The sequence below is a fragment of the Microcebus murinus genome, chromosome 6 (genome assembly GCF_040939455.1).
Source record: "Microcebus murinus isolate Inina chromosome 6, M.murinus_Inina_mat1.0, whole genome shotgun sequence".
Taxonomy (NCBI): domain Eukaryota; kingdom Metazoa; phylum Chordata; class Mammalia; order Primates; family Cheirogaleidae; genus Microcebus; species Microcebus murinus.
The window spans coordinates 95,443,151-95,567,394 of record NC_134109.1 but is presented as its reverse complement, the minus strand read 5'-3'; the positions used below and the strand labels follow the sequence as shown (position 1 = coordinate 95,567,394).

The 124,244-nt window shown below is 37.7% G+C and overlaps 1 protein-coding gene and 1 long non-coding RNA gene across 7 annotated transcripts; one reads left to right on the top strand and one right to left on the bottom strand.

Moving 5' to 3' along the window:
- Positions 1–2,765: 2,765 nt before the first annotated feature.
- On the bottom strand, positions 2,766–97,158 carry RNF111 (ring finger protein 111). Of its 6 annotated transcripts, none has more exons than XM_012783016.3 (14): positions 96,793–97,158; positions 59,095–59,993; positions 46,824–46,950; positions 44,639–44,802; positions 42,109–42,303; positions 32,471–32,790; positions 23,430–23,688; positions 17,603–17,951; positions 15,234–15,386; positions 13,719–13,845; positions 9,186–9,278; positions 8,280–8,375; positions 7,097–7,224; positions 2,766–4,420 (listed from the first exon to the last, which is right to left on the bottom strand). In XM_012783016.3, exons 2-14 carry the CDS (start codon positions 59,972–59,974, stop codon positions 4,303–4,305), a joined length of 3,009 nt encoding a protein of 1,002 aa, XP_012638470.1. In that variant the 5' UTR covers positions 59,975–59,993; positions 96,793–97,158; the 3' UTR covers positions 2,766–4,302. The 6 variants fall into 6 exon arrangements, with proteins under 6 accessions (XP_012638470.1, XP_012638475.1, XP_012638476.1 ...); XM_012783021.3 differs by having other exon boundaries at positions 7,097–7,200; XM_012783022.3 differs by having other exon boundaries at positions 15,234–15,359.
- Positions 97,159–97,298: 140 nt separating this feature from the next.
- Positions 97,299–112,999, top strand: LOC105881386 (uncharacterized). Its single transcript, XR_002223388.2, has 3 exons — positions 97,299–97,586; positions 112,077–112,144; positions 112,686–112,999. It is a non-coding gene; the product is annotated as an uncharacterized LOC105881386 (long non-coding RNA).
- The last annotated feature ends 11,245 nt before the right edge of the window (positions 113,000–124,244 follow it).

Below are 124,244 nucleotides of genomic sequence, written 5' to 3'. Positions count from 1 at the left end.
ATTTTACACATTCCAGAGGTTCCCCCCTCACACATATTGAATATTTATTACTACCTAAAGCAAAAGTGATTCAGTAGAGCCCATAATAAAAATTAGTATTTAGTGGATCTGATTATCCATTCTCTAGTAATGGTAGAGAATTCAGAGATATGCAATTTGTTGGGCTATACAAAAGCTTTTCTTGAAAACCAGCTCTTTCCATGCTCTTTCAGTGATAACTATCAGCCCAAGAGTAAGCCCAGAGGCAGCTAAAACACTAAAACACAACAACATAGGCAGCTCAGCAGCATGTGTTTATTTGGAGAGATGAGACAATGAGAAATTCTAGATCAGGCATCCTCAAACTCTGGCCCTCGGGCCACATGCAGGTGTTTTTGCCCATTTTTTTTTTTTTACTTCAAAATAAGATATGTGCAGTGTGCATGAGAATTTGTTCATAGTATTTTTTAAACTATAGTCCGGCCCTCCAATGGTCTGAGGGACAGTGAACTGGCCCCCTGTTTAAAAAGTTTGAGGACCGCCGGGCGTGGTGGCTCACGCCTGTAATCCTAGCACTTTGGGAGGCCGGATTGCTCAAGGTCAGGAGTTCGAAACCAGCCTGAGTGAGACCCCGTCTCTACCAAAAATAGAAATAAATTAATTGACCAACTAAAAATATATATACAAAAAATTAGCTGGGCATGGTGGCGCATGCCTGTAGTCCCAGCTACTCGGGAGGCTGAGGCAGTAGGATCGCTGAGCCCCGGAGATTGAGGTTGCTGTGAGCCAGGCTGATGCCACGGCACTCACTCTAGCCTGGGCAACAAAGTGAGACTCTGTCTCAAAAAAAAAAAAAAAAAAGTTTGAGGACCCCTGTTCTAGATGTTAATTTCTCCGCAAAAATTTAATTTTAGGTCAGAGAGCATTCCATATCCTAGGCCAATTCTGATCCACTGGCGGTGGCTGCCTAAAGCACAGCATTGAATGCTGATGGGCAACTATGCTCTTGCTGTGATTGCAATGCAAGGGGAAGAAAGCACATGTGATCGGAATCTTTCATCTTCTCGTAAAAGAAAAATCCTAACCCATTAGATAAAGGCTGAAGATTGTTCCTTCTTATGTAGTAATTAGATGCATGGACTCCATTTAAGAGAAATTAGCAGCATAAACTGATCTATGGTTCAGCACCTTACTATGCTATCATTTGTTATCAAAGGCAAGGGCATTTGGGTGGTGGGGTGAAATATGCATAGGAGAGCATATATTCTTATGTACTATGTGCAAAGTCCTTTACATTCATTATTTCATTTAGTTCTAATAACCTTAGAGGGAGGTTTTATTTCTATTTTGTAGATGAGAAAGTTTAGGCTCAGAAAGCTTAATTGTTTGAAGTTGTACAATTCAAAATCCAAAGCTGATTGACTACAAAGTAGTCAAATTTGACTACTCCAAAAATCATGTGTGGCCAATGAATTTGTACAGAATACAGGAGAAGAAATTGTTCACAGTAGGCCAAATGACAAAATATAGTTAGTAACATTTTTCTTAGTAAGAAATGATGTTTGGATATATTCTTAATTTAAGAAGGTGATTAAAATCTATGAGTGAGAGAAGATATTCTCTCAGAATTTCAACCTTGACATGTCCAATATTTTGACACATAACATCTTCAATAAACAAAAAAATTTTACTGTGTTCTCAGAGGTTTTGGAAGTTAGAAATTAGGATATATTTTTTATAGATTTAAACTATTTCCATTAATGAAACACTAATAATAAAATGTCCTCAAGAGCTTATATTTTAATCTCAGTGTTTCAACTAATTACAAATAACATTAATTCTTAAAAGTTTTCTTTACGCCAGTTGTTATGGTTCAAATGCTAACGTGTGCTAGCAGCCAAAATAAAGTCACCAGAATAAGAAAAACCTTTCAAATATCAGTTTATCACTTGCATATTAACAACAATAAAAATAAAGACTTGCTGACAAAAGAAATTTAGCTTTTAAGTATTTGGACAGCTATCACTGAAATGTTCATTTTGACATATAATATGCAGCAGGATATGGATGACACCAAAATAAAGCACAAAAAGTTAAAATGTTCAAAATCATTTTCTTCTTTACTTTGTTCATTACTAATCACATCTTTCTGTAACTAATGGCAGTAGTTTAATAAGCTCCTGCATTAACAACTCAGGTTTATGCCATAAATACTTGTGTTAAATACATTTTAAAATAATGTTGCTTTACCTACATAAAAAAATCAGTAGCAATTAGGTCGTGCATCTAAATCTGATGGAGTATTAAAAAAATAGAGAAATCCACTTGGGCTTTCTTGGGTTTGGGGCAACATCAAGAAGACTCCATGGTACAGAATTTTCCCCCTTTTACTTATACTTCTTCAATCCTTGGCACAGACTCAGCGTTATCCAGTGGTAAAGTACTACATCCATTGCAGGCTACTTGAAGGAAGATAGGCTACTTGCTCTTTCCCCTCTGACCACCTACAACTACAGTTTAATCAAGTATACTTTTTAAAAATGTTATTTTATATCCAAATTTCTTAACCATAATCCATCCTCCATCTGCACACATACTATATGTTGAAGCATGTTAATACTGATAAGTATTACAGGATAACATTTACTAATATAAAAAAAGGCAAGTAGCCATAACTGAATATAAACACCAAATTAGGCAAACGTTATTTTGAGTGAGATCATTATTTTTAAATTCCAAGATGTTTACTGTAAACTGATTTATAAAAACTAATTATGAAACACAAAGACAATAGAAATATAAGTTATTTATTAATCAATCCACTTACAAAGCAGGTGGCTTAATGCAAGCTTATTGACATCTTCACATATGATCCATGGGAATATGTCTTCCACATACAGACAGTGATATTACTGACTGGATGCATTTGCAATCTGGGGCATGTTAAGCATATTTAAACAAATAAAATTAGGCTATCCTGTATATGAAAGTATCTTGATAATATGCATCCTGAAGTGGATTAAAATTTCCTCCAAAGGAGAAATGTTAGTATGTTAACTTAACTTTATATTCTATATTATGCAGTAAATCTTAACTATAGAAATTAAAAAATTTAAATCAGTGATCGACTCTTGGTAATGTATGAAGTGGGAGTATATAACCATAGCAACAGTAGGTTGACAGTATAATTTGTGCCTCACAGTATCTGCAGATTTACTATTTTCAAGTTTAAAGAGAAATAAAACAAGAGACATGTAGATTCAGCTGACTTTATTTATCTTTAAACTAATAAAAATCCCTTAAAAGTGATCCTGGGACCTTTAGAAGTTCTATGAATGCATAGATACCTGCCAATGACTGAAATTCTAAATCTTGACTGAATGTGTTTACAAAATTGATGTAAGCAGATATCTTAACTATTCGTGCTTGGCAGAAGACTGAACAAAATTCTACATGTCTTTTTCAATTTCCCTAAAATTTTGTTAAATCTGCAAGTATGTACAATCCAGCTAATTGAAATTAATATTTAGTGTTTATCAGAGCTGTTTCACAGCAGCAAAAATTGAATCAGGGAAATAAAAGTTCTAAATGATGTAGGAAAAAGATAAATACAATCAGAACAGCAGTCTAAATGTATGATATCAATATTTAACTCTATCTGCACTGTGCTGAAAGGATGAGGATACACCAAGAAAATTTATATTGATCACTCTGGTGATGTGAATACCACCTGCATCTGATTGAATATGGGTTGTATTCTGTTCCCAGTATTAAGGATGGTACTTAACTCAGAACTCCATATTGTAAATATACAGCAGCCATTTTGTCCTAATTAAGGAATGTCTTAATACACAATATTATCATTTTTCTAGAGGATCTTTATACATTAAACTAAAGTACATGATTGATTAAATTAAAGGTTAGTAATGGATAAAAAAATTCATAATTCTCAAGGCTTGGAACTATGTAAAAAAAACAAAAAGACCACAAAATTCTACTTACTAAAGCAGCTAATCTTGCCTGCAAGTTTAGGGTCACAAGCCCATAATATGTGCAAAGAAATGCAATACAAGGAACCATGCAAAAATACAGTAAAATGATACAGGAAAAATGTCAAATCTAGAAAAAAAAGCTTTTATAAATACATCAAAATCAACTGTATACATAAACTGTAAGTCTAGCATTAGTTGTACCATATAGCAGAGCCAGCACTCTAAGTTCAATGCTTTCAAATCTGCGCAGGTAAGTCATGCCATCTTTGGTTGACTGCAGTACCAGGAAGGATGGGAATGAGAGGGAGGGCAAGAGTTCTGAAACATGGTGTCAACTTTCACTTGGCAGCTGGGCCTCAATGTCCACTCTGCATATGGGGCACTTCTTATTGGTAATCAACCATTGGTCAACACACACTTGGTGGAAAAGGTGCATACATGGAAGGCGTCTATTATTGGCAAGAAAACAAAAAGTAAAAATTAATTTTATAACAACTGCATGTGACATTTATTATTAAACAAATTATACATATAATAATTCAGTAGTGTTCTGAAGTTACTAGGAATCTTTCCCTTTTATAAAAAACAAAAACCAACCTTTCTAAGGAGACTTACATGTCTATTAAATTAGCACTCTGGGCAATATATAAATGTCCAAGACAATTAATCATCACAGCTATGGAACCAAATTATATAAAATCTGAAGAATTGTAAAAGCAAGAATTACATTGGCAATTATTCCAGTTTTGTTTTTGTCCATGAGTTGTCAATACACAGGAGCTGGCAGTATGTTCTCTTATATAATACTGCAAACATATCTTTTACTTTTTACTTTGTTTTATTTTTTTGGAGAGTCTCATTCTATCGCCATGGCTAGAGAGCAGTGGCGTCATCATAGCTCGATGCAACCTCAAACTCCTGGACTCAAGTGATCCTCCTGCCTCAGCCTCATGAGTAGCTGGAATTATAGGCATGCACAACCATGCCCAGCTAATTTTTTCTATTTTTAGTAAAGAGGGGGTCTTGTTCTTGGTCAGGCTGGTCTTGAATTCCTGAGCTCAAGCAATCCTCCCACCTCAGCCTCCCAGAGTCCGAGGATTACAGGCGTGAGCCACCACACCCACCCAAACATATCTTTTAAATATCAAATCATCACTGTATTTATAACACCCTTTTAAAAAATATATTAATCTCAAATATACATTATCTCATTTAATTCTCTCTCAAGAACATTAGAACTCATGTGGCAAATATATAGTAGCCATGTTGTACCAATTAAGGAATGACTTAACATGCAATGTTACAATTTCTTATGCAGACCTTTATACATTAAATTTAAGTATATGATTAAAGGTCAATAATACTGTTTTCATGGGATAATCCTATACAGACTTAATACTGTGCTACTGTTTTATAGGTAGGTTATAAGGAGATGTTTACTTTAGTATGTTTATATCTTACAAAGTTATCAATTAGAAATTGAAAAATAAAGCTTCTAGGCAAGACATGGCAACATTAAATCTAAGTGTAACAGGGATAAAAGTTACTGACTCAAGTGAACATTTCTACTTTACTTCTATCCACTGTTAAAAGACTTTTTATACACTTTTAGACTTCTTAATATTTTGCAAAAATAATAGCAAAAACAGGTGCTCCAACTGTCCTTTAATATCTGTCAATACTATAACAGAAATTAACTTTCTTATTTATACACATTCAGTGGGAATATAGTATGCAAATAACCTTAAAATTTTTTTTCTCTCTCTGCCAATTGAAGAGGTATGACAAAGTTATCCTTATAAATTAGGTCAACAATATTACCACATAGTTGTTATATATGTTTTAGAACCTGTATCTTATGGTATATTGTGTTACATTTTTTAAAAACCAGAGAATAGGAACAAAACAATTACTTAAGAGATTATACAAAGAAAATGCCCCAAATTAATATAGAGTTAGCATACTAACATTTTCTAAATCACAAAGGTGTAAGAAGGGAATAATACTACAAATTGAAAGGAAGTTTAAGGGCAAAATCAATTTATAAAAGATGCTGTAAAACAAACTGCAGAGAGCTAATCTGGACTCCCTTTAAACTTTGAAGAACACATTACGATACCTGTCTAGTTTCCCCAAACCCCTCTCAAGTTATTTCTGTAAGATTTACAGAAGACAATTTGACCACAAAATTTCCCTGGCCAATCCTTGGTATGGCCCCAAAATAGGCAGTATAGATTTTCTGTTCCCACCCTTTGTTGGTAGTACAGTGACTTTAACTTATTTATTCGTTTTTTTTTTTTGAGACAGAGTCTCGCTTTGTTGCCCAGGCTAGAGTGAGTGCCGTGGCGTCAGCCTACCTCACAGCAGCCTCAAACTCCTGGGCTCAAGCAATCCTGCTGCCTCAGCCTCCCGAGTAGCTGGGACTACAGGCATGCGCCACCATGCCCAGCTAATTTTTTCTCTATATATATTAGTTAGCCAATTAATTTCTTTCTATGTATAGTAGAGACGAGGTCTCACTCTTGCTCAGGCTGGTTTCGAACTCCTGACCTCCAGCAATCCGCCGGCCTCGGCCTCCCAGAGTGCTAGGATTACAGGCGTGAGCCATCGCGCCCGGCCAACTTATTTATTCTTTCAAGCATTATATGAAGCCAGTTCTACATGTTAGAGATTGGTAAAAAGGTATGTCAAGAGTAATCTTTAGGGCCGGGCGCTGTGGCTCACGCCTGTAATCCTAGCTCTTGGGAGGCCGAGGCGGGCGGATTGCTCAAGGTCAGGAGTTCAAAACCAGCCTGAGCAAGAGCGAGACCCCGTTTCTACTATAAATAGAAAGAAATTAATTGGCCAACTGATATATATATAAAAAATTAGCCGGGCATGGTGGCGCATGCCTGTAGTCCCAGCTACCTGGGAGGCTGAGGCAGAAGGATCACTCGAGCCCAGGAGTTTGAGGTTGCTGTGAGCTAGGCTGACGCCACGGCACTCACTCTAGCCTGGGCAACAAAGTGAGACTCTGTCTCAAAAAAAAAAAAAAGAGTAATCTTTATTTGGTTTCTAGTTTACTTTCAAATAAATTTCCTTGTACAATTTTGAAAATAGAGTTTAGATAATTAATATCTAGTTACCTCACATCTTCACCTTCCTCTAAAATAGACAAACAGATAGTACATTTTTCCTCTGTGTCTTCCTCAGTCCCTTCTTCCCCATCTTGTTTGCAGTGCAGTTTCCTCTGTGAGAACCAATCAGTTGTTACCTTATTAGTAGAGATGACATTATTGAACAACTGAGTAAAGTCTGCATTTATTTGAAAAACAAAACAAAACAAAACCACATATCCACCCACACTTATTTCCCAGGTCAGACTGTCATGAATTAATGCATGAATTAAGTGACTATCATCAAGTATTCTTTTTAAGACCCTTTAATAATGAGCATCAAAAGCAAAATCAAATTTAACAGAAATTCATTAGTTTGAAATCTATTAATTTTAATCCACAATAATGATACAAAATATAAATTATATTTTTATCTTGAGGATAAACAAATTTTATTTTACTAATGAATACTTTAAGTAACATTCATATAAATTAAAGTTAATTATAATATTTACCTTGGACAGTTAAAAAAACTTAAGTGGTAATATCTTATTATTACTCTCAGAAAACAGATGAAAAATACAAAGAACAGTAATTTTAACAATTTATTATTTTCTGTATAGCATAGACATTGTTTATTGTTGTTATAAGAAATTATTTAACCTGTCTACTCCATAACTTCCAGATATTGTATAATACTACAAAAGGAATTGAGGGTTGAATATAAAAAATATACATCAGTAAAATGTTCATCAAAATAAGAGAATAGTTAAAAAAATTATGGTACTGACACATGATAGGATTCTGTATAAGCTATTAAAAACAATATGGGTAATGTGTGGGTGCTGATATAGAATGAAATGGCAATGTGCAAATCATGTACATCTCATCCCCTTTAAGTTACTTTTAAAAGTAGAAGAAAAAAATATTATACATATGCACATTAGAAAATGCACAAAAATATCTCAAAAATACTTAAGAAATTTTTAACTGTGATTTCACTTCTGAGAAGGAAGGCTAAGATCTGTAGGGGAAGAAACACTAGTATATGTTTTTCTACTTTCAAATTTTTTTAAACAGTAGGTATATATTCCTTTAAATTTAATAATTTAGTTGCTAGATCCCACAAATCCAAAGAAGGTCCATAATCATTTTAATAAAAATGTTATGCATTTCAATAATATTCTAGAAGTTTGATAGACTAAATTCTTACCTTTTTGTATTTATGTGGATATGTACATCTTTCAATTGTCCCCTGGGACGCTCCACGATTGACATTTCCTAATCTTTCTTCCAAATGAATCAGTTCCTGAAAGTGAATAACAACTAGCATTAAAAGCAAGGATAGTTAATCCTTGAACAGTATTGTCAATATTGTAAAAGCAATAATCTTCCATACACATAAACCTGCAATATAAATATACTGTTCAAAAAACCTTATTCATGACAAAATAAATGGTTGTTTATATAAATTTTCTTATACACAGTATGGCAAATGGTTGTTTATAATCTTTTTTCTCAATCAACTGAAGTGCTACAGCAAAGGTATCTTTATAAGTTATGGCAAAAATATTACCATGTGGTAGTATAGAGTCAGTAAGTATAAGAAACAAATCAAACAGTAATAGTTCTAAGTCACACTGTTTCCAACTTCCAAATTGACATAAAGAAACACAACACTTTAAATTATATTTAAATGATTTGTTCTTCCTGAAAATTCAAACAAGATGTTCAGCTACAAAGTGAATTACATGTTTCCCTTTCTTCAGGAGTATTTCTCTGAAAATTAAGCTTAGTCAAAAGCATTAAGGTTCGCCCCATATTTGATGGTATATTACCTAATATTTATTTTGATATAATAAATTTTATATTCTCCTATATTAGATATTTTCATTTACTCTTCTTTAAATATGTAAGTAACTTTTGACTCTAAGATTAATATTGCTTGTAAATCTTTCTGTAACTCCCCAAAGCAACATCAGAAAACCAAACACTTTACTACCTTCTGATTCCCAGCCATCGTAGCAGTCCTACACAACTGTGAATGCTAATGGCAAACATATACGCTCTCTGCATTAAAAATACTGTGGCAAATATCTTCATTTACTTTATTACATACTTCGAAATTGCCCCTGAAAGGACCTCTGAATGATGTTCCATCCAATCCTGATGAAATGTAACGGATGTGAGGATAACCTGCCATATCAGGAACCTATTTTAATAGAAGAAAACAGGCTAAATCAATTAAGAATAGACTTGTGGTTTACTATTAACACTGAATAATTCAAGACCCTAAATGTTTTCCATTCAACTACTCATAAACTGCAACTTAAATCAGTACACATAACTTCAATGAAGCATCCTGTAACAGGGTTAGGTTCCTCTTAAATTATAATCCCTTAGTGGGGGCGAGGGGATGGTTGAAATCATGCCTAACAGGTACAATGTACACTATTATCTGGGCGATGTGCCCACTTTACAACTTTGACTCAAGCAGTACAAAAGCAATCCACGTAACCAAAATATTTATAACCCCATAATATTCTGGAAAAAAAATCATTTACAAAGTAACTTTTTTTGGCCTCTATTACTTTTTTGAGGTGGAGTCTTGCTCTGTTGCCCAGGCTAGAGTACCATGGAATCAGCCTGGCTCACAGAAGCCTCAAACTCCTGAGCTCAAGCAATCCTCCTGCCTCAGCCTCCTGAGTAATTAGGACTACTAGTGTGCCCCACCATCCCCAGCTATTTTTTTTTTCTATTTTTAGTTGCCCAGCTAATTTTTTCTATTTTTAGTGGAGACAGTGTCTTGCTCTCAGTGAGGCTGGTCTCAAATTCCTGAGCTCAAGCCATCCTCCTGCGTTGGTCTCCCAGAGTGCTAGGATTGCAGGCGTGAGCCACCATACCCAGCCTAAAATAACTCTTAAAATACCCAAACTTAAGCTTGATGCTCTTAGTAGCACAACTTGAAAAGACAAAAATTTTCATAATATCTTGTCAATATCCGAGCTTTACTTAAAACAGTATTAACAAATAAAAATGTGCATTAATTTTCCAAAAACATTAATTTCAGGATAAAAGTTTTTTACTTCCCTTCTCTAGCTTCCTAACAATCAAACTACCCTACACCTTTTATTCCTTGGTTCTGTTAGTGAAAATTTTAACATTTTCTAACTTTTTATTAGGATAGTCAATTCTCATTATTTATGGATTCTATATTTGTGAATTGGCCTACAGGCTAAAATTTATTTGGGCCTACAGGCCCAAAATCAACACTTTTGATTTTTACACAGTCATGTGGGGACATAAGCAGAGTAGCCAAAAATTCTAGATGCCCAACATGTAACTTAGTATTCCAAACTGTGTGTAGAACAAAGCTCTGCCTTCTGATTTGAGCTAATACTGTAAACAAATATCTTTTTTGTGGTCTACTTAGTGCCAGGTTTTTCACATTTTTGTGCTTTGTGTTGGTGATTCTGTTGTTTAAAATGGCCCTCAACCATAATGCTCAAGTACTGTCTAGTGTTCCTAAGCCAAGAAGGCGGTGATGTGCCTTATGGAGAGAACAGGTGTTAGATAAGTTTCATTTAGGCGTGAATTATAGTATTGCTAAGAGTTCAATGTTAATGAATCAACAATATATATTAAATAAGTTGTTTTTAAACAGAAACACACATAAGACCAGGTAATATATTGATTAGTGTTGTGACCAGAGGCTTGCAGTAATCTAACCCTGTATTTTCCCCAGGAGTTCCATATTTGATAACTGTGTTTGCAGCAACTGTATAGAACTTAACTACCATCAACACTGAGAGTCAACTGTATTAAAAAAGGGAGATTCTGGGATAGAACACCAACACCTCCTATCTTTATAAATAAATCTCTACTATTAATTCTTTTTTTTTTTTTTAATACAGTCTCACTCTGTTGCCCAGTGAAAGTATAGTGGCAGCATGACAGCTCACTGTAACCTCAAACTTCTGGGCTCAAGCGATATTCCTGCCTCAGCCTCCCGAGTAGCTGTGGCTACAGGTCTGTGCCACCATGCCCAGCTAATTTTTCTTTTCTTTTTATTTTTTTTGAGACAGAGTCTCGATTTGTTGCCCAGGCTAGAGTGAGTGCCGTGGCATCAGCCTAGCTCACAGCAACCTCAAACTCCTGGGCTCAAGCAATCCTTCTGCTTCAGCCTCCCGAGTAGCTGGGATTACAGGCATAAGCCACCATGTCCTGCTAATTTTTTCTCTATATATTAAGTTGGCCAATTAATTTCTTTCTATTTATAATTTATATTTTTCTATTTATAATTTGGTAGAGATGGAGTTTCACTCTTGCTCAGGCTGGTTTCAAACTCCTGACCTAGAGCAATCCGCCTGCCTCCGCCTCCCAGAGTGCTAGGATTACAGGTGTGAGCCACTGCGGCCAGCCAAATTTTTCTATTTTTTGTAGACAAAAGGGTCAAACTCTTGCTCAGGCTGGTCTCAAACTCCTACCCTCAAGTGATCATCCTGCCTCAGGCTCCCAGAGTGCTAGGATTAAAGGCGTGAGCCACTGTGCCTGGCCTCTAACATTACTTTGTTTTGTTTTGTTTTGAGACAGAGTCTTGCTTTGTTGCCCAAGCTAGGGTGAGTGCCGTGGCATCAGCCTAGCTCACAGCAACCTCAAACTCCTGGGCTCAAGCGATCCTCCTGCCTCAGCTTCCCGAGTAGATGGGACTACAGGCATGCGCCACCATGCCTGGCTAACTTTTTCTCTATATATTAGCTGGCCAATTAATTTCTTTCTATTTATAGTAGAGACGGGGTCTCGCTCTTGCTCAGGCTGGTTTCGAACTCCTGACCTCGAGCAATCCACCCGCCTCGGCCTCCCAGAGTGCTAGGATTACAGGCGTGAACCACCACGCCCAGCTAACATTACTTTTTAATCAGGCTCCACTGAATCACAGCATACTTCAAAAGCAGGAGTTACAGCTTTAATAGACAATTCATAAGTGAAAAAGAATTTAAAATAAGTAAAGTAATAACTTTTAATCTTCAAGTAGCCTATTATTTAAATTATCTGCAACTTTTCTTATAAGCAAGATCAATATTACTCACCAGATAACTCAACCTCCTACACATCTCCAAGGAAATCAGAAAGGAACTCCTACCTCTGAAATTATCTAAACCGGTAAGCTTACTAGTTAAATTTTGGAGGAGGCAAAAGTTATAACAGAATTTCTGACTGTATGGTAGGTCAGTTCCCCTAACTCCTGCATTGTTGAAGGGTCAGTTGTACTTTTGACATTATTCTAATGTCAACTCAGAATACTTTTGTTTGAAGTACAGTATTATCATTCAGATGCAGTATTATTAATATCACTCTCTAAGGCTTTTTCACACTCTTGTCATTCTATACATTTTCCCTGAAAACATAATCCCCTTCCATGGATTTTAACACTATAAATTGACAGATCACCAACACATCTTTACTCCAAACACCTTTGTAAATCCAAACCATAAACTTAACTTCCTACTGGACATTCAATCTTGATACGGTGTTAGATTCAGTATGGATCTAAACCCAACCCACCTAACCCCTTCCTCAAACCTTTACCTAACATTCTCCAATATACTTAGTATCAACACTATATACCTTTTCAGCCAAGCCAGAAATCTGGGAGTCACCCTAAGTATTACTAAAATGTGTCCCATCACTTTTATGCCAACTGCTATTGCCTTTGTTCAAGTATTCATCGATGTTTACCTCTTCTATTATGATGTATTCACTGGTTTTCTTCTTCCCACTCTTATCTATTTTCTACATAACTGAGGAGGTGGTCCTTTTAACTACAATCTGATTAAATCACTCTAAAAGCATAAACATGATCAGGACATTCCCCCTTCAAGGGTTCCTGAGTTCCAATTCCTTGGCAGAGCAGCTTTTTTTCTTATTACTGCCTGACTCTCGCCCCTAAGAACTATAAACACCAATTTACTCAGAGGAGTTCCCAGTGCTTATGCTACATGATAGGTCTTTACATGCTATAATCTCTACAAGAGAACCATTCTAAAATCCAAACACTGCTTGAAAGTCACGTGTACAAGGCTTCTCTGAAACCTTCCCTGCAGTACCTCTACCCATAACAAGATAAAAACTACTCCCAGTTGTGTACCACTTCTATAACTAGCATGTATTACAAATAGCAAACTCAGTAAATGTTTGCTGAACTTGTTCGTCACCACTTAATTTGGTATCAACAAAATCTGAACCTGTTCAATCCAGATGTAGAGAATTAGCATAGTCCTTCAGCAGATTAGAAGACAAAGTATGAATGCATCAGAACATATCTATTACTACTCATGGCAAAATAACTAAAGCACATGTCCTGGTGATAGTGAATCAAGATTATCTTGGTATACAGAACACATTCACTTTGTTTTTTTAACATTTTGTACATGCAATGCATTTTACAATGCAAATTACAAATACAGATTTTAATACATCGAATACCCTTTTATGGCACAATTTCCATGTAACAAGAATAACTATTCTCAAATTCTAGGAAAACACCTATTACAACTAATATATTAAAGTATTTTCAATAAAATATTTAATTTAGAAAAGGAAGATTACATTTAGAAGAACATGTCACAATATTGAAAATTTTCCATTTTACCATTAAAGGAAGAGCTCCTAATTGTAGGTGATGAAGTCGAGGGGGTGCATGGTAATGGGCCAAGTGAGGATGCAATGCACCAGGTGTGTAAGTAGCTGCAGTCACTCCAGCTTCAATTCCCAGTTCCCTGACAAAGGATGAGAATAGTTTAACTTTAGTCCTCCTTATAGTCTTTTGATTATCAACAGAAATGGGAGCATGTTAACACTTTAAAAAGTAATCTAAGATTTAACTTAACATAGCTGAGAAAAAGATAATTTAGCACAACTGATTTAACTAGTAATTTCAAATATACTTCAGAAATGAAAGTTGAAAACAACTCAATTTTGGGAACATGAGGAATAAGCATTTATACTTGGTTTCACATCTTACAAAGGAAGGAAATACAATGAATGGCTCCTAAGGTCCCTTCCAATCTAAAAGCCTGGTTCTACATGAGGAGCACAGAAAATAGAGTTTACTTTCTTGGTTTATCTGAATGTTATAGATGCTCCTCAGGCTTTTGTTGGTTGGAAATCATCTCTTGGTTGATGACATCAAGGATAATTAGAATAGCAAACTCTTCTACACCTTATAATAAAGGGTAAATAAAATTTTAGAAAAGGTTAAATTGGTACATGCTAAATCTTCATTTATTCATTCTCACTTTATGTTCTGTCTCAAAAGTCGCTGTGGATCGAGATCTTCAATGACTGCCTACACACAACAGATTTGGAAAGAAAATTTAATCAAACTCTGCTTCTGTTTCTCTAGGAAAGACCACAAGCCTAGGAGAATGCAGGCTGGATTTCTCTTGTCAATGGCAGGAGTTGGAGGTATTGGAGCAAATTAAGAGGTGGGAGTCAGATAAAGAAGTTGTGAACAGTAGTATCAGTTTAGGGAATTAACTCTGGTAGCAGACACTCCTGAAAAAAACAGAAAAACAAAAGGTCTCCTCCTCTTACTTTCATGTGGAATCTAAAATACTCAAACACATAGAAGTAGAGAGTACAATTTTGGTTACCAGAAGTGGGGGTGGAGGCAGTGAATGCACAAAGAGATGTTGGTCAATGGATACAAAATTTCAGTTATACATGAGTAAGTTCTGGTAATCTATTGCACAGCATGGTGACTACAGTTAATAATAATGTTATTGTGTATTTCAAAATTGCTAAAAGAGGATTTTAAATGTTCTCACCACAAAGAAATTATAAATATTTGAGGTGATAAATATGCTAATTAGCCTAATTTGATCATTCCACAATGTATACATATATCAAAAAATCACTGTACCCCCCAAATATACCTGTCAATTCAAAATTAAAAAAAAAAAAGCTCTACTCCTCAACATGTTCCCTGCCCCAGAACTCAAGCTCTTCCTCTTTCCTCTCCAGGCTTCTACTTGGCCAGAGGCAGTGTCTCACAGCTAAATGGGGAATTACATTTCTCCACATTACCCTTCTGTATGGCATTCCACTACAAAGCATTTTACAATAAGCTGCTGAGCACAGCTTTGAAATTAAAGAAAGTACTAACCAGGCAGATCTTTCTGGAGCCTGTCGAGGATGTGAAGACATAGTCTGAGGCACATGAATATGATGCCCATGACCATAGTTTGGGTGCATTCTATGTGGATGGGGTGGGGGGCGTTCATGTGCCCGCCTGGAAACACAGAACACAAAAAGACCACTGGAAATAATTGAATAATTGGTTATTTCTTATGTAGAAAAAATCTAGAATGTTATAAACATCTATATTAGTCATAAAATTAATTTTATGTCAATAAATTATAAAATGTAAACTTATTTAATAAAAAATCAAGAAATTATAACCTCCTCCACAAATTCTAACTGCTTATTTATTCCAATGGCTCCAAATCAAATATCATCAAAGGAAAAAGGCAATTTAACAGTATCTTGTATACCTTCTTTACAAAAGTTTAAACAGAAGAATAATAGGAATTGAATACAAATAAAATTTTAAAGAATCAACCACCCCCTCTCAAGCAAATGTTTCGGTACAAACTAGTAATCTTATATAAACAAATAAGGCAGGAAAATGGAAACTTATTTTTCTTCATTCACTTTTTTTTTTTTTTTTTTTTTTTTTGAGACAGGGTCTTGCTCTGTTGCCAAGGCTAGAGTGCAGTGGCATAATCATAGTTCACTGCAGCCTCCAACTCCTGGACTAAAGGGATACTCCTGCATCAGCTTCCTGAGCACCTGGGACTTCAGGTGAGGGCTACCATGCTTGGCTAATATTTTTTATTTTTTATAGAGATGGGGTCTTGCTACCTTGCCCAGGCTGGTCCTGGCCTCAAGCAGTGCTCTCACCTTGGCTTCCCAATCTGCTGAGATTACAGGCATGAGCCACTGTGACTAACCCATTAACTCTTATATTGTAAAGACAGTCAACAATTTTAATGAATAAAAGTGTAAGAGAAAAAAATTTTTAACCTTGTAAATTTTTTTCAAAATACATGTAGTACATGTTAACGCACCTAGGAAAATTATATTTAGCTCCAATCACATTCTTTATTCTGCTTCCCAGTGTACTGTATTTTCTCTTCCAAAATTCAGTTAAATTTACCCATGCAAATGGTCACAAAATTCTTACCAAGGAGCACTAAAGAAAGCTTAGTCCCAGGGATTAATATGTTATACTCTAATTCTTTTCTACTGTCGAATTTGCAGAGTTTGCATGTTTAGCCTTAATGATTTAGAATAATTTGCTAGCTACTGGAGGATATGGTGATTAATCTGACAACTTTCTATATAAAGGAGTACTATATTAGAATGGCAGCAATAGTCAGAAATCCTGAATTTTAAACTATTAAACTAAAGGAAGAAGTTACTCAAGTTAGATTAGTTAGATCAAGGGTTTTATAAACATTTTAGGTAAAGAGTCAAATAGGAAATATTTTTGGCTCTAAAAGCTATATGGTCTTAATTGCAACTACTCAACTTAGCCTTTCTAGTGTGAAAATGGGCACAGATAATATGTCAACAAACAAGTGTAGCTGTTTTCCAATAAAACTTTAATTACAAAAATAGGCAGGCAGAATTAGACCAAACAGAGTCTGCTGCCCTGAATTAGAAAATCAGATCCTAAATTATCAAAATTAAAAAAAGTCATAAATCTGGGAGAATATTTTAATATTTAAATTTATAAATAAATTAAGACGAATATTTGGCAATGCTAATTTTGTTTCATTATATTTTTGAGACAGAGGCTCGCTGTGTTGCCCAGGCTGGTCTTGAACTACTGGCCTCAAGTGATCCTTCAGCATCAAGCTCCCGAGATGCTGGGATTATGGGTGCAAGCCACTGCACCTGGCTTCAATGTCAGTTTTTGAAAATTTTATTAATACTTTTCTTTCCTCTGGTAACATATAATAAATATAATAAGTTAAGTCAAATCTTTGATATCTTTAGATCTTATTCCTCAAGATCGATTTTAACATTAACTTTTACTATGAGATACTGTAGAAACAAACAAAAAATTGGTTTGCATAAAGAAATGATCCTGGGACATATGCTGAAAGTAGACTGATTTCATTAAATCTGATATAACCTTGTTTTGTCAACATCTATAATTCAGGAAAACACTGAGGAAGATTCTGGTTAGCGAAGAATCAATATCCTAGAGAATGAGGATTTAGTACAGTTACATCATTTCTAAAGATTTCAAAGCTTTGTTTTATTTTTTGAGACGGGGTCTCGCTGTGTTGTGCAGGCTGGACTCGAACTCCCAGGCCCAAGTGATCCTCCTGCCTAAGCCTCCCAAGTAGATGGAACTACAGGCATGCATCACTTCACCCCGCTAAGTTTTATAGTTTTAAAAGACCAAAGGAAATAGAAGAAAAAGCAAATGTGATTTTCTTTTTAAAAAACTGTAAAACATACGTTGGATGTTGCATCATTCTCCTCCTTTGAACTTCCATCCTCTGCATCACTTCATGAGGATGCAGTCTCTGGGCTGGAGGTGCTGTGGTTGGAATATGGTGTGAAATTGGCTGGTGTGTAGGAGGAAGATGCTGAGGGATTGGTGCAGCTGTACTGGCTAAGTGAGTTGGAGGTGGAGGTGCCACAGGGTGCGACGTTGCATGAGAAGATATTTGAGAATGGAAAGCATGTACAGGATGAGGAATAACATAATCCACTTGAGGTGGTGGCTGAGTCTGAGGAGGGGGGTTTCCATGAGTGTGGGGGCAGGCAGAAGCTTGATGATGAAGCGGCCTCGTCAAAGAAGCATCTGCAAGAAAAATATGTCAAGTATGTTAACATAGGCACTATGCAGTTAACTATATATTGTTATAAGTATATATTATTATTATATTGTACTGTTTAACATGTTAGCACATATTTAATTCTTGCATAGTTTATCAGTGCTTAAATCTGCTCAAGCAACCTGCTTTTTTCTTTGAATGATATCAGATATCTTCTCATATCAATATATACACTTTTACTCCATTCATGGCTTCACAACATTCTATTACAGGCAATGTACCAAATGTATTGAAGAAATCCCCATTAATAAAAATTGCAAGTAACCCAAATACTGTGATAAATGTCTGTGTATACGATCCCTCGTGTTCACTCTTTTCATATATGTCCATGTATACATACGCACATACTCACAGATCAATTTTGTAGCATAAATTCCTATACGTAGTTTTAAGTCTGAAAGAATATTTTAAATTCAGGCCCAATGACAAAATGCCCTTCCCAAAAGGTTGCCATAATTAATATTTCCATCAACAGTACCCAGGAATGCCTGATTAACACCAGAGTCACTAAATTTTTAAAGTAAACGTGATTCTGAGAAAAAACATATTTTATTTATTGAGCACGTATTTGTTCTTCTCATAATTATATATTTGTGTGCTTAGCCTATTATGTTATTAGTCTTTTTTTTTTTTTTGAGAGAGTCTCACTTTGCTGCCCAGGCTAGAGTGAGTGCCGTGGCATCAGCCTAGCTCACAACAACCTCAAACTCCTGGGCTCAAGCAATCCTCCTGCCTCAGCCTCCCGAGTAGCTGGGACTACAGGCATGCGCCACCTTGCCCGGATAATTTTTTTTCTAGATATATTAGTTGGCCAATTAATTTCTTTCTATTTATAGTAGAGACGGGGTCTCGGTCTTGCTCAGGCTAGTTTCAAACTCCTGACCTTGAGCAATCCGTCCGCCTGAGCCTCCCAGAGAGCTAGGAATACAGGCGTGAGCCACCACACCCGGCCTATTAGTCTTTTTTATAGACTTATAAGTCTGCTTTGTGTATATGGAAGCTTTATCATAATAGGATATAAATATTTCTTGAAATTTTCTATTTCTCCCTACCCCATGTCATTTTTCCCATGCTACATTAAGATAAGGGGACATAACTGCCAAGAAACTGACATGGAAATAAGCCCTTAACAAGGTGGTTCTTCTTCTTTCCAAATCTTTATGTTTAAAAGTAACTGCTGAAAAATCTCTCTGAAGAATACACATCTCTCTTGCTCTGAGATCTCCAAGTACTTGGTATGTAAAAAAAATTTGTCTCCTCTTTAAATTTCAGTCCAAATTTCATTTTATTGAAGATATTCTTAGTCTGCTAAGGTTCAATAGCCATTCTCTAGTTTCATCACAGAAGGGTTTTCTTCAATTTTTAATGCTTTTGAGTCATTTAGCAGGGTTGAAAGTTAGGTAACAATAACTTACTCTCTGTATCTTCAAAGGATGCCTTGTTAGCATGTATTTAAAAGAAACTCAATATAAGTTGTAAGACAAATTTTTAAACCAACTTTGTGAAAGTTATGTTTTTAAATTCAATCCTTTACTCTTTAAGAAGGCACAAAGCTCAGTACACCTCTTGGTCACAAAAAAAGAATTCACCGTGTTTGATCACTATTATCTATCCTTCCTCAAATTCACAGTTATACTTCAAAGTTTTCTATTTCTATGGTCATTATGCAAGACAATATTCACAAATATTTCAAAATCTTAGTTTTGCTTCAGAATGAATCAATTTATTTAACTCTTCAGGCATCATTTTAATTCAATGTTTATCTAACAAAACAAGCTGCTATTATAGAAGAGTGACATATTTTACATTCCCCTACATCATATCCCTTCCTTTTCTATTTATGTGTACTCTTGCCAGTTTTTTTTTTTTTTTTTTTGTGAGACATAGTCTCGCTTTGTTGCCCAGGCTACAGTGAGTGCCAGGGCGTCAGCCTAGCTCACAGCAACCTCAAACTCCTGGGCTCAAGCAATCCTCCCGCCTCAGCCTCCCGAGTAGCTGGGACTACAGGCATGCGCCACCATGCCCGGCTAATTTTTTATATATATGTATTAGTTGGCCAATTAATTTCTTTCTATTTATAGTAGAGATGGGGTCTTGCTCTTGCTCAGGCTGGTTTTGACTCCTGACCTTGAGCAATCCGCCCGCCTCAGCCTCCCAGAGTGCTAGGATTACAGGCGTGAGCCACCGTGCCCGGCCCTCTTGCCAGTTTTTTAAAAAAAATTTTTTCTTGATATTACTTCAACATAATACTTGCAGATGCAATATTATGATCTGTTCCAACACTTACTAAATTTTTACACCATTTTTTATTAAGTGTATACCAATGGATTAATGATTAATCATAAGTGGTCTTACTTACATATTTCCAACCTTGAATACAGTGGCTATGCACAGGCATGATCATAGCACACTGCAGCCTCAAAACCCTGGGCATAAGCAATTATCTTGCGTCAGCCTTCCAAGTAGCTGGAATTATAGGCTTGTGCCACTGTGCTTGGCTTTATTTATATATCTTATCAATATATCTTATTAACCTGATAACAAAACTTTTAAATAATAGCATTTCTAGTATAGTGGTTTATTAAAATTTCATCAAGATGATAAATCTTTCAAAAGCAAAGACACATGTTCTTATTGTCCTACTGGTATGCATGTTAATGTACTTGGGTCAAAGTGTGACAATTTATATCCATTAAGAATTATTTCCATTTTAGAAGTGTGAAGAAAGTGAAGACAAATAGATTAAGTCACTAAGCTTATTACTCAGACCCGGGAGGTCAACTCAAGATCTCTCTATTCTAAAGTCAGTGCTCTGCTATATCACACTGTCTTCCCTAGTTCAATTTGAACAAAAAAATTCACAAGTGAATTAAAGCATATTGCAAGTTGGGCATGGCAGCACATGCCTGTAGTCCCAGCTACTTGGGAGCCTGAGGCAGTAGGATTGCTTGAGCCTTGGAGTTCGAGACCAGCCTGGGCAACACAGCGAGACCACGTCTCTAAAAATAAATTTAAGAAATAAATAATATAGGAAATATATCAAAAAAGAAGTATAGGAGAGTGGAGGAGAGAGTACATTGTAGGTGTATGTGTGTGTGTATTATATACACATACCACATAGGAAAAGGAGTTCAGAACAGGGTTATCAAAATGTCTCTAACACAACAGAATACAATTTAAATTCTCTACCTTCATTCTCATTCACACACCCTAAATGCTTAGAAAAAAAATTAACAGTATTTATTTGAAAGTTTATCCCTTTGACACAGCAATCTGGCTGTTACGACGTTATCTTATAAACTCATACATACAACTACAAACAATTTAAATGTCCATCAACAGAGAACTGATTTAATACATGATCAAATATCATAAGGGTATTAAAAACCAATGAGCTCGATTTTTATGTGCTGATGAGCAAACAATTATGATACATTGTTAGATTTTAAAACAAAAACAACAAAAGCAAGATGCCAAATAATGTTTGGTATGATCCCTTTTTTTCTTTTTTATTGATATTATTGGTTGCAATATATTCCTATTTGTCCAATCTGTCCACTGTCTCTTTTCTTGGCTTATTCTTTTTTTTTTTTTTTCAGACAGAGTCTCACTCTGTTGCCCAGGCTAGAGGGCTGTGGCATCAGCTTAGCTCACAGCAACCTCAAACTCCTGGGCTCAAGCAATCCTTCTGTCTCAGCCTCCCTAGTAGCTGGGACTACAGGCATGCGCCACCATGCCCAGCTAATTTTTTCTATGTATTTTTAAATATCCAGCTAATTTCTTTCTATTTTTAATAAAGACAGGGTCTCACTCTTGCTCAAGATGGTCTCGAACTCCTGAGCTCAAATGATCCACCCGCCTCGGCCTCCCAGAGTGCTAGGACTACAGGCCTGACCCACCATGCTCGGCTCTCTCTTTTTTTTTAGGAGAGAAACATTTTACATGTGTGTGTACAAAGAAAATTTCTGGAAGATTTTACAGCTGCTGAGGTATTAATATTAGTGAGATAAGAAAAATGAGCTTTACCTTCTCATTTTATATCATTCTGAAGTTTGAACTTTTTTTTTTTTTTGAGACAGAGTCTCGCTTTGTTGCCCAGGCTAGAGTGAGTGCCGTGGCGTCAGCCTAGCTCACAGCAACCTCAAACTCCTGGGCTCGAGTGATCCTTCTGCCTCAGCCTCCCGGGTAGCTGGGACTACAGGCATGCGCCACCATGCCCGGCTAATTTTTTATATATATATCAGTTGGCCAATTAATTTCTTTCTATTTATAGTAGAGACGGGGTCTCGCTCTTGCTCAGGCTGGTTTTGAACTCCTGACCTTGAGCAATCCGCCCGCCTCGGCCTCCCAAGAGCTAGGATTACAGGCGTGAGCCACAGCGCCCGGCCCTGAAGTTTGAACTTTTTAGAATGTACACAAGATACTTTTAGAATAAAATTAAAACAAGTTTCAGTTTAAAACATTTATTTATTTATTTATTTGGACATTAAAAAAAGAATGGACTTATAATCGGCTTTGGTATATTGTTTTTAAAGGGGAGGGGCAGAAAACCACACATTGAATTCTTAATAAAAGATGACCAATTAAAGATGAATACCAATAAGTATTACAAAACAGCCTGTATATCATACCAGTGTTCACACCCAGAATTTGGTCATTGGTCAATGGTTTTCAAAAAGGAACCCTGTTTCTAAATCTGTTTTCCAACTTCAAATTTTAAGTTTTATTATTGAAAAGGTAAATAATGTATCACCAGTTTCACTGTACAAATTCTGGTTTGATTGTAGCTGTCTGCAGGACATAGAGTTCTACAATTATTGTAGTGGAAGAAAAAAATCTAAGATATATAACTGAAAATTATCCCTTGTGATGTAATCAAAACTAATTTCCTTGCTAACTTCCTGGTTTATACCTGGCATGAATTTTTAGTGATTATTATCAAACTATTTATTAAGCTTCCAATTGATTGTCAGCTTATGACTTAAGAAAGTAATAAATATGTTACATAGTCTAAGGGTATTTATCATTTCTTATGATATCTATTATGTCTTAGAAAAGCCACACCTGATTCTATTTTAACTACTTGCACAAAATGAGTATAAAATCCGTTTTCCAACCGCCAAAGCTTGCTGTCAAGAAATTCTTTCTTATGCTTCAGTTAACTGCTTGAGAATTCTTAGACAAAATTTACGGTGCCTAGAAATACTACTTAACTTTCACATTTCTTCAGTTACTCCTAAAGAATAAATCTAAGTTCCTTAAAACTTCCCTTCAATGCACCTCAATTTCATAGATATTAAAATAAGAAAAATACACCCTACTCCTAAGTCCAGTAAATACTAAAACTTTGTGAATTAGGATTAATGAAAGGATATGTCATGGAGGAATGTACAGTGCTTCATTTATATGCCTCTAGGTTTTTTGCCTGTTAAATTTATACTTACAAGGAGGTGGCATATAATGTCGACATGATGACAGAGAGGGCTGTGGAGGGGGCTGGGGCTGGGGCTGCGCAACCATGGTCGATCCATAACTATCTATTGACAATGGCTGACTCGGGGTGGCAGCAGCAGCCTGATGGCCAAAGATTGCAGCTCGGGAAGAAGAAACAGGGCAGCAGGGGTCAAATGCAGATGCTCCATGAAAACCACCACTTCCATGACTTCTGATACCATTGTTGCTCAGGTCTACTGGCAATGCCTGCTGTATAAAGAAAAACTATATTTTATCTGTCTAAAGTTTGGTCACAACATTTCATATTATATTATAAAAGTATTCCTAATGCACCCAAGAAAAATGTAATCTTTGAATTAATTTGAAAATATTAATAGTAAGATTTCAGCATGAAGACCTACTGAGCCGACCATCAAAATACTTGGATATCTTGTATATATCAAGTATATTTTGGATTCTGAAAATTGTAATGTTTTATACTTAAAATCTAAAATCAATTTTAAAAAATCAAGTATAAGATCATACTATAACAAGAAAAATTGCGTTTGTTTTTGTTTTTTTTTTGAGATAGGGTCTCACTCTGTCTCCTAGGTAGAAGGCAGTGGCATCATCATAGCTCACTGCAACCTCAAATTCCTGGGCTCAAGCGATCCTCCTGCCTCAGCCTCCCAAGTAGGCTAGACTACAGGCAAGCATCACCATGCCCACCTAATTTTCCTACACCTAATTTTCCTATTTTTTTTTTGTAGAGATGGTTTCTCACTCTTGCTAAGGCTGGTCTTGAACTACTGGCCTCAAGTGATCCTCCCAGCTCAGCCTTTCAGAGTGCTAAGATTATAGGCATGAGCCCAGCACCCAGCTGAAAAGTTTAATTATTATTTTAAAGTCTATTCTTACACAATATATACATCTTAGAAAGAGAGAAAGAAACTTTAAAATCATACTTACTACATATTCTCCTTTACCCCTAAATCCTGACTAGTAATTTAGGACGCCTTTAGAAAACATAAAATCACACAACTGAAAACATTAAGGTTCTAGGTAAAAACCTATCTGTCCCAAACTCCATATAGCAAGTATTCAAGTGAAACTCTAATAGTGTAAACAAATCTACATTTTTTAAAATAAAAAAGGGCACATGATTATTTAGGCTAAATCATAAATATGAGCTTTGCCTCTTAACCCCCTTCACTTGTCCAAAAAAGAAAAAAAAGAAAGGAAAAATTAGCCCACTGATTCCTTTTACTGGCAAATCCTGTTTCATTGTACTATGCAGATACTGAGATTTGTTTTTTGGTTTTTTTTACAAATTGAATGCTTGTGGCAACCTTGTATCAAGCAAGTCAATCAGCACCATTTTTCCAACACCATGGGCTCACATTTTGGTAATTCTCACAATATTTCAAACTTTTCCATTATTATATCTATTGTGGTACTCTCTGATGAGTGATCTTTGATGTTATTATCATAATTGTTCTGGGGCACCCCAAACCCTGCCCATAAAAGACAGTAAACTTAAATGATAAATATGTGTTCTGATTCTCCACCAACCAGCTACTCTCCCCTCTTTTGTTCTCTCTCCTGGCCTCCCTATTCCCTGACATACAACAATATTGAAATTAGGCCAATTAATGGCCCTCTAAATGTTCAAATGAAAGAAAGAATCACATATCTCTCACTTTAAATCAAAAGCTAGAAATGATTAAGCTTAGTGAGGAAGACACATTGAAAGCTGAGACAGAACAAACTAAAAGCTAGACCAAACTAGGCATCTTGCACCAACAATTAGTCAAGTTGTGAGTGCAAAGAAAAAGTTCTTGAAGGAAATTAAAAGTGTTCCATGAATACATAAATGGTAAGTGAAACAGCCTTATTGCTGATACGGAGAAAATTTCAGTGATCTGGATGGATTAAAGCAGCCACAACACTCCCCTAAGGCAATGCCTTATAATTCATAGCAAAGCTCTTCAATTCTGTGAAGGCAAAGAGAGGTGAAATAGCTGCAGAAGAAAAGCTGAAAGCAAGAAGAGGCTGGTTTGTGAGGTTTAAGGAAAGAAGCCATTTCCATACCAGAAAAGTAGAAGGTGAAGCAATAAGTGCTGATGTAGAAGATGTAGCAAGTTATCCAGAAGATCGAGCTAAGATAATTTATGGAAGATGGCTACAATGAACAACAGATTTTCCTCGCAGATGGCACAGAGCTTTATAGGAAGAAGATGCCATCTAGGACTTTTGTAGCTACAAAAGTAAAAGCCTGGCTTCAAACTTCAAAGGACAGGCTGATTCTCTTGTTAAGGACTAATGTAGCTGGTGACTTTAAGTTGAAGCTCAATTATTCTGAATATCTAGAGCCCTTAAGAATTATGATAAATTTATACTACCTATGCTCTATAAAGAAAATAATAAAGCCCAATGACAGCATATCTGTTTACAGAATGGTTTGCTGAATATTTTGAGCCAACTGTTGAGACATATTGCTCAGAAAATTCCTTTCAAATTATTACTGCTCAAAGACAATGCACCAAGTCACTCAAGAGCTCTGATGGAGATGTACAAGGAGATTAACATTGTTTTCATGCCTGTTAACACCATATGCATTCTGCAGCCTGTGGATTAGGGGTAATTTTAACTTTCAACTCTTATTAATAATAAGAAACACAGTTCATAAGGCTGTCATAGTGACTTCTGTCATGAATCTGGGCAAAGTAAATTGAAAACCTTCTAGAAAGGAGTCACCATTCTATTTCCTTTTTTTTTTCTTTAGATAGAGTCTCACTCTGTAGCCCTGGGTAGAGTGCAATGGTATCATCCTAGCTCACTGCAGCCTCAAACTCCTGGGCTGAAGTGATCCTCCTACCTCAGTCTCCCAAGTAACTGGGACTACAGGCGTGTGCCATGACACCCAGTTAATGCTTCTATACTTCGTAGAGATGGGGTCTCACTCTTGTTCAGGCTGGTATCAAACTCCTCACCTCAAGCGATCCTCCCACCTTGGCCTCCCAGGGTATTAGGATTACAGGCGTGAGCTACCATGCCAGTTAGCTGCATTGATTCTTTCTTTCATGAAAAATTTTCTGAAGCATGTGATGCTTTTAATAACATCTTACCCACAGTAGAATTCTCAAAATTGGAGTCAATCCTCTCAAACCCAGCTGCTATTTAATCAATTAAGTTGGTGGACAATTCTATATAAATTCTTTTTCTCATTTCAGGAATATTAACAGCATAATCAGAGGTAGAATTCATCTCAAAAAACCACTTTCTTTGTTCTTCCATAAGAAGCAACTACTCAATCTATTCAAGTTTTGGGGATTTTTTTTGAGACAGAATCTCACTCTGTTGCCCGGGCTAGAGTGTCATGGCGTCAGCTTAGCTCACAGCAACCTCAAACTCCTGGGCTCAAGCAATCCTCCTGCCTCAGCTTCCCAAGTAGCGGGACTACAGGCATCCACCACCATACCCGGCTCATTTTTTCTACAAGTTTTGAGTTGGCCAATAATTTCTTTCTATTTTTAGTAGAGATGGGGTCTCATTCTTGCTCAGAGCTGATTTCCAACTCCTGACCTCGAGCCATCCTCCAGCCTGGGCCTCCCAGAGTGCTAGGATTACAGGTGTGAGCCACCCATCTGGGCCAATTTATTCAAGTTTTATAATGAGATGGCAGCAATTCAGTCACATCTTCAGGCTCCACTTCTAATTCTTGTCCTTTTGTTATTTCCACTAAATCTGCAGTTCCTTCCTTCAATGAGGTCTTTATTCCCTTAAAGTCATCCAGGAAGCTTGGAATCAACTTTTTCCAAACTCCTGTCTATGTTGATATTTTTACCTCTTCCCATGAATCACAAATGTTCTTAATGGCATCTAGAATGGTGATTCCTAGCTGGGCATAGTGTTCTTTCACAGACTGAAAGAAATTAGCTGGACAACTAAAAATATATAGAGAGAAAAAATTAGCCGGGCATGGTGGCACATGCCTGTAGCCCCACCTACTCGGGAGGCTGAGGCAGTAGGATCGCTTGAGCCCAGGAGTTAAAGGTTGCTGTGAGCTAGGCTGACACCACAGCACTCTAGCCTGGGCAACAGAGTGAGGCTCTGTCTCAAAAAAAAAAAAAAAAAAGAAAAGAAAAAGAAAGAAATGGCCACAGCCACCCCAACCTTCAGCAAGCACCACCCTGATAAGTCAACAGCCATCAACATTGAAGCTACAAAAACCCTCCACCAACAAAAAGACTACAACTAAATGAAGGCTCAGGTGAACTGTTTGCATTTTTTAGCAATAAAGTATTTTTAAATTAAGGTATATTCGTTTTTATAGACAATGCTGTTGCACAGTTAATAGGCTACAGTATAGGGTAAACGTTAACTTTTATACACACTGGGAAGCCAAAATATTCATGTAACTCACATTATGATATTCACTTTATTGCAGTGGTCTGGAACTGAGCCTGCAATATCTCCAAGGTATGCCAGTATTAGGAATATGATTTTAGGGAAGTCCCATTTACTAAGTTGGGAAATAAACCAGAACTTAGATTTAATCTCAACTCATTAATAATTTACTCCCCTAAAAGCACATTTTAAAAGTCTGAAGTAAAACACCTTTACCTTCTATTCTGGAGCAGATTACTAAGCAAGAATTGCTTCTTTATACTCTTAAGTAATTTAAATAAAAACTTAATGCTTAGCTTCAGAATAGCTGCACTTCTCAAAATGTGATTAAAGAAAATAAAGATTTGATGTTATATACGGAATTATATACAAGAACTATTCCATAGTGGAAGCTGAAGGACTATAGATGAAGAAAGCCAGGACAACACATTTGTCAGAAGCCCAGGTCACTCAGCAGTCCTCAGAGGACCCACAGTGGTCTTTCTACTTTGACCAGGCTCTAGGTTCAGGGGACAACAGAATCAAAAGGACCTTTGGATGATGAAAGGGAAGGGGGATAATGATAAAGCAAAAGCTGTTGAGGAGAAAAGGAAGAGCTTCTTTCTTCTTCTATACTATGTGTCTACAATTAGTTAAGTAAATGGCCTTTTTCTGTTGAGTTGGAAAATAGAATTTATGTCCTCAATTCTGGTAATTAAGGTTTAAGAATAATATTGTGAGAGTGTGAATTTATATTTATGGTTTAAATCCTTTCCTGACTTCCTTATTTAGACTAAAATTGTCAAATGGTCTAGAGTATCAACATCTTATCAAGGTGACAAATTTCATCTTAGCTTCATCTCTAGTCAATGATTAAGAACATTCTCTGAGAGTAAAGTAATTCCTGGAAGGAACTGAGGGTAAAGTTAAAGTAAAGAATGAAAAGAAAAGGGAAAAAACAACAAGAATCCTCTTCTTCACAATTCCAACAGTTCATTCAATTCTTACTCTAGAAAGTAAAATGAGTGCAAGCAAGATAGGTACAGAGATGGGAAATAACATTATTTCACATAGATTATAAATGATGCATCATGCTAATTATTAATAAACTATCAAGGCCGAGCGTGGTGGCTCACACTTGTAATCCTAGCACTCTGGGAGGCCGTGGAGGGCAGATTGCTCGAGATCAGGAGTTTGAAAACAGCCGCAGCAAGAGCGAGACCCCGTCTATACTATAAAAATAGAAAGAAATTAATTGGCCAACTAATATATATAGAAAAAATTAGCCGGGCATGGTGGTGCATGCCTGTAGTCCCAGCTACTTGGGAGGCTGAGGCAGGAGGGTTGCTTGAGCCCAGGAATTTGAGGTTGCTATGAGCTAGGCTAACGCCATGGCACTCACTCTAGCCTGGGCAACAGACTGAGACTCTGTCACAAATAAATAAATAAATAAATAAAAATTGAAAAAAAAAAAAAAAACTATCAAAAGAGAAAGCCACCTGACATGGCAGTGCATGCCTGCAGTCCCAGCTACTCTGGGGAGGCTGACGGAGGATTGCTTGAGCACAGGAGTTCAAGCCCAGCCTGGGGAACATAGCGAGACCCTGTCTCTTAAAAAAAAAAAAAAAAGAGAGAGAGAGTACAAATGCACATACAAATGCATGTCACATCACATAAACTCAAGCAATAAGGGCTATTTTGTAGAGCAGGTGTCCTAAAACTACGGCCCATGGGCCACATGCAGGTGTTTTTGCCCGTTTGTTTTTTTACTTCAAAATAAGATATGTACAGTGTGCAAAGTAATTTGTTCATAGTTTTTTAAAACTATAGTCCAGCCCTCCAACAGACTGAGGGACAGTGAACTGGCCCCCTGTTTAAAAACTTTGAGGACACCTGTTGTAGAAAGTCGTAACTTCTCTGTTGGCAGGCTTAACTCTTCTTTGCTTATGCACAATCTGGCACTAAACCACAAGACATCTACACAATCAACTATCCTCAGATCAGTTGTTTGCTTCTTCCATTCCTTGATTTCCTGCTGTATCCCAATAGGTCTCAAGTGGAGAGACTACATGAAGTTATCTCATGAGTATATGGCTAATTTTATAGCCCCACAAACATCTATATGAGTCTCAAACTGTTATCTTCAAAATCTCACTCTCTTCACTTTCATACCCATTATCACCACTGAATGCCTGGGATACTACTGATTCTTCTTAAATTTTGCCTGTAATACAAATACCTCTATCTAGAGATAGGTAAATAGGTTATGTATATTTCACACTGAAAAAAATTGTAAAAAGAGATTCTACCTATAATTAACTGACACAGGTTGAAAGAAAACATTGTACACATAATTGCCCTCTCAAACCAGCTGTATTATTTTATTAATTAAACAAAATAATATTTTGTGAATGAGACCCAACTTGTGGCATCTCTTTAATCAATGTATGAGAAGTCAATGTACTTCTTCACCATTTTCCTACTACTTTCAACCCAAATTTTCAGTAACAGGAAGTTATACTTTTTTTTTTTTTTTTTTTTGAGACAGAGTCTCACTTTGTTGCCCAGGCTAGAGTGAGTGCCGTGGCGTCAGCCTGGCTCACAGCAACCTCAATCTCCGGGGCTCAGTGATCCTACTGCCTCAGCCTCCCGAGTAGCTGGGACTACAGGCATGCGCCACCATGCCCGGCTAATTTTTTGTATATATGTTTTTAGTTGGTCAATTAATTTATTTCTATTTTTGGTAGAGACGGGGTCTCGCTCAGGCTGGTTATGAACTCCTGACCTAGAGCAATCCGCCCGCCTCAGCCCAGAGTGCTAGTATTATAGGCGTGAGCCACTGCGCTCAGTCCAAATTTCCTCTTGATAATAGCAGCTATCTTTATTTTAAAAAAATCCCTCCTTAATTATTTTTAATTTGTCTGACCTAAAAGAAATAACAGCCAAAAATTTAAAAGATAAAGCATGTATAAGGTCAAGTGATATAGAAAAGCAGTTGCTCTGGATTTTCTCTTTTACTTTTTCTAGCTTTAATCTAGCTGTAATCTTTTCTATCAGATTACATGTTGAAATTATCATCTTTCCCTGAAACTACAGAAAAAATTGTTTTTAAAGTATGTGACACCCAGATTGATATCACAACTATACACAACATGTAAAGAGATGACATACAAAAGTTACAGTAGCATATAATACCTGGTTTCATTTACTTCATGTGATCACCAAAACTAATTTAATATATTTGACATTTGAAGTATTCACTAATAATAGCAACTAATTTACTTAATTAAAATTTTTTGCTGATATTTTAATTCTCCATGAACTAAAAACCTAATGTGCTCCACAGAAACCATGCTACAGGTGTGCATCTGAGAAGGCTGTCTGTTTTTTAGATGGGTGTAAGTTATAATGAGCTCTAGAGCAGAAAGCAGAAGGGAAAAAACTGGAAGAATTTTCCAGTTTCTCATGAATTAGGCTGACACTATAAAATCCCTAGATCAAGGCCGGGCGCGGTGGCTCATGCCTGTAATCCTAGCTCTCTGGGAGGCCGAGGCGGGCGGATTGCTCAAGGTCAGGAGTTCAAAACCAGCCTGAGCAAGAGTGAGACCTCGTCTCTACTATAAACAGAAAGAAATTAATTGGCCAACTAATATATATAGAAAAAATTAGCTGGGCATGGTGGTGCATGCCTGTAGTCCCAGCTACTTGGGAGGCTGAGGCAGCAGAATCGCTTGAGCCCAGGAGTTTGAGGTTGCTGTCAGCTAGGCTGACGCCATGGCACTCACTCTAGCCCGGGTAACAAAGTGAGACTCTGTCTCAAAAAAAAAAAAAATAATAAAATCCCTAGATCAGATTCAACTATATGACACTAAAAACATCAAAAAAACCATTTCAGAATAAAAAAGTGATTTTTAGATTATCATTTCTGATTTCCCACATCCCTGGTCCACTCAATTAGTCGCAATAACTTAGACCATCTGATAATCCTAGAGATTTAATTAAAAAAACAAACCAACAACAACAAAAAAAAACAGACCACTTAATCTGGCCATTTTTGTATGTAAGAATGTGACTTATTTAGTATATAAAATTTATCGTTGGTGGGCATGGTGGCTCATGCCTGTAATCCTAGCATTTTGGGAGGCCAAGGTGGGAGGATCACTCGATGTCAGGAGTTTGAGACCAGCCTGAACAAGAGTGAGATCTGTCTCAACTAAAAATAGAAGGAAATTATCTGGACAACTAAAAATATATACAAAAAATTAGCCAGGCATGGTGTTACACGCCTGTAGTCCCAGCTACTCAGGAGGCTGAGGCAGAAGAATTGCTTAAGCCCAGGGGTTTGAGGTTGCTGTGAGCGAGGCTGACACTACAGCACTCTAGCCTGGGCAACAGAGTGAGACTCTGTCTCAAAAAAAAAAAAAAAAAAAATTATCATTAGGATTTTTTTCCTCCTCCTGAAGGCACCACAATAAAAAAAAGGAAGGTGGATTGGCTTTAGCTCAAGTGGTTACTCCTCACACTGGCCCTTTCAGCCATCTAAAAAAGAAAGAAAGGAAGAAGGGAAAGAGGAGGTGGAAGGGAGAGGAAGAAAGAAGAAAAGAGAGAGGGAGGGAGAGGGAGGGAGAAGGAAAGAAAGACTGACTCATCAAATTCCACATACCTGGTCATGGTAGCTGGTACCAGAACTACTATTTGCTCCACAAGGTGCTTGTATTTGTGGAGGTCTTTCCACAGGGCAAGTAGGATCACTAAAGGAAGGAGAAACTGGAACAGCTGGGTGGGGAGTATGGTGGTGGTGGTGGTGATGTTGAAAATGGTGACCATGCTGCTGAAAACAACTTCCATGAGGATGTCCTAATGCATGGAGATTCTGTGATGACCCTCCACATGGTGAGTGCTGCGGACAGCAAGAAGGTAACCTTGGCAATGCAGGAGGGCCAGTTTCCGTTACAGCACTAGATGTAGTTCTCCTTGAGTCATCTTGAAACAGAAAAAAAATGTGCAGAATAATCAAATCATCAAACATCACTGTGTAAAAAATAGGTACTGTGTATGAACAAGTAATGGGAGAATTAAGAAATATTTAGTAAACTCAAATCTCTTTAAATAAGAATGTAATAGTTCCACATTCTTAACATACACATCATATAATTTTAGGCAGTAATCTTCACTGGGACTTTCCTAAAACTTAAACATCTTCAGGAGGTTCATATTTGCTATGACACGTAAATATAGAGACATATAACCTTTTTCTAAGTCATAACAAATGATTAGTTATCAAGAAAACTGCATTTTAAAAATACCTAAGAGTCCTTCCACTATATGCTATAAAGCAAAAGATCTTCTGAGCTCCCTGAACCCTTAATACCATAAATCATTCCTACATAATGCAGACTGCTATGTACTTCTTAAAATCTCACCTTTTTAAGACATATCCACTCAACTCAGAGTGTATCTGGCTGAGTCTCACTAACCATTACCATCTTTTCCTCTTCCTCTAGCCTCTAAAATCAGAACCAATGAACAGAAGAAATGATGAGACTCTAATATTTAGAAAATATTATAAAATGTGTTATCATAATCTACTGACTAAATGTCATATAGTAGGGGAAAAAGGATGGAGTCAGATGAACCTGGGTTCTAATCCTGACCCTGTCCCTTAGCAATGTGACCCTAGGAAAGTTATTTAACCTCCTTCTGAAGCGGTAATAACTGCCTTGCACTGTGGTTGTTTCTAGGCACAAGACATCTGAGTCCTGATTATTGCTCTCTGCCATGTGCCCAGAGTTATTCTGAAGATATGTTCCTCCATGCCAAAGAACTGCAAAAGTGTCCCCAGAAAGTCTGTGTTTCAAACTAATCTAAAAACCAGAAACTTTTCCTCAAACTAAATATTACATGGAAACTAATAAAAAAGATAAAATGGGAAACTTCTGGTTAAATCAGAATGTGAAGAGCCCAAGCCAGAGCTATGGCCTCCCCCAACTCATAACCTCCCACTCTCTCTAGTGCCTTGAGGCATCTCCTCAGAGTCCTTAGGATTCTGGAGCATCACAGTCCTGGCCTTATTTTTAGAGTAACCAGTACTAGGTTTCCTGCTCCTACTGTGGCTCACAATACCTAGCTAATCTCTTCTGGGCCAGTTTATCAATTAGGAATCTTCTTGTTACCTACAAATAATATAAAATCCAAACAACAATAGCTTAAACCACAAAGGGAATTTATGGACTCACATAAATGAATCTGGGGATGCTTCAGGGTCTAACTGACAGGATTCCTCCAAATTTCCCTGTAATTCTCCTACTTCTGTCCTCCCATACATGTCCTATCCTGCCTTTGCTGATTCTCTTCTGTGTAGGCCTATGCTCAAACTCTTGTCATGTACTATCTGTCTCCTTTTAAAAGTCCTATATATTATGTTTTTTCCAAGATCCTACTCTGGACTATTTGGGTTAATCTCCTGAAACCTTTTACTAAGGTTCTTAACAAGGGAACTAGAATTCATGGGTCTGTGAACTTGGATGGAAAAAAATACAAATTTTCACTAACCTCTAATTGCCTGCTGGAATTAGTACTACTTTGTCATTATCAGGTGACAGATTAAATATTGCAAACAATTTGTAACAAATACAAAGCCAAAAAACTATTTACTTTATTATTATTATTTGTAAGTCCTTTTTTTTTTGAGACAGAGTCTCGCTTTGTTGCCCAGGCTAGAGTGAGTGCCGTGGCGAGCTCACAGCAACCTCAAACTCCTGGGCTCAAGCAATCCTGCTGCCTCAGCCTCAGAGTAGCTGGGACTACAGGCATGTACCACCATGCCCAGCTAATTTTTTCTATATATATATTAGTTAGCCAATTAATTTCTTCTCTATTTATAATAGAGACAGGGTCTCGCTTTTGCTAAGGCTGGTTTCGAACTCCTGACCTCCAGCAATCCGCCTGCCTCGGCCTCCCAGAGTGCTAGGATTACAGGCATCAGCCACCGCGCCCAGCCACTATTTACTTTTTGAACATAAATTATAATTGTGTCACATTCATTCGTTTACATTCCAAATGTGCTGAATAATCTAGAGTGACAATTAGCATATCAGGAACTGACCATGATTAACAGTCTCTTAGCAATGTTGAACACAGAATTAAGTAATAATCTCCTATACATTATAATATGTGTAGCAATTACTCTCATTATTACAGTAGTTCTACTTCCTGCAACATTTTCAGGGTTTTATTTCAGTCCCCATACCAAAGTGTTACACAAGTGAATGTAATTTTTTGTTCGTTTTTGAGATAGGTTCTTACTCTGTCACCCAGGTTGGAGTGCAGTGGTGTGGCCATAGTTTACTGTAGCCTTGAACTACTGGGCTCAAGCAATTCTCTTGCCTCAGCTTTCCCAAGTAACTGAGACTACAAGTGTGTTTCACCGTGCCTAGCTAATTTTTATTATTATTATTTGTAGAGATGGGGTCTTGTTATGTTGCCCGGACTGGTTTCAAACTCCTGGCCTCAAATGATCCTCCTGCTGCCTCAGCCACCAAAAGTGCTCGGATTACAGGCATAAACCACTGCGCCTAGCCTAAATGTCATTTATTGTGTGTTACTTTAGGAGAAAATGTCAAAAACCTTTGGAACACTAAATCCACTAAATGGGAAGGACTAAATGATTTTCATGGTTCCTTCCAACTCTTTAACACTTTAATTTGACAAGTCAGGTTATTAGAGGATTATATGTGACTTTAAAATTTAAGGTATGGGCCGGGCGCGGTGGCTCACGCCTGTAATCCTAGCTCTTGGGAGGCCGAGGCGGGCGGATTGCTCAAGGTCAGGAGTTCAAAACCAGCCTGAGCAAGAGCGAGACCCCGTCTCTACTATAAATAGAAAGAAATTAATTGGCCAACTGATATATATATATATAAAAAAAAAATTAGCTGGGCATGGTGGCACATGCCTGTATTCCCAGATACTCGGGAGGCTGAGGCAGAAGGATCGCTCCAGCCCAGGAGTTTGAGGTTGCTGTGAGCTAGGCTGACGCCACGGCACTCACTCTAGCCTGGGCAACAAAGCGAGACTCTGTCTCAAAAAAAAAAAAAAAAAAAACAATTTAAGGTATGAATTTATAACCAGAGCAAGAGATCTATGGACTGCTAAGGCCATGATTAAAGTGACAGTCATGACACTTACCTATTCAGAAATAATTTGTCCTCTTTGTCTTCAAATTTTTTATTTTTAAAAATTTTTTGTAGAGACAGGGTTTTGCCATTGCCCAGCTGGTCTTCCACTCCTGGGTTTAAGCAATCTCCTGCCTCAGTCTCCCAAACTGCCAGGACTATAGGTATGAGCCACCATGTCTAACTGTCTTCAAATATTTTGAACACAATAATCAGAGAGAAGAGGGAATATAATGACTATAATACATTTAAGGCTGAATACATATTTAAGGGGCCAAATTATTAGCAGTCTGATCTTATAGACTAGGGAACGCATTTGGCTTCCAATTAAATAATCTATTTTCCTACAGTCCAGAACCTCTTTGTTTCTCAAATAGGCTTGCAACCCCAATCAAAGACAACCGATTCTCCTCTCATTCAACTAAAACTATCATAAATTAGAAATGAAATACAAAGATATCTGATTAAGCAAATAAAACACTTCCTTTTTATTAAAATTAACCTACGGGGGGGGGTTCACTAAAACTGAGATAATCACAAACCTGCATCAGGGAAATTAACTCTACAGCCCAGTGACATTAAATTGGTTAAAGTTCCTTCACTGTAATTCTAGGAGTATTAATGCATGCATTTATTCATTCATTTAACAAGTCTTATCCATAATAATGACATGGTAAAAGATTTATAATAGGCACTGGAAAATACAAAGGTGACGATCAAAGTCTTCACCTTTAAAATAACTTCTGATGTTGTCTGCCTTTCTGTTTTATTTCTAGCAACTAGAAACATGCCTGTACAATGTAGGTGGCTCAATAAGCACTTGTTAAACTTAAGTTAATTAAACTCACAAGAGAAAAGAGGAATGCAAGCACACAGTAAGAGCCAATAAGAAAACGACTCGATCTTTGATCCTTAAGCAGTTTATCATCAAGCATGGAGACAATTTAGGAAAATCAAGCAGTTATAACAGAAGCACTGGGTTCTAGTATAGGACAGAACAAGGCTGTACTATATGCACAGCAATACTGTTCTGAAGGAACATCTGGCAATGCCTAGAGACATTACTGGTTGTCACAATTGGATGAGAGGTGGTGCTACTGGCATTTAGTGGATAGAAGCCAAGGACAGTGCTAAATATCCTATAATATGCAGGATAGCCCCTTACAGTAAGAATTTTCCAGCCCAAAGTCAACAGTAATGCCAACATTGACAAATACTGGCAAAAGGAAAAGTACAGGCTCCAAGACAGACAATGTAGATTTACATTCTTGCTTCACTATTGCATAAACGTGGGCAGGTTACATCACCTGTAGAATGAACACAGCAATAAAAATCTGCCTCATTGGTTACTGCAAAAATCAGAGTTAACATAGATAAATCACTGCCCAATGTTATAAGTTCAAGAAATGTTAGCTATTCTTATTCACTAGAACATAAACTCTATTAGGATGAAATTTATCTGTTTTGTTCCCATTGCCTAGAATAGTGCCTGATATATAATATATAATTGATATTTACTAAATAAATGACTATATCATGCATACATAATGTAACACATGAAGAGGTCAGTCACATGACAAGCTGTTTAGGGTATGTTGAGTTTGATGTGGCTGCACAACAGTCCAGTTGGCACAAAAATGTCCAAGGGGCAGTTGGATGTGAAAATTTAAAACAAGGACAGTGGCCGGGTCACAGTGGCTCATACCTGTAATCCCAGCACTCTGGGAGGCTGAAGTGGATGACTGCTTGAGCTCAGGAGTTCAAGATCAGCCTGAGCAAGAGTGAGACCCGAACTCTACTAAAAATAGAAAAATTAGCCGGGTATTGTGATGCACACCTGTAGTCCCAGCTACTCGGGAGACTGAGACAAGATCACTTGAACCCTGGAGTTTGAGGTTGCAGTGAACTATAATGAAGCCACTCCACTGTACCTGGGGTGACAGAGCGATACTGTCTCCAAGCAAACAAACAAAAAAAGGAAGGCCGGGCGCGGTGGCTCACGCCTGTAATCCTAGCACTCTGGGAGGCCGAGGCGGGTGGATTGCTCAAGGTCAGGAGTTCAAAACCAGCCTGAACAAGAGCGAGACCCCGTCTCTACTATAAATAGAAAGAAAATTAATTGGCCAACTAATACATACAGAAAAAATTAGCCGGGCATGGTGGCGCATGCCTGTAGTCCCAGCTACTCGGGAGGCTGAGGCAGTAGGATCGCTTGAGCCCAGGAGTCTGAGGTTGCTGTGAGCTAGGCTGACGCCATGGCACTCACTCTAGCCTGGGCAACAAAGTGAGACTCTGTCTCAAAAAAAAAAAAAAAAAAAAAAAAGGACAGTGGGCTAGAAACACAGATTGGATAGTCATTGGCATACTGGTGATAGGTGAAAACATCTGCAGTTATGAAATGGGCCAGTGAAAAAAGGAAGGAGAGCAGAGGTCTGGGAAGAAAATGAATATGAAAAGGGGGTTACTGCCAGATTTTTAAAGATCATATTTTTCATGATGAAAGGAGAAGCACATTAGAGGGAAGAATTTAGGACAGGGAAAGTCCACTTAAGTATACACAGACATAATACATGTGTATGTGTGTGCATACTAAGGGAATGGAACCAGAGAAGATGCTGAAGACATAGGGAAGATAATGGTTAAAGCAAAGTGAAGGACACAAGAAGAGATAAGAGGTAGGACACAGATGAAAGAATTCAAAGGGATAAGAAGGAGCCAGGAGTCCAGGAATCAGTAGAAGGACAGGCAGAGATACACAAAAGTTTTTATGGAGGCATTGGAAATTGTGGGAGTTCATGTATAAGAACATTCATTTATTTTTTTTTATTTATTTCCCCATGGAGGATGTAGGCTGGAGGGGAAGGAGAGTGTTCTGGAATAGCCACAGAGGGGAAGGAGGAGGAACTGATAGAGATACATAAGAGTATGGTGATTTACTACTAAAAATCTAGGATTAAATACCGCAAATTTATGGAGACACCAATCTGCATGGTGATATAATCTTTAATGGCACCGTTAAGAACTTCGATAAGAGTAAAGCTACATGGCTTGAGTGATTCAAGTTCGGAAATTTGCAAAAAGGTACAAGGTAAGGACTGGTTGTGGGAAAAATAATTAAACTGATGTTCCATAGGGTCCTGGAAGGAAATGAAGACAGAAGAATTCAGTACCTCTAATGTAGTCTGACTACATAAACCTGCTACTATCAGGTTTATGTAGAGAATAATATGGCCTAGAGTAAGGTTGCCCCGGGTTAGAGAAATACAACATGAACAAGTCTATCTCGGCCGGGTGCGGTGGCTCACTGTAATCCTAGCACTCTGGGAGGCCGAGGAGGGCGGATTGCTCAAGGTCAGGAGTTCGAAACCAGCTTGAGCAAGAGCAAGACCCCGTCTCTACTATAAATAGAAAGAAATTAATTGGCCAATTAATATATATAGAAAAAATTAGCCGGGCATGGTGGCACATGCCTGTAGTCCCAGCTACTCGGGAGGCTGAGGCAGGAGGATCGCTTGAGCCCAGGAGTTTGAGGTTGCTGTGAGCTAGGCTGACACCATGGCACTCACTCTAGCCTGGGCAACAAAATGAGACTCTGTCTCAAAAAAAAAACAAAAAAAACCCCACAAGTCTATATCAAAGATGGTCATCAGTATAGTTACAGTAATAACAAGAGAGGGCCATTCAAGACTGTAGTACAATTTCTAAGATATTAAATCTAAATTATCAGTGAACAAATATTTTAAAATAAATGTAAACACACATAAATACATAAATAAATAAAAGCTTTGGGACTATTCTGAAATAAAGTTGAAACTGTGTCACATAAAATCTAGGAAAGAAATAGGCTACATAAACCCAGGAGACTGGAGTGAATGGGAAGAGTTCAAATCCTTGCCTCAAAGATTATTACTGACTTTGATCAAGGCATTTATAACAACTTTTCAGATTTCTTCATTTGTAAGATGGGAAGAGTAATGCAAACATCAAGAACTTTTTAAAGAATTAAATGATAACATGTAAAATAACATAAAATAAACAAAAAAAATGCTGAGGAACGAGCATGTATTCAATAAATGAAATAAAAGCCCGTTTCATTTCTGCCTTTATTTTTTCAGAGAACGTAGTATTTAGAAGACACCCCGGGGAAATCTCCCTAAGGATATTTCTCAATTCCACCCTCAGTTTTCCAGAGGAAGGAGTCCTTCCTAATCCAGCCACAAGTAGGTTTCCAATCTGCTCAATGTAAATCATAAGGATATTAAAAAAGCGAAATGACATTCCATTAAAAGGGAAAAAAAGGCCGGGCGTGGTGGCTCACGCCTGTAATCCTAGCACTTTGGGAGGCTGAGGCGGTGGATTGCTCAAGGTCAGGAGTTCGAAACCAGCCTGAGCGAGACCCCGTCTCTACCAAAAATAGAAATAAATTAATTGACCAACTAAAAATATATATACAAAAAATTAGCCGGGCATGGTGGTGCATGCCTGTAGTCCCAGCTACTCGGGAGGCTGAGGCAGTAGGATCGCTGAGCCCCGGAGATTGAGGTTGCTGTGAGTTAGGCTGATGCCACGGCACTCACTCTAGCCTGGGCAACAAAGTGAGACTCTGTCTCAAAAAAAAAAAAAAGGAAAGGAAAAAAAAATGATAGAAAATATAAGGCAGTTTCCTTATTAATGGTGATATAGTCAATCTATAAGCTACAGGGTCTATGTTGTCCCTGGTAGTAAATAGTTTAGAAGTTCCTATCTCTGTAGAATTGTCTAAAAGAGAACGAAAGCTAGTTTAAGACTCAGTTAAACAGCTGATAGGAGACACAGCCAGCGATATTACTGCTAACCGAAACACAAGTTATAACTTAAGAGCTAAAATTACTAAACTCTTGAAAGAAAACATAAGAATAAATCTTTGTTACTATGGATTTGGCAATGGTTTCTGGAATAATCAGCTACAAGAAAAACAGAAAAAATGGACATCATCAAAATTTTAAAATTCCCACCCCCAACTTTCAATTATTTGAAGTATTTACCTAGGAGTAGAATTGGTACATGAAACGGTAACAATGTTTAACGTCTTGAGGAATGGCCAAAGTGTTTTCCTCAGCAACTGCACCATTTTGCATTCCTACCAGCAATTCACAAGGGTTCCACTTTCTCTACATTCTTGACAATACTGGTTATTTTCTATTTTTGTTTGTTTTTTAATTATGGACACCTTAGTGGGTATGAAGTGGTATCTCACTGTGTTTTTCATTCGCATTTGCCTAAAAACTAAAGATGTTGAGCATCTTTGCACATACTTCTTGGGCATCTGTATAACTTCTTCCAAAAGTATCTATTGAAGGCCAGGCATGGTGGGTCACACCTGTAATTCTAGCATTCTGGGAGGCCAAAGCAGGAGGATTGCTTGAGCTCAGGACTTCAAGATCAGCCAGAGCAAGAACAAGACCCCATCTCTATTAAAGATAGAAAAAATTAACTGGGCAACAAAAAATAGAAAAAATTACCCAGGAGTCATGGTATGCACCTGTACTCTCAGCCAGTTGGGAGGCCGAGGCAGGAAGATCGCTTGAGCCCAGGAATTTGAGAAAACTGTGAGCTAAGCTGATGCCATGGCACTCTAGCCCGGGCAACAGAAAAGGACTCCGTCACACACACACACACACACACACACACACACACACACACACACACACACACACACACACATCTATTGAAGTCCTTTACCCATTTTAAAATTGGGTTATCTTTTTGTTGTTGAGTTTTGAGAGTTATATATGATTTGCAAATATTTTTCTTCTATTCTGCAGGCTATCTTTTGCTATGTTGATAATGTCCTTTAAATACAAAAGAGTTTTAAATTTTGACAAAGTCCAATTTATCCACTTTTCCTTTTGTTGCTCATGTTTTTGCTGTAAGCTATTTACTTCTTCCTAGGCTCTCTTAATTGAACTATGATACTTTGGTCACATAAAGTACAAAAACTCAGATACCCAAACTTCACTAACATGATGTTTATGATAACGTAAGAATACACGTTTGCTAATATAGCTACAATCTTAAGCTTAAAAACAATAATACCTTTCCTAAAGAAAGTAATGACAAAATGTCTCACCTCCCTCACTTTTTTACATACCTCCTATAGAAGTACCAGTTGTACTATTGCTTGTATGAGTAGCTGAAGTCTCTGACACTGTGGAAGGTTGGCTACTGGTGACAGCTGAGGCAGTATCAGAGGCCTGCTCAGAGGTAGATGGATTTGAATTGTTAATGGAAGCGCTAGTAGTTTGTGATTCCATTCTCGCAGAAGTGGTTGGTACTACAGTAGGTTCTACAAAATACAAAATGACTATTTAGCATTTCAAAAAAATTAGATAAAAGGTTATATTTTAATCCAAGTTAATGTTTATGATAATTAAAATAAACAAGCAAACTTTAAAACTATAAGTTCTCTAGTAAGTATAATATATAGTAAAGAAAGCATTTATAAAGTTAAACTTCAACATCAAACTGACATGCTACCAAAATATGATTATTGCATTTAAAAATACAACACATATATGCATATTCCAGTAATTTAGGTGATTTAATAGGTTTTCAGGTAGCTACTACATAAGTTTTCTGATTTATTACAAGGAAGAAAAGAGTAAAAGAAAAGTTTCTTTACATACATAGTCACAGGCTGTCAGAACAGTGTTACAAATCACACTTTCTCTGGCATAGTATGGATTCTTAGGTCAGACTGGTTGGATAGCAATTCTGATTTCACTACTGGCAGCATGACTACGGATAACTTAACTACTCTTCAAAAAAAATTTTTGCAAATATTTATACTTATTATTCAGCTTTCTAATAAAAATTATAATTTTTATGCCAGAAAGTAAAAGAAATTTCAGGCATACCTCTACTTATGAATGAATCAAGTTCCAAACATCTGATTATAAAATGGTTGCTTAAAATTGAGAACAGGAATAAATCTGTCCAAAGCATAGTCATGACAATTAAATACAAAAAAAAGGGACTCTCTTAATGTGGTATGGAATAAGAGGACTGACTATTCTATAAAAGCACCACAGTAGGCTGGTTCCTTAGGCACAAATAGTACCATTAGTCCATACAGAGGAGCACTGTACTTTGGATGCTAGTACAACCAAATGTATTAATATATCCTAATTGGTTATACATCAAGAAGGGGGAGAAAGAATCTCTGTTTATTTGCCAATGGTTTAAGTCAGGGCAATATTGACATTCTAGGATAGATAATTCTGTTTTGTGGAGAGGAACTGTCCTATGCAATGATGTTTGGCAGCATCCCTGGTCTCTATCCATTAGATGTCAATAGCATCCTTCCCTAATTGTGAGAACCAAAAATGTCTATAAATATTGCCAAACATCTCATAGGGGACAAAATTGCCACTAGTTGAGAGCCACTCGTCTAACTAATATAGTTATATAAGTTTTGGATTTATCTTTAGTAAGATAGAAGCTTTTCACTGAGAAAAACTAGTGGAGAAAAGGGAAATCTACTGATCATTAGAATACTTTTAACCCAGTACCCAGTAAAGTATAAATTCTGGTTGAACTTAAACTAAAGGGGAAGAGGCTATTCACTCACCTTCTTGTACTTACTGGCTACCAAGTGTCACATGGGAAAACATACAAAAAGTTTCCAAAATAGTCACCCTATATTTAATTAACTCTGGGTAATCATTAGTTTATCCTTATTACATTAACCACTGTCTTACAGATAACTTATGGTGCTTCAAAACAAAACCTAAGACATTGTTTAATGAAATTCAGACAGTGAGAATAAATTATCTCTTCATAAACATCTCATTACTGGTACTCTGAAAGTTATGATTCCCAAGCTGCAAACAGCCCGTAGAAGACAATGCACAGGCCTCTAACTCTGTCTACCTATCTATCAACTCTTTCCATGTACCTGATATATCCTTTTCCCAATTTATAGCTAGTTCCCAAAGCTAACAAACTCATTCATGGCTTACCATCTTCCTTTAGAAAAATTATGATTGACCATTTCCTTCTAAGATGTTAACTAAGAATAACTCAAGATAAGTCTTGATATGTGAGAAAATTCACATATGTATTCACTTGTATATTCATAAATTCTACCATTTTTCCTAACCTCTGTTTTCCAACTTTAGCTTTATTTCCTTACCTACTTGGGTACAGCTGTAAGCCAAAACAAAACACAAAATCTGGGTAGGACAAAAAGATACCAATAATAATAAAGGATAACTCTTAAAAGTAAAATTAGACATTTCCAATAACCAGCATTAGTAATTTAAAATTCAATTATACTGCATTTCTGTTGTTTGTATTTAAAAAGTGCTGCCTCTCTTTTTCATAGCAAAGTTAAAGTATGACAATAAGATAACAAATGAAATTATAAGGTTAAGTCCAAGGTTAGCTCAAACTACCACATGTAAAGATATCTTTTTTTATGAGAAAATAAATACCAACTAATGAAAAAATAACCACAAGGAATGTGTGATGCAATTTACAAACTAGGATCTCATATCAATTGAAAAATAAGACTAGGAAATCTATTATCAGTAATCAGTAGGAAGAGTTCCTAGCATATTAAAATATTTTATTTTATCAAATTCCCTTCATAACTCTACACTGATACTGCTCCAATTTACCATCTTCATCAACAGTAAGGTCCACAACTTCCGCTGCATTCTGCCTCAAGGGCTGTATAACAGTAGAAATCCTGCTGCGGTTCCGTGGCTCCTGTGGTCGACTTGTATGAGAACTTGAACCTTGGCTCCAATGAGATCTGGAGTGTCCAAGGGTTGAACGTGACCTTAAATGATATCAATATTAAATTAAGAAATATAAATAAAGAACTCTGCTGAATGAATGATCAATCAACAGATCTAAAAGCAGAAAGTGGAAAAGCAAAGTCTAGGTACATTTGTAACATGCTTCAAAAATACAAATATGTATTCTTTAATATCAATAAATGGTACACATTAAAATGTAATAGTGAACAAATAAATTTCTAACCTCATTCCAACACAAAAGATTCATCCACAGATTTATGAGTTTGGTGTATCAATTGTAACAGAGCAACTCTTTACTGCCACTAATGCCAATATTTATAATCATCCAAAGTACGTGATGAAAATACTGTTAGGATTTGATATGGGGGGGGTGTGGTCAAAGTGATTCTGCAATAAGGCAATGTCATCTTCAGGTATTTACCAAAACAAATGAGGATTTTTCTTTTTTTTTTTTGAGACAGAGTCTCACTTTGTTGCCAAGGCTAGAGTGAGTGCGGTGGCATCAGCCTAGCTCACAGCAATCTCAATCTCCTGGGCTCAAGCAATCCTACTGCCTCAGCCTCCCAAGTAGCTGGGACTACAGGCATGCGCCACCATGCGGCTAATTTTTTCTATATGTATTTTTAGTTGGTCAATTAATTTCTATTTTTAGTAGAGATGGGGTCTCGCTCAGGCTGGTTTTAAACTCCTGACCTCAAGCAATCCACCTGCCTCGGCCTCCCAGAGTGCTAGGATTACAGGCATGAGCCACCAAACCCGGCCCAAATGAGGATTTTTTCATTCATGTATTAGTTCAGGGGCTAGATAAAATTACTGACTAAAGGATAAAAAGTCAAAAGGGCTGGGCGTGGTTGCTCATGTCTGTAATTCCAGCAATTTGGGAGGCTAGAAGGAGGGAGGCTAGAAGTTGGAGATCAGCATGAGCAATACAGCCAGTACTTGTCTCTACAAAAAATAGAAAAATTAGCTAGGTATGGTGGTATGTCCCTATAGTCCTAGCTACTCAGGAGGCTGAAGCAGAAGGATTACTTGAGCCCAGGAGTTTGAGGTTGTAGTGAGCTATGATGATGAGGCCACTGCTCTCTAGCCTGGGCAATAGAGCAAAACACTGTCTTAAAACAAGACAAAACGGTCAAAAAATATGTTTTAAAATAGGTTGCCCTAACATAATAATGACACAAATTTCACTTGTATCAATGAGTAAGATCTCAAAACAAGTAGATTAAACAAAAGGGCTGTTTTGACATCAGTACCCTTTAATATTTTTCTTCATTTTTAATTTCAGTACCATCCACAATATTTATGTATGACTCACATTCAGATTTCAAAAGGGTTCATGAATTCTCTGTAACATAAAGCAAACCCAATTTTAGAAAAACATTAATATTGTTTATTTAGAACAATGACTCTTAATTCATGGTACACTTGGGGTGCTTTAAACAAGACTAACCCCTAAGACTACACAGATTTTAGTTCAACTGGCTTGGGATAAAGTCTAGGCAATATCCTCAAATGAGTCTAATGTCACCTGCTTTGAAAACCACAATCAGGCGGGGGCGCAGTGGCTCACGCCTGTAATCCTAGCACTCTGGGAGGCCGAGGCAGGCGGATTGCTCGAGGTCAGGAGTTCCAAACCAGCCTGAGCAAGAGTGAGACCCCGTCTCTACTATAAAGAGAAAAGAAATTAATTGGCCAACTAATATATATTGAAAAAAAAAAATCAGCCAGGCATGGTGGCGCATGCCTGTAGTTCCAGCTACTTGGAGGCTGAGGTGGCTGGATCACTCGAGTCCAGGAGTTTGAGGCTGCTGTGAGCTAGGCTGACGCCACGGGCGTCACTCTAGCCTGGGCAACAAAGAATGACTCTGTCTCAAAAAAAAAAGAAAGAAAGAAAAAGAATATCACAATCTGACATATGCACATTCAAACTATGTCTCAAAAAAAAAAAAAAAAAGTAAAAAGAACACAAATATCTGCAGAATGAATGTTTGAATATTTATATTTAAAATTTCAGATATACACCTAGGAATTAAAATCTCACCGATAGCTTTCTCCAACTGTTACAATCTCCACTTCACTGTCAGTTGAGGTAACATTAATTTCTTCATTGGCAGTGACCTGGGGAGTGGAGGAAGCTTCTATCACCACTACATCTTCATCAATACTTCCTGGAAACAGACAAAAAAAACAAACCTTTACAGGGCAACTGGCTGTTAGCTAATTGCTAGGAAGAAGTATTTATTTTGACTTTGAAGACTTATGAAAGTCACTACAAAAATAAAAATCATCTGTCAAAATGAAAGGTTGTTTTTAAAAACAAGAAGCTAAACACACAGTAAAAATGGTACTCTGTTTTAAGCTACACTTCTTCCCATGTTTACTTTCTTTTACGAATTTGCATTTGTTCTTTATGAATGTTTAGTGGTTTCCATATGAATTTGTAGGCGCTTATAAGATCTTGTATGAGATAGCCACATTAGATAATATCCCTTCAATATCTAAGACAAAGATATTACATTAGTTGTATATATTTTTTCCAAGGTTGTTTTCATTTAGGTGATATATTCTTTTAAGAAACACAGAGGCTGAGAGCTGTTGCTCACCTCAACAGGAGAATAGCTTGAGGCCAGGAGTTGAGATCAGCCTAGGCAGCATAAAAAAAGGAAAAAAAAAAGAAGCCAAAGAAAAAGGTATACCTAGGTTTAAATGAGCACCAGCATTCTCCACCCAGAAAAGCACATTTTATCAGAACCAGTGGAAATGAGCCTGAGCTGCTGAAATCTATTCCCTATGAATTCATGGCATAATAGGTATCAAATAAAAAACCCAAAGACTTCTGAAATATAAAAAAACCCAAAAAACCTTGAGGAAGTTATGTTAAGTGAAATAAGCCAGTCACAAAAAGACAAATACTGTATGACTCCAGTTATATGAGGTATCTACACTAGTCAAATTCATAGAAACAGATAGTAAAATGGTGGTAACCATGGGTGGGAGGGGGAAAGAGGAGTTGTATAATAAGTATAAAGATTCAGATTTGCAAGATGAAAAAATTCTACATATCTGTTTAACAACAATGTGAATATACTTAACACTACTGAAATGTATGCTTAAAAATAGTTAAGATTATTTTTTAAAAGTTCATGTTCTATTTCTTCTTTTGCTGGTTTCACAAACCTGGTGCTGTGTGGCTTCTTTTTGTAACTATTACCTGTCAATACAAACGTCAACCAACAGTTTATAAGTCATGTCTGTGATAAGAATTTTCTCATGAGAATATTGAGCGTTTAAGAAAAAAATTCACCCATTTTAAGTATACATTTCACTGATTTTTAGTAAATTTATGAACTGTAACCATCACCACAATCCAGTTTTAGAACATTTCCAATAACCCCAAAAGACCTTGTAAGCTCCATTTTAGTCAATTTTCATGCCCCTAAACCCAACCCTATACTTCTGCAACAACTGATCTGCTATCGTTAATGGCCTGGTATTTTGTAGAATCTTATGTAAGTGGAGTCATGCATTACATATACTTTTGTGTCAGGCTTCTTTTGGATTTATTCATTTTGTTATATCAACAGTTCATTCTTTTTTATTGCTGAGTTATAAACCATCATATGGATATACCACAATTTACTTATCCATTCATCTGCTGATGGACATCTGCATTTTTCTCTGTTTTTGGACATTACAAATAAAGTTGATATGAACATTTGTATAGAAGTATTTGTGCTTTCTCTTGGGTAAATACTTAAGAATATAATATCTGGGTGTGACAGTAAGTTTATGTTTGACTTTTTAAGGCACAATTGGATTGTTTTCCTAAATGACTCTACAATTTTACATTCATACCAGGAAAACAAAGGCTTCAGTTTCTCCACATCCTCGCCAATACTTATTGTCTTTTTAAAATTACAGCTGTTCTACTAGCTAGTGGTATCTCATTGTGGTTTTTAATAATGATTCTTATAGTAACTAATGATGCTCAGCATTTTTCACGTGATTATTATTCATTCTGGTGAAATACCTATTATTTTGTTCATGTTTAGGTTGGATTTTTGCTCTTACTGTTGAATCATAAGAGTTCTTTATATACTCTGGATACAAATCTTTTCCCAGACATATTTGCAAATATTTTCTCCCAGTCTGTAGCATATCTTCTCATTTTCTTGATGGTGTCTTTTGAAGCATGAAAGTCTTCAACTTTGATAAAGTCCAACTTGGCAATTTCTTTTATGGATCATGCTTTTGGTGACATATTTAAGAAACTTCTGCCTAACCCAAAGTCATTAACATTTTCTCCTATGCTTTCTTCTAGAAGTTTTATAGTTTAGCTTTTACATGTAGGTCAATGATCCATTTTGTTAATTTAGTATATGACAAGAGGTAAAAGGTCTAAATTTATCTTTTTTGCATATGGATATACAATTGCCTCAACACTACTTGTTGAAAAGACTAGAATGACACAATTTTGATACCTAGTATGTTTCAGGTTTTCCTAACTATATTTCAGAATTATAAAATCAAAGAGAAAGGAAAATCCCCAAGATCTGAACTGCCTAGAGGTCTAATGAAAACCTGACATCTCTATAATACATATTTACTCATCCAAGATTTCTTGCCATCTACCAATATCATCTTATATAAATCTCAAAAAATTGTAGGGTTTGGTTTAATTATACATATGCTTTTCTATAAAGGTAATATAATTTTATTCATAGAGGCTAAATATACTCACATTAAGATTATTCTTAGATACTTTATTCTCTTTGTTGCTCTTGTAAACAAGCTCCCTTTCTTCATATTTTCGGCTACTATGAAGGTATACCATTGATATTTATGTCATGTCCCTTTATATCTAACTCTTTGAACTCTTGCTCACCACGATGAAGACAAACGGTTCAACTTTCTTGCCACTGTGGAACTTAGGCAGTCTACATTCTTTCACCAAAAGCACCGTTCATTGGTAAGTTAGAATTTAATCTCTAATATATCTCTGTAGCAATCAAACATCCCCCCTATTTCAAAAGCTGGCTAATATCTGGAGGAGGTGCAAGCCCATGACAAAGATCTACAACATACTCTTTGATATTCCAAACAGCAAACAGCAAAGAACAAAGCAGGCACTGGTAAATAAGGAAGACAATGAGAGATGATCTGATTTGGAGAAACGTTTTTTTTTATATATGTAATAATACCGTATTTATAATTTGGAATATTTGCAAATTGTTATATCAATTAAATAGAAAAAATAAGATTATAAATTATGAGATGTGTAAATTTTGAAATGGTTCTAAGTCCTAAAGATTATACATATAGACAGGTTGATATACAATGTATTTTTAAGAGCATAAATAAATTTTACAGGAAGAAAAAACAAAATGGCAGCACTCAAGTGCCTATTTACAATAGGCACTATTCTACCTATTCTAGATACAATTCTAGATACAATTCTAGATATTGTACCTATTCTAGATACAATTTCCAAATTATTTTCCAATTCTAGCTTCATAATTATGTGCATGATGCAGTTTGAGGTAGAAATACAAAGGGAACCTTAAGATACTAATCTAGCTAATGATTCACTTTGCAGACATATTATTTATTAATTCAAATTATTAAATAATTAGGTAATGGTGGTAAAAGTACAATTAAAACTAAAAGCATTATATGTCCAAATAAAAAATCTTAAGTGTTTTAAAACCTCCCTCATTTCTCCCATCAACTTTATATTACCATTCTATATGGAGAAAAGCTACACCTATATATTAACTTTATTAATGATTTTTCTCCATGTATGTGTATACGAAATTTCTTTAAAAACCTGTAAAAAAAAAAAATAAGCTAACATTATCAAGCACCTTTTACACAGCCAGGCCAAGCCAACTACAAATATAACATTTTGAGAAATGTTGTACTTGTCACAAAGTATGCATTCACAAATTGGATGCTATTCTTATTTGTGGCATTATCCTAGACTTAAGGAACAGAGACCAAGGTAATCAATTATTACAGTGGATAACACTGTTTATAGCTGCTGCCAAGAGAATCTGTGGTCTCTTATCAGGGAATAGAAATGGACTTTGAGGAGTTCATACAGAACTCTGTCAGAGAAACCATTGTTTTTGTTACCACTGTTACACTACTACACCTTTTGTAGGCTGGTAGCCAGAGAAATACTTCTTACATGATTTTTCTTTTTTTTTTTTTGGTATGATGTTTCTAAAGGTATAAACATCATAACCAACCTTAAGGAAAAAAAAAAAGGTTCAAAGAAAATCAACCTGCAGTCCCACCATTCTGTCTTAGTTGTACTCAAGTTTCTCATCCTGTCTCGAAAACAAAAACAGCAGCAAAAAACCTTTTGGGATATGGCTAGAGGACAAACTCATTCTAAAAAGTGGTAAATGAAGGGAAAGAATCAAGTATTCATCTTGCCTTTCCTGTATGGACTGTAATTTCAGAAAACCAATTAGCTGATGAAGGAAGAGTTCTTTCTTACAGAAGAACTTCAGCTAATAAATGTCACCAAATGACAGAATTAGAAAATCAGTATTTTGCAACCCCTAATAATGGATCTAAGGCAAGATCATTAATAGCTGCTGTTGAAAAAAATTCCATGAAACGGTGATAGGGAACTTTATAATGGAAAGATCAAGGAGACACCATCTGAACAGTCTGATCAATTTTTATATGTGATTCAATAGAAAGCAAACAGGCCGGGCCCAGTGGCTCACGCCTGTAATCCTAGCTCTCTGGGAGGCTGAGGCGGGTGGATTGCTCGAGGTCGGGAGTTCGAAACCAGCCTGAGCAAGAGCGAGACCCCGTCTCTACTATAAATAGAAAGAAACAAATAGGCCAACTAATATATACAGAAAAATTAGCCGGGCATGGTGGCTCATGCCTGTAGTCCCAGCTACTTGGGAGGCTGAGACAGAAGGATTGCTTGAGCCCAGGAGTTTGAGGTTGCTGTGAGCTAGGCTGACGCCATGGCACTCACTCTAGCCTAGGCAACAAAATGAGACTCTGTCTCAAAAAAAAAAAAAAAAAAATAGAAAGCAAACAACATCACAATGAAGTGTTGCCTTACCCAAACTTAAATCTAATCAAGCTTTTTTTAAGATCTAACTAGCAGTTTGTAGGAAATATCCCATATAAAAAACAAATTAGGGGCCGGGCGCGGTGGCTCACGCCTGTAATCCTAGCTCTTGGGAGGCCGAGGCGGGCGGATTGCTCAAGGTCAGGAGTTCAAAACCAGCCTGAGCAAGAGCGAGACCCCGTCTCTACTATAAATAGAAAGAAATTAATTGGCCAACTGATATATATATAAAAAATTAGCCGGGCATGGTGGCGCATGCCTGTAGTCCCAGCTACTCGGGAGGCTGAGGCAGAAGGATCGCTCGAGCCCAGGAGTTTGAGGTTGCTGTGAGCTAGGCTGACGCCATGGCACTCACTCTAGCCTGGACAACAAAGCGAGACTCTGTCTCAAAAAAAACAAATTAGGCCATGCACACTGAAATTACTATGAGTGAAATGATATGATGCCTAGTAATTGTTCTAAAATTCTCCAGAAAAAAATTGGGGGTGAGACATGAAATAAGAATGACATATTATTGATAACTGAAGCAAGATGATGAATATGTGGGAGTTGAATCCATATAAAATCAAGCAATATAACTCTGTCAATGCTATTTTTGCACAAAGAGAGAAAGGAATATTCACAAAGTTAGGTGAAATTCCTGGTATTAGGACTTTACAATTCCAAGTGTTACCTTTTTAAGCAAACTTTAAAAAACACTTTAAAAGTCAATACAGTATGGAGTGTACACTCACAAAACATAAACATACAGCAATTGGATAAATTTTTTAAAGTCCTAACATAAGGTAAATGGTATTTGTAGTTTGAGATAGCTTCCAGAAAGATCACTCATGGAATCAGCAAGTGCTGTATGTCACACAAAGTAGATGAGGATAACATGATATCGAAAATTCTGTTTGCTTACTTAAAAAATGGTTCTAGGCCGGGCGCGGTGGCTCACGCCTGTAATCCTAGCTCTCTGGGAGGCCGAGGCGGGCGGATTGCTCAAGGTCAGGAGTTCAAAACCAGCCTGAGCAAGAGCAAGACCCCGTCTCTACTATAAATAGAAAGAAATTAATTGGCCAACTGATATATATATAAAAAAAATTAGCCAGGCATGGTGGCGCATGCCTGTAGTCCCAGCTACTCAGGAGGCTGAGGCAGAAGGATCGCTCGAGCCCAGGAGTTTGAGGTTGCTGTGAGCTAGGCTGACGCCATGGCACTCACTCTAGCCTGGACAACAAAGCGAGACTCTGTCTCAAAAAAAAATAAATAAATAAAAAATGGTTCTAGCAATTACCAAGACATTGATTTTTTTTTTTTTTGAGACAGAGTCTGACTGTGTTGCCCAGGCTAGAGTGCTGTGGCATCAGCCTACTTCACAGCAACCTCAAACTCCTGGGATCAAGTAATCTTTCTGCCTCAGCCTTCCGAATAGAGGGACTACAGGCATGAGCCACCATGCCCGGCTTGTTTTTTCTAGATATTTTTAGTTGGCCAATTAATTTCTTTCTATTTTTAGTAGACATAGGGTCTCTCTCTTGCTCAGGCTGGTTTCGAACTCCTGACCTTGAGCAATCCTCCCACCTTGGCCTCCCAGAGTGCTAGGATTATAGGCATGAGCCACCACGCCTGGCCCAAGACATTGATGTTTAAGATGTCTGACTAAATAAAAATTGCTTTAAATTTTAATTTATTTTGGAGATAGGGTGTCACTCTGTTGCCTGGGCTAGGTATCATCATAGTTAGGGTGCGGTGGTATCATCATAGTTCACTGCAAACTCAAGCTCCTGGGTTCAAGCAATTCTTCTGCCTCAGCCTCCCAAGTAGCTGGGACTACAGGCACATGCTACCATGGCCAACTAATTTTTCTATTTTTTGCAGAGATGGTGTCTCAATGTTTTGCTAGACTGGTCTTGAACTCCTGGCTTCAAACAATCCTCTCACCTTGCCCTCCCCAAAGTTCTAGTATTAAAGGCGTCTGAGCCACTATGCCCAGCCTGAGTGAATAAAAATGTTTTCAGGAAATGTGGGTAGTCAATATTTCTAAATTAACATTTATTTAATATTTCATATGTAAATAATAATTTATTTATAAGACATCTGGCTTTTAATAGTATTTCAAGGCAAGGTAGCCAAAACTTCTTTTTCTCCTCAGTGGAAAAATGGGACTGACACAGTTAGCCTCACTTATTTCGGAGTATATATGGTAGTTACATTTCCTTGAAGCCGAGAGGCGATACAATCTATGAATACCTATTAATTTAAAAGTTAATAAATTAACCGGGCACAGTGTCTCATGCCTATAATCCCAGCACCCTGGGAGGCCGAGGTGGGCAGATCGTTTGAGGTCAGGAGTTCGAGACTAGCCTGAGCAAGAGCGAGACCCCATCTCTACTAAAAATAGAAAGAAATTAATTGGCCAACTAAAAATACGTAAAAAATTAGCCGGGCATGGTGGCACATGCCGGTAGTCCCAGCTACTCGGAAAACTGAGGCAGAAGGATTGCTTGAGCCCAGGAGTTTGAGGTTGCTGTGAGCTAGGCTGATGCCATGGCACTCACTCTAGTCAGGGCAACACAGTGAGACTCTGTCTCAAAAACAAAAAAGTTAATAAATTATAAGGATGCCATCATACCTACATCAAATTGGAAATTCCAAGACTTTAGTGCTATAAAAAGTTAATCAGCAGTTCTCTGAATTGGCCAGTTGCAGTGGCTCACACCTGTAATCCTAGCACTCTGGGCTGAGGCGGGCAGATTGCTTGAGGTCAGGAGTTGGAAACCAGCCTGATCAAGAGCGAGACCCCCGTCTCTACTATACAAATAGAAAGAAATTAATTGGCCAACTAATATATATAGAAAAAATTAGCCGGGCATGGTGGCACATGCCTGTAGTCCCAGCTACTCTGGAGGCTGAGGCAGAAGGATTGCTTGAGCCCAGGAGTTTGAGGTTGCTGTGAGCTAGGCTGATGCCACGGCACTCTAGCTGGGGCAACAGAGTGAGACTCTGTCTCAATCAATCAATCAATAATAAAGTTCTCTGAATAGATCATAGAAATATATCACTAAAATTAACATCTACTCTCAAACCTATCTTCTATTAGGTTATTTTAAAATATCTGAAGTTCTCCACAAATATTATAGGAACAAACCCAAATGAATTCATACATTAATTCAGCCTCACAGGCAAATGGGAGTAATTCAACATCCAATAATCTTGCTAACAACCAAGTGACATATCATTTTAGTTTTTTATACAGGAATCGAAAGCCGTAATAAACTTAAAAGCCAATTAGTAACAGTGCAGCAAGAGGCAAATATTTTCCAGAAATCTGATTATAACAAATGAACTGATGTTTGTTATACAATGTAAAATACTGTGTTAAAATAACTCACTTAAGTGAGATTTAGTAAAACCAGTTAATTATACACAACTGCTGTGTCTTGGATTGTTTTAAAATATTATAATATACTTAAAATGTAAAACATTCTTCCATCAGTTTACTACAACAATAGCCAACACTGATGCACACTGTATGAAAAAATTGTCTACTTATTTGCTACTAATTATACTACTACTTAGTTATTAGTTACTACAATGTAACTGAATATCCACACAAATCATATTAATATTCAGTAGATAAATCTAATGAAAAACTGAGACATTCCAACTTTACACACAGTGCTATCCTAACACTAAAACATACTGGAGGCCGGGCACGATGGCTCACACAGTAATCCTAGCACTCTGGGAGGCAAAGGCAGGCGGACCATTTGAGCTCAGGAGTGAGATCCCATCTCTACTAAAAATAGAAAGAAATTAATTGGCTATCTAAAAATATAGAGAAAAAATAGCTGGGCATGGTGGCACATGCCTATGGTTCCAGCTACTTGGGAGGCTGAAGCAGTAGGATTGCTTTAGCCCAGGAGTTTGAGGTTGCTGTGAGCTAGGCTGATGGCATGGTATTCTAGCCCCAGCAACAGAGCAAGACTCTGTCTCAAAATTAATTAATTAATTAATTAATTAAACGTATTGGACTTGGGGGTCAGAAAGCCTGGCTGGGTTCAAGTTCTAGTTCTACCACTTAAGTTAGCTAAGACTTTTTGCAAGTCACTTTATATGGCAATAGCACTCAAAATATATTTAGAAAAAACCCATCTCCTAAGAATCTAGGGAAGTCAATCCTTTGAAAGAGCTGAGATTTCTTGACAATAGCACTAAGTCTCATCAATATTTCAGTTTAATTATTCTGAATATAAATCATTCTAAAATGATTTTCCAAATGCTTGATCTGTAATGTGAGGGTGATAATAGAAACTATCTCATAAGATTGTTGGGAGGATTAAATGGGAATACACATAAAATGCTTAAAACATTATTGGCACAGGGAAAGTACTCAACAAATGCTTAGTATTTTTATTATTGTCATCATAACATCATCGTCCACTGTTGGATGGTAGATGAATTTGATGCAAACTCCTTGGTGGGTATTCTGGTAACAATAGACAACAAAATTTTAAATGCATATACCTTCTGACCTATCTTAAGCAAGTATTCCTTAGGATATGCTTGCATAGGTGCACAAAACTTGTCCAGTGAAAATATCCACCAACAAAAATTGATTAAATAAATTATAAACATATCCCATACAAAGGAAATACAATGCAACTGTAAAAAGAATGAGATAACCTGCTAAATGCTGTTTACAGGAAAGACGAGCTAAAAAAACAAAGAATGAGATAACTATATACAGGGTTTCGCATTTTCTGAAGATAAACAGGTAACAGCGACTAACTCTGGGTAATAAGACTGGAACAGTAAAACAAGAGATAAACTTTAATTTCTCATTTTTGCTTTCTTGACACTGTTAAAATTCCACACCATGTGAATTTTATCATTAAATCATTATTTAAAAAAAAAAAACCTAGTTTAGGGGGCGGGGGGTATATACATACATAATGAGTGAGATGTGCACCGTCTGGGGGATGGTCATGCTGGAGACTCAGATTTGTGGGGGGAGGGGGGAAAGGGCATTTATTGAAACCTTAAAATCTGTACCTCCATCATATGCCGGAAAAAAAAAACAAAAACCTAATTTAAAACAAAACCTTTGTCTATAAGCCAGAAAACTTCCAGCATATTTGGTTTAAACTTATTGGATTTTTGTGTTCAGAGATAAATATTTGAGGGTAATGGTGAAAATAATGTAGTTAAAATAATGTAATTCTGCCAAGAAAGACAATAAAAAAAAACCCACATGCTACAAAAGTGTTAAAATTTTAAAAATGAATTAAATTTGTACTTATCTTGAATACTTCAATATCAACTCCTTCTTTCCAAGAAACAGACATGGATAATGATCTTCATTCACTATATTCTCATTCCCCTACAAACATTAGTTCCTTAGAATTCTACTCCACATCACCAACCATCCTGCCTCACTAATTTCAAGCAGAAATTGAACATTGCTGCTCCCTCTGCCAAGCTAGTATCTTTGCATTCTGACAACCTGAAAAAAATGTGACAAAGCAAGACAACTCATATTTTCACCTTCTTTCTTCTTTTTTTTTTTTTTTACACATCCAAGAAGCTCAAGGATCACCTTCTTCCTTCTTAAGAGACCTAAGAGAATAGATACTGTACATTCCTACCAGATGTAGGTGATCTCAATGAACTATTCTTAAAATAAGTATTTGGGTAGGTTAAAAAAAAAATTGAACATGGCTAAGCCTAAGATTAAGAACAAGGTTACTGGTATTAGGGTTCTGGTAAGAATAGAAAAATAAAAAGGAAAAGGTAAGGGAGTCTTGAAAAGGGAAGGAATTCATATAAGAAAAGAGGAAGAAAGGAGGAGAAATGCCACATCTGAACTGAATAGCAGACTCCGACCATGACAGGCAGGACATTGGGCAAAAGCTGGGAAAGCTTGTGTCAATATTGGAAACCATGATCCTAGCCCTTTTGAAAGCTCTCCCATTTTCTTACATAGATGAATTGTAAAGAAAGAATAAAATTTTATATTATTACAAAGAAAAGCTCTCTCCCTTTGCCTCATTCCCTTATTCCCCAAGATATTACCTTTTCCTTCAGTTCAGACTTAACTCTTCAATGCACACTTCAACAACTTGCTTTAAATTACAACTAAAAAAACGATGCATTATCTTAGAAGAGTTTGTACACATGGAACATATTTGTCTGCACATAAACTTATTCTACTTAAATTTAATTGATGAAATATGTTTTACTGAGCACTGTCAGGTCTAAAAGTTTATGCTAGCATTTAGAATAAAAAACAATTATTAAATAAAATTATTTTTCAGCTATAAAGAACATGATAAGGTAACAGCAAACAACAATAGAGTACTTAAAGAAAAAATAATATTGAGCAGTCTGTCTCATGACTAGAATTGTTCTTACTGTGGTTAAATGTGAAAAAAATTCAGATGGATTTTTTTCATAGGTATCTTATATTTTTCATAGTATCCAGAAAAGTTTCATAATAGTTAAACATATTAAAGCACTATAAGAAAAAAATTGTGCACCATTAATCAACTCATAAAATATAATATGTATAAAATAACATAAATGGTTATTCTTTTTTTTCTTTTTTTTGAGACAGAGTCTCGCTTTGTTGCCCAGGCTAGAGTGAGTGCCATGGCGTCAGCCTAGCTCACAGCAACCTCAAACTCCTGGGCGCAAGCAATCCTACTGCCTCAGCCTCCCAAGTAGCTGGGGCTACAGGCATGCACCACCATGCCCTGCTAAATTTTTTTATATATATTAGTTGGCCAATTAATTTCTTTCTATTTATAGTAGAGACGGGGTCTCGCTCTTGCTCAGGCTCGTTTGGAACTCCTGACCTTGAGCAATCCGCCCAGACTCGGCCTCCCAGAGAGCTAGGATTACAGGCGTGAGCCACAGCACCCAGCCAAGAATATGAAATTCTTTAGGAAAGACCCAGCCCATAAATGGTTATTCTTAAAAAAACAAAAAAAAAACACCCAACTCTGACTTTACTTTTGTCACTAGAAAATTTTTAAATTTTTCTCTTAGAATTAGAGTTACGTTTTAATACTACAATTAGTAATTTATTCATGTGGCTTAAAAATAAGTCAATAGAGCCTGATACTCCTTCTAAATAAAATGAAATCATTAAGACACAGAAACAAGAAAATAAAAACAAATACAATGCAATAGGTTCCATGTTTTACTCAAGAAACATTTTTACCTGAGGGAACAGCTGGATTGTTTTGGTGGTTTTCACTGGCAGAAACAAACAAATCTTCTTCTCCTTCAGTTGACGAGCTGGACGAGGATTCACTGCTGAGGTCATTCTCACTAGAACTACTAGAACTGGGCAGCAATGCATATTTTCTTCGTGCTAACACTTCTCGTTTTTTCCTCTGCATTAATATCCTCTCTTTTTGTTTCTGTGTCCTCTGTGAGGAATTATTTTTCAAAAATCTCTTTCTACATGGAAGTCTCCTTAATGAATTACTATGAAAACAGGGTCTTTTCATTAATAATCCTGATACAGATTCTGTCTCTGTTCGAGGCCACTTTTGGGATCGTGCACTATGACTTCTACTTTTAGCACTCAAAATGGTCTGGGAATGTCTTACAGAGACTTCTTTATCTTCATCAGAAGTCACAGTATCAGAATCCCCAAAATGCAAACTAGATGAAGGAGAAGAAAGACAATCACTAAAGGAGGAATCATTATCTTCATCACTTGGTGTTTCTAGATGTTGCCTCAATCCTAATATTCCCTGGTTCTCTTTAACACAATTCTGCACGTAGGAAGGGCCAGCCTGCTGACTTTTGCGTTTTTTCCTCACAACAACACTTTTTTCTTGTTCTTGTTGGTTACCATTCATGTCCTTCTCTTGTTTTTGAGAATCATCACACAGGTGAGAGAATTCATTCCCCACTTTACTATTTATCATCTCAACTCCTGCAGGAAAACTTTTGGCTGCCCCAAGGGGCTCCGGATGCAAAAGGATCCCTTTCAGACTCTCCTGTGTCTTTGGTGCATCAGAAGGAATCTCACTCTTCATATCCACTTTTAAGGTATAGAGCTCGTTATATTCAGGAGTCCATTGAGACATGGGAAACTTTAAGGAAGGCCTAGAAGACACAATTAGATATTAAAAAGATTTTTAATGTGTTTTATTATACTATTTAATTGAAGAGTTCTCAAATTCCACTGAGAACATCCCTTGTAATAGAGCACAGTTGCCTTTTCCTCATCAGGATACAAAATGGCTCTAATGAATCATTTTACTGTTCTTAAAAACATTTTTCTCTGATAGCTCTACTCATGTACCCAATTTTGGGACATACAGTAAGTATCACAGAGTATAAACCTACTTGAAAACTTCCATTAAAACCTATCTTACTGTATATCTTGCTACCTTCAGCAACATATTTGGTCAAATCAAACAATTTCTTCAAAACCTATTATAGTAAAAATAGATGAAAAGATTAGAATTAAAAAGAGTGATTAATCAACCTGTTTTTCTCCTGGTATGATAGTTTAAAGTGGTAATTACTAAATTAAATATTTTCTGCACTATTTATTTAATGGTTACTACATTACATGGATTACTATTAATAAGGAACTATGAAGACACAACATACAAGAAAAAGAAAAAAAGATAAAAGATTAATTTTAAATTAAAAAAAAGGAACTAATATGAATACAGCTTCTCTTTCCTGAGGTTACTTCATACAACCCTACTTATTCTCTAATGAGAATCTGAATTCTCCTGATAGACAAACAGGCACAACTATTGCATTATAGTTTTTTAGACACAGAAACTCTAGAGCCAAGACTGTGAGTTGCTGAAGATCATTCAATTAAATAAGCAGCACAGAACATAAAACCAAACTTCCTACAGCTAATCTAAGTGTATCTACATCATTTGACCTTTTAAAGTAAGAATTGCTGAACAGGGGAACGTGAATTTAAAGCATCTACATCAATGTAATGTATATACAAGACTAGAGATACTGTAAAAGTATTAAGTACCGTGACTCCAAATGGAACATACTCATTAGAAAGGCAGTTAATGTAACTAAGAGCTTTACTAGTATAAAGTATGAATATCTAAACAATGTTAACATATTTTTTAAGTTTTTATTAACTATAACATACACCCATACATTCTAAGTTTATAGATTGAAGAACACTCAAGAAAATGAACACATCTACATAACTAGCACACAGATGGAGAAATAACATAACCAGCACCCCATAAATCTTCTTCCCATCACTGCCACCCACCCAACAAGAGTTGTTAACCATTATACTAACTTCTAAATCCACAGATTTGTTTTGCCCTCAACATACATTTTTACACCACTTCCTAAAAAGAGAGGAAAACAGATATTTAGTAGGGAGTTCTTTCCGTCTCCACAAATAAGTTATAAAAATATACAATCTCACAAGTTTCCCTCTTTATTTTAATATATAACTTTATGGTCAGAACAAATGATAATAATTAAGAAATGGAATTAGAGACCTATTCCTATAGAAAGTTATCAAAACCCCTATCTTCTTTTATTCTTATTTACCAAAACAGGCAGTACTGTATACGAGATAAGTCATCAAGCCCAGTCTGGAGTTTAATAGGATCAGTGATAAAGGAGGAACAGAAAGATGAGTAAACATATGAAAGATGGCAATGAGCAAATTATAGGAGACAGTCAATCAGACAAGGATCATCATAATTAAAGGCATGAAAACATAAATCACAATGATATGGTACAGGTACATGTGACAGTTAAGGGGGGCCCAACAGAATGGCTGTAATAAAAAAATACAAATAACAAGTGTTGCAGAGGACATAGAGAAATTGGAAAATTGGAACTCTCATATTAATACATTGCTGGTGGAAATGTAAAACAGTGCAGCCACTACGGAAAGTGGTAAACAGAGAATTAACATGACCCAGCATTTCCACTCCTAGATATACACCCAAAAGAAAAGATATAGCTACACAAAAACTTACATATAGTACCATTAGTCATAACTGCCAAAGAGTGGAAACATGGACGTCCATCAACTGATGAATGAATTCATATAATAGTTTATTACTCAGTAATCTAAATATATGAAGTATAGTAATCCCCCCTTATCTGTAGAGTTTTGCTTACTGTGATTTGTTACTTGCAGTATAGTACAAGATACGTTGAAACAGAAAGAGAATATATTCACATAACTTTTATTATATTGTTATAATTGTTCCATTTTATAAGTTATTGTTGTTAATCTCTTACTCTAATTTACAAATTAAACTTTATCACAAGTATGTAAGCATAGGAAAAAATATAGTATATATAGCATTCAGTACTACCCAAGGTTTCAAACATCCACTGGGGGTCTTGGAATGTTTTCCCCCTACTGTATTGATTCAAGCTACAACATGGATAAACAATATGAATGTACAATATGATGAACATTATGTTAAGTAAAAGAAAATAGTCACAAGAAATGACATAATTTGAGATTCCTTTTATTTGAAATGTTCATAATGGGCAAATCTATAGAAAGTAGATTAGTGGTTGCCTAGGGCTGGGGGATGATAGGAGGATTAGGGTGTGATGGCCAAAAAGTAAAGGTTTCTTTTCAGTGAACTGAAAATGTTCTAAAATTGATTTTGCTGATAGCTGTTCAACTCTAGGAATATACTACAAAACTAATAAACTAAAATTATATCTCAATAAAATTACCGTCAAAAAGTCAAGCGGGCAAGTATCCTGGGCATAACTACAGATGCCATCAGCAAGAGAAAAGTCATGATGTCTTTTGGAAAGATCAAGGGTTCTTCCAGAAGTCCACATCTCCCCAAGATTTGTGTTGAGTTGGATCTCTGAGGAGAGCATCTTTAGTTGTTCAAGAACAAAATCTGTTTCAGACACCTGATCCTTATTTACTGAGTCTTGGTCTTGGTAATGGAGATAGTGAGAAGCAATGAAAATTTGCCCAAAAAAACAGAAAAATTCTGAGAAAATGGATCTGTAAATTGATTTACAAAGAAGTGATTTATAAAATATATACAAAAAATTAGCCAGGCATGGTGGCGCATGCCTGTAGTACCAGCTACTTGGGAGGCTGAGGCAGGAGGATCGCTGAGCCCAGGAGATTGCTGTGAGCCAGGCTGACGCCACGGCACTCACTCTAGCCTGGGCAACAAAGTGAGACTCTGTCTCAAAAAAAAAAAAAAAAAAGAAGTGATTTATAGCATAATTAACTAAACCTAACTTCTTTTTCATCATTTTGAGAAGCCAAAACAATAAACACCTTAAGGTTAAATCTGCTCTGGTTTTTGTTCAATTTGGTCTGCCCACTGAGGTGAAGGAGTGTGAGGGGAAAAGGGTAGTTTGGTGTATGGTATGGTGTGTGTCTATACACCAGTAACTATTCTGAGTTACTTACGTTATGAAATTAGCAAATGTGAAATTAACATCCTATATTAAATAAGAGGTTCCCATCCAGGAAGTACAAATTCATGTTCTATTTTGGGCTGAGAAAAAGAAGGAGTAAATTCATGAAAAGAAATAAATTTAAGTACTGCACTTTTTAACTAAAATGGGGCAAAAATAGAACAAAGAATAAAGAATATTTTAAACTATTTGCTGTTGAGTCTTTTATGTCTATGAAAATTATTGGCTGATCTAAATTATAAAGGAGACAAATATGTACAAAATATGTCTATCTCCCTGGTCACATTATAATTGGTTTGTTATTATACATTGTTTCAATTCTGAAACCTTAATACTAGTACCTCTTTGTGCAGGTTTGATCCAATCATTTTATTATGTCATGATAGCATACTAATTACTCCTAACATTAATGTAGCATATACCACTTTTAGTAAACCTTGTTCTAAAAAAAATAAGAGCTAAAAAGTACTTTGAAAACTAAAAATCATGGTTAAGATTTAACAATTTACATTATAAATTAGTTTATATGAGCATAAGGAAAAATCCCATTAAGATTACTCATATTAACTTTAGGAAAACCAAAAACTACTTCTAAACGATGATACATTTGTTGATTATGATCTTTCACTACCAATTATCAATACAAATACTTGCTTCAAGTTTGAATAAAAATTCGGTGAATAATTTTACATGACTAAAAGAACAAGATTTTAAAAGAAAAAAGCCAAAGATGATTTGGCATTTTTTCTATAAAAGCTTTAGAGATTATCAGAAAGTCAACTAGAAATATGCCTACCATTTAACTATCTTTTTCATATAATTAAATGAAATAAATAATACTTGTACCACAGGGATATTACTTAGGGTATGTAATAAATTTTTATTTATTTATTTTTGAGACTGTGTCTCATTCTGTTGCTCAGGCTGGTCTCAAACACCTGGGCTCAAGTGATCCTCCTACCTCAGCCTCCCAAGTACAAGGGATAATAGGCATGTGCCACCAAGCCTGGCTTAGTATTACATTTTTAATTCTCTTCTATGGATATTTATTTTATTATGTGCCAGTTTAAGTGTATTAAATCAATTGTCTGACAGAATATTCTCTTCTACTATCTAAATGCTTTATAATTACCACTACTCATAGCTAGATAGTACAGACATTAATGCTTTGTTATATTCTAAATAGTCAAAATTTCATTAGCAAGAAAGGTATTTCCCCCACCAACAGGCATCACTCTTATTTCTTAACTGCATTAGCGAAGTGCTCATTTAACCTAAATTTCTTAAGAGATTTCTGCTAGAAGTACACAATCTAGTAACATACTCCACTCTGAAAATAAGAATCATGATAAACTTATTAGCAAATAATTAACTTGCAGCCTGAAAGCTGGTAGAAAGGAGGAAGTTACACTCAGAATAATTGTTGTGAAACTACAAGATAAACTCCATTTCTTTACAGGAGGCTAGATCTAACACAAAAACATAAAAACAAACTAATGATCAAGGCAACCTATCCTGAATAGACAATAAGGTTCAGAAAATATACTGTTAGCTATTATGAAAAGATTTGGATCCTTGTTGACCATGAAAATCAAGATAAAATGAATAATTACAGACAATTCACTAATAGTTCTCAGAGCACAGAAAAAAATAAGATAGTGTGAAGAGACTTCCAGGATAAAAATCAGAGTATAAAAAATTGTCATTTGTTGAATCAACAGTTCCAAAGGGTCTCCTACAGTGATATTAGGGACTGCTATGAGACATTAATCAGCAATATTAACATTCTAAAAACCAAAAACACATAAGTCCCAACCCTCAAAAATTAACACATTGAGGAAAGAGACAAATATAGATTTCAAGGAATGACTGTAAGAATATTTAACCCACATAGAAGACACAGCAACTGGGAAGGCTTTGAAAAGAAATTCATAGTTTGAAAGATAAATAAGTATCAAGAAAAGGGATAACAGTACAGGTGGGGGACATATAAAGCAGAAGAGGTAGGTCATTCTAAAACGTTTTTATGCTGAAGACAATAGACACATCTTCAAAAATCTTAAACTGGAAAGTTACATTATTAGTTGTACTTTTTTTTTTTTTCATGATTAGGGTATCCTTAGATATTAGTTGTACTTTTAATGGATCATCTGGTAATACAATATGAACAAAGGACTGAAGGAGCCAAAACTGGAGACAGAAAAAAAAACAGGAGGTTGTTACTGGCCTCTCCCTAATAGATAAGGCTAACGGCAGGGTGGAGTATTGAAAAGAAAAAGAAAAAAAAGGGAGGTTATATAAGGTGAGAAAATACAAGGAATGACAATAAGGGACCAGCAACTGGGACAGGGTAAGCATAAAATCCAGAAATAATGAAAGGCACAACCACTAGGATTCTGTTAACTTTTGGATAAGAAATATCCATTGCTACCATCCTAGTCCAAATTATTACCATCTTTTGCCTATAACACTGCAACAGACTCCTAACTTGGTTTTCTTATTTCTACCAACAGTCCATTTCTATACTTGGCTATACCCTAAGAATATAAAGCAGATCATATCACACTCCTGTTTTAAAATCCTCCCATGGTTTCCAAACGTTTCAAAAATAAAATTCCAACTCTTTAGCGTAGCTTACAAGACTCTTTATAATCTCATGTCCCTGTCCCTAGCTCTTATCACCTCACTTCTTTATTCACTATATTGCAGCCAAACTGGCTTTCTTTCTGTTCCTTGAGCATGACAAGCTTTCTCTACCTCAGGGCCTTTGCACTTCATGTTCCCCATGCCTATAATGCTTTTCCTAAAAATTTCTGAAAGGCTATCCTAGCTTCTGCTTGCCATTCAGATCTTGGCTTAAATGCCATCTCTCTGGAGAGGTCTTCCCTGACTGCTCTGTGGCAGCCAGGAGAATGCGCCTTGCAGACTTCCAGATAAGGAAAGCTTAATTGATCAAGAGCCCAGCTCCTATGCTCTGAAATCCATCACTGCATTTGCCCAAAGTCACACTTCCTGTTCATTATCCTGGCCAATGACTGAACTAGGCCTATTCCTTGAAGACACAGAACTCCTTTGATAGTTTACTGGCTCTAGGACTCCCTGATGACCTTGCCGAAACTTCCTTAGACTGCACCTAACCTTCCTTTCCTCTTTCTTTCATTTAGGATCAGACTTACATCATGGTCTGACAGCATTCTCATTCTTCCCTGGCTCCCTGCTCATTTTCTCTCACAGGCATTTCCCCTAATAAAATTCTTACACCTTATACGTGAGAGAATACTATCAAGAGTGAAAAGGCAACCCATGAAATGGGAGAAAATATCTGCAAATTATATATCTGATAAGGGATTGATATCCAAAATATATAAAGAACTCCTAAAATTCAACAAAAAAAACCAGACAACCTGATAAAAAAATGGGCAAAGGATTTGAATAGTAATTTCTCCAAGGAAGATACACAAATGAGTACAATAAGCTCATAAAGATTGGAAGACTGGGGCAATAAAAAAAAAAAAAGAAAGACCCTCATGAAGAGATGCTAGATAACATCTGATCATTAGGGAAATGCAAATCAAAAATACAAGATATTGGTGGGTGTGGCTCACACCCGTAATCCTAGCATTCAGGGAGGCAGAGGCGGGCAGATTGCTCGAGGTCAGGAGTTCAAAACCAGCCTGAGCAAGAGCGAGACTCTGTCTCTACTATAAATAGAAAGAAAATTAATTGGCCAACTAAAAATATATAGAAAAAATTAGCTAGGCATGGTGGCACATGCCTGTAGTCCCAGCTACTCAGGAGGCTGACACAGGAGGACCACTTGAGCCCAGGAGTTTGAGGTTGCTGTGAGCTAGGCTGACACCACGGCACTCTAGCCAGGGCAACAGAGTGAGACTCTGTCTCAAAAAAAAAAAAGAAGGGTATAAAATTAACTCCTCTCAAAGAACTCTGAAGTACAGAAACATAGAACTAAATTTCTTTAGCACAAAATTTATATGAAAGCCAAGAATTCTATAGACATGAGGATTAGAATTTTGGAAGCTGTATGTTTCAGCTCCCTATATTCTAATATCAGACATCTGCTTTTGGAAAAGGACATAAATAAAAATCTCTCTCAAATAATAGGGTTTCTATATCTCAATTAATTTAGTGATTTTCTCATTTGTCTTGTTTAAGTATTCTAAAATCCTTAAATATTGACTAATACAAAAGTATCTATCCTGACAAGCTTGAAGAATATCTAGGAGTTAGTTTCATCTGGTTAGGATGACATAGGGTACACTGTACAAATGCCTAACATTCTGGTACGGAAGCCTAGACTCTAAAATGTATATTGAAACATGAAATATGAGCTATAAAGATACTAATTAGCTACTATATAAAAAATACATCTCATCAATAAACTCTAAGAGAATTAAACTAAAAACAAAAATTAGAGCTCATTTCAGTTTACTAGCTATATTTTGCTATAAATAAATACTTCTATTTATTTATTTGTTTGTTTGTTTGTTTGTTTATTTATTTATTTTTGAGGCAGAGTCACACTCTGTTGCCTGGGCTAGAGTGCCATGGCATCGGCCTAGCTCACAGCAAACTCAAACTCCTGGGCTCAAGCGATCCTTCTGCCTCACCCTCCCAAGTAGCTGGAACTACAGGCATGTGTCACCATTTCCGGCTAATTTTTTTCTATATTTTTAGTTGGCCAATTAATTTCTTTCTATTTTTAGTAGAGATAGGGTCTCGCTCTTGCTCTGGCTGATCTCGAACTCCTGAGCTCAAATGATCCTCCCACATCGACCTCCCAGAGCGCTAGGATTCCAGGCGTGAGCTACCGCACCCAGCCGAAATAAATACTTTTAAATATCCAGGAATAAATCCATGTTTTAACATTTAATAACATGTTAAAAAATGCAAATGAAAAAAGATCCCATTCCTCAAAGCAACAAAAACTCCAAATACATATTTATTCCAAAGTACTGAGCCTAACAAAAAACGTTAAAGACCTATATGCAAAACACTACAAAACTGTATAACAGAATGTTAAAGACAATCCTAATAAGAGCAAGATATGTCACTTCTAGATGAGCAAAGACTCCCAATTGGCTGTTACAAATAAGAAGAAATCCATACTTTTTTAAAACTATAAAACATAAATACCATCACCATGGACGTGTCAGGCCTTTGAAAACAAACCTCCACAATTTTTTGTTCTTGATACAAGTAATCCATCTGCCAACTTTCAAAGCTTCAAACTTATAACCTACTCTTAGAGATTTCTGTGATTTAAACTTCCAGTTTCCAAAACTGAACCTTAAGCAGCCTCGAGGTTTCCTTGGAGATTGGAACTCAGTGAACTGAAGAGTTCTCTCTTTTTTAAAGTGATAGAAGCCAACTTAAAGATGATTAATATTTTTATAATATTTGGAAAGATATCTGCTTTTAAATGTTTTCAGATTTAACAATCTGTGAGAGGTAGTGTAAAATGAAACCATCTGGTTAGGTAAAGTGCTAAATAAGGCCTTAATCTTTATAGCAGCACCTTTAACATTTTTAACTAATCTTTTGTAATATAAAATTGCTTGATCTTTTTCTTATGAATAAGCATTGTTACATATGCTGAATAATGCTAAAGAAGGAAGAGATCAAAATAAAAACACAAAAAATAAATATTATTGTGGATTACAAAGGACTCTTTTTTTTTTTTTTTTTTTTTCTTTTTTTTTTTTGAGACAGAGTCAGGCTTTGTTGCCCAGGCTAGAGTGAGTGCCCTGGCATCAGCCTAGCTCACAGCAACCTCAAACTCCTGGGCTCAAGCGATCCTACTGCCTCAGCCTCCCAAGTGACTAGGACTACAGGCATGCATCACCATACCCAGCTAATTGTTTCTATATATATTAGTTGGCCAATTAATTTCTTTCTATTTACAGTAGAGACGGGTCTAGCTCTTGCTCAGGCTGGTTTCGAACTCCTGACCTTGAGCAATCCGCCCGCCTTGGCCTCCGGGAGTGCTAGGATAACAGGCTTGAGCCACCTCGCCCGGCCTACACAGGACTCTTTGAGGAGAACAATGTCACTGAAGCAATGAGCACATCCTTGTGAGAAGTAGGAAATACTGTTTCAAATAGGCAGGGTGGAACAAAATTAGGGTGGGCTAAAAAGTCAAAATGAAAAATTTTGACTGATATAGTATAGGCTCAATTATTCAAATAATTACAGAATAACTACTTCAAATGCTGGATCTGTGGGCAGAGAGATAAGGAATATATAGGGTCCTATCCTTCAAGAAGTTCACAATTTATTAATAGTATGACAGAAGTTAAAAATATAATTAACCAAAATACTGAAGGTTATTATAAACATGCTATAAATAAAAGCATTCTGTAGGAACACAAAAAGGAAATAATTAGGGCCTCGCTCTAATAATGGATGCACAGGGTGAGGGTAGGCAGAGAAGAACATTCACTTCAAACAATGCTGCGATCCCACAAGAAATGGCAACATCTGAATACTCTAATGTTTGAGTTACAGGGTTCTTTGTTTGTTTTTAGTGAAAACGTACCAAAAAACTTCGATTACACGATAAAATTATGTATAAATTTATAAGAATGGTAAAAGAATAAACAAAATTCAAAAATATACAAAATACTTACAAAACATGACAGACAATCTCTGATATGCTAACATACAAAGAGATCCTTCCAAATGGTAAGGAAAACATTAGGTGACTTCTATCTTATCTATAATATTTTATTTATTTTTATTCCTTATTTCCCTTTTATTTTGAGAAACTTATAAAGCAAAATAACCAAATAGAGAAAGAAAAGATTTAAGTTTGGTCCACAGTAGATACCCAATACTAAAACTTAAAGCTAAAAAGCCATCACTGAATTACAGAATTTTAAAATAAGAAACTGGAAAGTTTGGAAAACCTTGTGAGTAACACTGGCTCTTCCCCAACTGCTGTGATACAAACTCTGCTGTTCTGACCAAAAATTTTAGAACTGCAACAGCTATTTCAAATCAGGTTTCTCAAAAGAGAATTCAGCAATAAATTCTTTCCTAGATCCAGTCTACTCGTTTTTCTAAACTGTTTCATAAAGTTTCAAAGCAGAAATACAATTTGAAGTTCCAATTTCCACTAACTGGAACCAAACTCCAGCTAAAGCAACTAGAAAGAGACTCCAAGCCCCATTACCCTGTACCCGTCTTGACAGTCTGTATAACTTAAAACACTAACTTCCATGATAAAAAAGCAAGCATTGTGGGAGATATAAGGCTGGTATTATTATTGAAAATAATACTAATATTAGTATTTTAGATAATTATGATAGTGATAATAATGATGATGATGGACCAGAGGATCACACTCTAGAAATTCTGAAATTCCTGTTAACAGAAGTTCTCACCTCTATCATGGCAGTTTTCCTCATGACATCCTTTCAAAGAGATCACTTTTTCTCAGGCTCAGAATAAAACAGAACACTCTAACAACTTATCTCTGCTTGCTTGCCTCTGAAAGAAGTATACATTCCTTCCAAAGCTTTCTAATTTTTTTTAAACATTTAAAAATGCTTTTAAAAGTTGCTTCCCACAGCAGAAAAGTCAAAACATAGATAATACCAAGTATTATAACACAGATATATGATGCTAAAATTCATTCATCCAAATATCCAAATTCAAACTTTCTAAACATTCCACATGGGAAGTGAGGAGTCAAGCTAAAAGGGCAGCAGGCCCAGCACTTTGGGAGGCCAAGAGTTTGGGACTCACCTGGGGAACATAGTGAGACCCTGTCTCTACAAAAAAACAAAAATAAAAAAAATAAAAATTAACCAGGCATGGCTAGGCATGGTGTAATCCTAGCACTCTGGGAGGCCGAGACAGGAGGATCGCTCAAGATCAGGAGTTTGAAACCAGCCTGAGCAAGAGTGAGACCCATCTCTACTAAAAATAGAAAGAAATTAAATGGCCAACAAAAAAAAAAATATAGAAAAAACTAGCCGGGCATGGTGGCACAACTCAGGAGGCTGACGCAGGAGGATTGCTTGAGCCCAGGAGTCTGAGGTTGCTGTGAGCTAGGCTGACACCACGGCACGCGTGATAACAGAGACTCTGTTTCAAAAAAAAAAAATTAGCCAGGCATGGCGACACCTGTAGTCCTAGCTACTTGGAAGGCAGACAGGCAGGATAGCTTGAGCTCAGTAATCTGAGGTTATAGTGAGTGATGACTGGGTCACTGTGTTTCAGCCTGAAAGACAGAACAAGATCCTACCTCTTTTTTAAAAAAAGCAGGGAAGGGGATGAGTAGGACCAAGTACTCAGATTCTGATTTTTAATACCATTCTCTAATAAAAGGAACCAAGGCTCCTTGGAGAAATTGCTGATTCTAGGACTGGGGTAGGAAAAACACAAGATGAGCCTGGAGCACCTTGTGGTACCAGAAAGTATAATAAAGAAATATGAAAAATGACAGGGGCATGTCAAAGGGACACTGGAGCCAACCTGAAAGAGCTCCTAATGGCCAAAACTCAAACAATTTTAGCAACAAATCAAATAATGTATTATTAGATTCTGGCCCAAAATAAAAAGTAAGTATCCATGAATCCATACTGACATGAATAAATCTCCTTACTATCACACACACAAAAAAAGATAAAACACATACACATTAAAAGTAAAGGTAGGCCGGGCGTGGTGGCTCACGCCTGTAATCCTAGTACTTTGGGAGGCTGAGGCAGGAGGATTGCTTGAGCTCAGGAGTTGAGACCAGCCTGAGCAAGAATGAGACCCCGTCTCTACTATGAATAGAAAGAAATTAGCCAAACTAAAAATAGAAGAAACAAAAAATTAGCCGGGCATAGTGGCGCATGCCTATAGTCCCAGCTACTCGGAAGGCTGAGGTAGGAGAATCACTTGAGCCCATGAGTTTGAGGTTGCTGTGAGCTAGGCTAACGCCATGGAACTCTAGCCCAGGCAACAGAGTGAGATTCTCTCTCAAAAAAAAAAAAAAAAAAAAAGGAAAGGAAAGAAAACTTATTTTTCAATAAGAACAGCTAAGCGATACTTCAAAGTACTAAAGGCTAAAGGGTTTTAATCATTAAATATGAATACTACACTTATCTAAGTGGGAATTATGGAAAAACAGTAAAATTAAGGTACTTTTGTGTTTTTTTGGAGACAGTCTCATTCTATTGCCCAGACAGAGTACCGTGGCATTAGCCTAGCTCACAGCAACCTCAAACTCCTGGGCTCAAGCAATCCTTCTGCCTCAGCCTCCCGAGTACCTGGGACTATAGGCATGTGCCACCATGCCGGACTAATTTTTTGTATATATATTTTTAATTGGCCAATTAATGTCTTTCTATTTTTAGTAGAAATGGGGTCTCACTCTTGCTCAGGCTGGTTTCAAACTCCTGACCTTGAGCGATCCACCCGCATCAGCCTCCCAGAGTGCTAGGATTACAGGCATGAGCCACCATGCCTGGCCAAGGCATTGTTCTTATGTAAGCTAGGAATATTTGTTTTCCACTCTGACAACCTTTATTTTGGTATCAGACCATAAGAAGTCATCTTCAGCTGGAACATACGCCAAATCGAAGGTATCTGTGTGTTATGGACTGATTTGTATCCCTCAAAATTCATATGCTGAAGTCATAATCCCAAGTACCTCAAAATGTGACAGTATTTAGAGATAAGACCTTTAAAAGTATAATTAATGTTAAAGAAATTCCTATGGGTGGGTCCTAATCCAATCTCACTTGTATCCTTATAAGAAGAGAAAATTTAGGCATGCAGACAACAGGGAGCATAAAGAAAAAGACCAGGAGATAGGCTCACGCCTGTAATCCTAGCACTCTGGGAGGCCCAGGCGGGCGGATTGCTCAAGGTCAGCAGTTTGAAACCAGTCTGAGCAAGAGAGAGACCCTGTCTCTACTATAAATAGAAAGAAATAATTGGCCAACTATAATATACAGAAAAAATTAGCCGGGCATGGTGGTGCATGCCTGTAGTCCCGGCTACTCGGGAGACTTGAGGCAGCAGGATTGCTTGAGCCCAGGAGTTTGAAGTTGCTGTGAGCTAGGCTGACGTCATGGCACTCACTCTAGCCTGGGCAACAAAGCAAGACTGTCACAAAAAAAAAAAAAGAAAGAAAAAAAAAAGACCAGGAGAGGACACAGCAAAAGCAGCCATATGCAAATCAAAGACAAAGGCCTCAAGAGAAACCAAACCTGCTGACACCTTGACCTTAGCCTTACAGCTCTAGAACTATGAGAAAACAAAGTACTGTTGTTTAAGCCGCTCAGTCTGTGGCATTTTGTTATGGCAGCCCAAGCAAACTAGTATACGTATACTGTGCAATAAACACTTCCTGAGTACCTTAAATGTGCTAGAATATTCCAAGTATTGTAAATACAAGGATGAGTAAGACACAAACCAGTTCTTAAGGAGGTAGGATTTCTTGAGATCAGGAGTTTGAGACAAAAACAAGACCTCACCTCTACAAAAAGTAGAAAAATTAGCCAGGTGTGGTGGAATGCACCTGAGCCTCCCGAGTAGCTGGGACTACAGGCGCATTCCACCACTCCTGGCTCAAAAAATAAGAAGAGATATATCATTAGGTAATTACAATGCAGTATATAAGTGTTATGATAGAGGAATGCACTGGAACATACAGGAGCAGAACCTAATCTGATTCTGAAGTGGGGAGTATACCAGGAAAAGTTTTCCTGGAAGAATAAAGAATGTGAAATGAGAAGGGAGGCCTGATTACTCCTCATTCATGACAGAGGTTCCCTGAATAAATCACATAATTAATGGTGAAGTATACCTAAATATGTGTACAAGTCTGAAAAAATATCTTCCTACAGATAATTTATATTTCAACATGCCATTCAAATTCAAACTATTTTTCTAGAATGATTGTTAGGAAGAAAAGGGTAAATTAGGTGACTTCTTGGGAACTTTTGAGAATATGAAAAACTACACAAAGGTCCACAGAATTACAAAATTTCCACCAGAATTCATTTCAATTTATTAATAGATGGAGGAATCTACCATACTAGACCTAAAGCCCTACGTTCTCCTTTAATCTTCAACATTAACACTGAGCTCCCTACTTCTCTTATCAGGCAGCACAGTCTGAACTTCCTCATTACCCCCTAGCAGGGAGAGAAAACTGTAAGCTCCAATACACTTAAAAAAGATGTGGAACCCAGCTGTAATTTGTCAAGGCAGACATTAGGGAAATTTGCAAAAACTCAAAATAATGCAGCTCTTCTCAATATAACATGTATAACAAGCAGTTATTTTCATAAAATTTTATATTTACATGAAATAGGTTTATTATTTTAATTTCAAAATTTAAATTTGAAATTAATATTTCTGTCTGGAAAGGTACAGATTATCAGCAACATAAAATGAGGTTTACAATTAAATTTGCTGTAATTAGCATTCCAAAATCTGTATGTATGTACGTATATTCTATGTATTTGTTTAATTATTTTTAGAGATAGGGTCTCACTCTGTCACCCAATTTGAAGAGCAGTGGCTCAATCACAGCTCACTGTAGCCTTGAACTCCTGGGCTCAAGTGATCTGCCTGCTTCAGCCTCCTGAGAAGCTGAGATTACAGGCCGGCATCACCACGCCCAGCTAATTTTACTTATTTTTTATAGAGATGGGGTCTCACTATGTTGATCATGCTGGTCTCAAACTCCTGGGGCTTAAACGATCCACCTGCCTCAGCCTCCTAACATGCTGGGATTTACACACATGAGTCAGTGAGCCCAGCCCACAATCTATTTTTAGCCATGATTTCATGTGAGGGCATAAATGGAATGTTCACCATATTCTCAAATGACACAAAGCTGGTAAAGAATTGCCTATAAATTGAATGACAAAATCAGTACCTGAAAATAATCATAAAAGCTTAGAATGATTAGCTCAATCATTTTTAACAAAAACTTGAACAAATATAAAGTTCGACTACTAAGTTTACCTTATACATAAAACAGGAAATAGCAGGGAAGGAATATTTTTTTTAAGTTTTTTTACTGAATAATTTGCCCACAGTCAAATCACTGGGTAATATTCTGAGATATTCACTCACAAATGCTCTAACTTCTAATTTTGGCATACTTCTATAAAAAGAGTATATTATCTAACCACCTTTTTTCAGACACAAATATCAAAGTTTTCTGATCTGAATTTATCTAATTCTTAAAGATTTTTTTTCATAAATCATCACCATCTGGTCACTTTGCATTATAAAAGTGAGCTCTAGTAGCATCTTCCCTCACAGAACTATTCATCCTTACATGTATTATTCTCTAGCTGTAACCCCAAAATGTGAACAAAGAAATTCTCCTGAAACGTTATAACAACATGTAAAAGTAAAGTATATAACAATAATAACGCAAAAAACAGGAGTGGAGCAAATGGAAATATATTGTTTTAAGTATCTTATACTATGCATGAAATAGTCTATTATTCCTGAAAGGCAGACTGTGATAAGGCTAAATAAAGAGGTACAGTGTAAACCGTGAACCAATCACAAAAGATAAAATATAAATAAAACAAGTATGTATAACTAATAACCCAGTAGCGGTGATAAAATATATGATGAAAACAAATAAAAAAACATCAATCCAAAAGGAAGCAGAAGTAAAAAAAGTAACAGAACAGATGGGATGAATAGAAAACAAATTCACAACTGATAAGATTTAAACGAAGACCAGGTGCTACTGGTATAAGGACTGACAAGAGAGTCAAAAAATATACTCATATATATCATCAAATGATCTTCAACAAGAGTGCCCAGATAATGGAGAAGGAATAGTCTTTTCAACACTGGTGGAACAACTGGACAGCCATAGGGAAAAATTTTTTTTTTTTTTTTTTTTTTTTTTTTGAGACAGAGTCTCGCTTTGTTGCCCAGGCTAGAGTGAGTGCCATGGCGTCAGCCTAGCTCACAGCAACCTCAAACTCCTGGGCTCAAGCAATCCTCCTGCCTCAGCCTCCCCAAGTAGCTGGGAGTACAGGCATGCGCCACCATGCCCGGCTAATTTTTTCTATATATATTAGTTGGCCAATTAATTTCTTTGTATTTATAATAGAGACGGGGTCTCGCTCTTGCTCAGGCTGATTTCGAACTCCTGACCTCGAGCAATCCGCCCGCCTCAGCCTCCCAGAGAGCTAGGATTACAGGCGTGAGCCACCGCGCCCGGCGGGAAAAAAAATTTATCTCAATCAGACACAAAAATTAGCTTGAGACGGATCTCGTTTCAAATTAATTAAAAGAGTGGAATTGGAATGTTCCTAACACAAAGAAATAATAAATGCTTCAGGTGGTGGATATGGTATACAGACAAATATTGTACACACTTACAAAGGGATACCAATGACCCTGATTTGACTAATTCACATTGCCATGTAACTCATAAATTATGTACTACTATGCATCTATAATTAAAAATAAAAAAATTTTAAAGTAAAAAAAATGGTCACAGATCTAAACCTAAGAGCTAAAACTATAAAACTTATATGTCTCACTGCCTATAATCCTAGCACCCTGGGAGGCAGAGGCGGCAGGGATGGCTCAAGGTCAGGATATCAAAACCAGCCTGAGCAAGAATGAAACCCCGTCTCTACTAAAAATAGAAACAAATTAATTGGCCATCTAAAAATATATAGAAAAATTAGCTGGGCATGGTGGCGAATGCCTGTAGTCCCAGCTACTTGAGAGGCTGAGGGAGAAGAATTGCTTGAGCCCAGGAGTTTGAGGTTGCTGTGAGCTAGGCTGTTGCCACGGCACTCTAGCCCGGGCAACAGAATGAGAGACTTTGTCTCCAAAAAAAAAAAACATAACAGAAAATTTATGTGATTGTATCATTAGTAAACCCCTCAAGGGACATAAAAAACACTAACCGATTTTTTAAGAAATTGATAAACTAAGGCCTGGCGTGGTAGCTCACGCCTGTAATCCTAGCACTCAGGGAGGCCCAGGGGGGCGGATTGCTCAAGGTCAGGAGTTCGAAACCAGCCTGAGTGAGACCCCGTCTCTACTAAAAATAGAAAGAAATTAATTGACCAACTAAAAATATATATACAGAAAATTAACCAGGCATGGTGGTGCATGCCTGTAGTCCTAGCCACTTGGGAGGCTGAGGCAGGAGGATCGCCTGAGCCCAGGAGATTGAGGTTGCTGTGAGGTAGGCTGACACCACGGCACTCACTCTAGCCTGGGCAACAAAGTGAGACTCTGTCTCAAAAAAAAAAAAAAAAAAAAGAAATTGATAAACTAAACTTATCAAAACCTTCCACTCTTCAGAGATAGCATTAAGAAAATGAAAAAGCAAGCTAGTAAGCTAAAGACATAGAAAATTACATATATATGTACAAATACACATATATAACTTGAATACTGAATATATTAAAAAGTGTTACATCTTAAGACAACCCTACAAGAGACAAAAGGTTTTAACAGATTTCTCAAAACATATACAAATGGCCAATAAGTACATGAAAAAATGCTCAATATCTTTAGTCATCAGAGGAATGCAAATTAAAATTACTGTAAGGTACCACACTACACACCCAATAAGGTTAAAAGTAAAAAGACCAAAACCAACGTTGGCATGGACGTGGCACAACTGAAATTCCACACATAACTCTTTGGGAGCTTCTAATAAAGTTAGTTACACATATATCTAACCTACAATCCAGTAATTCTTAATCTAGATTTGAAAACATATATACACAAAGACTTGTTCATAGCTTTACTCAAATTAGTCAAAAATTAGAGAAAAAACAAACCTCCACCAAGTGAAAGGATAAACAAATATGGTATACAAGGGGATACCAAACAGCAGCAACAACAAAGGAACTGATACATGTAACAGTATTAATAAATCCAAAAACACCAAGCTGAGAAGAAATTAGACGTGAAGTATCTGTATGAGTCCATTTACATTAAGTTCTAGAACAAGAAAACCTAATCTAAGGTGAAAAAAATCAAACTGATTGTGTCTACAAGAGATAGAGGAAAGAAATGACTAGGAAGGACTATGAGGGAAGAACTTTCTGAGGTAAATGTTATGTTCAGTATCTTAATAAGGAGGTGGGTAACATAAATGTGTATCTTGGCAAAACTTAACAAATAGTAAACTTAAGATTTGTGCACTTTACTGTATGCAAATCTTTAAAAACAAACTGCAAACAAATATTCAACTCTAGTTAATGACACGAAGCTGTAGTTTGTTAGAGGTAAAATGCACTTTTGTCTATAACTTACTTTAAAATGCACTAAAAAAATAGGCTTGACAGATGGTGAAAGGAACAGATAGATGGCTGGAAATATGATAAAGCAAAAAATAGCAAATTATTAATTATAGAATCTAGGTGGCAGGGAGATAGGTGTTCATTGTACAATTCTTTCAACTTTTCTATAATGTTTACAACTTTAATAACAAAATGCTAAAGGAAAAACATTTGATGAGAAAAGATGAGATGTAAAAAAGTAATGCAAAAAAAAATAATACAACATAATTCTATTTATATAAACAAAGAAACTAATCTACAGTATGGAAAATCAGATGAGCGGTTGCCTGGGGCAGGAGATGGTAGACTGATGGCAAAGGAGTGCAAAGTAACTTTCTTTTTTTTTTTTTTTTTTGAGACAGAGTCTCACTTTTGTTGCCCAGTCTATACTTTTAGTTGCTGTGAGTTTGAGGTTGCTGTGAGCTAGGCTGATGCCAGGGCACTCACTCTAGCCTGGGCAACAAAGTGAGACTCTGTCTCAAAAAAAAATAAGTTCACTACAGAAAATCTGGAATACACAGGAAAAGCATAGAGAAATTAAGCACCCCAATCTCACCACTCAAATAAAATCACCAAAATCACCAATCCTTCTCTTCTTTTTGACAATGACTATGCCCACTGGAAATAAAAATATATCTTGTTTTCCTTAGAAGGCAATACAGCATAGTGAATTCCTGAATTTTGGAATTCCTTCCTCAGGTGACTCAAAACCTAATAATTTAAATCCCTGTAACCCCATCACTGCTGCTACTCTTCAGCAAGTAACTAATTATTCTGTGCCAAATTCCCCCATCTGCAAAGTGGAAATATTTACCCCAAAGGGTTGTTGTAAATATTAAACAAGCTAACTTATGCATATAATAGCTTTAATTGGCCAGGTGTGGTGGCTCACACCTGTAATCTTAGCATTCTGGGAGGCCAAGGTGGGAGGATCGCCTGAGGTCAGGAGTTGGAGACCAGCTTGAACAAGGGCGAGACCCCATCTCTACTAAAAAAAAAACAGAAAGAAATTAATTGGCCAACTAAAAATATATAGAAAAAATTAGCCAGGCATGGTGATGCATCCCAGTAGTCCCAGCTACTTGGGAGGCTGAGGCAGGAGGATCGCTTGAGTCCAGGAGTTTGAGGTTGCTGTGAGACACCACGGCACTCTAGCCCAGGCAACAGAGTGAGACTCTGTCTCAAAAAAAAAAACCAGAAAAACAAATTAGAAAAGACAGCATCTGTCCTGAGAATATAGCATCTAACAAGGGGAACAAAACTGCCCAAGGAAACAATTTCTCCTTGAAAGAATGAAGACTAACAAGCTTATTGAGATAAAATTTCTTTTTACTCTACATATATGATTTAGGTCAATCAAAATATTTAATCTGGAGAATAACAATTAAAGAGTATGTTCTAAGAAAAAGAACATGAGTTATAAGAGAAAAATCAGAGAAAATTACTGACATTTTAATGACTAAAGGTAAAGGCATACTGAAAATTTGATTTGGGAGAATACCTATGGATAGACATCAGACCCCTAAAGTAAATTCAACTACATGAACACAAGAAAAAAATAATTCAAATCATGTTAAGAGATTACATTTGCCACTCTGCTTACCAATTATAGGCCTAGAATGAACACAAAATGAGAGATAAAATTTTGCTACTTTCTAGTTGGTCTTACTTCCCATGTTCCTCTCATGATAAAAGCACCTTGCTGTGTTGTCAGAGTCTTATGTTTGGAAACATTTATTTTTCCCACATAATGTCCCATTACATGCAAGCCTACTACTTCATCTGGAGTTTAACAATGAAAATGATTGTTCTAATACTAAAGGAAAAATAGGACATGTTAGACTTCATGTCTACACTTTTTATTTTATAGGCAACTTTAGGTATTTCCAAGGTTATCTTTGACTAAACGTCATTTTTTTTTTTTTTTTTTTTTTGAGACAGAGTCTCACTTTGTTGCCCAGGCTAGAGTGAGTGCCGTGGCGTCAGCCTAACTCACAGCAACCTCAAACTCCTGGGCTCAAGCGATCCTACTGCCTCAGCCTCCCGAGTAGCTGGGACTACAGGCATGTACCACCATGCCCGGCTAATTTTTTGTATATATACTTTTAGTTGGTCAATTAATTTATTTCTATTTTTGGTAGAGACAGGGTCTCACTCAGGCTGGTTTCGAACTCCTGACCTTGAGCAATCCTCCCGCCTCGGACTCCCAAAGTGCTAGGATTACAGGCATGAGCCACCACACCCGGCCTCTAAACGTCATTTTTACCTTCCTTGGATCAGTGTATTCAGACAGTAAAAGTGAAAATTCTGTGACAAAAAAACAAATATAGCAAGATATTAAACAATTCTAAAATACTCGTTTGTAGAAACCAAAGACTTATCCTCTATGCTGATGTCAGCTATTTTATTTAACAAACCTTTTTGGTATCATTTTTTGTTACCAGACACTGCTCAAGGTGGTAAGAAGATAGCTAAAATGCTACCCTTTCCTAAAGAATTTCATATTGTTGGCTGGGTTACGTGGCTCACGCCTGTAATCTTAGCACTCTGGGAGGCCGAGGCGGGCGGATTGCTCGAGGTCAGGAGTTCAAAACCAGCCAGAGCAAGAGCGAGATCCGTCTCTACTATAAATAGAAAGAAATTAATTGGCCAACTAATACATATAGAAAAAATTAGCCGGGCATGGTCGTGCATCCCTGTAGTCCTAGCTACTCGGGAGGCTGAGGCAGGAGGATCACTTGAGCCCAAGAGTTTGAGGTTGCTGTGAGCTAGGCTGACGTCATGGCACTCACTCTACCCTGGGTAACAAAGCGAGACTCTGTCTCAAAAAAAAAAAAAAATGAATTTCATACTCTAGATAACAATAGTAACCCCAACTCTAATGTAGATTCCTATACACATAAGTCTAGTCTATACACTCGTACTTATATACCTTTCTTTTTTGCAATCTTCTGAATTTTGGTTTCAGTATACATTTCATATACTCATAACTTGTGAGTTCATCCTGTTGGGATAAGCAAAAAAAGAGGCAACTATGGATGAGTAAAGATGATTGGAGGACAGAAAAGATGGAGTATTTTAAACTGTTAAAGATAAAGGAAAATGACTAAAAAGTAAGTCCAGATCTTAAAACTGCTAATCCAGAATTGAAAATATGCATTCCCACTGGAAGAAAATGGGTAAATACAAGAGGCTGGGAAGATCTCAGAAAGATCAATTCAGCTTTAGCAAGGAGGAAAAATACATGATAGGTAACCCAAACTTTTTCTATCCCAAGCATCTGGGATCAGAACAAAACAGAAATGTCATCCAGGTAACAAATTATAGTAGCTTATTAATATTTTAGAAGATACAACGTAACTCATAATATAGTAGCTAGCATTTATTCTTCTCATTCAATAAATATTTACTCAAAAAAAAAAAAAGGCTGGTCCGAAGGTAGTGAGTTATCTCACGTGATTGTACACAGTCAGTTACAGATTGAACTCCTTGTTCTACTACTTTCCCCCCTCCTCACTACTGCACTTGACTAGTCTTAAATAAAAATAAATAAATAAATAAATAAATATTTACTCAAAGCCTATAATGAGCTAGGCACTGATCTAGGCAGTAGGATCAGCCATGAATAGGACATAGAAAGTCTTTGCTCTCATGGAAATTATAGACAAATGAGAGGCAAACAATCAGGATAACTTTAGAGAGAAATATGTGCTATGAAGAAAATAAAACAGGCTGGGCACAGTGGCACACCCCTGTGGTTCCAACAATTTGAGAGGCCAGAGCAGGAGGATCACTTGAGGCCAGGAGTTAAAGATCAGCTGGGCAATATAGCAAGACCTCATCTCTACAAAAAATTAATTAGCCAGGCGTGGTGGCATATGACTGTAGGCCCAGCTACTTAGGAGGCTAAAGTGGGAGGATCACTTGAACCCAGGAGTTTGAGGTTATAGTGAGCTATGATTATGCCACTGCACTCCAGGACAGAGCAAGACCCTGTCTCTAAAGAAAAATAAAATAACTCAAAATAAATAAAAACAGGCCGGGCGCGGTGGCTCACGCCTGTAGTCCTAGCTCTCTGGGAGGCCGAGGAGGGCGGATTGCTCGAGTTCAGGAGTTCGAAACCAGCCTGAGCAAGAGCGAGACCCCTTCTCTACTATAAATGGAAAGAAATTAATTGGCGAACTAAAAATATATACAAAAAATTAGCCGGGCATGGTGGCGCATGCCTGTAGTCCCAGCTACTCGGGAGGCTGAGGCAGGAGGATCGCTTGAGCCCAGGAGTTTGAGGTTGCTGTGAGCTAGGCTGACGCCATGGCACTCACTCTAGCCTGGGCAACAAAGCGAGACTCTGTCTCAAAAATAAATAAATAAATAAATAAATAAATAAATAAATAAATAAATAAATAAATAAAAACAGGCCGGGTGCTTTGGCTTACACCTGTAATCTTAGCACTCTGGGAGGCTGAGGAGGGCGGATTGCTCGAGTTCAGGAGTTCGAAACCAGCCTGAGCAAGAGCCAGACCCCGTCTCTACAAAAAGAGAAAAGAAAATTAATTGGCCAACTAAAATATATAGAAAAAATTAGCCGGGCATTGTGGCACATGCGTGTAGTCCCAGCTACTCAGGAGGCTGAGGCAGAAGGATCACTTGAGCCCAGGAGTTTGAAGTTGCTGTGAGCTAGGCTGACATCAGGGCACTCTAGCCCAGGCAACAAAGTGAGACTCTGTCTCTAAATAAATAAATAAATAACAGGTCAGGCCTCAAATAAAAAACTTGAGTCCAGGAGTTTAAGGCTGTAGCGAGCTATGATGGCACCTGTAACAGCTACTGTACTCCAGCCTGGGCAACACAGCAAGACTTCATCTCAAAATAAATTAATTAAGACACTAAAGACCTGAATCATGAGAAGCTAGCCACCAGCCAGTCAAGCAACACAGTTCTGGAGGAAGAGTATTCTTGGCAGAAGAAGATGTAAAGACAGACCACGTGAGTGACAGGAACAAGCCTAACAGGTGCAAAGACCAGAAAGAAGGGAAATGGAAGAAAAGGGAAATGGCACACAATGGTTTCAGAGGTAGCCCAGGGCCAGACTGGGTAAGGCCTGTAGGGAACTGTGTGCCCAAGGCCTGACACCAAATCCTGAATCTTAATACTTAGGTAAATTGCTAGGATTGGTCACTCCCTCTTTTTCTAAAATTGAACTCATAGTTTCACTCACAACTTCAGTTCCCATGACTTAATTTTTACATAAGATTATCACATATGTTACTCAACCATGGAGATTTTCAGTAACTTAGCCTGCACAGAAGAATGTTCTAATAAAATTAATATTAATAACTGCTACAAGATAAGAAAGTACCAAATACGATGGGAAGACAGAAGGTACACCAATGGATTCTAAAGGAGAAACCTCACAGCAGTTTAAGAAGTGGTCCTTGGCCGGGCGCAGTGGCTCACACCTGTAATCCTAGCTCTCTGGGAGGCCGAGGCGGGCGGATCGCTTGAGGTCAGGAGTTCGAAACCAGCCTGAACAAGAGCGAGACCCCGTCTCTACTATAAATAGAAAGAAATTAATTGGCCAACTAATATATAGAGAAAAAAGTAGCCGGGCATGGTGGCGCATGCCTGTAGTCCCAGCTACTGGGGAGGCTGAGGCAGCAGGATTGCTTGAGATCAGGAGACTGAGGTTGCTGTGAGGTAGGCTGACACCACGGCACTCACTCTAGCCTGGGCAACAAAGCGAAACTCTGTCTCAAAAAAAAAGAAAAAAGAAAAAAAAAAAAAAGAAGTGGTCCTTAAAAGTAAAATTTCCCTAAGTAGACAATTAGGATAAGGGCATATCAGAGGAATAGCAGGAATACAGTCATGAAAATAAAATGGTGAGTTTTGACCAATACTATACAGAAGTCCTCTTTTATCCTTGGTTTCGCTTTTCAAGGTTTCAGTGACCTAAAATCAACCACAGTTCAAAAATATAAAATGGAAAATTTGAGAAATAAACAATGCATAAGTTTTAAATGCTACATCGAATGTCCAAGTCATTCATTTCACTTAATCTCATCACATAGGTATTTTACTATCTCACATCATGACAAGGGTAAGTACAGTGCAATAAGTCATATAAGAGAGGGAGATCCCATATTCATTTAACTTTTATTATATGGTTATATTTGTTCATCAGTTATTGTTAATTTCTTACTGTGCCTAATTTATAAATTAAACTTTATCACAGGCCAGGCACGCTGGCTCACACCTATAATCCTATCACTCTGGGAGCCTGAGGCAGGAGGATCACTTGAACTCAGGAGTTGAGACCAGGCTCAGCAAGAGTGAGACCCCCATCTCTACTAAAAATAGTAAAAATTAGCCCAGCACGATGGTAAGAGCCTGTAGTCCCAGCTACTCGGGACACTGAGGCAGGAGGCTCGCTTGAGCCCAGGAGTTTGAGGTTACTATGAGCTAGGCTGATGCCACTGTACAACAGCCTTGGTGACAGAGTAAGACTCTGTCTCAAAAAATTAAAAAATAAAAATAAAAAATAAACCTTATCACAGTATGTATAGAAAAAACGATAGTATATATGCTGCAGTTTCAAGAATCACGAGGGGTCTTGGAATGTATCCGCCATGTATAAAGGTGATTGCCACATTTACTTCTTTTTTTAAATTTCAAAATATTAAGGGGGTACAAATCTTTTTGTTACATGGAAACCTTGTATAAGTTGGGGCTTTTAGTGTACCCATTACCAGAATAGTGTTCATTGTACCCAATAAGCAAGTTTTTAGTGTATTCGCTTCTTTACAGAAACATGATTTCACAGAAAATACAATCAAATTCCATGATAATAAATCATGTTTTACAGGTATCCTGCAATAAAAATCTGATATCATATGATTCTCTTCACTTAACAAAAGTATTAAGTAATTTGTATTAAAGAATATAGCTATTACCCCCATAATATGCCGAAATAAAAAATAAAAAAAATAAAAAAAAAGAATATAGTTATTAGAGTAGACTTAGGCTTATGTAAAGTGAACTTTTTCACCAAATATGTGAAAACTGTACTTGTTCACATATTTAAATATGATTTTACCACTAAGAGTAAAGATTTTTATCGTTTAGCTAAGATTTGACCATTGGAAGACAGGCCAGTTCCCCATCAGTAATAAAACTTGTTTCTGGTAAAATTATGCTTATCAAAAGCTCACATTTCATTTAAATATGTTAAGGTATACACATATCTTTATCTCAAATTCCCCTCCAATCCCCACCAAATTGACAGTAAAAGAAATTTTAAAAATCCACAACAAACAAATAGGAATGGCTGGACGTGGTGGCTCATGCCTGTAATCCCAGCACTCTGGGAGGCCCAGGTAGGAGGATGGGTCAAGGTCAGGAGTTCGAGACCCGCCTGAGCAAGAGTGAGACCCTGTCTCTACTACAAATAGAAAGAAATTAGCTGCACAACTAAAAACATATACATAGAAAAAATTAGCCGGGCATGGTGGTGCATGGCTGTAGTCCCAGCTACTTGGGAGGCTGAGGCAGAAGGATCGCTTGAGCCCAGGAGTTTGAGGTTGCCGAGAGCCAGGCAACAGAGTGAGACTCTGTCTCAAAAAAAAAGAAAGAAAAGAAAAGAAATAGAAGCTAATAGCAGGTAGAGACAGCAACTAAAATTCAATCCTGACAGGAACTCCAGAAAAGAGTACAGAGAAAATAAATGGCTAAGAAGTTATCGAAGATAATATAACAATACAGAGCAGGCCAAGTATGCTATTGCTATTCAAGCTGCCTGGAGCTCTTCCCCCAGATATCTACCAGGCTCACTCACTCACTTCCTTTATGTCCGTGCTCAAATGTTTTCTTATCCTTGAAAATTTCCTTGATGACTTTATACTTAAAAAGCTAATACCAACATTAAAACTTTTGTGGAAAAGCAGACAAATAAAAATGTAAAGTTACCACCACTCCCGATCTCCTTTTCTCCAGATCAATCTTTTCCACATCACCATCTATAAAATTTACAGGATTGTTTTCCCTCTAGAGCAGAGACTTTGTTTTGATTACTATGTGCCTGCAGCTCAGAACACACAGTTGGCATTCAATAAACATTTGCTGAACTGTTATAACCTAACTGTAGAGAGAAAGGATGAGGGAGAAATGAGGACTTATTCACCATAAGTAGTCAAAAGATAATGCTTAAAATTGGTGAATTCTCTAGAGCAGCAGTTTTCTAATTTTTTTGGCTTTTGAAGCCCTTTACATTCTTGAAAATTGAGGACTCCAAAAGCTTTTATTATGTGGGTTATATCTATTGATAACATATTAGAAAGTAAAACTGATAAATGCTTTAAAATATATTACTTTAAAACAGCAATAAACCCACTATATACTAATGTGAGTAACATTCATTAATATACTTTCAAAAATTTAAGAGTTGTGCACCTATACATTTTTGCAAATCTCTTTAATGTCTGGCTTAATAGAAGAAAGCTGGATTCTCAACATCTACCTCTATATTCATTCCCTAATGATATGTTGTTTTGGTCAAATTATAACAAAACCCAGCTTCACACAAACATGTAATTGAAAAAGGTAGTGTATTTTTAATAACCTTTTCAGATAAGCCTGGATATTCCTCTTTGATACTACCCCAAAACTTTGACAAAAGTAGTTTTACAAAGGTAACTGCAATGTGACTCTAAAACCTTATCAATGAACCTTCATACCATTTCAGTAAAAATATTATTACTGTCTTTCACTTTACATAGATCTTTCACCCATGCATGATTTTATAATGCCATGCATTGGTCAAGGAGAAAATAATGGTTCACCAAGTTATACACATCTTCCAAACACTGACACATTTTATAAAAAAGTAAAAAAATCATATTTGTTAATAACACCACCAATCTCATCAGAAAAGTCCTGAGAAGCTGCCAAGCTCATAGTGGCAGATATGTTTTCCAAAATTCTAATTTTTGCTTGAAAGCCTGGATTTTATCTTGGCAGTAAATTCTGTCAGTTGTTTTCCTTGAAGTGATAGGCTCTTTCATTTATTTTTGAGAAAATATGTGCAAATACTCAAGTTCACATAACTACAGTTTGCCATTCTTTCAAGTAAAAATAGTGTTCCAAGAAAAAAGTGACTAGTTTGCTAGTTCAGCTCACAGCTAAATCAAATAAGTTCTTTTCTCAACACAAATATCATACTTTGGTATGCAACAGAAATGTCTTATAACATCCTTCCCATTTTGTCACATGGAATATTAAAAAGATGTGCTCAAGGGTCAACATTAATAAAATTAACAATTTTTATTGTTTCACAAAAGGCATTCTTAAGTAAAACTGGCTTTTTTTTACTATAAATGTGTAGTGATGAAGAATATGATGATTATTATTGTAGTTTTGCCACTATCTTGACTCATGCTGCAGGGCAAGCAGTTTTATGCACACCTGTTTTTTGCACCATCAGTGTAACTGATGTTGACATTAGTTACTGTAGCAAATAAGAACTGATCATTATTATGAAACAGTTTCAACCTGGCAGACCTCCTGAAACACTTGAAGACCCCCTAAAGAATCCACAGGCCACACTTTGAGAACCACTCCTCTGGAAATACATATAAAATAGCAAAAGGAGATATATTTTCAGGGAAAAGAATTGGGTACTGTGAAATCAAGACTAGCAAGGGAGCCTTATTTTCCCCTATACATCTTTTTGTACCTTATAAATTTGGTACACTTTGTATGTATTACTTTTCATTAAAAAAAACTGTTTAGCCGGGCGCGGTGGCTCACGCCTGTAATCCTAGCACTTTGGGAGGCCGAGGCGGGCGGATTGCTCAAGGTCAGGAGTTCGAAACCAGCCTGAGCGAGACCCCGTCTCTACCAAAAATAGAAAGATATTAATTGACCAACTAAAAATATATATACAAAAAATTGACCGGGCATGGTGGCGCATGCCTGTAGTCCCAGCTACTCGGGAGGCTGAGGCAGGAGGATCGCTTGAGCCCAGGAGATTGAGGTTGCTGTGAGCGAGGCTGATGCCATGGCACTCACTCTAGCCTGGGCAACAAAGTGAGACTCTGTCTCAAAAAAAAAAAAAAAAAAAAAACTGTTTAAAATGGCCGGGTGCGGTAGCTCACGACTGTAATCCTAGCACTCTGGGAGGCCGAGGCGGGCAGATTGCTCGAGGTCAGGAGTTCGAAACGAGCCTGAGCAAGAGCAAGACCCCATCTCTACTATAAATAGAAAGAAATTAATTGGCCAACTAATATATAAAGAAAAAATTAGCTGGGCATGGTGGTGTATGCCTGTAGTCCCAGCTACTGGGGAGGCTGAGGCAGTAGGATCCGCTTGAGCCCAGGAGTTTGAGGTTGCTGTGAGCTAGGCTGATGCCACGGCACTCACTCTAGCCTGGGCAACAAAGCGAGACTCTATCTTAAAAAAATAAAAATAAAAAAATAAGTAAATACCCATGCACAAGTGAGAGAATGGCTGTAAAATATCCCAAGATGTAACAGTAACTAGGAAAGTGTGCTGTTGAGTTTTGATCATATATGAAAATTCTGTATTATAATTTTTATTTTTTATTTATTTTTTATTTTTTTTGAGACAGAGTCTCGCTTTGTTGCCCAGGGTAGAGTGAGTGCCGTGGCATCAGCCTAGCTCACAGCAACCTCAAACTCCTGGGCTGAACTGATCCTACTGCCTCAGCCTCCTGAGTAGCTGGGACTACAGGCATGTGCCACCATGCCTGGCTAATTTTTTGTATATATATTTTTAGTTGGTCAATTAGTTTCTATTTTTTTAGTAGAGACGGAGTCTCGCTCAGGCTGGTTTCAAACTCCTGACCTTGAGCAATCTGCCCTCCTCAGCCTCCCAGAGTGCTAGGATTACAGGCATGAGCCACCTCGCCCGGCCTGTATTATAATTTTTAAAATGCATTTAAAAAGCAATAATTTCTTTGAGACCAGAAAGTCTAATGACTTAGTAAAAAAAGTTAAAAGTATAAATAAACCTTAAGTAGTTTTTTTTAAGCAGTTTAAACAGTTAAACCCTATACACACACAAAGTAAAATAATTTTTTTTCTTCATTTCGTATGATCACAATGAAGACCATATCAGAACATAATTCAGGTCAGGCGCATGGCTCATGCCTGTAATCCTAGCACTCTGGGAGGCAGAGGTAGGAGGACTGCCTAAGCTCAGAAGTTCAAGAACAGCCTGAGCAGGAGCAACACCTTCTCTACTGAAAACAGAAAAATTAGCCAGGTATCCATCATGGCATGCCTGTAGTCACAGCTCCTCGGGAAGCTGAGGCAAGAGGGTCACTTGAGCCCAAGACTTTGAGGTTGCTGTGAGCTAGGCTGACACCAAGGCACTCTAACCTAGACAACAGAGCCAGACTCTGTCTAAAAAAAAAAAACAAAAAAAAAAAACAAAAAAAAAACATAATTCATTAGAAAAAGGAAGAATAACATAGCTGCTTTATGGTAAATATAAAAAGTTACTGAATCTTATGATTATTTCACAAATAAAACCTTCAGAGAAATATAATAAACCTACTATCAAAAACCTAATTTAAATTTAGTTTCTTAAAGGATATCATGATCTAAGAAAGAAGAGATTATTTCTATATATAAATAGATAACTCAAAACCAAATTAGATTCCCCACTAAAAGGAACCAAGGTTCCCTGGCTGATTCCACTACTGACACAGAAAAGATACAAGATGAGCTTGGAACATCTTGCTGTGCCAGAAAGAAAGGAAATACACAAAAAATTAATAAAGTTTTGTCAAAAAGAAACAAGCACCAGCATGGAGAGGCTCCCAATGAACAAATGTGGGACAACTTGAGCATCAAAATAAACAAAGGGAGTAATGGGTTATACCTCACTGAATAAAACAGAGAGTACATGATAATAGATAAAAGGATGTCTCTTCCTTGTAATAGAATGACTACTGGTGAAAGGAATGGAGAAGTTAGAAAGTAACCATTTTGTAACCACCAGGGTAAAGATCAGAATAGAAAATCATCAATGGATGCTTCATGGGGCTGAGGGTGGTGATTATAAGGAACAAAAAGATCTGATAAGGAGAAGAGTACCTGTAATATCTAAAGTTATCCCAACAGACTGCTTATCAGATGTAAGAGGAAAAATAACTGTACAGCGGAGAAACCAGACAACACCATAAACAGGTAATGAAAATTCACATCACTAATGAGGGGCAGACCAACAACATGAGCCTCCACATCACACCCTGAGAAGAATACAAAACTCCTGCCTAGGGATGCATAACCTGAATCCAATTATCAGGAAACACTAGACAAATCCAAATTGAGGAATATTCTATAAAATATATGGTTTGGATTCTTGAAAAACATTAATGCTAGAAAAGATAAAGAATAAGGCACTGTTCCAGCTTAAAGAAGACTAAAGAGACATGACAACTAAATGCAATTTGTGATCCTGGACTGGATCCTATGAGGAAAATGCTATAAAGGGACAAATATTATGGGGACAAATTAACAAAACTGGAAAATGAATTGTAGATTAAAGTATATAGATAGTATTATCAATGTTAAATTTCCTGAATTTTGGTAACTGTGCTGTGATAATTCAAGATAATACAACATACAGGAATATTTAGAGACAAATGGGCATAATGTATGCAATTTACTCTCAAATGATTCAGAGAGAGAAAACGAAAGAAAAAGCAAATGTGACAGAATGTTAAAAACTGGTGAATCTGCTATGCATGGTGGCTCATGTCAATGAATCCAGCAACTTGGAAGGCTGAGGCAGGAGTATCGCTTGAGGCCAGAAGTTCAAGACCAGCCTGGACAACAGAGTGAGACCCTGTCCCTAAAAAAAAAAAAAAAAAAAAAAAAAAACTTGAAAAAACATTAGCCAGTGTGATGGCATGCACTTGTAGTCCCAGTTACTCAGGAGGCTGAGGCAGGAGCATCACTTGAGCCCAGAAGTTCGAGTCTGCAATGAGCTATGACAGCACCACTGTGCTCCAGCATGGGCAACAGAGAGAGATCACCTCTCTCAAAAAAAAAAAAAAAAAAAAAAATTGGTGAATCTGAGTAATAGGTATTCAGGAGTTCTCAGTACTATTTTTTTAAAACTTTCTATAAGCATGAAATTATTTCAAAACAAAAAATTTCAGTAAAGGCAAATTGGGGGGTCAAAACATAATAAAAATGAATGATTTATTCTGCTGCCCTATGCATTCCCATATGAATAAAGGAAATGACTACAACAGTAATTACTCAGACTGACACATAGCTCTATATAGAATTCCTTAAATTTTCAATTCTCTAGAAAAAGAAAAAAATTTTTTATGTATCAAATCATGTAAATACTAAACTAAGATGCTGATCCTGTATACCCTCAGAACATAGAAATCTATGATTTTCATGTTAATCCAGTACACATTGAGGAACCCTCCCTTCCTCTAGCAAACCATGAGGCCCTCACAGCCAAGTCCTAAGATCTGTTCTTTATTGTAACACAAGCATGGACACAGTGCCTGAAATACAGCACTCATATTTGTTGAATAAATGCTGAATGTTTAGAAATGGAAAGAAAATTACTGCATTTTATCAAATATAAGAGGAAGAGGGGGAATGAGAGAAGACACCTAAATATGGTACTTCTACAAATTATTTTAAAATATTTTCGCCCTGGCACAGTGGCTCATGTCAAGGCAGGGTGGACTGTTTGAGCCCAGGAGTTCCAGACTAGCCTGAGCAAGAGCAAGACCCCATCTCCATGTAAAATAGAAAGAAATTGGATGGACATCTAAAAATATATTTAAAAAATTAGCTGGGCCTGGTGGCACATGCCTGTAGTCCCAGTATTCCAGAGGCTGAGGCAGGAGGATTGCTTGAGCCCAGGAGTTTGAGGTTGCTGTGAGCTAGGCTGACGTGTCACGGCACCGTAGGCTGGGCAACAGCCTACGGTGTCTCAAAAAAAAAAAAAAAAATTCTAAAATATGAACATTTTCAAATCTCACAAAAGCAAAGAACAGTATTATTCATATCCATGTACCCATCATTCCAACCCAACAATTATCAAGACTGTGCCATACTTGTTTCATCAATGTCATCGTCCCTATGCCACTTTTTTTGTGCTAAAGTATTTTAAACAAATACTACCATTTTTCTCCTTCATTCCTGAGTTTCCATCTCTAAAAAAATGGGCATTTTCTTACATAAACATAATGTCATTATCATCTCTAACAAAAATCACAATAATTCCTTGATATCATCTAATACCCATCCACATTCAGATTTACCCCAGTGTTTCAAAAATGGCTTTTCTACAATTTGAGTCAGGATTTAAACAAGGCTGACATATTACACTTAGTTATTACATATAAAATAATATTAATCTGTTTACATCATCTAACAGCAATTATGAAAAGCCTAACAGACAAACCAAATAATTAATCTACACTTGCAGATTCTCCAGAATCAATCCCAATCTAATGCATTTGCTGTTGCTGATGTCTGTAGCACTTTTTCTCCAGATTGTCACTATGGTTGGTTTTTTTTTCTAACCATTGAAATAACAAATTAAATTATCATCTCTAAAAAGAGGCCTCCCCTAACCACTCAATCCATAGGAGAAGCCCATTTCTTCATATCACCACTACTTGAAATTATTCTATTTATCATGTTCCCCCTCCAACAGAGTATCTGCTCCATGAAGGCACCTCTAAAATGTAAACTCAGCTAAGTATTTGTTTCTAAACAATTATAATTCCTTCCTCATGTAATGGTATAAATTCAGTACCTGTAGAAACCTGGGTCAGCTGTAACCAAAAATCTGTGGGATGTAGGAAAAGAAAGAACAGAAGTATAAGACATTCAAATTTAATTGTGGACTTTTATGGAACAATAATTATAGGTTTCTGAAATAAAAATGAATTATTCAGGATGATTAAAAAAATGTTACCAGGAGCAATAGATTCATTTTTAGTACCATCTGAGTTTGTAAACCTTCAGTAACTTCTATAATGCCGTATTAATATTACCTAGAACAACAAACATGGCTTCATCATAGGTTTTATGCATACATATGTGCATAAATGTGTATCATAAAGGCATTTATACTCTCAGAATAGCACTTCTTCCTGGAGATTCAACTATAACTAATACAGTAATGAATACCAAAAACCTAACTGAAAATATGATCCAAATTTAAATTTAGGACCTAGAGAAAACCAGAGTAATCTATTCTACACTTTTTATTTAAATAGAGATCCGAATGGGGGGGGGAACATTAAAAATAAACTCACATAACTGAGCAGCACCTAAGTGGACACATAGGTACTACAGTAATAGGGTATTGGGCAGGTGGGAGGGGGCGGGTATATACATACATAATGAGTGAGATGTGCACCATCTGGGGGATGGTCATGCTGGAGACTCAGACTTGTGGGGGGAGGGGAGGAAAGGGCATTTATTGAAACCTTAAAATCTGTACCCCCATAATATGCCGAAATAAAATAAAATTAAATTAAAATAAACTCACAGATCTAGATGTATAGCAAGCAAAGCTAGATCTAAAATCCAGATCTCCTTTCTCTAGTTCCACACTCTTTGCTAAGATAATGTCACTCACAGAATGTTAATGTCAAGTTATAACATATTTTAATTATCATCATTTTTAGGAGTGTCACCTTTTTTCCTACTGAAATCTTAGCCGGCAGGGGGAGAAAAAGTCTAAGAAGGGCACAATCATATCTTACATAAAGCATGATACAGAAACCCCTCTTTAACCAAAAATGAGAAGAAAAAAGAACCATCTAAAAACCTAAACAGTTAGATTCAATGGATTTTGTATTCTACATTTTAAATTCTAAAGTAAAATAACTATTTAGGAGTATTTGCTAAACAACTATTTCTTAGCTTTATACAAGTTGCTGTTCTCTTATTTTAAAAATCAGTAGTTATCTCTCAATTACTTGTAGAAATGGAGTACCAAAATGAAATTCATCAAGATGTAAACCTCAGCTATAATGCATTTTCACAAAAATAAAATTATTTTGGTTATACCTTTCTTCAAAAACCAAATCTAGGCCTGGCATGGTGGCTCACGCCTGTAATACTAGCGCTCTGGGAGGCCTAGTGGGCGGATTGCTCGAGGTCAGGAGTTCAAAACCAGCCTGAGCAAGAGCGAAACCCCGCCTCTACTAAAAACAGAAAGAAATTAACTGGACAACTAAAAATATATATACAAAAAATTAGCAGGGCATGGTGGCACATGCCTGTAGTCCCAGCTACTCGGGAGGCTGAGGCAGAAGAATTGCTTGAGCCCAGGAGTTTGAGGTTGCTGTGAGCTAGGCTGACAGCCATGGCACTCACTCCAGCCTGGGCACAAAGTGAAACTGTTTCAAAAAAAAAAAAAAAAACAACCAAATCTATTTATAGTGAAATAACTAAAAAACAAATGACCTAGAGACATCAAACAAAAGGAAGAAAGGAAAAAGGAAAAAAGTGACAGAAGGACCCACACACATGATATAGCACCCATGATAAACAAGAAGAGACTCTACTCTTCCCATTTTTTCCTACAATATTGTGGAGACCAATTTATGATCACCCTCACCAATTCTTAGACTACTACTGTGAATCTTAGGTAGCAAACAAATGAGGAGAGAGATGATAAAGTAAATTTGTCCAAGGTTACACAGCAAGACAGTGACAAAAGTAAAATAATTCAAGGCTTTAAAAAAAAACAAAGCATCAATCTAAGATTCTTTTCAGAGTAAAAGGGTTTCCTTCATATCCCATCAGTTTTACCTCACAAATGTAACTAACAGCTACTGTTTAGTATGAAAAATACAGTGTATAATGACATGAAAATTTTTACTAAAAACATTTAGTAACAAATTATCAAAATGTAGCACTTCACCCTAGAAGGTCAGTAAAAGCAGCATTACAGAACTTCTATGTACAGTAATTTCAAAATCACATTCTAGCATTTGTAAGCAATAACACACACACACACACACACACACACACACACACAAAATGGGAAAGGAGATGGACCCTTGGTTTATCGTTTTTCCCAGTCTGTTCTTTTTGGTTTTAGAGCTCCCTAAAATAAGAAAATTAAAGGTAAAATGCCAAATGAAATAAGTCAGGTTTTGAAGCTGAATTAAGTCAGATCCAAAAGCTATAAGAACTCCTATAAAATGAAGTCCGTCAGCTGGCATCTGACCATTTTAAGAGAGTTCTAAAAATCACACCACACATAAATCAGAAAAACAGGAAAGCTTACCACAATACAATGAAGTCAACCCACACCACAAACATGAACAAATTAAACGAATGCTCCATTAATGAACTTTGAAATGATAGAGTAACATAAAAAGAAAAACAAAAAGAATTAAAAATAATATATATAAAAAAAATAAACGAATGCTCTATACTTCCTGGTATTTTTTTTGAGTGTTAAAACTTACACTTGCGTTAGGAGATATCTGTAAATAGCTACTGTAACCTGTTTGAGAACTACTGTAACAAATCTCTTATTTCGGCAGTACGGAACAGATACTTCCGCTACAGCACTGACTGGCAAATGATCTAAGGACGATAATAAAAAAAATATATACATATATATATATATATATATCAAGCTTCTTCTTTAATGGCCAGGAAAGCCAACTCCATACAAAATCTGACGCGCCCGTGCCTCTGCTGTTCCGCGGACTACATTTCCTTGATCGCAGGAGGCAACTCCCTAACCGTCAGGGCTGACTTAGCGCCCTCCGACTCCCCGGGTCCCGGGCGCCTCCGTCTCTCCATTGTCAAATCGCGCTCCCACGCCCCAGCCCTCAGCCCCCATCCCAGGACTCTCCAGGGAGACAAGAAAACAGGGGCAGAAACCCTCTCACCCACACTCCCTTACTGTGGGCTGTGGGTGTGTCGGCGGACGAATGCTTCGCCCCAGTACGATCAAATCTTCAGCGGAGACGCAGACCCCAGGTCCCCACGGAGCCGGCGACAACCGGCCGGTGGCCGACCCCAGCCTTCCGCGGCCGCAGCCCTTCCTCTTTCTCCCCTCCAGGCCAGCCCCTCCCCCGTTGCGCGCACGCGCGGCCGCCAATGGATCCCCTCCCCCCCGGTTCCCCTCACCTTAATCATTAGCCACCCTCTTCCCAGGGTCCGGGAACCGCAGACCCAGGAAAGGAAGACGGGAAACGCAAGGGGTGAGAAGGGCACGTCGAGAGCCAGCGAACGGCGCCTCAGATCTCGGCCTAACAGGCCCCTAGAGTCAAGAGGAGCGTCTGTCACCGCCACCAAAACTGTACGTGCGGCAGCGCCTGGACTCGGCCCAGCTAACACGGCTTGGGTTCAGAATGCCTCATTCGGCCCCACAGGAACTCGTTCTCTGAAGCCGCGGGCGTTTCTGCGCTGCGCACACCAGACACTTCGCCGCCGTAGCCGCGACTGCCGCTGCTCTCCTGCCGCCGCCGCCGCCGCCGCCTAACCAATCCCTCCCCTACTGAGCGAGCACGACACTTCGAGGCTTTACGACAGTTCGGAAAGTGAGAGCGCAGCAGCGTTCACGCCTCCATTACCATCTGTTTGTTTCTGCGCTTGCTCAGATTCCCGTCTCACTGCCCCGCCCCCTCGTCCCCGGCCCTCCCCCTTTGTACTCGTTTTATCAGTCTGTTGGCGAGACCGCACGGTGTCACAAAGCTCATTATTTCCTTTTCTTTGGTGATTATGCGTTCAATATTCAAGCAGAATCCTGACTACGTCTTGGTTAATTTTGTTGTAACCAAAAATTACAACTAGCCACAGAATGATTGACTATACTTACGGCACACTTGAACAAAAACATGGTTTTTAGTTAGTGTCTTTCACAGCAAATGATACCCAGATCTTACGCGCTAATGACATAAAGATCGCACCTCGTCGTTAAGGTGATGTTGCTTCCGGAATCAGATCAAAAGTGGTAATAGCTATCCCGCGAACTCTGGCTGTATAATCGCATAAGCCTTCTTAGTCAATGATTTTATAAAAATAAGTAGATAGCAAATGCTTCATTATAAGCATTAAGAGGGTGTAGAGGAGAGAGAATGGGCTTAGAGTTGCTTTCAAAACACCGCTGATGCCAATTAACAGCTGTCTGATTTATTAGACCCTTACAAATCTCAGTTTCCTCCTTTATAAATTGTGATAATATTCTTTGCCTCAAAAGGTACTTGTGAGATTAAATGAGACAGTTTATATAATGCTCTGAACATTACTTAGCAAATAACTGTTGAGTAAACATTAATCCCTCCCTTTGACATCAACTCGTCTTAATATTCTTTTTGTTCAGTCTTGTTCTCCATATTGTTCAGTGAAGAAAATATCTTAAAATTACATAGTGAACAATTAAGGGTAGCAGATTGTGTGGGAACTGAAAGAGCATTGGACTAGGATTTTCTTCCTATTTTGTCACTCTAAGTATAGAATTTTGCCTGGACTATCTTATCTACTCCCATGGTTTTAATTATTACCTTATGACTTCACAAACCTATATTTCCAGTTCCAACCTTTTTTTAGCTCTTGGCCTGTGCTCTTCAATGAAGTAGACACCAACTGCATGTGGCTGTTGAGCACTTAAAATGTAGCTAGTAAAAATTGAGAAGTGTTATAAGTGAAAAATACACATCCAAAGTTACAATACAGAAAAAGGAAGATTGTAAAAAAAAATCTCAAAGCCTTTTAATATTGATTATATGTTGAAATAATATTTTGAGCTTATTGGGTTAAATCAGTGGTTTTCAAGCAGGATGATTTAGCAACATCCGGAGACATTGTTGGTTGTCACAAGTCAGGGAGGAGGGGCCTGGCTACTGGCATCTAGTGTATAGAGTCCAGGGATGATGCTAAACATCCTATATGCACAGAATAGCCCTCCACAGCAAAAATTTCTCTGGCCCAAAATGTTAATAGTAAAGTTGAGAAAGCCTTGGGTTAAATAAAATATATTATTAAAATTAATTTCCCCTCTTTCTTTTTACCTTAATATGGCTACTAAAAATTAAAATTATATTTTTAGCTTGCATTATATTTCCATTGTACATAGACATCTCTAACATATCATGTCCAAAATAAATAAATTGTATTTATACCTGATCCATCTTAATCTTCATGTCTCAGTCAATAGCACCAGTCAACCAAATTAATAGAAGGGATTTCTTGTCTTTTCGAGACCAGTTTGAGGTGTCTAATATTTATCCAAAGTGGAGATTCCAGTAAGCTGTTGTGTTTGGCTGTTGGATATATGGGTCTGGAGCTCAGGAAAGCAATCTGGGGTAGAGATTTGGATTCATTGACTTTTTAATGATAGCTGAAGCAATAATTTTGGTGAGGTAACCCAAAGTATAAGTGAGAAGAGATAGATACCTGGAGAAGTTCAAAATTTTAAGAGTTGAAGACTAAAAAGAAGTTCCAGAAAGAAAAAAAACAAAACAAGAAATACAGGTAGCATGCTAAAGGAGAAAAGAGTTTCAACAGTGAAGTGGGTGATCAAGGATACCAAATGTCCATTACTTTGGTAATAAGGAGATCTGTAAACATGAACATTTTCAATAACTGCCTTATATTGTTTAGAACAAAGGTTCTCAACTACCGGCGATTTTGACCCCCAGAGGTTGACAAAATCTGGAGATATTTTTGATTTTCACAACTGGTGAAATGCTACCGATAACTAGTGGGTAAAGACTATAGATGCTGCTGAACATCCTACAATACACAGAATCCCCCCACTCACAACAAAGAATTATGTGGCCCTAAATGTCAACAATACCCCACTTGAGAAGTCCTGGCATACAAAAGATCAGTACCATTTCGTGAAATTGGAAGTAAATGGAAAGAGGGATATATATCTAGGCAAGATATGGAGCCAAGAAAGGGGGAGACTTGAATCCTGTTGATATACTGAAGGGAAAGAGCCAGGAAAGATAATGGAAATAAAGGGATGCTCAGTAGAGAAATAGTCTTGTGGAGGCAGTGGAAATGAGATTCAAAGTTGAGATGAAAGAATTAGCCTTGGATAGGGGAAGGATGCCCTTTCCACTGAAACAGGCCAGAGGGAAGAAGTGATTGTACATATGGAATGAGATTTGTTAGCTTCAGGGGGAAAATTGAGGTCAGGCTCACTGAATGACCTTGACTTCTCCATGAAACATGCCATAGGGCCATCTACTAAGATACAAGGTTTGCAAATGGCTGGGTAGAGAGTGATTAGAAGAGAGAGATTAAAAAATTAGAATAGGGGCGGCGCGGTGGCTCACCTATGTAATCCTAGCACTCTGGGAGGCGGAGGTGGGCGGATCACTCAAGGTCAGGAGATCTAGACCATCCTGAGCAAGAGGGAGACTCCATCTCTACTAGAAATAGAAAAAAATTAGCTGGACAACTAAAATTATATAGAAAAAATTAGCCAGGCATAGTGGTGCATGCTTGTAGTCCCAGGTACTTGAGAGGCTGAGGCAGGAGGATTGCTTGAGCCCAGGAGCTTGAGGCTTCCGTGAGCTACGCTGATGCCACGACACTCTAGCCCGGACAACAGAGTGAGAATCAGACTCAAAAAAAAAAAAAAAAAAAAATCAGAATAGTCACTAACATAATGGCCGAGAGAACAACAAATTGAAGCTCAGAGCAGAAAATGGGTTGAGATTGAGAGGACAGGTGCTGAGAGGTTGTATTTAGAGGAATAATGGTAGATTATAGGGTGGGAGACAGCTCTTGCCTGAATTACATACAGCAGTTTCCTTATTTCTATGCTTCTGCTCCCACCACCATCACCACGTCACGCCCAACTCAACCTTGAACCACAATCAGAATATAGCACAAACTGATTGGGACACTAAATTGCTTAAAATCCTTCAATGACCCTCCATCACCTTCAGGTTACAATCCTAAATCCTTAGCATGGCAAATAAAGCCCTTCAAAATCTAGATTCTCCAGTGCCACTTCACACCACCCCTGGTCACCATCTACCCCCTGGCCCCTGCTTAGACTTCAGTGAGATTCTCAAACTTCTTGAAGTTCTCCAGAAAAAAAAAAATGCATTCTTCTACCACAACCCTCAACTAGCTGCCTGAAAGCTAACAAACCTAATTCAATTTGTAAAATCACTTCTTCCCCCTCACCTGTTTCAGTGCTAGGGGTATCCATTCTCCAATCCAAGGCTAATTTTTACATGTGAGCCTTGATTCTGATTTCAGCCTCCACAGGAATTTTTCCTCCCCTGAGCATCCGTATATTGCCATTATCTTTCCCCTCTTTTTCACTTGCTCTTTCTTTTTTTTTTTTTTTTTGAGACAGAGTCTCACTTTGTTGCCCAGGCTAGAGTGAGTGCCCTGGCGTCAGCCTAGCTCACAGCAACCTCAAACTCCTGGGCTCCAGTGATCCTTCTGCCTCAGCCTCCCGGGTAGCTGGGACTACAGGCATGCGCCACCATGCCTGGCTAATTTTTTATATATATATATCAGTTGGCCAATTAATTTCTTTCTATTTATAGTAGAGACGGGGTCTCGCTCTTGCTCAGGCTGGTTTTGAACTCCTGACCTTGAGCAATCCGCCCGCCTCGGCCTCCCAAGAGCTAGGATTACAGGCGTGAGCCACAGCGCCCGGCCTACTTGCTCTTTCTATTCAGCATACCAACAGGATTCAAGTCTCCCCCTTTCTTGGCTCCATATCCTGCTAGATATGTGTCTCTCTTTTTCCAACTCCCTGCCTTTGCACCTACTGTTCCTTCTGTCTCAAAATACCCCCTCCTCCATACTTCTCACCCATGCTTTACCTGCTTAGCAAACTCTTATCCATTCTTTCAAGCTTTCCTCCACTAAGCACTTCCTTATCTCTCTCCCCACCCCCTGAAAGAGAGTTAATAATCACTTTCATTTTTGTACCCTCTTCAATCTTTGTCTATACTTCTAGATATTATAATTATTTCTATACATGCCAGTCTGTTTCCAAACTCAAGAATTAAAGAAAAAGGTTTTCTCTCTTTAGTAGAAAAATAGCATTCAATGAATATTTATTAAATTGTACTGAATAAAGAGTTTGAGGTTCTAGTCTCAATTTTGCCACATGAAACCATAAATCTTTAATTTGATTACTTGAAATCTCTGAAAATTAATTTTGCTCACTTGTGGAAAGATCAGAGTTATCAATATATACTCCAAACAAAATTCTACTTCCTGGCCGGGTGCGGTGGCTCACGCCTGTAATCTTAGCTCTCTGGGAGGCTGAGGCGGGTGGATCCTTTGAGTTCAGGAGTTCGAGACCAACCTGAGCAAGAGCGAGACCCCCGTCTCTACTATAAATAGAAAGAAATTAATTGGCCAACTAATATATATATAAAAAAAAAATTAGCCGGGCATGGTGGCACATGCCTGTAGTCCCAGCTACTCAAGAGGCTGAGGCAGGAGGATCGCTTGAGCCCAGGAGTTTGAGGTTGCTGTGAGCTAGGCTGATGCCAGGGCACTCACTCTAGCCTGGGCAACAAAGCGAGACTCTGTCTCAAAAAAAAAATAAATAAAAAAAATTCTACTTCCTGAAACTGCAGCAAAATAATATGTACCAAATTAGTCTGTATACATGTGCCAGCCATGTCTCACTATCTGCTAGGCAGGAATTTGAGTTTAGTCTAAAGGTGGAAATAGCTAGATTAATGAGTTACTGCAATAAATGGGAAAAAGAAAAATTTCTACAAATTACCAAAGTCAGAAAAACTGGTAAGCCCATCATCCATTGCATACTTCACAATTGTATGAAGTTTGCAAGTGAGAGTAACTAATTATGTGGTCAGGTTTGTAAGCTCTTTAGAAGAAAATGAAGCAAAGTTAGAAGATTTAATGAAGTGAGATAGGGAAATCTTGGGAACTTATTGAAAATACTTACTGAACTATTTCCTCAGATGAAAAGCTTTGGAAAGAATTAAAAGGATCTCAGAGATGCACTAGTCAGAACACTTAATAATTTACAACATTTTACTTTCTTACTGATGCACCAAGATAGCACTGGAACTTGAAATTAAAAGGAAAATGCTGGCTGGGCAAGGTGACACACACCTGTAATCCCAATGCTTGAGAAGGCTGAGGCAGGAGGATCACTTGAGCACAGGAATTTGAGGTCGCAGTGAGCTATGATGACACCACTGTATACTAGCCTGGGCAGCAGAGCAAGGTCTTGTCTCAAAAATAAAAATTAAAAAATTAAAAAATGCTATAGATTCCATAACTGTTGATTTAGTTGAGGTAGTGCAGCTCCTCATTAAAGTTTTGTATATATAATGTGATTTCAGCTTACATGATTGCAAATGGAGACAGTATTTAGTTTAAAGATTATACACAGCCATAAAAAGCAATGAAATAATGTCATTTGCAGCAACTCAAATGGAACTGGAGACCATAATCCAAAGTGAAGTATCTCAAGAATGGAAAAACAAACATTGTGTGTTCTCACTAATAAGTGGGAGCTCAACGATGGGTACACATGAGCACAAAGAGATGTAAAGAACACTGGAAATCAGGAAGTGGGGAGGTTGGGAGGAGATCTGAGGGATTAAAAACTCATCTGTTGGGTACAATGAACAGTATTCTGGTGATAGGCACACCAAAAGCCCTGACTTAAGTGTTACGCAATGTGTCCATGTAACTAAAACATTGGTACCCACTTAATATTTTTAAATCAAAAATAAATGAAAAATAAGGCTGGGCGCGGTGGCTCACGCCTGTAATCCTAGCTCTCTGGGAGGCCGAGGCGGGCGGATTGCTCAAGGTCAGGAGTTCAAAACCAGCCTGAGCAAGAGGGAGACCCCGTCTCTACTATAAATAGAAAGAAATTAATTGGCCAACTGATATATATATAAAAAATTAGCCGGGCATGGTGGCGCATGCCTGTAGTCCCAGCTACTCGGGAGGCTGAGGCAGAAGGATCGCTCGAGCCCAGGAGTTTGAGGTTGCTGTGAGCTAGGCTGATGCCACGGCACTCACTCTAGCCTGGACAACAAAGCGAGACTCTGTTTCAAAAAAAATAAAAATAAAAAAAAAATAAATGAAAAATATATTTTTAAATGAAAATATAAATAAAAATTTAAAATAAAGATTATGCAGTACTCTAATAGTACTGCATAATCTTTATTATACATATATATAGAGACAGAGACAAAGAAAAGATAGTCATTAAACACAGCTCTTATTTCCTATTATAATTTTGATGGGTATTTATCAAATACCCATCTAAATGCCCGGCTAAATTTTTTCTGTATATATTTTTAGTTGGTAAATTAATTTCTATTTATAGTAGAGACAGGGTCTTGCTCTTGCTCAGGCTGGTTTGGAACTCCTGACCTCGAGCAATCTGCCCGCCTCGGCCTCCCAGAGTGCTAGGATTACAGGCTTTGAGCCACGGGGCCTGGCCAAAAAAGAAAAAAGAAAATTTCTGATTGTCTTTGGAATTTAACCTTCAAGATAAATTTGATTTATCAATGACTAATAATGTCTGTGGCTCATTTTATGAAACACTGAAATAACATAAGTTATGAACAAACAAGGGGATATAAAATGCCTGGAATTTTGCAGATAAGCATTTGAAATTTCAAGCATTTAAATCTGAAATATTTCTGGTTGTCAGGCCAAATTCTGAGCATGTGCAAAGCCATCTTGTTCTGTGAAAGTATATTTTTAAAATAAAACTGTAGAAAAATAAAAGAAAGGCCAGGAGCAGTGGCTCACGCCTGTAATCCTAACACTCTGGGAGGCCAAAGAGGGAGGGTCGCTTAAGGTCAGGAGTTTGAAACCAGCCTGAGCAATGGCAAGACCCCATCTCTACTATAAATAGAAAGAAATAAATTGGCCAACTAAAAATATATAGAAAAAATTAGCTGGGCATGGTGGCTCATGCCTGTAGTCCCAGCTACTCGGGAGGCTGAGGCAGAAGGATTGCATGAGCCCAGGAGTTTAAGGTTGCTGTGAGCTAACCTGATGCCATGGCACTCCAGGCCAGGCAACAGAGTGAGACTCTGTCTGAAAAAAAAAGAAGAAAAAGAAAAGAGAAAGCCACCATCCACCATTGGTGATGTAAGTCAAGAATCACAACTGAGGAGTCTCAACTGGTTGACAATCATTCTCAGAAATAGTTTAGTCTTTTAATTACCAGTATTTTCATACACTTGGTCAAAGTTAGTCATGGATTTTATAAAAAGTATCAAAGGTCAATCCCTTGGGAGGGGGAAAGTCATAGATTAATGACTGAACATTTTCATTAAGTTGCTTTAACTCTTTTGGAATGCTTTTGCAATGCTGTTTTATTTTTTCTTTTTGAGACAAAGTCTCGCTTTGTTGCCCAAGCAAGAGTGAGTGCCATGGCGTTAGCCTAGCTCACAGCAACCTCAAACTCCTGGGCTCAAGCAATCCTGCTGCCTCAGCCTCCCTCCTAAGTAGCTGAGACTACAGGCATGCACCACCATGCCTGGATAATTTTTTTCATATATATTAGTTGGCCAATTAATTTCTTTCTATTTATAGTAGAGATGGGGGTCTCACTCTTGCTCAGGCTGGTTTTGAACTCCAGACCTTGAGCAATCACCTGCCTCAGCCTCCCAGAGTGCTAGGATTACAGGCTTGAGCCACCGCGCCCGGCCTGCAATACTGTTTTTTAAATCTATAATTTCTAAAGTGATTGTCTTTGATGTCAATAAAAAAATACACAAGTTTTTGATCATTAAAAAATTAGGCTGGAGGCCGGGCGCGGTGGCTCACGCCTGTAATCCTAGCACTTTGGGAGGCCGAGGCGGGCGGATTGCTCAAGGTCAGGAGTTCGAAACCAGCCTGAGCGAGACCCCGTCTCTACCAAAAATAGAAATAAATTAATTGACCAACTAAAAATATATATACAAAAAATTAGCCGGGCATGGTGGCGCATGCCTGTAGTCCCAGCTACTCGGGAGGCTGAGGCAGTAGGATCGCTGAGCCCCGGAGATTGAGGTTGCTGTGAGCCAGGCTGACGCCACGGCACTCACTCTAGCCTGGGCAACAAAGTGAGACTCTGTCTCAAAAAAAAAAAAAAAAAAATTAGGCTGGGCCAGGAGGCGTGGCTCACCATGTAATCCTAGCACTCTGGGAGGCCAAGGAGAGAAGATAGCTCACGGTCGGGAGTTCAAAACCAGCCTGAGCAAGAGCAAGACCCCTGTCTCTACTAAAAAATAAAAAGAAATTAATTAGCCAAGTAAAAATATATAGAAAAAGTTAGCTGGGCATGGTGGCGCATGCCTGTAATCCCAGCTACTTAGGAGGCTGAGGCAGAAGGATTACTTGAGCCCAGGAGTCTGAGGTGGCTGTGAGCTAGGCTGATGCCACAGCACTCTACCCCAGGCAACCGAGTGAGACCCTGTCTTAAAAAAAAAAAAAAAAAAAATTTAGGCTGGATAATTTCCAAAGCCCTTTAGAGTTCTAACATTTTATGTTTTCCTTCAGGCCTAATTAGATTAATGTGAACTCTCTCAGTATTATAATTTCAAGTGTGATTTACATACTGGTTAATTATTTGCAAATTCAGAATAGGAAGTAAAGATGCTTCTATGAATTTCCTTGTTACAGATCATGCAAAGTGTTCCAAAAATACCAAAAGTTTCTCTAAACTACATTAGTATTAGTTTAGTAGCATGAATTGTATCTTCACTATGATAAAGTATAGCATAATTTTGGGTTACAGGATTACAGAGACTGTGTTTTGTTTAATTTAAAGATTACACTAGCACTCTGGGAGTCCTAGGCAGGTGGATGGTTTGAGCTCCGGAGTTCGAGACCAACCTGAGCAAGAGCAAGACCCGGTCTCTACCAAAAAAAAAAAAAACAAAGAAATTAATTTGGCTGGACTCGGTGGCTCACGCCTGTAATCCTAGCTCTCTGGGAGGCCAAGGCGGGCAGATTGCTCGAGATCAGGAGTTCGAAACCAGCCTGAGCAAGAGCTAGACCCCCTCTCTACTATAAATAGAAAGAAATTAATTGGCCAACTAATATGTATAGAAAAAAATTAGTCGGGCATGGTGGCTCATGCCTGTAGTCCCAGCTGTTTGGGAGGCTCAGGCAGCAGGATTGCTTGAGCCCAGGAATTTGAGGTTGCTGTGAGCTAGGCTGACACCATGGCATTCACTCTAGCCTGGGCAACAAAGTGAGACTCTGTCTGAAAAAAAAAAAAAAGAAGAAGAAGAAGTGAATTGGACAGCTAAAACTATACAGAAAAAATTAGCTGGGCATGGTGGCACATACCTGTAGTCCCAGCTACTTGAGAGGCTGAGGCAGGTGGATTGCTTGAGCCCAGGAGTTTGAGGTTGCTGTGAGCTAGGCTGACAGCATGGCACACTAGCCTGGGCAACAAAGTGAGACTCTCTCTCAAAATAAAATAAAATAAAGGTTACATAGTATATTTTACTCAGGAGGCTGAGATAGGAAGATTCCTTGAGCCCAGGAGAGCTATGATGATGCCACTGCACTCTAGTCCAGGCATCAGAGCAAGACTTTGTCTCAAAAAAAAAATCTTAATTTTGAAATTTGCTTAAATGTTTTTAAATTCTGAAAATATCTCTCGATTACATTTAATAATCATTAACTCTGAAATCTTATTTATTTGAATGAAACAGATAAGTAAAATCTTTCTACTTTGAACCCTTCAAACACTAATTTAGGCTTGAGTTAAACTAGGAAAGAGTGCCACCTACTGAATCAAAATTACTTAAACATCTCAACATTAAGGTCATCTTGCAAAACATGTAAAGCTCTAGCATTTTCCTCAAAGATGTACATTTAAGAGGATCTTCATATAGCAAATATTATTTTATTCAACTAAATTTTCCTTTCTGGCAGAAGATAGACTGGCCACGTGTATTTGTCATACCCAACAAATGATAAAGGAATTAAAAGGGTACAAACCCCAAAGAAGAAAATGAGAGCAGATCATCGTCAAACAAGTTATTCCACCAAATATCTGGAAGATAAAAATCGGAGAACTAGTGATTGTTATAGCAGAGTGAAAAGGCCACACCACAAACTACTATCAAAGGTTGCACCAATGAGCAAGCTACTATGCCTTTCAAAATGCAAGAGAGGCTAGGGGCACAGGCTAACGGCAGGGGAGTCCAGGAGTAAAACTTAGAAATGAAACAGGAAGAGATAAACTGTTAGTCTTTATGTAGCATACTCAAGCCTCTCCACATCTTTCTTCACCCATAAAGAATATATGGCATCTAGGCCGGGCTCAGTGGCTCACGCCTGTAATCCTAGCACTCTGGGCGGATTGCTCGAGGTCAGGAGTTCGAAACCAGCCTGAGCAAGAGGGAGACCCCGTCTCTACTATAAATAGAGAGAAATTAATTGGCCAACTCATACATATAGAAAAAATTAGCTGGGCATGGTGGCGCATGCTTGTAGTCCCAGCTACTTGGGAGGCTGAGACAGAAGGATTGCTTGAACCCAGGAGTTTGAGGTTGCTGTGAGCTAGGCTAATGCCTCAGCACTCACTCTAGCCTGGGCAACAAAGCAAGACTCTGTCTCAAAAAAAAAAAAAAGAATATATGGTATCTAGGCCTCTGGGTCCTAGGCTAAAAACAGGGGAAGGGAGTTCTGTAATGAAACAGATTGAAGTAGTTCAGGAGAACTTGAGAAGCTGCTGTGAGAAGCAGCAATAAATACTTCACATTTTAGGATGTATAGGCTCCACCTGCCCACACCTGCCTGGCAGTAGATAGCACCCTTCTACACAGACACTTAGTTGTTTTACTACATCATTTAAAAAAATTCATTGACAACCAAAAAATACCAGATATTTGAGGAAAACTTGTAACATGAAAGAGACCAAGATAAATATATTTTAAATGACCATGGAGAATGGTGATAATTCAACAAACAGAAGGGGGAAAATATTTTAAACCCTCTAATATACTCGGAAATTCAAAATGATACTGCAGTCTTATAACAAGAAAAGGATGTTGTGAAAAAAAGCAAGAAAGAATGTTTAAATATTAAAATTATGATTCTGAAATTAAAATTCAATAGAAGGGTTAAAAGATAAGAGCAAGAAAATCTTCCAGCATAGAAGACAAAAAGGAAAAGAAATATGAAAGAAAACATAAGAAATACAGAGTACTAAAACCTAGAGGTAAAATATCTAATAGAAGCCAGGTATGGTGGTGTGCACCTATAGTGCCAGCTACTCAGGAGGCTGAGGCAGGAGGATCTCTTAAACCCAGGAGTTTGAGTCCAGCCTGGGAGACATAGTGAGATGCCCAACTCAGAAAAAAAGGAAGGAAAGGGAAAGGGAAAGGGAAAGGGAAGGAAAGGAAAGGAAAGGAAAGGAAAGGAAAGGAAAGGAAAGGAAAGGAAAGGAAAGGAAAGGAAAGGAAGAAATTACAAGTTCCTGAAAGGGAGAACAAAGAAAATAGAAGAAATTATGAAAGAAAGAACAAGAAAGTTCCCAGAACTGAAAAAGAGAGTTCTAAAATTCTAAAATTGTGTATTCATTCACCTGTTGTTAGACACTCAGTTGTTTCCATCTTTTGACTATTGTGAATGATAAGCATTCGTGTACAGGTGTCTGTTTGAGTCCCTGTTTTCATTTCTTTTGGGTAGATACCTAGGAACAGAATTGCTAGGTCAAATGATAATTCCATGACTAACTTTAGTGGCTATGCCACTTTACATTGCCATCAGCAATGTATGAGGGTTTCAATTTCTTCATATCCTCATCAACTCTTGTTATTGTCTGTCTTAGTCATCCTAGTGGGTATGAAGTGGCATCTCATTCTCTCTTTTTTCTTTTTAATCTTTTTTTTTTCTTTTTTTGAGACAGAGTCTCGCTCTGTTGCCCAGGCTAGAGTACCATGGCATTAGGCTAGCTCACAGCAACCTCAAACTCCTGGGCTCAAGCCATCCTCCTGCCTCAGCCGCCTGAGTAGCTGGGACTACAGGCATGCGCCACCATGCCCAGCTAATTTTTTCTATATATTTTTAGTTGGTCAATTAATTTCTTTCTATTTATAGTAGAGACGGGGTCTCCCTCTTGCTCAGGCTGGTCTCCAACTCCTGACCTTGAGCTATCCTCCCACCTCGGCCTCCCATAGTGCTAGAGTTATAGGCATGAGCCATCACGCCTGGCCCATTGTGGCTATACTCTCTTGTACTCTTTCAGTGATTATCTTAGAAATGACCACAATCATCCTTACTCATCAAAATTTAGAATTATACCCTTTACTGTCTTCCCAGGCAAGAATCTATAAATGGCTTAACAATATTTACCAAATACATCCCCCAACAAACATAGTACTCATGATATATATATATATATATATATATATATATATATATATATATATATATTTTATTTCGGCATATTATGGGGGTACAGATTTTAAGGTTTCAATAAATGCCCATTTCCCCCGCTCCCCCCACAAGTCTGAGTCTCCATCATGACCATCCCCTAGATGGTGCACATCTCACTCATTATATATGTATATACCCGCCCCCCTCCCCCCTCCCACCTGCCCAATACCCTATTACTGTAGTACCTATGTGACCACTTAGGTGCTGTTCAGTTAATACCAATTTGCTGGTGAGTATATGTGGTGCTTGTTTTTCCATTCTGTACTCATGATATTTTTTGTCATGTATTGTAATTCTGTTACATTTAAGTCCTACAAGACATTATTTTTGTTTTTCACCCCCTATTTTACCAGTCAATTTGATTTAGATTTATCCTCATGATTATAACTTTGTTTGGTTTTCATAGCTTTTTGCATCTCTGATCTTTCATGCCAGATTATTTTCTTTCCATTTGAAAAACAATCTATGGAATATCTTTAGTGATTACCTGCTATTGGCAATGTCTTTTTTATTTTTTGTAAAGATATAAATTTGCCTTCATTAATGAATTATTTCTAGAGTGGCAGTTATTTCCTCGCTGTACCTTGAAGATATTTCACTGTCTTCTGAAGCCCTTGTTGTCATTGAGAAGGCAGTGGAGAGTTTAACTGTAGCTTCTAAATTAACCCGCCTTTTTACTGGCTACTTTAAGACTTTTCATTTTGTCTTGATTACCAAAGTTTCCTTTTGATGTATTTAGTTGAGCATTTATTTTTATTTATTATGCTTGGGCTTTCTTTTTTTTTCAAGACAGAGTCTCGACCAGTCGCAGTGGCTCATGCCTGTAATCCTAGTTCTCTGGGAGGCCGAGGCGGGCGGATTGCTCAAGGTCAGGAGTTCAAAACCAGCCTGAGCAATAGCGAGACCCGTCTCTACTATAAATAGAAAGAAATTAATTGGCCAACTAATATATATAGAAAAAATTAGCCAGGCATGATGGTGCATGCCTGTAGTCCTAGCTCTCGGGAGGCTGAGGGAGGAGGATCACTTGAGCCCAGGAGATTGAGGTTGCTGTGAGCTAGGCTGATGCCACAGCACTCACTCTAGCCTGGGTAACAGAGTGAGACTCTGTCTCAAAAAAAAAAAAAAAAAAAAAGACAGAGTCTCACTTTATAACCCAGTCTAGAGTGAGTGCCGTGGCGTCAGCCTAGCTCACAGCAACCTCAATCTCCTGGGCTCAAGCGATCCTCCTGCCTCAGCCTGCTGAATAGCTGGAACTACAGGTATGTGCCACCATGACTGGGTAATTTTTCTATTTTTAGTAGAGACAGGGTCTCACTGTTGCTCAGGCTAGTCTCGAACTCCTGAGTTCAATCGATCCTCACGGGTCAGCGTCCCAGAGTGCTAGGATTACAGGCGTGAGCCACCCTGCCAACCTCTGCTTGGGCTTTGTAGGGCTTTCTGAATCAGTGGATTATCAACTATCATCTCTTCAAAATTTTGCCTCACATCCATTCTTTCTCTTTTTCTTCTGGAAGTTGAAATACACATGTTAGATCTTCTCATTGTAATTAGTATATTAATATTTCTTATCCCTCATACTGTATTACCTATTTTTTAATTCTTCCTTGCTTCATTCTGGATAGGTTCTTCTAAATTTTTTTCATTCACCGAATTCTCTATTTGTGACTAATCTACTAACCCAATTTTTAAAAATTTGGTGTCATACTCTTTTGCTTCTGGAATTCTTTCCCCCAAATCTGCTATGGCACTTATTTATAGTTCACAGTCCCTGCTGAAATTTTCAAGCTTGATTTTTGTCCCCTAAACATAGTAATCACGGTTGTTTTTTTAAAGTCTTTGTCTGTAATTTCGATTTCTAGAGTCGCTGTGAATCTTTTTCTGTTATTTGCTTTTCCGGCTGGTTCTGACTCATGGCTTTTTGTGTCTTTGTGTGCCTCTTTATCTTTAGCTGTAGTCAGGACATTGTGCTTGAAATATTATTTATAGAAATCATCTGAGATGTGTTATGATGTTCACTTTGTATACACCAGGTACTCAAGGCAGTCAGCAGTGCAGGACCAAGGTGTGTGGTTTGCTGTACTATCACATGGATGTGAAGGTAAACCATAATCCAAATTCTTTCTCCTAGAGGACAGGCCTTCATGGCCCTGCCCAAAGCTTGGAATGGGTCACCATCCTCTATTCCTTCAGCCCAGGGAGGCTTCTAAAAGTACAGCCTAGGCTGGGTATGGTGGCTCAGGCCTGTAATCCTACCACTCTGGGAGGCCAAGGCCGGCGGATCACTCAAGGTCAGGAGTTTGAGACCAGCCTGAGCAAGAGGGAGACCCCCGTCTCTACTAAAAATAGAAAGAAATTAATTGGCCAACTAAAAAATATATATATATAGAAAAAATTAGCCAGGCATGGTGGCGCTATGCCTGTAGTCCCAGCTACTGGGGAGGCTGAGGCAGAAGGATTGCTTGAGCCCAGGAGTTTGAGGTTGCTGTGAGCTAGGCTGATGCCATGGCACTCGAGCCGGGGCAACAAGAGTGAGACTCTGTCTCAAAAAAAAAAAAAAAGAAAAAGAAATATTTGTCTCAAAAGCCAAAATGTCATCCAGTATACTACATTATATTTCGTTGTCTTGTCTGTCTCTTTAGGTTCCTCTTCATGATGGTAGTTTCTCAAACTTTCCTTGTTTTTGATGGGCTTGACAGTTTCGAGGAGTACTGGTCAGAAAAAAAGTTTTCTTATGAAGATCTCTCCTTAGGATCTCACTTTACTTACAAACCATGAAGAATATCTCAAAGAAAAGAAGGAGGACCATGCGTGCTTAAGGACCCTAGATGGCCTTCTCTGTAAAGCATCGACACGTTGCTGTGCATCTTTGAAGCAAAGAGATCTACAACCTGCATGTGGAGCTTTCAGACTCCTCAGCCTTCTCTATGCATGAGAAGAAAATTCTTTTTGCTGAACAGAAATGAGCATGCAGAATCCATAAGGAACGTGCTGCCGATACCATTTGTTTGAGACAAACAAAACGCAGCTCTAGTTGGTCAGTTACTGGCAATTTTGCTAATTGTGGGCTTCCAGGTGAAAAAGATTATACAACATGATTGCAGGGAAATTGTGACTCTGAACAGTACTCTGTCATCCAATGCCGTGGAAGCTGCTGTGTGCTCAGGTCCATGTGGCATTAACCATGAGGCACTCAACACGCAAATCATGGGCTACAACGGGAAGAGAAAGGATCTGGAAATTTGAGCCCAGGGTTGGCCAAGACAAGAGCAGGAACAGCTGGCTGAGTTGGCAAAGCAAATGAAAAAGGGAAAGAATAAAAGCAAAATCCCTCATGGATGATGACACCTCTCTCAAGAAGTACCTGTTGGGGAGAATGAGTGAAGGTGATTTGGACGATGGGTACATTTTCTGAGAAGCACACATTGGAATAGAAATATGAACTACCAGAGAAGACCAACTGGAGACAGAGAGAGGAGGTGACAAAAAGGAATAAAGCTAACTTGTCACAGAAGTTACAGAGAAAGTAAGTTTGTGAGTCATCAATGCCGCTGACAAGCTTTTTTTGGCGGATTAAACGGAGGCAGACTTGTAGCTGCTATAGGAGTCTGTACTATGTTTATGGTTATGTACTATGCATGGTGTTTATATGTAATATGAATTCTGCTTTGGAAAACAAAAGTAAGCTTTTAATGTTTCAGATAGAAAATAAAAGAGTAGGCCCGGCAAGGTGGCTCACACCTGTAATTCTAGCACTCTGGGAGGCCGAGGCGGGTGGATCGTTTTAGCTCAGGAGTTCGAGACCAGCTTGAGCAAGAGTGAGACCCTGTCTTTATTAAAAATAGAAAGAAATTACCTGGACAATTAAAAATATATAGGAAAAATTAGCTGGGCATGGTGGCTCATGCCTGTAGTCCCAGCTACTAGGGAGGCTGAGGCAGGAGGATTGCTTGAGCCCAGGAGTTTGAGGTTGCTGTGAGCTAGGCTGATGCCACTGCACTCTAGCCCCAGCAACAGAGTGAGACTCTGCTTCAAAAAAAAAAGAAAAAAAGAAGAAAAAAAGTAAAGAAAAGAGTAGAAAGTGATGAAATAGAAAACAAAAACAATAGAGAAACAATGAAGCCTGAAGCTGGTTCTATGAGAAGATCAATAGTATAGATAATCTACTAGCTGTACTGTTTTAAGGATTTTATTTTTTTTATTTTTTTTTTTTTTTGAGACAGAGTCTCGCTTTGTTGCCCAGGCTAGAGTGAGTGCCATGGCGTCAGCCTAGCTCACAGCAACCTCAAACTCCTGGCTCAAGCAATCCTCCTGCCTCAGCCTCCCAAGTAGCTGGGACTACAGGCATGCGCCACCATGCCCGGCTAATTTTTTGTATATATTAGTTGGCCAATTAATTTCTTTCTATTTATAGTAGAGACGGGGTCTCGCTCTTGCTCAGGCTGGTTTCGAACTCCTGACCTTGAGCAATCCACCCGCCTCGGCCTCCCAGAGAGCTAGGATTACAGGCGTGAGCCACCGCGCCCGGCCTGTTTTAAGGATTTTAAAAAAGAAAAGAAACAAACTGCCAACATCAGGAATGAAAGACAGCACATCAATTCAAATTCACACATTGAATTCATTGTTTTAAAACTTCCCCAGAGAAATCTTGAGGCCCAGATGGTTTCACTGCTGAATTCTATAAAGTGAGAAAGAAATGGTACAAATTTTATACAAACTCTTTCAGGAAGTAGGAGAGTGAATATGTATCAACTCCTATGACCAGTAATCCTAAAACCAAAACCTGACAAAGACATTTAAAAGAAAAAAAATTTTTAGGCAGCAAGCCTCATGAACATAGATGCAAAAATCCTTAACAAAATTTTAGCAAGTCAAGCCCAGCAATATACAAAAATGAATAAGACATTATGACCGAATGTATTTTATCACAGGAATACACGGTCAATTTAATAATCAAAAATCAGTCTGAAGCTTGACGCTCTGACTCAAGAGGAGAGGGGAGGCATGGGCAATATACGTAACCTTAACACTTGTACCCCCATAATTCGCTAAAATAAAAAAAAATCAGTCTGTGTAATTTATCATATTATCACACTGTAAAAGAAAAACTATATGATTATTTCAACACATTCAGAGAAAATCATTTGACAAAATTCAACACCCACTCATGATAACTCATAGCAAACTAAGAATAGAAAAAAACTTCATCAATCTAAAAACAGGCACCTACAAAAAAATCTAAAGCTAACATGTTACTTAATAGTGAAAGACCAAAGCCATTTCCACTAAAATCAGAGAAAAAGAAAGTCAAAGTTATAGCTTTGGAATATTCCTCTGGCTTCTGCTATTAGCGCCATGTTTTCCTCCTCTGTTTCAATTTTTTAAAATTATGTTTATAACCTCTATTAGAGCACTTACCACATTTTATTTAATTATTTAACTTATCCTTCTGTGTCTCACTCTACTGTGACCTTATAAGTCCTTTGTATATTTATTGAATAACTCAATTATGAATTATAAAGTGTCTTAAGGATCATCTAGTTCAATCGTCCTATTTTCCACTACAGAAAAGCACACTGCAGAGAGATCTACTATTTCCCAATATTCCACAGCAAGTTAATTGGCAATAGTAATCAACTGTGTCATTTCATCAAAGAGCTACTGTCTCCTTGAACTGATTAATAAAGTGGGTAGGCTTTATTCCCACTATAAAGGAGAAAATTATATCTGAGAAAGTTTAAATTCCTTGTCCAAGGTCAATATTAAATGTTAAAGTGAGGAGTACACAAAGACAGGAAGTCTCACATTAAAAATATTTTCATCTTTGGAGCAAGAATATTTTCCACTGATTCATTTTTGCTTTGTGCAAAAAAAACCTAAGTTTTAACCTTGAGAAAATGAGCTTAGGGATGCAATCTAAAGATCTGAAACTATGCCTGTATTTTTTAAATGTTGAAATAATCACCAGTTCCTTGCCATAAGTGCCCCTTGAAATGAATCATCTTTTATATTTACTTATTTATGTAAACATCCCCAGCCCTGTTCTATAACAGTATTTCTGTTAGCCTACATGAACACATGTAAACACCAGGGTAGAAATATAAATGGATTAAGACTTCAGGGAAGAAAAAAAAGAGGATAGCAAAATTCAATCTGACACAGAAATATATACCATAGAATCCTGGACAATTTTTAGACATGAGCCACATATTTAGCTTTAGATTCCTTTCAGACAAAGCTGACAGGGAAACGCAATTAGATAAAAGATTCACAATGTCAATAAGGTAATGTGTCTCAGAAGAAGTACAATTTTTCCTTACATTGAGACCTGAAAGCAATATTAATATTGTCATTAAAGGAACACTGTGTGACAGTAGACAACATTCTTTTTTTTTCCCCTCCTGCCAGTAAACAACATTCTTGACAACATCCCTACAATAATTATGATGGTGAATTTCATGAAAAGAAGGAAGCTTAGGAGATCTATTTTACATTGAGATCCTTTTATAACTCCTTGAGAAAGGAGGTGAGCCCAACTAAAAGTACATGCCTAATAGGGAGGCTGATATAGAAGACAAAGTATGAGTCTGGTCATAAACCCTCTCATAATCTCTTCCCACAAAAACCTTCTAGATGGTTAGGGTTCTTGCCAAGTCAAGGCAGGAGTTTTGCAAGAAGGGTTTTTCTGCAGGTATAATCTACTGCATACCATCCCCCCCTCTCCTGCTGGTACAGCTTGTCCCAAATCCAAAGGCTAGCTAAGACAAAGACTATGGATTTTAGAACACACTACTCCTTGTCATAAAGAGATCAGTTATTGCATAGCATAAACAAGCACTGCTATTCCAACAGTACCACCTACATGGGGAAATTTGTAACATGTGGGGGAAAGATTTCATTAGGTTTATCTTGAGTAGCCTAGGATAAGTTTCTTAAGAGAATTAGCCTTAAGAGATAGGAGACATTTTAAGCTGAGTAATGAGTTCATGAGGGTTCATTTTGTATTCTTTCCACCTTTCAATATGTTTGAGATTTTCCATAATAAAAAACTAAAAGGCGCCAGGCGTGGTGGCTCACGCCTGTAATCCTAGCACTCTGGGAGGCCCAGGCGGGCAGATTGCTCAAGGTCAGGAGTTCGAAACCAGCCTGAGCAAGAGGGAGACCCCTGTCTGCACTATAAATAGAAAAAAATTAATTGGCCAACTAATATATATAGAAAAAATTAGCCGGGCATGGTGGCGCATGCCTGTAGTCCCAGCCACTCGGGAGGCTGAGGCAGGAGGATCGCTTGAGCCCAGGAGTTTGAGGTTGCTGTGAGCTAGGCTGATGCCAGGGCACTTGAGTACAGGCAACAGAGTGAGACTCTGTCTCAAAAAAAAAAAAAAAAAAAAAAAGGAAATCCAATCCAGTTGAAGATGCTCAGAGATAAATGAATAACATCTATCAAAAATAACAAAAAATTATAAAAAGCAGACAAGAATAAATATAAAATGCACCAATCAGAAATTCCAGCAATAGCAATAAAAATTGAAAGGAAACCCATAAATGACCTAATTAAAAATGAGCAAAAGATTTGAACAGATATTTTACCAAAAAAGATAGATGAATGACTGGACTAAGCACATGGAAAAATGCTCAACATCACTAGTCATTAGGGAAATGCAACTTAAAATCGAAATAAGACACCATTTCACATCCACTAGTATGACTATAATAAAAAAGAAAATAACAAATGTTGGGGCCAGGCGCGGTGGCTCACGCCTGTAATCCTAGCACTCTGGAAGGCCGAGGCAGGAGATTGCTCAAGGTCAGGAGTTTGACATCAGCCTGAGCAAGAGAGAGACCCCGTCTCTACCAAAAATAGAAAGAAATTAATTGGCAAACTAAAAATATATAGAAAAAATTAGCTAGGCATGGTGGCTCATGCCTATAGTCCCAGCTACTCGGGAGGCTGAGGCAGGAGGATCGCTTGAGCCCAGGAGTTTGAAGTTGCTGTGAGCTAGGCTGACGCCATGGCATTCTGTCCAGGCAACAGAATGAGACTCTGTCTCAATAATAATAATAATAATACTGAGGAATAAACTCAAAACTCATCACAAAAAGAGATAAAAAGATGAGACAGGGCAGAAAGAGTGATATGCTGTTAATGCGAATTCCAGAAAAAGAGAATAAAGGAATTGTATAACAACATTCCAAGGGATAATAGCTGAGTAGTTTCAAGAACTGAAGAAAAAAGTGAATCTTCAGATTTAAAATACACTTCTGCAGGACAGAGAAAATCCACACCTTTATATTCAAATGTAAGTAATATAACACTGAAGAACTTCAAAGATAGAGAGAAATTGTTTGAAGCCTAAGAAATTATTTAATATAAAAGAAAGGTCAGCCAGGCGTGGTGGCTCACACCTGTAATCCTAGCATTGTGGGAGGATCATTCAAGGTCAGGAAATTGAAACCAGCCTGAGCAAGAGTGAGACCCCGTCTCTACTATAAATAGAAAGAAATTAATTGACCAACTAAAAATATATAGAAAAAATTAGCCGGGCATGGTGGCACATGCCTGTAGTCCCAGCTACTCAGGAGGCTGAGGCAAGAGGATCGCTTGAGCCCAGGAGTTTGAGGTTGCTGTGAGCTAGGCTGATGCCACAGCACTCTAGCCTGGGCAACAGAGTGAGACTGTGACTCAAAAAAAAAAAGTAAAAGAAAGGTCATTAGACTTACAGAGATAATTGCTTCAAATTGATGAAAGTAAATACAGTTTTCCCTTGATAGACGCAGGGAATTGGCTCCAGGGCCATGCCCCACCTATATCAAAGTCCTTGCACACTCAAGTCCCGCAATCCGCCCCGCAAAACCTGCGTACATGAAAGTTGTCCCCCTCCTGCCCCGTGCCACATGAGCTGTTTTGCATTCTGCTAATACGTTATTTTCATTGCCTTTGGCTGAAAAAAAAATCCCCATGTGAGTGGACTGCACAGTTCAAACTTGTGTTGTTCTGTAATTGTCAACCTAAAAATCTATGTGCAGTCAAACTGTCATTCAAGAATGAGGGCCAAGAAAAAAAAAAAAAACAAAACAAAGGATAGAAGAGAGCGTGGTCTTCTGATCCCCACTGAAAGAACTACCAAAGGGTATAAGTTAGTGAGAAAAATGAACATTAAAAGAGGTGGGATGCAAGACACGAGAGAACATAGTAGAACTTCATAAATTATGTTATTAAATTTAATTAAATGTCAAACTATAAAATAATAATTAGAAGAAACTAAAACTCAAAAAACTAAAAACTCTGTTCAAAAATAACAAGATAGGTAAGGATAGGGGGTTTATCTCTATGTAATTATCAATGGGCAATAACAGCATGCAAAGGTTCAGGCGAATGGATAGGGATACTAAAGAGTTTTAGACTTTTGGGAAAAAATGTATAATTAAGTAGTGTGGTAGCCAGCCTCCAGTGATGGCTTCCGATAGCCTCACCTCCTGGTATGCACCTCATTGAACGGTGGCTTACCGGTGTGCCTGCTAGAATACAGAAGTGACAGGGTTTCGACTTCTGAGGCAAGGTCATTAAAGATGTGGCGATTTCCGCCTTGGTCTCTGTCTTGAATCACTGGCTCTATGGCAGTGGTTTTCAACCGGGGATGACTTTGTCCCCCATCCCCACCTCAGGGACCATTTGGCAATGTCTGGAGACACGCTCTTGGTTGTCACAACTGGGAGTGCTACTGCCATCTAGTGGTAGAGGTCAAGGATGCTGTTAAGCGTCCTTTCAATTGCATGCAACAGTCCCCTGGCCGCTCACCCACAACAGAGAATTGGGAAGGACAAAATATCAACAGTAATGAGTCGAGAAGCCTTGCTCTAGGGGAAGCTAGACACCATTGCATGAGGACTGTCCAGCAGCCGTGTGGAGAAGTTCACATGGCAGGACACTAAGGCATTCTTCTTCAACAACTTGCCAACCACTGGGTCCTTGAGAGTGGACCCCTCAGCCCCAGTGACGCCTTTAAGATGACATCTTGACACAGTCTCATGACAGACACCCTGCCCAAAGTACCCAATGGATCCAGCCCCATCTGGATTTAACCCAAGAAATTGTATGAGATAATAAATGCTTATTGTTGTTTCAAGCCTCTACGTTGTTTTTTGTTGTTGTTGTTGTTGTTGTTTTGTTTTGTTTTTTTGAGACAGAGTCTCTCTGTTGCCTGGGCTAGAGTGCCGTGGCGTAACCCTAGCTCACAGCAACCTCAAACTCCTGGGCTAAAGCGATCCTCCTGCCTCAGCTTCCCTAGTACCTGGGATTACAAGTACTCAGCTAATTTTTTTTCTATTTTTTTTTTAGTAGAGACAGAGTCTCACTCTCGCTCAGGCTGGTCATGAACTCCTGGCCTCAAGTGATCCTCCCACCTCAGCCTTACAGAGTGCTAGGATTACAGGTGTGAGCCACCAAGCGTGGCCCCAATTCTTATTTTATTTAGAGTTGTTAACAGTAAACAGTGCTGAATTTTGCCAGATACTCTTTTGCATTTAGGGAGATGATTACACACTTTTACTCCTTAGTGTCTATTAATATGATAGATTAAACTAAGAATTTTCCGATAATGAAATATCTTTGAATTCCTGGAATAAACTTTTGATTACAATGTATTGTTTTTGTAATGTCCTGTTTGATTTTGTTTACAAAAATTTTTTTAAATTTATGCATCATATTCAGAAAAGAAATTTGTTTGTAGTTTCCTATTGAAATAAGTTTTCGTCAGGTATGAGAACCAATGGTATGCACCACAAAAGGAAGACGCAATAGTTTAAGTAGCAGTAGCATTGAGATTACTTGGTCTTCAAAGATTTGGTAATATTTCTGTGTGAAACCATTTGAATCTCTGTGTGTGTGTGTGTGTGTGTGTGTGTATGTGTGTGTGTGTGTATGTGTGTGTGTGTGTGTGTGTGTGTGGGTGTGTGTGTGTGGTGTGCATTCTTTTTCTTTTTTTTAGTGACAGGATCTCGTTTTCTTGCCCAGGCTGGAGAACCATGGCATAATCATAGCCTCCAACTCCTGGGCTCAAGCAATCCACCTGCCCCAGCCTCCTGAGTAGTTGGGACAGGTGTATGCCACCACACCCAGCTAATATTTTTATTTTTTGTAGAGACAAGAGTCTTTCTATGTTGCCCAGGCTGGTCTTGAACTCCTGGCCCGAAGTGATCCTCCTGCCTCAGCCCCCCAAAGTGCTAGGATTCCAGGTATGAACCACTGCACCTGGCCTGTGCTGTGCTTTTTTTTTTTTTTTTTTTTTGAGACAGAGTCTCGCTTTGTTGTCCAGGCTAGAGTGAGTGCCGTGGCGTCAGCCTAGCTCACAGCAACCTCAAACTCCTGGGCTCGAGCGATCCTTCTGTCTCAGCCTCCCGAGTAGCTGGGACTACAGGCATGTGCCACCATGCCCGGCTAATTTTTTATATATATATCAGTTGGCCAATTAGTTTCTTTCTATTTATAGTAGAGACGGGGTCTCGCTCTTGCTCAGGCTGGTTTTGAACTCCTGACCTTGAGCAATCCGCCCGCCTCAGCCTCCCAGAGAGCTAGGATTACAGGCATGAGCCACCGCGCCCGCTGCTGTGCTTTTTAATAGCTATTTTCTATGTTACTTCTTTGACAATTGGTACATTCAGAATTTCTCTCTTTATTGGTGTCATTTTTGGTAAATTTCATAATGCATTTCATTTTCCTTTGCATTTTCTGATGATTTTGCTTTAGAGTATTGATGCTATGTTATTTGTGCATGTATACTCCACTTGACCTGAGCCAAAAGGCTGAGAAGCAATATATGCATAAATACTCAAAACTGGAGTTTTGGTTTTGGTTTGTACTCTTTATGGTAACTATAAAATGTTCTTATTTAGTTTTGTTTCCTGATTCTACTTTGCTGGTTATTGAGATCATAGTCCCTGTTTGTTTGTTTACATTTGCCTTAGGATACTTTTGTCCTTTGTTTCAGTTAGCTATTGTTGTGTAATAACCTCCAAAATAGTGGCTTAAAATAACAATTTATTATTTTTTTAGTTGTTATTATTTTTTAAATTGAGATGAGGTCTTGCTACATTGCTGAGGCTAATCTCAAACTCCTGGCTGTAAGTGATGTTTCCACTTCTGCCTCTGGAGTAACTGGCATTACAGGCTCAAGCCATAGTGCCTGGCAACAATTTATTATTATCTTTCATCTGTGTGTGGATTAACTGGGCTCAGCCACAAAGGTCTCACGTGTGATCTCTCCTGTGATTAGAATCAGATGATAGTTAAAGCTGGAGTCATGTAAAGGCTTGACTGGACTAGGTGTCCAAGACAGCTTCTGACCCACATGTGCTGTAACAACTGAATAGCTAAAATAGATGTAGGTGTGGATGAACCTCAAAAAAATTATGCTGAGGCAAGAGGGTTGCTTGAGTCCAGGAGTTTGAAACCAGCCTGAGCAAGAGCGAGAGCCTGTCTATACAAAACATTAAAAAATTAGCCCAGCGTGGTACTGCACACCTGTAGTCCCAGGTACCCATAAGGCTGAGACAGGAGGATTGCTGGATCCCAGGAGTTTGAGGTTGCAGTGAGCTATGATGAAGCCACTGCACTCCAGCCAGGGCAACAGAGTGACACTCTGTCTCAAAAAAAAAAAAATTATGCAAAGTGAAAGAAGCCAAATACAAAAGATCATATATTCTATGGTTCCATTTTTATGAAACATCCAGAGTAGGTAAATCCATAGAGACAGAAAACAGACTAATAGTTGTCAGAGGCTGGAGATGGGAGGAAATGGGGATTGGGAATTTACTGCCTAATGGGTATGCAGTTTCTTTTTTTTTTTTTTTTGAGACAGAGTCTCACTCTGTTGCCTGGCATAGAGTGCCATGGCATCAGCCTAGCTCACAGCAACCTCAAACTCCTGGGCTCAAGCAATCCTTCTGCCTCAGCCTCCCAAGTAGCTGGGACTACAGGCATGTACCACCATGCCCGGCTAATTTTTTCTATATATTTTTAGTCGACCAATTAATTTTTCTATTTTTAGTAGAGACGGAGTCTCGCTCTTGCTCAGGCTCCTTTCGAACTCCTGACCTTGAGTGATCCTTCCGCCTCGGCCTCCTAGAGTGCTGGGATTACAGGCGTGAGCCACCGCACCTGGTCTGCAGTTTCTTTTTGAGGCAATGAAAATGTCTTGAAACCAAAGAGAGATGATGGATGCACAACACTGAGGATATACTAAATGCCCCTAAACTGTGCACTTTAAAGTGATCAGTGGCTAATATTATGTGAATTTTACTCGATTTTTAAAAAGTAGATGAGGGCTAACCAAGAAATGTTGTCTTTCCATTTGCTAAATTTATATTTCTCTTAACATGGCAATCTCAGGGTGCTCAGACTTCTTACATGGTGTCTGCCCTCTTGGAGAGCAAGTGTTCTAATAAAACAAAGCGGAAGCTTCAAGTCCTCTTAAAGGGTAGGCTTGGAATGGGCATATTTTCACAACTGTCATATTCTACTCATCAAAGCCATCTCAGATTCAAGGAGGTGGAGGAATAGATGCCACCTTTTTCATGGGTGAGTGTCATGCATATATAAGGAGAAAATAGATTGATACGGTAGCCTCTTTTGAGACAAACCGGCATGCTCTTTCTCTAATTTGCAACCTTTTATTTTTTTCTATATTTTTTAGTTGGCCAATTAATTTCTTTCTATTTTTAGTAGAGATGGGGGGTCTCGCTCTTGCTCAGGCTGGTTTCGAACTCCTGACCTTGAGCTATCTGCCCGCCTTGACCTCCCAGAGTGCTAGTATTACAGGCGTGAGCCACCACGCCCAGCCTGCAACCTTTCTATTAATTTATTTTATTTTATTTTATTTTTTATACTTTTTTCTCTTTTTTTTTTGTTTTTTCTTTTTTACTAGAAAGATTGGGTGAGAATATTAATTCATTTTAAATGTTCTCTTACAAACAGATTATAGATAGGTTTTAACTTTGTGATCCAATTTCAGAGTCTTTTTATTAAATATATGTAGCCTCTTTATGTTTCTTGATAAAACTATGCTTTGCCTTGATTTTGTCATCATTTAAAAATTGTTTTAGTTTTTAGTTTTTATTTTATTTTATTTTTTGAGACAGTGTCTCACTCTGTTGCCTAGGCTAGAGTACAGTGATGTGGGCTCTAGTGATCCTCCTGCCTTAGC

Bases quoted from the DNA above. Each gene is read 5' to 3' on its own strand.
- RNF111 (XM_012783016.3), bottom strand. From the start codon at position 59,974: ATGTCTCAATGGACTCCTGAATATAACGAGCTCTATACCTTAAAAGTG. The intron at 46,951-59,094 runs GTAAAAATGTTT...GTCTGTTTCCAG, and splicing joins CAATCCAGCTGTTCCCTCAG to GAAGTATTGATGAAGATGTA. The intron at 15,387-17,602 runs GTATGTTTTACA...AATTATTTCCAG, and splicing joins AGAATGATGCAACATCCAAC to TGGTCTTTTTGTGTTCTGTG.